General features: G+C 43.0%; 5 protein-coding genes across 7 annotated transcripts; 2 read left to right on the top strand and 3 right to left on the bottom strand.

The window, feature by feature from the left end:
• Window positions 1–33974: 33974 nt before the first annotated feature.
• On the bottom strand, window positions 33975–35126 carry LOC308297106 (NADH dehydrogenase [ubiquinone] 1 alpha subcomplex subunit 9, mitochondrial-like; the record flags this gene model as incomplete). The annotated part of the gene is made up of 1 exon (XM_080740516.1): window positions 33975–35126. One exon carries the CDS (start codon window positions 35124–35126, stop codon window positions 33975–33977), a length of 1152 nt encoding a protein of 383 aa, XP_080596642.1.
• A 9611-nt stretch (window positions 35127–44737) lies between these two features.
• Window positions 44738–58355, bottom strand: LOC308297098 (fasciculation and elongation protein zeta-2-like; the record flags this gene model as incomplete). Its single annotated transcript, XM_080740504.1, has 8 exons — window positions 44738–44832; window positions 45779–45854; window positions 46504–46584; window positions 47754–48016; window positions 49256–49388; window positions 50365–50481; window positions 52646–52757; window positions 57712–58355. 8 exons carry the CDS (start codon window positions 58353–58355, stop codon window positions 44738–44740), a joined length of 1521 nt encoding a protein of 506 aa, XP_080596630.1.
• Window positions 58356–59619: 1264 nt separating this feature from the next.
• On the top strand, window positions 59620–66989 carry ubxn11 (UBX domain protein 11; the record flags this gene model as incomplete). Its single annotated transcript, XM_080740491.1, has 11 exons — window positions 59620–59693; window positions 60390–60394; window positions 60628–60728; window positions 61750–61882; window positions 62714–62937; window positions 63609–63686; window positions 64283–64409; window positions 64536–64621; window positions 65280–65353; window positions 66081–66230; window positions 66830–66989. The coding sequence occupies 11 exons, from the start codon at window positions 59620–59622 to the stop codon at window positions 66987–66989; spliced, it is 1212 nt and encodes a 403-aa protein (XP_080596617.1).
• A 3838-nt stretch (window positions 66990–70827) lies between these two features.
• On the bottom strand, window positions 70828–93771 carry cep85 (centrosomal protein 85). Of its 2 annotated transcripts, XM_080749618.1 has the most exons (15): window positions 93679–93771; window positions 92367–92425; window positions 92088–92213; window positions 86598–86796; window positions 85509–86154; window positions 83740–83870; window positions 83055–83172; window positions 81597–81782; window positions 79851–80003; window positions 78069–78223; window positions 77497–77614; window positions 75215–75265; window positions 75009–75116; window positions 74125–74377; window positions 70828–72858 (listed from the first exon to the last, which is right to left on the bottom strand). In XM_080749618.1, exons 2-15 carry the CDS (start codon window positions 92404–92406, stop codon window positions 72695–72697), a joined length of 2448 nt encoding a protein of 815 aa, XP_080605744.1. In that variant the 5' UTR covers window positions 92407–92425; window positions 93679–93771; the 3' UTR covers window positions 70828–72694. The 2 variants fall into 2 exon arrangements, with proteins under 2 accessions (XP_080605744.1, XP_080605745.1); XM_080749619.1 differs by lacking the exons at window positions 92088–92213; window positions 92367–92425; window positions 93679–93771 and adding an exon at window positions 88905–89040.
• A 2474-nt stretch (window positions 93772–96245) lies between these two features.
• On the top strand, window positions 96246–124127 carry wdtc1 (WD and tetratricopeptide repeats 1). 2 transcript variants are annotated; one of them, XM_080752117.1, is made up of 16 exons: window positions 96246–96367; window positions 99117–99200; window positions 100032–100115; window positions 102274–102320; window positions 103469–103580; window positions 106265–106452; window positions 107182–107364; window positions 110542–110636; window positions 111218–111333; window positions 112105–112177; window positions 112584–112677; window positions 113284–113454; window positions 114112–114347; window positions 118182–118347; window positions 119524–119716; window positions 121380–124127. In XM_080752117.1, the coding sequence occupies exons 2-16, from the start codon at window positions 99153–99155 to the stop codon at window positions 121575–121577; spliced, it is 2004 nt and encodes a 667-aa protein (XP_080608243.1). In that variant the 5' UTR covers window positions 96246–96367; window positions 99117–99152; the 3' UTR covers window positions 121578–124127. The 2 variants fall into 2 exon arrangements, with proteins under 2 accessions (XP_080608243.1, XP_080608242.1); XM_080752116.1 differs by having other exon boundaries at window positions 96253–96367; window positions 99066–99200.
• Window positions 124128–144179: the final 20052 nt, after the last annotated feature.

The following is a 144179-nucleotide window of genomic DNA, read 5'->3' as shown; positions in this document are numbered from 1 at the left end:
TTGTTTTGCAAAACACACCCCTATAGAGAATGGAATCTGAAAAATCTGTCGCATCTTAATCACTTATACAGACATAAGGTGCACCAATTCCGATTACTTTTGGACAACATTTGTAGTAATAGCAAAAGGTGTAAAGAATGCAAAATGGCTGACAATCTGGTTGGGTGGAAATGGGTGTGGCCTATATGGGGAGGTATTGATCCAAGGAATCCATGGGGGGAGGGGTTTGGAGTAACCTTGCATCACCAGGCTTTCTCGGGGGAATGCCTGGTGATCATTTACAACGGGGTTTGATTCTGTCTAGGTGGAAACCACAAGCAGAAGAAGCGGCGTTGCTTTGTTTTGGTTCCCCCCGTTTGTTTCCCCAATCCCTATTAAAATGCTCGAGTTACCTAGTGTGTAGTTTTGCCAGTCGCTACGAGTTGGACTAAAAGATGCATATACCAAACAAATTTTCCAAAACTACGCTGCATCAAGGGGTTTATGAGGTAGGCCCTAAAAGTGTGTCCTTGAGCGCAGGGGAGTTATTTGGGGTTAAAACGTAACCATTTGATCTTTCCGGCCAAATTGTAGTCCTTTGAGAACTAACATGACGTAAAGTGGTTTCCGCTCCCGACCGAATCAAACCCCGAAAAGTGAAGGGATCCCAGACTAGGTTTGGAGTGAGTGTGCAAACCTTCACGTCATTCGGTCGAGCAGTGTCTGCCATTCTGGTCTGGCAGGGATTATAAAATACTCCAAAGGGAATATGACTTTTGACATGTATTTCCTGCAGTCTGTATTTGGTTGTAACTTACCCGTGGTTGTCTCTGGTCCAGTCAGGTCGTATAAAAGTAAAGAAGCGGCAGCTTGGATGCTCAGTACACGCCATCTGGCAATGTTCCGCATTATGAGAACGTATATTGGTGATATCTGCTCCTGGGTCGAAGTCGATGTTCTCAAGGAGGTTTCTTTCACACTTGAGGTGAGTGTCAACTGAAAATAACCAGTGTACAGCGGACAGCACTGGTATTATTTTTGATATACTGTACGACATGTATTGGTTAGGAACTGATCGATACAGAGGAGACAATTATAATCTGATAATCATATTTTAGGGAGGGAAAAATCATAGCACCCCATCTTTAAGGTTTGTTATTTGTCCTCAGTAGAAATTCCCTTAAAGTAATCAATAAAATTATTTTAATGAACTTTACTACCTGGCCCAGGAGCATCATCACATCTGGGGACCTTTTTTTGGCCACTTTATCGCTGCTTGCAGCTATATTTATTATTATTATTATTATTTATTTTTTTGTGTGCACTTCATAGGCATGTTAGATAAAGGTCCTTAGATTGCGTGTAGAATGTTTCATGCAAATTGCTAAAAAGAAATCCTAGAATAAAAACGGGTTACTAGACACTGACAAATATATGTACTACAGGTGGAAATATGATCTGGACAGAGAGAAAAAATAGTTTAGATAGAAAATCAATCAAATCTTCACCTTGACTGTGTCCAAAGGAGAGGACGGTACTCAGCACTGAAACATATTTAATGAGACAATATCAAGTTAAGCATAAATATATCTGCATTTTTTATTCCTAATTAACACTAACACGACACCAACAGACAACCACTGACACTCATCATCAGTGTGTATTTTTACACCAAATTGTGATTATATTTTCATATTTATTCATCTGTACCATTTTAGTTTGTGTCTGGTTTTAGTGACTAAATATATAAACGATTTTAATCAACTAAATGTGAATATATATATATATTTTGGTGTGCTGTGATCATGATGGATATGTGGCCTTAATTGAGATGAATAAACAAGTCAGTGTCCAAAAACGCACACAACTAGTAGTCGGGGGCCTAAGTAGTCCCCCCAGGAAACCGCGATTCCGCGATCACGGAATTTATCGCAGAATTCGCGACCACCCGCGGATTTCTCGGCCATTCGCAGACTTTTCTGACGTCCGCGGAATAACGGTCGCGAGTGGCAGCAGAGCGGCGGGAGTAGTTATTACTACTATTATAAAACGATATGTACATGGTCTGGCCAGTGGCCATCTCATACAGAGCCTGGGGGAATAGCTTAGCTTCCCTCCTGCTAGTTGCACTGACACTGTATTGGTCCGGTCCCACATTAGTGCCTGACAGAAACTGTGTCCTGAACTATAGTTCCTCTCTGCTAATGCAGAAGAGAATAAATACATATTTACACCATACTAGGTAGTAGGTAGGCTATCCTCTAAAACATGGTTACTATGGGCAGGGTTTGCATGACAATATAGTCTTTGCAACAGAAAGTAATTATTAAAAACAATAACAATTCAAAAAATAATAGATTTAATATTAGATTTCTATTCTCAAAAATGATTATTTGATTATTCTAACCACTAATTACAATTAATTGTAGCTATTTCATGAAGGGTTTTACTTGATTATTAGAACTATATCATTGTTAGCTTGATAACTGGTAATTTTAGGTTGTTTTTTAATGTCCGCGGAATCAAGAATTGTTCACCACAGAATTTCGCAGAATCAGGATTGTTCCCCGCGGAATCAAGACTTTTTCTCCGCGGATTCCTGGGGGGACTACCTAAGGGAGATGACATGGTAATCTTGCGCTAATTAGTCTAAAAGCGCAACATTTTGCACAGATGTAGCCCAGGGTATGCTCTAATGATTTAGCTAGAGCGCCCGAGTCGGCGACCTTCGGGGTCGCCACAGCGGCCAAATCAAGTTGGGCTCCCATCGACTTTCTATACAGGAGGAAAATACCCAGAAAACACATTTTTTCTGGGTATTTAAGTTGGATTTGAGGGGTCTAACTAGGGGTTTGTAATGATGCTAAATCCATTGCAAGCATTTGTTTTGCACAAAAAAACATTCCTTGGGCTACAAATGGCCCAAGAAAACGATGGTTTAGTGATGAAAAGTGATGAGTCATCACTTTTCATAGTGTTTTGGGTGTTTTCTGGAGCTGTGGCGACCCCGAAAGTCGCCGACTCGGGCGCCCTAGCTAAATCATAAGAGCATGCCTTGGGCTACATCTGTGCAAAATTTGGTGCTTTTAGACTGATTAGCACGAGAAAAAAAAACCTAAGGCCTCGGACTAACATGAATGCTCACCCATACATGCATCGTTTTCTGATGCCATTTCTAGCCCAAGGAATGTTTTTTGTGCAAAACAAATGCTTGCAATGGATTCAGCATGATGACAAACCCCTAGTTAGACCCCTCAGATCCTACTTAAATACCCAGAAAAAAAATGTTTCTGGGTATTTTCCTCCTGTATAGAAAGTCAATGGGAGCCCAACTTGATTTGGCCGCTGTGGCGACCCCGAAGGTTGCCGACTCGGGCGCCCTAGCTAAATCATTAGAGCATGCCCTGAGCTACATATGTGCAAAATTTCGTGCTTTTAGACTGATTAGCGCGAGATATCCTTAAGTCCCCCGACTATAGGTTTTCTTTTTTTAGTTACTGCACGTTTGGCTTAAAGCAAAACTAATTTGTTCATTCTTCTGTTTTATTTGACGATTTTAGCTATTAGCAACATGTTTTTCAGAAAACCTTAGAAGGCATTTGTAGAATCGGCCTCTGGTCTTAATGGGTTTATATCAATGATGCTTGACCAAAATAGAAATGATGAAAGAAAATTCTGTGTTATGAGGGTGTAAGTGATGTTTTTTTTTTTTTTTTATAAAATACAAAGTTTCTTGTTAAAATAATAAAAAACACTGATATATTCTCATACTCAAAGCTATAGAGCAGTGCTTCTCAACATTACCACCTAAAAAAATAAAAAAAAATAAATAAAGTTACATGTAACTGAGTTACTTGATCAAGTTACTGCCATGGTGAGTTACTTGTAACTGTACAAGTTACGCTTTCAAAGTAACTTCCCCAACACTGCTCTCCAAGTACCACCTGTCCACCTCTATGACTGATGTTAAAATGCCATAGCATGAAGTAGACCTATTATGCCTACCCTATTCTATGCACAGTTCACAGTTCACACAGGAGGCTAATGTATCCCTATCCCCTAATAAGAATAGTGTATGTTTCAGTGGTCAGTCAAAGTCATGCTATACATCATCGGGTGGAAACCTCACATGGCCAAAGGATTCAGGATTCAAATTCAGTAGCAGATCTACAAGCTCAAAACGGTGCAGCTTCTCGTTGTGTGTTGAGCCTGCAGATCTGCTACTTTTGATGATTTTGTGTGATGTTGTAGTATGATCAAATATGGTGTTAATTTACCAAAAAACACAAAAGTATAAAATATGAAGATAAGAGGTTTCCGCCGCACAGCTACGATAACGGCTAGCCACTGGCAGAGCCACACAGTAAAAATATTACTTACAGACTTTTTAATGAAAAAGCAAATTAGTACCTCTTGATATCTGCTTTTATTTCTGAATGTTGAAAACGTTTAATAAAGTATGATGACAATAACAGACTTAATATCTGAGGCTGCACGTTAACACTAGTTTCATCCTTGATGTTGTAAAAAATAAATGCATGCAAAAACTATTTGCTATCTTCCGATATATCTAAGAAATGTTGTGTTGCCTGCAGACAACTATAATCATCACCTGTTAATGTGTAAATTAAATACAGGTTTTGTTGTATACTAGCCTCTGTACTGTATACAGTAGTTGCATCATCAGTGTTTGTACTTCGGTTGCACGCACGGGCACACACACACACACACACACACACACACACACACAAACACACACACGCACACGCACACGTACACGCACGGGCACACACACACACACACACACACACACACACACACACACACACACACACACACACACACACACACACACACACACACACACACACACACACACACACACACACACACACACACACACACACACACACACACACACACACACACACACACACACGCATATTCCTTCATTGCAATGGTTCAAACTCTAGTTCAATAGAGCTACTAGTAATAATAGTGATATATACTCTAGTTCAATAGACTAGCAATAATAGTGATATATACTCTAGTTCAATAGAGCTACTAGTAATAATAGTGATACTCTAGTTCAATAGAGCTACTAGTAATAATAGTGATATATACTCTAGTTCAGGGGTGGGCAATTATTTTTTCCATGGGGCCACATGAACAACAGAAAATATTGTGGAGGGCCGGGCCAAAAGGCAGTGCTCCCCGCAAGATGTGCTCCCCGGAAACTAAACACACATCTTTACCTCCGACTTCAGTAAATAAAATACTTAGCAGTCCAATTTGTGTTGAAAACTCTTTTTTTAGCCACCATTTTTGATGGGTAAGGTAAGGCAGGTCACCTTGACGTGTGACCAGTCTGACCACCTGCTTGTTAGAGACATCCAATGATCACGCACACGTGCTGATGTACGCATTTCGTCCAAATGCATGTGAATAAAAAACTTCTAAATAAAGCAGTGCAGCTTTAGTCCATGCATGAGAAAATGTGTTTATTTTGTAATTTGCCATTAACCCTACAAGGGCCAGTCAGAGTGAACCAAAGGGCCGCATACGGCCCCCGGGCCACACAATGCCCAGGTCTGCTAGTTCAATAGAGCTACTAGTAATAATAGTGATATATCCTCTAGTTCAATAGAGCTACTAGTAATAATAGTGATATAGAGCTACTAGTAATAATAGTGATATATACTCTAGTTCAATAGAGCTACTAGAAATAATAGTGATATAGAGCTACTAGTAATAATAGTGATATATACTCTAGTTCAATAGAGCTACTAGTAATAATAGTGATATAGAGCTACTAGCAATAATAGTGATATATACTCACAGAGGAGCACACAGGGTGAGATGAGACCCATCCTCTCCTGTGATGAACGGCTCTGAAGAATCTTCAATTTCGTGATCACTTATAAGTACAGTTGTATAGTGTGTGTGTGTGTGTGTGTGTGTGTGTGTGTGTGTGTGTGTGTGTGTGTGTGTGTGTGTGTGTGTGTGTGTGTGTGTGTGTGTGTGTGAGGGTTAAAGGGTTGTGAAACATGGTAGTCAGCCTATTTCAGCATACAGATTTGCTCTTCCTTCCTGTTTTTTTGGAATAGAGGCTGAAATAAACATGTGTGACAACATCATAGCAGTTCTATATAGATTTAAGTGTGTGTGTCCTAGCGTGATTTTAGGGCAAAAATTGTAGGAGCAGTGTCCAAAAATGTGTTTTGCAAGAATCTGCCTCATGGTGGCGCTACAAGAGGGCCATGTGAGAATTGATGGCATGGATTGGGTCAACGGTTGCGGATTATGAGCAGGGCAAAAGTGTGACGTATGACGTGTGACTGACGGACGGACAGCCGGTGTGTGACTGACGGACGGACAGCTGGTGGAGGTTTTGATAGTAAATGCGACCAGACTTGACATTCAGTAATCCATCCATCCATCCATCTTCAACCGCTTATCCGGAATCGGGTCGCGGGGGTAACAGTTCCAACTGAGACTTCCAGATTTCCTTATCCTGCGCAACTTCCTTCACTCCCTCTGGGAGTATACCGAGGCGTTCCCAGGCCAGTCTGGAGATATAATCCTTCCATCTGGTCTTAGGTCTGCCACGGGGTCTCCTCCCAGTGGGACGTGCATCGAGGACCTTCCTAGGAAGGCGCTCGGGGGGCATCTGTACTAGATGCCCGAACCACCTAAGCTGACTCCTTTCCAAGTGAAGGAGCAGCGGTTCTACTCCAAGTCTCTCTCGGGTGATAGAACTTCTCACCCTATCTCTAAGGGAGATACCAGCCACCCTTCTGAAAAAACTCATTTCGGCCGCTTGTACCCGAGACCTTATACTTTCGGTCATGACCCACACTTCATGACCATAGGTGAGAGTGGGAACGAAGATTGCTCGAAAGACAGAGAGCTTTGCCTTACGGCTCAACTCTTTTTTCTTCACAACAGTGCGATTCAGCGACTGCAAAACCGCTCCTGCTGCTCCGATTCTCCGGCTGATCTCCTTCTCCGTCTTCCCCTTTCTCTCACTTGTGAACAAGACCCCGAGATACTTAAACTCCTTCACCTGGGGTAATGTCTCATTCCCTACTTGGACTGCACAATCCATTGGGTCTTATAATCAAAATTAGAACATTATAATGGTGTGTAAAAAATAAAATAAAGCATATTGATGACCCCTGACCAAGCAAGGATGACAGACCAGTCTGCACGTTCACCATTTACTCAGCACCAAGTATACATCCCAACATCCTAGGTTTAATCTAGCACACGCACAAGCAGGCAGCAGGAATCCTCCTGCATGCAGAAGAAGCAGGCAGCATCACTGCCCAGTGCTTTTATACTGTCAGGCAGACATAGTGAAATCTATTTTCACAAGGAGATCAATATTAGAATCCTGCATCCATCATCACAATTGATGTTAGAGTCCTAATTATGTCCAGTCTGTCCTTTCATCTCTATGCGATGTGCAAGTTTCTCAACACTTATTCAGGAACTGCAAGCAGGCAACTCAGTTATTTGGCCACATTTGGCCACAAGTGTCTTAATATACTGTAGCATATCAAGCGTTATGAAACAATCTCCTAGTCTGTGTCCATCTCTCTACTAAACATTATGCGTATTTACTCAAATATATACACAGTGTAAAATATGCATCACCGCAGAGTATAGAAATACCATGACATTACGTAGAGTAAGTCGTTTCCCGATCTAAATGGAATAAAGCAGTATTTGCGCTAATAGCGTACAGAAGACGAAATTAAAGCTAGGATAACCTTCCTCAACTCTGTGAAAGATTAACAAAAGAGTACTGTAGTCTAGACTCTATAAATATACAAATGATCAAGATCTTCTTCAATGTTGTTGGAGATCAATGAAGACTCTAGTATGAGCAATAGTGTACACTATGTGCGTCTTGGTGTGACTGTAGAGTACAGTGAGTTGTCCATGGTGGATGGATCTAGACTCTGGTAGGTGGAGTCTGGCTCTGATGTAGAAATTGGACGACAGTTCTCATAACTGGCCATCTGAGGAGGTAAACAACAGTAGTATTATTGTATATACTGTAGATACGGTACATATTTAGACTTAATATAACTATAAATATATAATAATAGATGATTTAATTAATAATTGAGAGAAGGAAACATTGTTATTTTCATCTTTCAACAGTGAACGAAAATAATTCACCTAAGTCATCTCTTCTGCCTCTCCTGTGATGTCACGTTCAGACTACAAGATATCTGCCTGATCATAGCTGTACTCAAGTATAAATAGGAATAAAGAGACACATACGTTTACGTAATCTGGAGAATCGATGGTGTCTGCGTCTCCTCTGGTGTTGGACTCTGTGGAACACACATAAACACAATAGTTCATTCTGATGCTTGCAAGGCATATAACTGCTGTCAGGTCTTTGTTTGCTGTTGTTTGTTTGAGAGAGCTTGTTTTGGCACAACAGCATGATGCCAACGCTTTTTTAGAAAAGGGCTTCACACAATGAGGTTTTAAGTTACACTAAACTATAATGCTGGTCTTACACTTGGTGAAGTTACAGTAAACTGACATGGGCCTTACACATTAACTACATTTACAGTTGTTCTTGTCAGCATCAGTTTAATTTCCTGTTAGGCCCTGAAACACTCAGCAATTGATTTATGCAAGTCTGTGTGTTGTTTGTTTTACTACTGTTCTTTTCTTGCAATAATTGCTGGCAGTTAGTTCAGTTTTTAAATTGATTAATTAAAAAACATCCAAAACAGTTTAAACTTCAAGGTGATCTAAAAATACCCAAAACTCTTAACAGTTTTAACAGAGGTAGCTTAAGATCAATCACATTCATTTACAGAAATTCCTCCACTCAAAAAACTTTAGGCTATTTAAGCTTTGTACGGCTACGGCAGATGACGACAAGCTAAACGTTGCGGTAGTAGAAACAGGCTCCTTAAATTCCCCATTGCCTTCAAAGGAAGGATGGTAGCCAATCAGGCAGCAGACAGTTTGAGACACAGCCAGTGTGTGAGGAGATGAGATTAGACAGACCTCCACCATTCCAGCCTCTATGATGACAGTGGTACAGAACACATGGACTTAAACAACACATACTGTACATGTGTATGAAGTTAACTCACCTCCACACTGTCTCCTCGTCTTCCATCTGTACATGAGCAGTCCACACACCAAGAACACAACCACACAAACACTCACACACACAACCACCACCACCACAATGACAGAGGACTTCTGGACTTCTGTAAATGAGACACAGACAATGCAGCAGTTTCACCTTGGCCACATGTGGATGCCAAGCCTCTACGTGAGCTACATGCAAGCTCTGATTCACTCCAGTTGTCCAGAACCACCGATCCGACCAAATATTCCAAGATATGGGCATGACCATATTTCGGCATATGTTGATGTCATCAGGGAACTCCATATATGGACACAGAAAGACATGGTGGGACTTGCATTGTTCCTAAATATAGGGGGATGCAGACTGCAGAGCCATCTATTGGAGAGTTGCCTCCGTTCACTATATAGGGCCAGGTTTTCTACATAGACTTCTATTGGCACTATAGCCTCTGGCGCAACTCTCCAATAGATGGCTCTGGGAGAATGCCCACCAGTCTAATATAATAAATTAAATCATTTCTTTCCAAATGTTCGTCTATTTTTTTTCGTCAAATCTGACATGGCCAGAATCTGGACGCTATAGGGTTGCCTTAGGCCTAACCTATAGTTATAGGCCTAAATCAGAAATTAGCCTACAAAAACAAATAATGTTGCTACATACTGTACATGTACTGTACGCCCCTCCCATACACTAAAATGTGTTCCCGGCCTGAATGGGTTAAAGGGATAGTTCACTCCCAAATGACTTTTGTTTTATTGATTATTCACCCTATGGAGACTTGAATTCATGGATATATCTGTTTTTGTCGCATTCATAAGCCAATAATTTGAGGAGTCTCTTTGTGTCTCCATAGGGAAACACTGCAGGTCATCAAATTATTGGCTTAGGAAAGCGACAAAAACTAAAAAATATACATGAATTCAAGTCTCCATGGGGTGAGTAATCGATAGAAAATTATTATTTTTTGGGGTGAACTACCAGTATCCCTTTACGTGATTGTGTTGTGTTTGTCTCCCTGTCTCTCCAGCTCTTTAGTAGAAAGATGATTCATTTTCAGGTCGGGATACCAATTTGAGGAGAGAACTTATACATCATACAGGATTAATCAAATAAATGTTTACCCTCTGCTGGTGGCTTGTCAGAGACCAGTGGAGGAGAGGCAGTGGTCTGTGTTCCTGGAAGAGATGTGGTTGGAGGTGTTGTAGATGTTGGAGGTGTTGTAGATGTTGTTGGTGTTGGAGATGTCCTGGAGTTTACTGTAGAAAGTGGACAACATGCACTCAGGTCTTCAACACCAATAGAACATTAACACAAGTGCATTACATCAACACAACCATAACACATCCACACAAACAGACACTTATTTATTAATGTTAATATTAATAAATATGCTAACTTCACAGTGTTTTGATTAACACTTAGCTATATTGAGGTAAATAATGTTGTTGAAAAAATACAATTTAAATGTTTTGATCTCTATTTATGATTCTGATAGGAAATTACAACCAAATAGTATTTAAAAATGTAACAATCTGTAAGACTTTCCTAAAATGTTTGAAATTACAATCAGGTATTCTTTTAAAGTTTTATCAATTAACAATTGGTTCTCCCCTGTATTGGATGAATCATTCCCTTCTTTTAGACTCCAGCATATGGATGCAAATGACTGAAATCACATCAACCTCAACCATGATATAGTCTAAAGTTAAGAATATAAGCATTGTTATATGACAGTAAAACAAACAACCAGAACTATTATAGCACTAAGAAGACAACAACAGTAGGCTATTGTGTGCACCGTAAATGAGAGAGAAAGAGATGGGGGCGTGTCTACAGTTGGTACCCAGGCTGCAGTGAACAATTAATTAATTAATTAACGAGGATGGTTCAAGACAAGAGACTGTTGTTTTCTATCACTAGGCCAGAGGAACACAGTGGTTGCAGTGTACTCATGTATTACCTTCACCACAGACAACACCAGCAGTTTCACCTTGGCCACATTTGGATTCCACCCATTTAATTGTGCACTGTGCCAGCTCTGATTCACTGCCTGTGCAGCCCACCTCATCCAGCCAGATGGGTCCACTGCCTGGTCCAAAACGTGCTCTGGTTGGAGCTGACAGCGCCTGGCCACACCTTAGCTGTCTACACACCACCTGGGCATCATTCAGGTCCCAGAGATCATCACACACTGTCCCCCACTGTCCACGGAAGAAGATCTCCACTCTGCCAGAGCAGGTGGTGTTCCCTCCGTTGACCATTCTGATGTCTACATCTGCTGTTGAGGGCAGTGGGGACTGAACAACAGATCTTTTGGCCCTGGAGGGAGGCACTCTGCACTCAAAGGAGCCAGGTGTGTTTACACAGACCTGAGAGCCATGGGTGCAGGGTGCCTCAGGGAGGGAGCACTCATCAATATCCACACAGCCTTTCTCTGGTGACCATCTGTAACCTTGGTGACAACAGGAGGAATCACTGCACAGCTTTACATGGTAACAGGTGAGGCCATCACCGATGAAGCCATCTTTACACACACAGGACACTGATTGGCTGAAGAAGGTGTCTTCGCTGGCTTTCGTGTCAGGTGACTCCAGGCATTTAGCCTGATCATGACATGATTCACAGCTGAGGACGGTTGTACCTGTGAAAAGAATTGGTCATTCTTATTAGGCTATTCATTTTGGTAGTGGTAAATATGAATACAGTATATAATTACAGTGCTCATATTGGGATTATGAGTTAGTAATCATGTGCATACAGGGATTTATATATAGCCTATTATAGTTTTGTTGAAAAAGCAATATTCACCATTTGAATATTTTTGATATTATGATTGCTGATATGGAATAACCAAACAGTATTACAATTAAAGCTATATGGTGTTGAAATCATTAAGCCTTTCATAATATTTTTTGAAAATATAATGCATTCTTTATTTTTTTATAATTCTTAGCTAACAATTTGTTCCTCACTAAATTGGACCTCTCTTTAGCCTTGCCTTTCCAGCATGGATGCAAGCTGCTGAAATCATATACCATAACAAGAATTAGGTTTTATACATAGTGATATAAAGCGATATTACATCAAAACCTCTAATATTGTGTAATTAGGAAAATCACACTTATAACAACAACAATTTTGTAAAAATATACATTATTTAGTTATTACGTTAAAGTTATTACATTGAAAAAGTTACACAGTATGACTATAAGTTTAAGCATGACTTTTGCAGGGTCACGGTTAAGTTAGGATGGGGAGAGCTGAGAGAAAGGGCTTGGGCAAGTTGGGGTTAATCTTGCAAGAACAGAAACAGAGGGGGGGGCTGTTTTTCCCTTTTCTTTGGTGATGGCTAGCCAGATTGGCTTGGGGTTAACTTGTGCCCATTTGATTGGCTCGGGCATGACCAAACAAATGAAGGCTGCTGACACACACAGAAAAATACAGTTTGAATTCTGTCCTTGCCCATATATGGGATCCCTGTCATCAATATTAAGCCCTTATCTTGGAATGCCCATATATGGACATATTGTGTCTCGTGTGGTCTATGACGTCAGACATCTATGATGTCAGTCATCTCTCTATATATATTTTTTTTCAGTAATTTTTTTGCAGAGAAAATGTATTCATTAATACATTAATATAAATTATACGATATAGGGTATCGCAGTTTAAGTCCCGCCCGTCCTCACTCTGGACCCAGAAGACGAGGGTACAAGTTGTACCCTGCCCTTTTTTTCAGCTTTCTAATTAATCGTTGCATGCAAAAAAAATTGTTTATTGTCATGATTCCTCACAAGCCGGGGTGGCTTTGTCAGAGGCTTAAAAGACGTTTAAATAAATACTTTATGAAATGTCTATGGATGAAATTAATGGGGAAAACGCTTCCGGGTCCAGATTGAGGATATAACGTAGGCCTATCTCTTAGCAAAATGCAGACGAGTCCAGATGAAGCCGGTCGATTTGGCATATGGCCCAAGTGCATGCCACCAAAACTGAGGGTGGGAGGAGTAGCGGGGCAAAATAAAGTTTATCTGGAAAGAAAGAATGTCGGTCAAGTACTATACTCTGTTAGGGCAACCACACTAATAATAAACTATTCAGATAATACATTTTTACAAATCTATAATAACTGGACAAGATAGGGTGCAGTAAGTTGCGTGAGACAAGCTAGAATCGACATACTGTACACTTCCTGTATAGAAAACCACAGGCCATGTGCCCACAAATACATACACTACATGAACTATCATATTACCATATTACTATTCATTACAGTTTACAGTTTAGGCATTTAGCAGACACTTTTAATCCAAAGTGACTTACAATAAGCAGATAATACATCACTATAATAAACAAGACAATATGTCAGAACATCAACAACAATAAATAACAAATGCATATGAATATCAATCTAGAAAAACAATATGATCAGTAAAAAAAAAGTTTCTAGAAACCTAAAAAATGCTAACTAGCTTCATGTATGGTCATAAAGTGTTTCAGTAGTGCTATGGGTTTAGGTGGAGTCTGAAAAGGTGGGTCTTCAGTCCACGGCGGAAGCTAGGGAGTGAGTCTGTTGTTCTAAGTGCGACAGGGAGTTTATTCCACAGTTTGTTTTTCATAATTACCAGATGGCTGAAGTGCAAGCGTTGTCCGCACAAGGCAGAAGAAGAGTCTTAAGACGTAAAAGGAATCCATCTTCATTAGTTGATGGTTGTGTTGTTCATTGCAACATGAAGTGAAAGTCTGTCGAAAGACACTTACAGTACATTCAGGAGGAAATGAGTAATTTCTCCATCACATTCTCAACATCATCAAGAAAGCAAAGATCAGGATTACAAAACATAGGCAACACCATAGTAATGTAGCCTACTGTCGGTGACAATGAGGACTGGCAGTCTGGCACACGGTTGTGGTGTCTCAATGCCTGTTGCCCCAGAAGATCTCAGTTCCCTGAACAAGGTGAGAAAAAGGTGCAAAGGACAAGCTCACACTACTACATACTACTGCTAGGCAGGGTGGGTGCTGGACCAATACAAGTTGTATGTATCCAAACTAGAATTGAATATTCAATAAACAGTTTTGGTGTTTTCTTAATGTGTTAAGCCGCAGGGGGGTCCGGGGGGGTAATCTGCCTAAAATGTATGGTGAAATTAGTACAGTTGTGGACATAAAATGACAATGATCGCGCCTAGTGTTCACCCACCAAATGTCAGCTAACCCCTGGAAATGCACAAATGATATTTCTACCACTTTTTCTAGTCACATGTTCAAATACTGGATTCTGATTGGCTAAATTCCGGAGGTTATGGCAGAACAACCGCCGCAGTTGTGTGAGGACGAGATCAATGCGCCTCAGTGTACATCCGGGGACTTCAGGAGGTAGTCGGAACACCTTTCCCCCAACCAACATATGACGGTCGTAGCGGTCCTATGTTTACTAACGTGCGTACGACGTCGCCGATTTATTTGGATCCAATGCAATCCGCCAACTTTAAAGCCCCTTTTCTCTGAACCTATGCCTTTCTGGAAGCGAACAGCCTCTATTTACGGCCGGAACGGTCCTTCTAACTGACGTTAGCTTAGCTGTATGCTAGACATCTTTCTCTGCATGGAGTTGGCGTCATCTGGTGGTGAGTAGAAGATGTTGTTTGTGGAACTATTTGCTGTCGTCGCGGAAGTTTTATAGGCAATAATGATTGTAACTTAATATCCTTGCAAGTTACAACTATGTGTTTTCTTTCATGTATACGGAAAAAAGTGGTAGAAAAGCTATTTACCACTCGGGGTCGGACATTATGCTCTGATAATGTCCTGTGTGAGGGTGTTATCGGACTCGGCTTCGCCTCGTCCGATCACCCCCTCACACAGGACATTATCAGAGCATAATGTCCTCTCACTCGGGGTAAATTGCTTACGTATTTTGTTCCACGGAGCGGCTCCATGGCCTGCCCATCCCAAAATATTTTGTTCCAGGGACCCCAGAAGTAAAGATTTGAGTTAAAATGTTTCACTCTGCATTTGGGTCTAAAACTATCTGCATTAGCATCGGGATTAATTATTGTCCTTATAGGACTGGTCGGATCAATGCCATGGTTATCTGACTAATTTAATAACCTGGTAAGAGACACACTTTCACATTTTCATGAACATGATCAATTACACTTATCACAATATCAAAAAACAAAGGCCATTAATTCAGCAATGATGTTCATGGAACACGTTAGTTAGTGAATCCAAGGACACAGGAGGAGGATGCCATAGTTTGGAAGTGTATTAGGCAATGGGAATGGATTTACAATTATAGCACAGGCAAACCCATATCCACGTTTCAAATCTATTGACGACTATAATGGGCCTGTGGCCACCAGCAAGACCTCAGAAAGGAGGACACTTTTCCGGGGTGCGCTGTATGGGACCCCCAAAATGATACAGGCCAATTTAGTCACGGACTCCCTTCTCAAAATATTTTGTGCCAGCCAGGGACCCACATATTATTCCAGATTTGTACACTTAAAAAAAAAAAAAAAGATCAAGCGCATAGCTTGTAGATCGGCAATTTCGAATAGCCTAATAATCGTCAATTCTGTTCTTCTTTATTAACTTATTGACCTTGCTCCATTGTTGGCTAAATTTCGTTTCATTTCGGCGTCTTTGGGCAAACCTTGACGTCGGTTTGCATCTAACAAGCGTGGGAGGAGCGACTCCAGCGTCCAGTGTTGAGAACCAGCACTAATCAAAATGCACTCACGTAGCACGCGACACGCTGCAGTGCGGTGTCACGCTGTGACCGTGAGCTTGTATATCTGCTATTTTTCTATACCAATGAATAAGCTGGCTGCAAGCTGTTTTAGACCAAAGAAACGTGAGAATTACCGTGATATGCAAATGTAAGCCAGCAGGCTGGCTGGCTGATAGTGGCACTGCACTGGCTTCGCAGAGTCAGACCTGTATTCTAACGGGAGATTTACAAAAGCCGGACAATAATGCGTCCGGCCCCAGGTTGAGCTGGGAGGAGGACGGCAGGGTCAAAAACCGGACTGTCCGGCCACAATCCGGACGTATGACCCCCTATTTGGCTGTTGGTTTTATATTGTGGCACGTTTAATTGATCATATCTCATAACATTAGTCTCTACCAGGATTGAACAATGCATATGCAAACATGTTTTTTGTAACACAGGGAGTAGAGTAGATGGAGAGTAGATGATTTTTGGCACTGCATAGATTGGCAAAAATAGATTTCGTGTAGTGTAGACTGAATATGTGGTCAAAGTAAAGAGCAAAATTGGGTCCCGTTTTATTCCAGAGGCAGGAGTAGTTTAGATGAGGTGGCGAGGTACAGTAGCTCCGTGCGCTCCGTGCGAGTGAACGATTGCGTTCCAGAAGTCCTTCTGATGGATTTTTCTTGGCTGTCAATGTCTCTATAGTCCAAAAAAAAAAAAAAACGATCTGAACGTCATTAAAACGATAGTGTACAGTGTACGCAAAAATCGGGCTCTTTCGAACGACCATCATTTCGACCGGAGGGTTAACGACTCACTACACGGACGAGGATTAGAGTCGGGTGTCGAAGTAGAAACAGCGACACGCTCCCAATAAACACTACAGCTGTGGCGCTCGATTCGACATCTATGCTATGCCGTGGGCACTAGCACACGTGCACACAGCCTCGCGCCGCCCGCCCATCCTCCTTTTGACACATTTATCGCCTTTCCCATGCCCACGTGACAAAAAAAGGGGGGCTACAAAGCAACTAGCAAAGCCCACGAGAGGAGGAGCACTCCATTCCACTTGCTCTGCACGCTGAGCGGCCGGCGCTCTAGGCTGAGCCCACTGACTTCAATAGAATACGTGGAGGCAGCCTAGAGCGCCGCCCACGTGTCCTCATCAGGAGACATTTATCCACTTTCCCATGCCCACGTGACTGTCAAAGCGATTTGCGAGGGTAGGTAAAGAGTTTTGGCTATCACCAAAACTAATAAATAGCCCTGCACATAATAATAGACTGCATTTTAATCCTGTATAGTTCGCTGAAATCGATACTGCAAATTATTGTACATTTTATTAATTCCGACCCTAATCTCCCCCTCCCTCTCTGATGCTAAATAATAAATAAAATACATTTGTTGTGTTATATATTTTCAGGATCATAATTACTTTCTTTTTCATATTTTATCAAAAGCGGAGGCATAATCCCTCCTATAGGGGATCATTATAGCATCAACCAATTTACGGCAGCCAGGTTGAAACTGGCCATGTCTCATGGAGCAGCCTAATCGTCAGTGGTGGAAAAAGTACTCAAATGTTTTACTTAAGTAAAAGTATCAATACTGCAATGTAGGTTACAAGCAGAAGTAAAAATATAAAAGTATGGGCATCATAAGTATTTAAAGTACTAAATATTTTAAAATACCAGATCTACAAGTTCAGGTGACCTTGTTGGTGTTGCTTGTTGGTGTTGCTTGCTTGGTGTTGTAATTGTGGACAGCCTTGACGGCTTCTTATTAAAGAAAACAGAGGATACGGGTAATTATAGAATGCTGTACCGTATTTAGACAGGAGTGAGACTTTATTAAGCACTTTGTGAAATCTGAATGTTGGTGTAGTTGTAGGAGGCTAATTAAGTCGCTCTGCCCAAACCCATGTAAACACGAGAACATGACGGTCGGCTTGGTCTCTACGACCATGCGTGAGCTATGATGGGCTAAAATCGCTTTGGGAAATCCAGGAAAAACAATGTCCAAAACACTCCGATAATCATGAATAATGAAGGTTTATTTGTCATGTAGAGGCAGTGGAATGTTGGTGTGACATTCAATGTCAAACACTATATGACAATTTCATCAAAAAAATAAGAATAATAACAGTAGGACTGCGATGAAACATAAAATTAAAGAAATATATATAAATAATGTTAGAAAACACTTTTGACAAAATAATCAGATATTTTTACATTTGAGTATTTAAGACTTGATTGCCTCGTTCCCAAAGGAATAGAAAGTGAATAATTTAGTCCATATTTGGTATTTGGGGTTTGTCACTGTATATCTGCACAGAAATGTGTCCTTTAAACCACCATAAATATTCAAGGCAGTGCCATATATATATAATACAGCTCCAGGGTAGCAGAGAACCATGTGAGTGATAAAATCATCAAAATCAAATGTACATTATCAATAATTCACATTACTATCAAAAAATGTATTATTGTATTATACAAGATATTGTATATAACCCATTTAGACCTGAGGCCGATTCTAAAAACGCCTGAACTATGTTTTCTGAAAAACTTCACGGACATACAAAATGAGTGGACAATACTATTACCAGAAGCACATAAAGACCTAGCCCTGAATGACCATAAGAGATCTGTTACTCTGAGAGTGTGCAAAAGGAACCAGGTCCATACACACTCAAGAGTTAAGGAGTTAAGGAGTACAAGTTGGAGACATAATGTGCCATATAGCGTAGTAGTAAATCAGTGTCATACCTGTACACATTCTGAAGAAAACCTAGAGACTTGACATTCAGTAATTGGGTTTATAATCAAAAGTAGAACATTATAATGGTGCGTAAAAAATAAAATAAAGCATATTGATGACCCCTGACCAAGCAAGGATGACAGACCAGTCTGCACGTTCACGATTTACTCAGCACCAAGTATACATCCCAACATCCTAGTTTTAATCTAGCATGCACTCAAGTAGGCAGCAGGAATACTCCTGCATGCAGAAGAAGCAGGCAGCATCACTGCCCAGTGCTTTTATACTGTCAGACAGACATAGTGAAATCTATTTTCACAAGGAGATCAATATTAGCATCCTGCATCCATCATCACAATTGATGTTAGAGTCCAAATTATGTCCAGTCTGTCCTTTCCTCTCTATTCGATGTGCAAGTTTCTCAACACCTATTCAGGAACTAGCAAGCAGGCAACTCAGTTATTTGGCCACATTTGGCCACAAGTCAAGTGTCTTAATATAGCATTTCAAGCGTTATGAAGCAATCTCCTAGTCTGTGCCCATCTGTCTACTAAACATTATGCATATTTACTCAAATATATACACAGTGTAAAATATATACTGTATCTTGCATATCACCGCATAGTATAGAAATACCATTACAATACGTAGAGTAAGTAGTTTCCCGGTCTAAATGGAATAAAGCAGTATTTGCGCTTATAGTGTACAGAAGACAAAATTAAAGCTAGGATAACCTTCCTCAACGCTGTGAAAGATTAACAAAGGAGTAGTCTAGAGTATAAAAATACAAATGATCAAGATCTTCTTCAATGTTGTTGAAGATCAATGAAGACCCTACTAGCAATAGTGTACACTATGTGCGTCTTGGTGTGATTGTAGAGTACAGTGAGTTGTCCTTGGTGGCTAGATCTAGACTCTGGTAGGTGGAGTCTGGCTCTGATGTAGAAACTGGATGACAGTTCTCATAGGTGGCCATCTGAGGAGGTAGATAACAGTATTAATACTGTATATATACGATACATACAGTAGATAGACTTAATATAACTATACAAAGATAATAATAGATGATTGAATTAATAATTAAGAAACATTGTTATTTTCATCTTTCAACAGTGAAAGAAAATAATTCACCATGAAGTCATCTCTTCTGCCTCTCCTGTGATGTGAGGTTCAGACAAGATATCTGCCTGATCATAGCTGTACTCAAGTATAATCAGGAATAAAGAGACACATACGTTTACGTAATCCGGAGAATTGATGGTGTCTGCGTCTCCTCTGGTGTTGGTCTCTGTGGAACATACACACATAAACACAATTACAATACAAGTTCATTCTGATGCTTGCAAGGCGTATAACTGCATGCTGTCAGGTTGTCTTTGTTGTTGCTGTTGTCTGTTTGAGAGAGCTTGTTTTGGCACAACAGCATGATGACACAGCTTTTTTAGAAAAGGCCTACTAAACTAATGCTGGTCTTACACTTGTTGGAGTTACAGTAAACTGTAACTTTTTTTTTTTTAAGATTAGTTTTTTGGCTTTTTATGCCTTTATTTGATAGGACAGTAGACTGACAGGAAATGGGGAGAGAGATGGGGAATGACATGCGGCAAAGGTCGTCCGGATCGGGAATCAAACGGGCGACGCCAGCAGGCATCATAGCCTAGTATGTGGTATATGCGTCTTGACCACTAGGCCAGCGGGCATCCCAGTAAACTGTAACTTGAACATGAACAAAAATGCTAGCCTTACAGTCGTTCTTGTCAGCATCAGTTTAATTTCCTTAAATGATCAGGCACTGAAACGATCATCAATTGATTTATGCAAGTCTGTGTTTTGTTTTACTACTTTTTTTTATTGCAATAACTGCTGACAGGTGGTTAGCTTTTTAAATTGAACAAACATTGAAGAAAATTGAACTTGATCTAAAAATACCCAAACTGTTTTAACAGAGGTAGCTTGAGACGATCAATCACATTCATTTACAGAAATTCATCCGCTCAAAAAAAAAACATTGTCTTCAAAGGAAGGATGGTAGCCAATCAGGCAGCAGACAGTTTGAGACACAGCCAGTGTGTGAGGAGATGAGATTAGACAGACCTCCACCATTCCAGCCTATGATGACAGCCTATGATGACAGTGGTACAGAACACATGGACTTAAACAACACATACTGTACATGTGTATGAAGTTAACTCACCTCCACACTGTCTCCTCGTCTTCCATCTGTACATGAGCAGTACACACACCAAGAACACAACCACACACACACTCACACACACAACCACCACCACCACCACCACAACAACAGAGTACTTCTGGAATTCTGAGAGAGAAAGAGAGAGAGAGGGGGGGGGGGGGGGGGGGGGGGGAAGTACAGTTAGCCTCAGCATTACCCAGGTTGTTTTTAGGCTACAGTGAACACTTTCCTAACAAGGATGGTTCAAGAGACTGTTGTTTTCTATCACTAAGCCAGAGGAACACAGTGGTTCATAGTGCAGTATGTACTCATGTTTACCTTCATCACAGATGACACCAGCAGTTTCACCTTGGCCACATTTGGATGCCAAGCCTCTTCGTGAGCACTGTGACAGCTCTGATTCACTGCCTGTGCAGCCCACCTCATCCAGCCAGATGGGTCCACTGCCTGGTCCAAAACGTGCTCTGGATGGAGCTGACAGCGCCTGGCCACACCTTAGCTGTCTACACACCACCTGGGCATCATTCAGGTCCCAGAGATCATCACACACTGTCCCCCACCGTCCACGGATGTAGATCTCCACCCTGCCAGAGCAGGCAATAGGGTCATTCGCCCTGTTGACCAGTCTAATGTCTCCCTCTGCTGGTGGCTTGTCAGAGACCAGTGGAATGATGGCAGTGGTCTGTGTCTCTGGAAGAGTTGTGGTCTGAGTGGTCTGTGTCTCTGGAAGAGTTGTGGTCTGAGTGGTCATGGAGTTTACTGTAGAAAGTGGACAATCAGCATTCAGACCTTCAACTCCAAAATACATATTTTAATATAATATTACAGGATGGAAGTTAACACAGCGAACGTCTGATGTGAAGCACATGTGTGATGTGGCCTTTAACACTGAAGATTTTACTATGCAGCTACACTGAACTATGAAAGGCAAATGTCCTCTAACAGTCCGCTGGACTGTCCATCTGTGCACGAGACGTGTCTGTTCCCTGTTTTTAAAACTACATGCACTCCGGGGGCGGCAGTGCGGCTCAGGGGTAGACTTGCCTTCTTAGAACACAGAGGGGTTCCCAGTTCGATCCTGGGTTCCCCCAGAGTTATAGTGCTGAAGAGTCCTTGAGCAAGGCTCTGAACCCTAGTTGCTCCCGAGTCCCGGTAAGCAGGTTGGTGCCTGGTTTCCTCCACCATGTGTGAATGTGATGTACAACAATCTATGTAAAGGCGCTATATAAATGCACCATTTAAAGAGGTGGTGCCCTTTTGTACTTTTTCTGTTTTGTATGTGTCCATGGAGTTAACATTACTCTAATAGACACTGGAGTTTATTAGAGTACTCTATCCAGGTGTGGTTATAATGTGCAAATATGTCTTCCCTGTGTATTTGAGTCAAAAGGCCCAACGGAAAAACACTGAGTTAATCATACACCCAACACTGTGGGTGTGAGTTAATCATACACCCAACACTGTGGGTGTGGCTAACTTCAGCTGGGTCACCACCCACTGACAACCAGGCATACTTAATAGCAGGTGGGTGTGGCCACATAAAAACCTAATTTTAAAACTTTCTGTACACTTTTTTGGAAAAAATCTTCCTCCCAGTATAATCTAACCCATCTTTAAATTAATAAAGGTATACAATTTCACGGGCCACCGCAACATATTCTCACTGAGCTGCTCACATGGTAACACTGAACTGGTCACATACAGTAGTAACATTGTTCAGGACCTCCTTTCCTCAGCAGTCAAAGAACTGAACCTCTTTATAGCATCTCCTTTCAGCATTCAAGGTACAGTATATAGACTGAATCACCTGATGCATAATGTGGGGGCCATGTAGACTTAACATTGGAAAAAACATCAAACTTACTGTACCCTATCTTATCTAGTTATTATAGATTTGTACAAATGTATAATTTGAATAGTTTATTAACTTAATGTCTCTGATGAAAATACTCTTTTCATTCTGTAAACTACTGTTATGTTCTCTGATTCAATGGACAGTGGGGGCACCATGCAATAATTAATAACTAATTAATAACTAAAAACTACAGAGACACTCGCACACACGACTACAAAATTACAATTTTGCAAGACCACTGTACCTGCACAATAGGCGAAACATCCGCCTGGCTTTAGAGGGAGGGCGAGTGCCTGGGGCTTTACCAACTTGTAGACGTAGTAGTTCCCACCACAGTTCTTGACATGGATGATGGGAGGTGGGGTTAGCGACCAACAGTGGGAATCCAAGTGACCACAGACACTGCGCCGTACAATTCCATCTGACACTGCAGGATGAGGCTCTTTCATCCATAGAGGAGTAGACGTTCCACACATGTATTTCTCCACACATGTCTCTGGCACCTGGGCACTGCTTTGCCCCAGGAACAGTCGATACCACCCTTGCCAGTTGAAATTGCCATCACAGCGCGCGATAGCGTCACTATAATCTGTCGCTCTCCAGGTGTCATTCAGTACTGTGTAGTGATCACAGGGATCTACACAGCGAGAGTTGATACAGTCCTGACCTAATGGACAAACATCATTGCCACAGGAGAACCGAACAGATCTTTTGGCCCTGGAGGGAGGCACTCTGCACTCAAAGGAGCCAGGTGTGTTCACACAGACCTGAGAGCCATGGGTGCAGGGTGCCTCAGGGAGGGAGCACTCATCAATATCCACACAGCCTTTCTCTGGTGACCATCTGTAACCTTGGTGACAACAGGAGGAATCACTGCAGAGCTTTACATGGTAACAGGTGAGGCCATCACCGACAAAGCCATCTTTACACACACAGGACACTGATTGGCTGAAGAAGTCGTTGTCGCTGGCTTTCGTGTCAGGTGACTCCAGGCATTTAGCCTGATCATGACATGATTCACAGCTGAGGACGGTTGTACCTGTGAAAGGAATTGGTCATTCATTAGATTATTAGGCTATTCATTTTGGTAGTTGTAAACATGAATATACAATTACGGTGCTCATATTGGGATTATGAGTTAGTATGTGCATATACAGGGATTTAGAGATATAATAATTTTGTTGAAAAAGCAATATTCAACATTTGTATATCTTGGATATTATGATTGCTGATATAAATAATAATACAAATAATCAAACAGTATTACAATTAAAGTTATTAAGCCTATTAATATTTAATATGATTATATGATTATAATATGAAAATATAATCATATATTCCTGTAACATTTTTATAATTCCTAGCTAACTATTTGTTGTATCTGCTTATTGTAAGTCGCTTTGGATTAAAAGCGTCTGCTAAATGCCTAAACTGTAAACTGTAAACTGTTCTTCACTAATTGGATGAACCCTCTCTTCGTTTAGCCTATCGTGTAATAGGACCACACTTAACAAATGGATGGATGGATTTTACAAATCCATACTGTACCAAGCCTACAAGTTTGTCATATAGACAGGTTTCTTGTTTACAAACATTGAGACTAAATGCACAGCTGACTGTATGTAATCAATTCCGTCCAATCCCCAAACCTGTTGTTTTGGGGAGCGCTGGTTTCATTGGCTAATTTTGTTACGGACCCTGCGCATGCATCTAGTTTTATCAGTGTAACGTGGACCAGAAACCCGTCTATAAGCCTAATTTTGTCCAGGAAAAGATTTATGGTTAATAATCTTCTTTTTCTTAATACACATTCTAATTATTTTAAATGATGATGAGCCTGCACAAATACAAATTCTAGATTGATTGATTGATTGATTGATTGATTGATTGATTGGGATTGATTGATTGATTGATTGATTGATTGATTGATTGATTGATTGATTGATTGATTGATTGATTGATTGATTTGTTTATGTTTGTGTCCTGCACACAGAGTGCCCAACCCTCATGGGTTTTTAAGACACCATTTCAAGTTCTACAATATAGTCATACATTCAGTTACACAGAATTATACAGAGTGTTTTGTCTTCTCTCCCAAGCTTGAAAAATAAAATCTGGCACAAACACTCCTATGGCAAAACATATCTCAAGTTTTTCATAATCATCCAACTCAAGCTCTTGGTACCTTGGCAAATGCAAGGATGAAACTTATTGTCTCCCCAAGTATACATGTATTAAATTCAATTCATATAAATTAAACAACAATAATATATAATGTAGCCTATCTCTGAGCAAAATGCAAGCAGAGGAGTCCCAATAAAGCCGGTCAATTTGACATATGGCCCAAGTGTGTGCCACAAAGATGTGGGAGGACTCGGAGGAGTAGCGTGGCAAAATAAAGTTTATCTGAAAAGAACTCTATAATAACTGGAGAAGAAAGGGTGCTATAAGTTGCGTGAGACAAGCTAGAATCGACATACTGTACACTTCCTGTATAGAAAACCACAGACTGTGTGCCCAAAATACATGACTATCATTTACCATATTATTATATTAGTAATTATATTATTCATTGTTTTTCATAATCACCAGATGGCTGAAGTCCAAGCGTTGTCTGCACAAGGCAGAAGAAACAGAGACGTAAGACGTAAAAGGAATCCATCTTCATGACTGATGGTTGTGTTGTTTATTGCAACATGAAGTGAAAGTCTGTCGACAGACACTTACAGTACATTCAGGAGGAAATGAGTTATTTCTCCATCACATTCTCAACATCATCAAGAAAGCAAAGAGGATTACAATACATAGACAAAACCACAGTAACGTAATGTTGGTGAAAATGTGGACTGGCAGTCTGGAACACGTTGTGGTGTCTCAATGCCTGTTGCCCCAGAAGATCTCAGTTCCCTGAACAAGGTAAGAAAAAAGTGCACACATTACTACATACTACTGCTGGACCAAAACAATTGTATTTATCCAAATAAATAGCCCGCACATAATAGGAAAAAAACTATTTTTAAAGACTGCATTTTAATCCTGTATAGTTCGCTGAAATTGATACTGCAAATGCATACAAATTATTGTACATTCTATTAATCCCGACCCTATAACCTCCCCCTCCCTCTCTGATGCGAAATAAAAAATAAAATACATTTGTTGCATTATAGGCTATTTTCACGATCTTAATTACTTTCTTTTTCATATTTTATCAAAAGCAGAGGCGTAGTCGCTCCTATAGGGGATCATATAGTTATTTATGTACAGAATAAAGACAGGACAGCATAAGGCATCAACCAATTGGCAGCGGTCTAAAGCCTGGTGACGCGAGGTTAGCGGCGGCCAGGTTGAAACTGGTCATGTCTCATGGAGAAGCCTAATCGGCAGTGGTGGAAAGCAGACAATTGTACAAGTCCCTCTGATCCGAGTCCAAGTCGAGTCGCAAGTCATTTGGTCCAAGTCTCAAGCAAGTCTCAAGTTTTTCTGTTGTGGGCAAGTCGAGTCGAGTCAAAGGTTATGTCAAGTCAAGTCGAGTCGAGTCACAAGGTTGTCATGTCAAGTCTCGTCTAGTCGAGTCGCGTCGAGTCACAAGGTTGTCATGTCAAGTCTCGTCAACCTCGAAGCACTGGGGTGAAATGAAGACTTTATATCGCTCGAAAGACCAGCCGGCTCTGTGTTTTCCCGTGTTTTCCCCGTTGTAGTCTCGCGCGGCCAGACTGTTGCCTCCGCGATTTGGTCAAATGCTCACAGCCACGCGAGACTACAACGGGGAAATACGGGAAAACGGAGGCAACAGTCTGGCCACGCGAGACTACAACGGGGAAAACACGGGAAAACACAGAGCCGGCTGGTCTTTCGAGCGATATAAAGTCTTCATTTCACCCCAGTGCTTCGAGGTTGTTCCACGCTTAAAAAGTAAAACGATTATACTTTCACAGAGGCCCGTTACTTTTTGGATAGAGTGTTCATCAAAGGTAAGAAGTGATCGCTAACGGCGGATCATGGATCCAACAACAAGATTTCGGCAGCCGACCAGTAGGAACCCCATCTCGGAGCTGCGTAGCAGTGGAGTGAGGGGTTCCGAAAGGAGCTAATGCTCCTGTAGAACCCCCGAGTACATGCAATCACTCTAGTTTTAGTAAAAACACGTTTTAATCAAGATCACACAGAGAAGAACTGCATTTCCCATACTGCTAAACATGTACATCCGGTGAAATCGACGTCTGTGATTGGTCTAGCTTCTTCTTCTTTCATGTATCTTGCGGTTACCGCGGAAGTAGCTACTGCCCCCTGTCTTCCCGGCGGATTATTGCACGTCAGCAGAACTCCGTGAGCGATCGTCTTTCTTTTACAAATATGATGCACTATGTTAAGGATGACGATAAGAGCGTCCACAGAGATGACAATCAATACATTTCAGGCCATATGCTGGCCTGGATAACTAAACTGAGCGTGATTTAAGGGCTTTATTTCAGGAAACAACAACAACATTCGCAATGCATTCTGGGAGTGTAGTTTCCGCAATTTTAAAAATAATGATGTACACAGTCTTGTACCCTGCCCTTTTTTTCAGCTTTCTAATTAATCTTTGCATTCAAAAAAATGTGAATATTGACATGATCCCTCTCCAGCCGAGGTGGCTTTGTCCAAGGCTTAAAAACGTTTAAATAAATACTTTATGAAATGTCTATGGAAGAAATGAACGCGGAAAACGCTTCCGACACCAGAGTGAGGACGGGGTGGGGCTTCAACTGCGATGCTCTATTAACAATCTCTGCTGTCAGATAGTGAACAGCTCACCCATGATATACCCCATGGCCCCTCCCACCAGACTGAATCTAATTATCAGGGTGATTTGTAATAACTAGCCCTTACCCGTTCAAAGATATGAGCTCCAAAATGATGTGCAGTGTGTGGGTTATGGGATGTGCACTGTGCACACAGTATATGAGGGATGGAAAGTAACTTTAACTGGTGCTTGCATGATGTAGGAGCATCAATGTAAGAAACCCGTTTTGTTTAATGGCTACAGAGATACTGTCCCCCCCCCCCCCCCCAGCCCGCCCGCCCGCCCACCCGCCTGCACACACACACCCGCCTGCCTGCACACACACACACACACACACACACACACACACACACACACACACACACACACACACACACACACAGAGCTGGTTAAACATTTTGCCTCAAGCTAGATGCAGAATAGATGTGCCTCATGCTAGATGCAGAATAGATAGTAGATACAGCATAAAAATGCTAATATACAGCATACGATTTGTGAAAGTGACAAACGGCCTTCACAGTTATGTCAGGTGTGTTCATATGCTGATGGTGATGCGATTTCAGATCAATTGCTCCAGCCACCGAGGAGAAACGCTGGGACAGACAGACAGACATTCGCAAAATTATAGTATAGACTAGCCCTTACCCGTTCAAAGATATGAGCTCCCAAATGATGTGCAGTGTGTGGGTTATGGGATGTGCACTGTGCACACAGTATATGAGGGATGGAAAGTAACTTTAACTGGTGCTTGCATGATGTAGGAGCATCAATGTAAGAAACCCGTTTCTTTTAATGGCTCCAGAGATACAAATGCTTTGCCAGAATGAAACAATCCTTGGGCACGACCAGAAAGTGTGTCCCGAGATGTTGCATCTGTCACATGTATCAGAAACTGTTGAATACGTTTTATTCATTTTAACCTTCGACTAATGTAATCTGTGCATAACTTTGAATTGGACGAGCTGCAATCTGGCATTGATTGAGCCTGAGTGAATTCTCTTCAACCCCTGGCTCCAGATCTCATCAGACAGTTCCGCCCCAATATCCGCCTCCCATGAGTGTTGAGACGCTTTTGTAAGCGAGGTGCGAATGGTTGTTGTAGTGCCCAAGTCCAATACTTGGAGCACTACTGGATGCCGACGGCCAAGATGTTGATGTGTGCTCAAATAAATCTGAAGTCCAAACGTGTCCATAGTTGATATTAAATGACAGGCTATTTATTGTCACTAAGGTCCTATACTTACCCAAATAAAAGATCAAATTAAAACAAGTCATGCAGTGAATAGGCATGTGCCAGGTACATCGCAGAACATTGACAGTGATAGACACTTGTCACATGTAGTCTTGTCTAAAGGTGTTGTGTATATTTTCACCAGGTGTGTGTCAGATCTCCAGGATGTGGACCATGGTGAGAGTGTCAGCTGTTCTGTTGGTTCTGTTCTGTTCATCCAGTATGTACAGTATGGCACAACTGGCTCCGTTGAGTGCCTCCTGCGTATCATTGATATAGTAAAATTGTTCATAAACATATTAACCTATAATGGTGCAGAACTTTGACTTACTGTAAAAGGCCGGAGTGCTTGTTTGTTAAAGATGTTTTATAATTCTCACATCATGATTTTTACTCCAACCCTCTCCAGTTCCTGTCAATCAACTCCTTTCAACTACTGTCCCTCAACTCCCATCAATTACTGTCACTCAACCGTCTCCGGTTCCTGCCACTCAACCCCCTCCATCTTTAACTTCTCATCTTATCTGTGGTCAGAGTCTAATCCAGATTGGCCTACAACTGACCGGTCTACAATCCTTTGGTTTGAACGTATCCTCTGGTCACCTGGCCGACCCGCGGTGCTCATCTTTCACAGAGCGTGATGGAACAGTGTGGTACCAAGTGGAATGTAAGGCTGACGCCTGTGGGAACAAATTGACGGTGAGGATTTGTTGCTGTTTTGTTTTAGTCCCCCCCCCCCAAAAAAAAACTCTCTTATCTCCTATGATTTATCAGTTAAAAAAACTCTCTTATCTCCTATGATTTATAGTTCATATCGGGTGTCATGATGATGTTGGCCACAGTACATAGATTACTAATAAAACCAGGGATTTAAAGGTAGGGTAATTGATTTGATAAAAAAGGGGGTCTATGTTCTGATAGTACTAGTTACTATAGTATAGAGTGGTTGGTCCATACTTCAGCCTTATCCCCTGTGAGGAGGGGAAAAAGGCTGTTTCAGTTGCTCCATCAAAACTGTTGGGTGACAGGTTTTCCTCCAATCAGGATAGAGTGGCAACGGTCCGCCATTCCGAAACACCGCTATTCCGAAGCAGGGTTAGGGTTAGGTTTAGGGTTAGGGTTAGGGTTAGGGGTAGGGTTAGGGTTAGGGTTAGTTAGGGTTAGGGTTAGGGTTAGGGTAAGGGTAAGGGTTAGGGTTAGGGTTAGGGTTAGGGGTAGGGTTAGGGTTAGAAGTCAACGTTCGGAATAGCGGTGTTTCGGAATGGCGGGGTGTAACCGGATAGAGTGGGCCCTTCCTCCAATCATGGTCAAGTGGGGGCGGGCCTTACATGAACCAAGGCCCGCACTTGATCATGATTGGAGGAAGGCCTATCACCTAAATGAAAACTGAAACTTAAGTGAAAATCACTTAACCTACCTTTAACTTTGTTACTAGGTTTAACTGTGGTGGATACTGGCACTTAGTGCAATGTCCGCCCAGCTAGATGATTCCCTGACCATGTCTTCTTTCAGACCAACAACACCCAAGCCATCTACTCCCAACAGATGGTTTATCTATCTTGTCTTTCAGACCACAGACAGCCTTGCCATCTACTCCAACAGAATAGTCTTCTCTGCAAATGTCTCGCTTCCTGAGAGTTTTCCCTTTGTCTGTGTCTATCCCCTGGACACAGAGACCATCCTAGGTGTAGCTATCAGATCAAACCCTCAGTAAGTAAGTAACATATTTTCACATCTTCTAGTTACAGTGTGAACACAGTCCATTTACATCTACAAGGTATCTACATTAATATGTATAGTGTGCAGATGGACTCACTGTACTAAATAGCGATGCGAGAGTGTGGTCTAGCAAAAAACAACTCTGGACTCCTGCATCGCTGCCCTCCGCACTCTCCTATCCAACATCAGGGTCTTGAGCTCTTCAGTGTTACTGTAGATATACTGTAGTGTTGCGCTGCTGTGCATCTACGTATGTGGTGCGCTTCTTGCCCCTCCTGGCTTTGCCCTGGGTTGGCTCCAATTGTCAATTTGCTTGCCCCTTGTTCTGGGTGTGTGACGCAGTGCCCTGCCAGCGCCATCCTTCTGAGAGTTGTACTAAACTCTCAGAAAACTCTCTAAATTACATTGCACCAAAATAGCATCCACAGTATCGAACTATGTAATGATGACATGCTGACATGCATCAAACAGTTACAACAGTACGTCTAAGTACAAAGTGTTTTGAATGGTAATTTTGCATTATTCCATCAGCCATTGTTGCAATGGCTTCTAGTTGCTACCATACAATAAGAGTATATCACATTTCTGTCTTAAACTTTCTTTTTGAAAACCTACAAAAAAAGCTGCAAGCCATAACTTTAGGCCCTGTGTTTGGGTAGAACCAGTATAGAGAGACCAGTGAATCCTGCCTGAGTATGACTTGAATATTATGTAGTGCAGGTTTCAAGTCTCCACAATATGATTTAGATGAATACTGAATGAACTGAATCCAATGGCTTCCTTGAATATCAAACAAACCACCAAACATGGATAATATAGATGATGCGTGGCAATATAATGCCAAGCATACCAAAACATGCCAAGAGATTACCAAAACACAGCCAATAAATGCCATGTTTGTTCAACAGGCTTGAAGGTGGCATTTCAGTGGGTTCACCAGCCAGCGTCTCCATGTCAATGTTCAGAAACTCCAACTACACAGAGCCTTACCCAGCAGGCCCAGTCACCGTGCCAGTGGGCTCTGCCCTGTATGTAGGAGTATCTGTAAGGGTAACGGATCCAAGGTTAATGGTTGTCCTGGACGACTGCTACGTCACTTAAGCCCTTTGCACACAGGCGCGTTTAACCGCACGGATAAAACGGACAATATAATTTTTTGAAAAGAAAACAATGATTCTCTATGACCTCATGCACACCGGCTCCGAATTAGCCGTGCGACGAGTGGCTGCCGCCGTGCGTTTTTTTCTCGATCGAACCCAGTTCGGTTTTGTGCGTTTTGTCGCATGCGGTAAAAACTCATCACTCCTTTTATGACTCCTTTTTGGATCCGCAGCGCCGATTCCGCACAGCCTTGCACACCAAATCCAATGCGTTTTATTCATGCTGCAAACGAAAAAAACGCAACGGTCCTGTGTGCAAAGGGCTTAACTCTACCCCTGCTGATGAACTTGTGCGTTACTTCCTCATACAAAACAAGTAGGTTTTCATTCTTCATCCTCAACAGATTGTTGTTACACAGTGAACAATAATGAAAGAGGGATTGGAGGGAGTGAGATACCGTATGGTGAGTGTGGCAATGACTACATTGTAAAGACTGTTTAATCAGTTCAGTGTCTCTTTGTGAAATTGAGCCTATTATCTGACCCTTCTCTCTAGGTGTCCCATCAACCGTAATCAGGTGACTGTGTATGAGAGCGGCTCTTCCTCCCAGGCTCGTTTCTCTGCCTTCCTGCCCTGCTCTTCCTGTTCCATGGTTTCAACAGAGATGTCTACCTTCACTGCAGCATCCACCTGTGTGACCAGAGAACCTCCTCGTGTTCTCCTGTAGGTTTCATACTTTTTCCCTGCACTATGCTGTTTCACACCACACGGTTAAGTAGCAAACTGTGTGCTACTGCTATTCCTTCACCATTCACAGGTTTGCACAGGGAGGCGTCGTCGTGATAATGATGATCAGACTAAGACATCATCTCAGGATGTCACACACTCACACGCTTTAGTAGGCCTAATCGAATTCGAATTCGAGATGGTTGTTCTTACCTGTACTTAAAAAATGAAATGGTGAATATGGTGAATGGTCAATATAAATCCACTTAAGGTTCACGTCCCAAATAAAACAGTCAATATAAAGTGTATTAATTGAAAATGTGTATGTAGTCTCAATGTTTAGTGTTCTAAAATGTATATAATCTGGAGTTTTGTAAGAAAGGACAATGATCATTTAAAGATGGGGAGATTGTAGAGTGAATTCTTACACTGGTGTCTCTGTACAAAGGATGATTTAATCCAGTGGTTCTCAAACCTTTTCATGTCAAGGACCCCCAAATGAACACTTATTATGCCATGGAAAAGATATGCCAGGGACCCCCCATAAGAGAAGAAGAAGAGTTTGACATGCATTATAGGCTACATTTAATGGTATTTCTATCTCTGAGAACCCAATTCATATTGTAAAATCAATGTTAATTTAACTCAGAGCTTACAAATGGAACCAAATGGACCCGTTATGGAACCAAATGGACCTGTTATGTACACTCTCTGAGTTACAGACACATAAAGGTCCATTTGGTTCCTAACTATCATTTAGCTGGGGACCCCCCTGGAACTTCCTCAAGGACCCCTGGGGGTCCCTGGACCTCACTTTGAGAACCAATGATTTAATATTTTACTTAGTCTTTGCTTAGATTATTATTGCCAGCTTGCTTTTATAAGTGTTTTTGTTGCTGCTGTCTTTTTTTGTTCTAAGCCAACAGAGGTGCAGATAGTAGCGATTACTTTCTCCCATTCACTCATTTGTTTTCTCACTCAACAGTAAACAAAGCAACCTACAGTGTAAGTGTATACACGGTATCTGCACATTTCTAAAGTGACAATTGAAGGACTTCTAAGACCTTTATTAATAGCTCTAAAATGAATAAATATAACTAATAATAATTGCTACGTCAAAAGTAACCAACAAACTACACTATAATGGCCAAATTGTCATTTATTACCTAAGAATTAGGCTTTCTTTTTTAAATAGAAGATCTACAAGTTCATGAGCTTTGGTTTGGCTATTTCACAATATTTATCTGTAGATATCAAGTCTAACTAAATGTAATACCTCAACTCGTACAATTCCAAGTGCTTGTCAGGGTGGGGGGTCCCCAGTTCAGGTGGTCCCAGCTAAATGGAGAGTTGGTGACCAAATGGACCCTTAAACAATTCCATTTGGTTTCATTTTATGCTCTCAAGACTAAAATTATTGTTAAACATCTGCATTACTTAATTTACTTAAGTCTTAAGTTTACACAATTAGAGAATGTGGAAGAATTGTTATTTTGCCTGTCATCTCTCGTATAGTACCACATCAATGGAATGGAATTGTGGACAAAATCTTATCCAAAGAAAACAAAATATTCGAAAGTTTTGGGTCTGAGAGGCTAAATCTCATCAAATGGTGGTCTGTGGCTCAAATGCTGAATAATGGACCTTGGTATGAAAAAGCCATTGCCCTATAGAGGATCATTATATATTTATTTATGTACATATTAAAGACAGAACATAGTGTAAGGCATCAACCAAAAGTTGAAACTGTCCATGTCTCATGGAGCAGCCTAATCGGCAACAGTCTTGGCCGGCTTGGTCTCGACCAGCTCAGACTCCAGGTAGCGGAAGCGACGGTGGCGTCGCAGGACCTCGATGGCCTTCTGCTCTACAGAGGAAGGAACGATGCCGAGGTCTTCCAGACCGGGCAGTCCCGGGTGCTTCATGTCCGTCGTGTGGATCCTGTCCACTTTGTCTGGGCTGGTCCAGGGCTCGAATGGACTCATCGCAAAAACACTCGCGAGAAGGTGATAAAGTGGCCGTGGCAGCGGGTAGGCCACGAAAGGCCTGTGTGCGACGGCGTAAATATACTCCACCAGGTCATGAAGCAGATAGCGGTTGGGACCAACGAGGGCATAAGTCTTCCCGTTGGCATCTGGGTCTTTGGCGGCGCTGACGATGGCCATGGCCACGTCGACCACATGCACAGGCTGCTTCACTGTCTTCTTCCCCATGGCGATGAGGGGCACGGCTCGGCCGAACCAGCGCATGTTAGCGAAATGATTGAAGAATCTGTCCTCCCTCCCGAACATCTCAGAGGGCTTCAGGATGACGGCGTCAGGAAACTCATCTCTCACGGCAGCCTCTCCCACAGCCTTGTTCCTCAGGTATTTGGAAGGGCTGCGAATGTCTGCGTTCAGGTGGGACATGTGGATCAACTTTGTGATGCCAGCCTCCCTGGCTGCCTTGGCGATCCGCTGAGGGACGGACACGAATACGTCCTCAAAGAGGAAGTTCCTTGTCTCCCACTCTCGGCCCACCAGGTTGATGACGACATTGGAGTGTTCCAGCGCCCGCCTGATGGAGTCCTTGTTCCTGGCGTCCCACTCCATGAAGATGATCTGCCCCAGGTCTCCCATGGGCCTGAGGTACATGAGGTCATACTGATCACACCGGTAAGGGATTACAATCTGAGAGCCCTCGCGGCCCAGTCTGTTGACCACGTATCGACCCAAGAAGCCGGTGGCCCCGAACACCGTGGCGGCAACTCCACTGGAGGAGGAGCGTCCTCCTTTCCCTTTGGGGACAACAGCGTGGTGGATCCCCCTCTGCTGGACTGTCGCTGGGACGGCCGACAGAACCACAGGGCGACAACAGGAGGAGCTTGTAATCTTAGGAAGAAGGACACTCGCAGGACGGCCGATTTGCACAGCGGCCGCCATCGTTACAACTACAGCAAGTGGGCTGGAAATAGGCAAATTGTGATTTCCAGGGGGACAATTTGTGTTATATATCAAATTGCTCTATATCACAAGAATATAAAACAGTAGCAGTGTAAAAAACTACCCAAAGGAAAGGGAAGTGGTTGACTAGGACCAGGACGTGCCGCAGGGTGTCCAATTAGAACGTAAGGACCTGCGATGTCTAACAAGGCTGTGTCTTCCCATACAGTATTGAGAGGTTATTCTGGAAGACCTGTAGATGGAGGAAGAGACTTGGGGAGTCTGGAAGTGCTGTAGGTGCTATACGTATGATGTCATGACGATGACATCACCAAAGGGGTTAGCTGTCCCAAATATGGAGTTCTAGTTCTAAATCAGACATGTCCACATTAGGTCCGGCCCAGGTGCCAGTCGTGGCACTAGGACAGATGTTATATGACCCGCAGCGTCCATCCTAATACAGTATGTGTTATTTATGGCCTGCCAGTATAGTCACGTGATATTCATACACTTAAAGGAGTAGTTCACCACTTTTCAACCTGTCTTCATATAATAGGTCCTCACTAATGTTCATGATAAAATATCACAATTTTTTTCTACTCAGTCCAAGTCTCCTAGGAGAGCTGTGGGAAGTTCAGAATCCATAGTCTTGTGACATCATCATTTTCCAAAAAAAAAATTAATCAATATTTTTGAAAAAAAATATTTAGATTTTTATTATCACGAGAACAATGGCTTCCACTTTAAAATTGCAACTTTTCAGGAATAGAAAGCCTGCAGTTTCTATAAGCTGGATTGGCAAACGATGATGTCACAAGACTATGGGTTTCTGACCTGCCCACAGTCCTCCTCTGAGAAAAAAAAAAAAAAAAAAAAAAGGAAAGCTATTTAGAGTGAGGACCAATTATATGAACAAAGGTTGAAAAGTGGTGGAGTGCCCCTTTAAGTTGAGTAAGAGAAATGAACCTGGACAGATAGGCTGTTTCTCAGCAGAATGTGTTAAGGAATCCTAAATGCTTCCTTGTTTTGTTTCAAGACCTGGTTACATTTTGCCATTTTAACAAACTGTAAATATAATAGCAAAGCAGTGCATGCAACATGTTTTTGACCACAGTATATGGAGATCAATCCCTGATGTCATCAGTAATCAGTATACGCCCACATATTGGAAGGTTTGTACAGTATTATGGGCATATTGGTTGGATCGGCGGTTCTGGACAACTGGATATCTGAAATACTCGACGGCGGGCACAGCACTCCCTTGAGTCCTTTCCGCTGCACGCTCAGAATTTGAGGTTGGTCACCCCATATACGCACATGAACATATATGGGCATAACGTCAGATCTGTGGCAGCAGGATCTCTGTATCTGTCGGTCCTTCACTTTTATGCCCACATATGGAGATCACTGATGTCATGAGTTTTATGCTATATACAGGTGCCCATATATGGAGATGACTGATTTGTCTGCACCTGAGGCCATGACGACACATTGAGATTTGACAACACACTCCATATTTGGGCGTAGCTGCCTGGACCTTACGCCAGTTACTAGAGGTTTGGGCTGCACACGGCCCTCACGTCTAGAGTTTGGGCCGCTTCAAGGCCCTCAAGCCTATGTTGCACCACCGATCCGACCAATATGCCCATATATGGAGATCTCTGTATATGTTAGTCCGGAGATCACCAGTGTCATCAGTATATGCAAATGCCCATATATGGGCATGCCCCTTTTGTACTCATATGGAGCTGACTGATTTGTTTGGGCCTGATGCCACGATGACACATTGAGGTTAAACAACACAATCTCCTTATATATGATTATGGCTGAGCCATGGTGACAGGAGCGTGACATCGTGGTCCGCAGGCCTGCCTGCCCTTAAGCCAATTTTGATAGGCTATATATAATATTAAAAAATTAATATACTAACTAGATGTTCGGGCCCTAACATCTAAGATTTCACACCTACGACTGATATACAGTAGTCTCGAGGGCTTTGTCAGATTTCCTATTGAACCCATCTTTCTGTCCCTTTTGTCCCCATATATGGAGATCTAGAAGAGAACTCACTCAAGAGTTGTATGGGGACACTGACCTGTCCCATTTTATACTTTATATGCTATTAAAAAATAGACGATCTACAAGGTCAACAATGCCTTTTGCTTTGCGAACTTTACCAAAACAGTTTGACTAATTAGGAAAAATGTTGACGCCAATTAGGCCTACTTTGTATAGCCTACTTTTGTACTCTCATAACTAAATAATGAATACAGGCGTCCTATCTATAACAGTTTATTTTACATTTTTATAAAAGTGTTTATGAAGTCTATAAACCATCGCGGAGAACATCATTCTTGGAGCAGAAAGCCTCCAGGTACCGCACCCGCTCGGTCAGCTTCTGGTTCTCGGCCTGCAGCGTCTGGATGGAGGCCTCGAGGGAGGCCTCGTATTCTTTCTTCTTCTGGCGAGACATCTTGGCTGCCGCCCTGTTCTTCTGCCGGAGGATCTGCCTCTTGAGCAAGGCTTCCCCGGTCAACACGGCGGCCGGCTGCGGGGGACGGCGCGCCTGAGGAAGAACTGAGTCACTCACACCAAGAACTGGGTTACTCACCCCATAGGCAGACATGTCGCCGCCACCGCCTGCCACGGCAGCTGGAAACGCCACCTGGTTGGGTGGCATCAGAAATTGCATGCCACCACCAATACCGTTTACATCGAGAATGGTGTAAGCAGGAAAGTTGGTGGTGTGGTACACAGCTGATGACGATGACTGCAGGACATCGTTCCATGACTGATGATGATGATGAGGTTGTGTAGCTGGATTCTCTGCTGCATTCATCTCCAGTGTAGGAAGAAGAGGCGATGGGTGCGCTGGCATCATCTCACCATTCAAACGATGCTGCTGCGGCTGCTCCATTAAACGTAGAGTAGAGTATTATGTAATGATGAAGCTTGACTGAAGGCTGGTAGGGCAAAATAAAAGCTTTGCAGAATGAGGATGTTTGTTCACTTACCTTCCTCTTTATGCTCTGACATCACACACACTACACAAACCGTTACCATGGATGCAGAACTCCATAACTGGAGATCTCTGTATCTGCCTGTTCCGTTTATGGCCATATATGGAGTACCCTGATGTCATCGCTAGATGCCACATATGGGCATACTGTATATCAGTCGGACCAGCGTTTCTGGGCAACCAGATCTCATGCATGCCTTTATATGGGCATATCAGTCAGATCGAACCACACCACGCCAGGCACCGCACTCCCTCAAGTCCTTGGCGACATGCACATCGAGTTTGACCGCGATCGGTCAGGCAGTTCTTTTTGACATGTGCAAAGGATCGATACACACTCTCTCACACAGAGATTTCATGACTTTATAGAAAGATTTGCGTCACCTTGGGCTCCATTGGCACAAGATATGTTCAGATGGGGGCCTATTAATTTAGGGGCCCATATTATGGAAAAAGTATGAGAACCACTGGGCTAAACCTGAGCTTGATAACATTGCATACAGTGGACACAGGAACATCAAGAGGCCCTATTTTGAGTGTCTTAAAGTAGGACACTTTAAAAAGTAATCTTAAAATATTAGTTAATATGTTTATGATGTCATTGTGAGAATGCACAATTATAAGCCAATCAAATTAATTGACTGTACTTAGACTACTTACTGTACTGGTCAGCTGTTGTTGGGGGGCGAGGGGCAGATTACACTGTGACATGAGTTTCAGACTATTTCAGACCGTTTTCAGAAAGACCTACTGTATCATACTATTATAATTTCGGGACGTGTCAGCGGGCCTTTAAGTACCAGGTCTTATGACCACTCAAAACAGCCAAACAGCTCCATGCTTTTTCCAAGGCTCAGTGTGTTGCATGCAGTGACAAAACAGCAGAAGGAGGACTTTGCTCCTTTTAAACTGGTCAAATGAGTGATTTCTGGATTGCAGGCACATGTGACTCACCACAGTCGAGTCCAAGGCGAACTAGAAAGATGCAATTGGAAATTGCAAGTGTGGTTGCCGTGATGCGAGTCACACTTGCACCCTCTTAGCAAAATGCACCCCTGCGTGTCCCGATGAAGCCTGACGATTTGACATATGGCCAAAGTGCATGCCACCAAAACTGTGGGAGGAGAAGGGTGGCAAAATAAAGTTTATCTGACGTCGATGGAAAGAAGTCGGACAAGTACTATAGTCTGGTTGCCCTGTAGGGGCAAACCACATTAATAATCACCTGCCTGGAATCCAATAGGCTCTAGTAGCAGCCATATCTTCTTACAGTCTACCAATCTTACAATTTTACAATAATAATCTCTGTATCTCTGTACGTACGTCCGTATGTACGTCTCGAGAACCATTCAACCGCTGACTTCAAATTCGCCACACGTGTTACAGACGACCCGAGGGAGTGCAGTGGCCAGTGTCGAGTTGATCTTGCAGGCCATAGATATAAAAAGATAGAGATACTTCTTCCTCCTCCGTTGCAGTTCATTGGAGCAACATGGTGAAAAAGGATAGGCGAAAGTGGGGAACTGTGTAAAGCACGCTGCCACTCAAAGTGACTGGCCAATCACAGCGTGTCTTTTCCGGGACTTAAATTAATCCAAAGGAGCTTTATTGGCATGAGGAGACAAACGTTTACACTGCAGAAGCAAGTGCCTCTGGGAGTAGGCCTACTGCCTCTGATTGGTCTACCAAACTTCGGTTTCTGTGACACACGCGGAAGAATTCCTTTAAAAATGCCTATCCTTTTTTACCAAGGCCCCAGAGCCAGAGGAGGCGTCTACCTTTTTTGTCTATGTTGTAGGCGGTCGGTTGTCTAGAACCGCCAGAAAGGTCTCTGGCTGTGGCCCACACGAGCCAATTGATTGCCATGGCAACCTAGGCTTGATTTGGCCCCACACCTGTCAAAGTCCTAACATCTGCCATTTGATTAGTTAGTTATTCCACTTTCCACAGTCAGTTTGGTGTCTTTGCACGCTTTATTTCTCCACAGACGTTTATCACTGCACAAGGACTTTCCAGAACCGCTGATGCCCCCAATATGCCCATCTATGGGCATATCGATAGATCTCCAATATGGGCATTAAAGGTGACAATGGACAAAGAGATGTTGAGATGTCCATTTATTGGCGACATATTCTGACAATGGGTACAATGGTTGCATATTGCTTAACAGGGTGGGGCATGCGTTCACAACTTGCATCGTTTCCGAGTACGCCAGTAACCAATAGTATATTTCAAAGGTTTCTGACAGAAATTGAGTGTTAGCTAAAATAATAACATCCGATCCGACTAAATATGCCACTTCCCATGTGGGGATCTCTGTATCTGATTGGTTTGGGCCTGATGCCATGACAACACATTGAGGTTATTAGACAACACACATACTGTATTTGGGCGTAGCTGTATTGGGAACTCCTGGTGGTTATGTCTGAGTCATAGTGACATGACGACTTGGTCCGGCAGCCCCCCGGCCGGTTCTACCTTGAGCCAATTTTACGCAGCTAGATGCCACATATCCGACTGATATGCTCATATATGAAGATCTCTGTAGTCTGTATCTGTCAGGACGATGATACACGAAAGCAGAAGTCCTGTTCCCCTTTATGCCCATAATGCCTGTATATGGGCACGCCCCCTTTTGTGTCCATATATGGATATTCCTGATGTCATCCGTATATGCCCATATACTGTATGGCCACACCCCCTTGTGTGCCCATATATGGAGCTGACTGTAGCTGGACAACTATTTGTAAACATTGCACCACTGATCCAACTGATAAGCTCATATATGGAGATCTCTGTATCTGTCAGTCCTTTTCCCCTTTATGCCCATATATGGAGATCCTTGATGTCATCAGTATATGCCCTTATAAGGGCATGCCCCTTTTGTGCCCATATATGGATATCCCTGATATCATCAGTATATGCCCATATATGGGCACACCCCATTGTGCGCTGGGAGCTAACTGTAGCTGGACAACTTTTCTGTTGCTTGTAAAAATCACAGGGCAAACATGACACACGTGCATATCTCCTTGTATGGGCCGTTCTGTCCATGACGTCAGTTACTTTATGTACAGGTATATGAGCACGTATCTACAGAGTGAAATGTAGGAGCGGTTTGCACCACTCAAAAAACAGAAACAAAACAACATTCTTGCACATTTAACAGTACATATTCTCAATGATTCTTAAAGTAAAAAATAACACCCAGTGTGAAGTGAGCGGTGCAGGCTACTCCACAGCACCGCTGGGTGGCTGCAACTGGTGTTTCCGTGCTCATACGGACATATCGACAGACATAACGGCCGGCACTGCTCAACAAAGAAGAGTCCAAATGTGTTTGATAGTTGTTGTGAATCTATATATTTGAAATACAATTATGTACAAAATAAATCAATCATGAAGCAGAGAAATAGCCTGTTCGTATCACATTCATTGAAAAAATTGAAAGAAAATGTCAAAAATGTACAAAATTCAGGCAAAGACAAAGGCAGCTTGACGTCTCTATAGAAATAACGTTGGACAATGTCAGCTCATTGTCCACACAGTATAACCTATAACAAATCAGGCAGGTCTACGCTAGGGCCGGGCAATATGGATCAAATCTAATATCACAATATATATTTTAGCAAATTCATTGACATCTGCATTGCAGCGGTAATATACATTTTCTATTTGTTTATATTGAGTAATTTCAGAAATATCGACTGATATCAATCAATATATTGCCCAGCCCCAGTTTAAGCTATAGTCACTGATTCAGGGTTTTTTTTTTAACAGGTTTCAGGTCATATTTAATTTCTAATGTATTCAACTCTTAAATGCATAGTTAGATAATCAGTTAATCAGTGCTACAGTATGTGGTTTCAGTCCAGGTCCCCTGACCTTAACTGTTAACAGTCTCCGCCATCTGATGATAAAAAAGACCACCGTTTCACTAACGTTGGATTCCGGGGGCCAAAATGAATGGACCCTTATGGCCGGGTCTCTAACTCTGAGAGAGAGTACAAACAGAACCAAATGAGGGTCCATTCGGTTCCCCTAACGGCTCCATTTGGACCCCTGGTAGTCCCCGAACCTGACGTTGAGAACCAGTGTGCTTAAAATGAGGTTTTGTTGTGCTATACTGTAATGTTACGCTGGAAATAAGCATTGAAAGACACAAATACTGCTTTTTACCCATTTCTTTCCTCCTGTGGAATAATGACTTTATATACTGTTGTTGGTTGGGTAAAGCCTTACTGCCATGCAACGAGTTGTGAGATTTCTTTCTTCGAATAGCCGAAATACTAAAAGACAAGGGTTTGCTATATGAACAATAACCCTTCTGGGTTATTATTTAAGTTATTATTATCACCATAATTAAGTTATATCTTGTTGAATCCAGTGAGAAAGGCTCACAATTTACAAACATTGTTATGGTCTCCTACGGTTAGTCTATAAATATGTCTATTTCTTAAAGCATTTCCCTTTTTTTCAGCCTGAAGGATAATGAACACTGCAACAATGGGAACATTTAAAAACACAACAAGCTTCAGCGACCATGCTAAGTTAAGGTCTGCGCAGTCGCTGCGTTCGACACAAAACCATATCAAACAAAATGAGGTATGGAATCAACAACAAAGGAGCATGTTGAGTTCAAACCACACGTCCAAAGAAATACATTAAGTGTGCTTTATGTCTGAAGAGAAGACAATTCCGTGCGTCATTTGGGGTCCCATGGCCTTTGAATCCAGACTTTCTCAAGCTTCCTATGTAAAAGGGGTGGGGTGGACCAGAGCCTACCAATGTAAAATTCTAACCACTTCCCTTACTGTGATTTATTTGTTGAGCATGATCCAATCAGCAATGACGTGCCCATGGCCCAACGGGTCAAGTAAAGCCCGTATCAGAGTCTACGGTGGAGACCTATCCACCGCAAATTTGAGGTGGAAAGCTTTCCACCTCAAGTCAGAAAATAAGTGCAGGCCATCATAGTCACGGCCCACGGTGAAGTCCTTTACCCCGTCTAGACCGGTTCAGGTCGACCAATCAGTGAACGGGGTGTAGTGCCTGCCTGTCTGATAGTAAAAACAGAGAGATGTGTTGGGACTCACGGTGGAAAGCTCTCCACCGTGAGGAATGATGTAACGTTGTAGTTTCATGACTCAAAAAGACTCGAAAAGACTACACCGCGGTGTAAAGCCTTCCACCGCGGACGCGACTATGATACGGGCTTATGGAGACAGAGAAAGTTTTGCAGACTGCAGTCCTTGCCAGACTGACATGCAAAGTGAAGAAGAAAATAAAGAAAGTCAGCTAAACGGAGCGAATCAGTCTGGATTCCAGGCTATTGGGTCCTAGAGAAAGCATCACCCCCTGTAGCGTCCACATTTAACCTCAAATTCAGTTCTTTTGTGCAGATTTTCTCCATTTTTGAAATAGGGCTTAAGAAGTGATCACTTTTCTTTCTCTGAAATGACGCCTTTGAGTCCTTTTCATCTTGGTTGGCAGACGGTCTCCTCATTCCTCTCAAGTCTCTCTCATCATGTGGGAATCAGCGTCGACACTCGCTTTCACCTTGGGCAGACCACTGGCAGCAAACACAACAGGAGAATTAGCAGAGCGGAGGGGTGCGAATGATTAACAGCTATGTGGTATATGGAATTATAAAAGCTAGACAGAACAATCTATCAAAAATCTATTTTAATTTCAATGACTTTGCCTTTGGATCAACTGCAATCAAACAGGCCGCGAGAGCTGCACACAGAAAACTTCAGAAGCAGATTGCGGGACAAATACTGGACAGGAGAGTACAGGCAGAGGAGTTGATAATTTAGGAAAACGTCGATGTAGTCAGTGCAACGCCACTGTACCGCTGCTATTACAGGTTAACAAGCAATGACTTCACAAAAGGTTCACAAAAGAAATGAGTGAAGTTAGATAGATTTTAGTGCTGTAACTGTGATGTGGAATGAATCACGGGGTGAAAAGTGAGTCATCGGTAGTCTTGTGACACACAGACTACCATGGCCTGGTACACAGGTACTGTGAAGGAAACGAAGCAAGGATGTAAGTGAACAAAGGGACAGACAGGCTAGGATAAGACTGCATGAGGACTCGGTGGCCACTGGCCAGGAGGGGGCGCCAGAATCACACCAGCAATGTGTCACAAACCTCTGCATCCATCATCCGCTGCTCTTACAGCAGAGCTAGTGAGCGCAAAGCAGTGAGACATTGGATTGGACATTAAAAGAGAAAAAGAGAGAAAAATGAAACCTAAAGTACAATGAAATGTGGGTGGGATGGGTAGACTTTGTGTTTGATGTGAAGCCATTAACCAGTAGCACCCTAGTGTCCCTAGGGCATGTCATAATAATAGTACAAACAAATCGTGAAAACAGTCCGATATTTGGCAAAAATAGCAGCTCTACAGTAGCTATTTTCAGCGAAGAGATTTTGTGTAGAGGGTAAAAAGGAAGGGGGTCAAAGATAGGGCCCTGGGCTACCCCTGTCAACAAAATATAGGTCATGGGGCTATACTGGAAAGTTTAAGGTTGCCCTTTATAGTTCAAATAAGTCATAAGTGACATCAGATTTGTTGATACATGCACTATGGCTGGTCTGTATTGCTGGATTCACCTTTGAGAATGTAGTCTGTTAAGAGGCTGGGAACCTTGTCACTGTCCTCCAGCATCGCCTGGAGAACTGAAACACAACAAAGGTTTGCTCAGTACAGGTCTACTCTGATAAAGGTAAGTGATAAGTGATATTATTTTGGTTGAAACAAAAAGCTTTTTATTCAAAGGTTAAAGCTATATTCTGATAGTAACAATTGCTATAGAGTGTTGTTTGTTCAATTACAACAGTCTCCCCCTCTCTGCATTTTGAGTTACTAATTTCAGTGAGACTAATGTCAGGAGATCAGCTTAAATTTTATAGTGTTCTAAATGTGTCTGCTCATTTGTATTTTCTCGCTCTCCTTTCATCACTTCCAATTTCACTTGTTCATCCTGTATCCTGTATGAGGTCTCTCTCATGATAGGATGGAATTGGTATTTTCTGTTTACTAAAGAGCTGGAGAAAGAACACTGACTGACTTATGATGTTTAGGTATTATCGTTCCAGTACTAATGTACGTTCTTGCTGTTCTACATACCAGTTGAAGAAATCACAGACTGAGGCTTCAACCTTTGCTTTTATGAAATATCAGAGACTATTATGGTTTCATGGAAGATGCCTCTGAAGATGTCATTCTTTGGAACAACATATTTTGAGATGGGGGGTCGGCGACCAAATACATATAATATTGGGGAGTCAAATTGGGGGGGGGGTCAAATTGTCAAATATTAGAGGCAGGCATTGCGAAAATAGCCGATCTACATGCTCACAATGCCTTGCATTGTGAGGCGTTGTGAGCATGTAGATCTGCTATTTTCACAATAGAACCGTGTTACACAAAATGTAACGCCTCAACTCTTAGTGCTCGTCAGGGTGTGTGTGTGTGTGGGGAGGGGGGTCCCCAGTTAAAATATGATTATTTCGGGGGTCGCAGCCTGAAAAGGTTGAGAACCATTGGGTTAAATGAGTCGGGGACTGAGAACTTGAATCATCCATGCATGCAGAAATCAGCTGAGAGATGGAGGAGACTCACTCTGGGTGAGGACCTGGAGGTCTGGTAGGGATGGAGGTCCTGCTTTCTTCTCGTAGGGGATGACCGTCGTCAGATACTGAGACACAACACAGAAGGACCAGGAGTTAAACTCTGAAACACTACATACCTTTTACACTCTAAACTATTCCGCTCCTTTTAGAGAAGTGGTTACAATGATTGGATTTCTTGGAGTAGGACAGATGGTTAGAGCAGTGGTCCTCAAAGTGGGGTCTGAGGACCCCCAGCAGTCCGTGAGGGGGTTCCAGGGGGTCCACAACTAAATTGGTTATTATTGCCTTAAAATCAGTTTAACCCTATATACATCGGCAATTTGGAAATAGACAATCTACAGAGCTTACAGGTACATGCTTCTATTTTCAATCTTGAACAAATTTGAGAAATATACCCCACTGAGCAATAGTCATCTATTAGACATTGGTCTAAAATTGGTCTAATAGAGGTATAGATTTGAACGTTTTTTAGACATCTAAGCTTAGAGAGCCTAAAAAACGTTCAAATCTAGACGTATATTAGACGTATTTTAGACCTGCATTAGACGTATATTAGACGTCTAATAGACCGGAAAATGTTTAGGGGGACTAATCTTGTATGGGGGTCCCTGGAACAGCATAATGTTCAGATGAGGGGTGAGGGTCCTTGACATGAAAAGGCTTGAGAGCCACTGGGTTAGTTAGACAGAAAGAAAAGGAGAAAGGAGAAGTAACCTGTCGTTCATTTGCCCCACTCCCAAAAGTTTGCCGGAAGCCATTTTGAATTGCGGCGGAGAACCCCTCCATGCTGAAACGCTGAAGAGACACAGGAAATAAGGAGGAAAGCAAGAATAAGGAATGAGAGAGCAGCAAAGTGGAAACGAGCAGGCAGTGGTGGAAAGTAAAGGAGTACGCTACTACACTTCTTGGTTTACCTGTGATCCTATTCTACTGAGGCACTACACCGTCTCTATGCATGTATGTAGTTAGGGAAAGTTAGCAGAGTCTTTGACCAATCTGGGAACTACATAAATGCTTATAGCTTTCTTCGTCTACTATCACCACTGAACTTTGTAAAAACCCAACTCCCTTGGGAAACTTTGTGGGAGCCAATCAAAGTCGGGGTCCCATAGACTTTACTATACAGGAACATAATACAAAAAATAAATCTGCTTTAAAGGGGAAGACCACCCATTTTGAATATTGAACTATGTCATTAATATACCTTAGAGGAGTTGTGTGGAAATACAAAAAAAGTTCCCCCTCTTCTGTGTTGCCTAGAACTGGAGGATTGATTTTGGGGTTTGTATTGCAAATTACAACTTGATGACATCACACATTGTACTTTACAATACAAACCCCAAAATCAATCCTTCAGTTCTCGGCAACACAGAAGAGGGGGAACTTTTTTTATTTTTTCCACACAACTCGTCTAAGGTATATTAATGACATAGTTCAATATTCAAAATGGGTGGTCTTGCCCTTTAAGTAGCATGCGAGGGGTCAAACTAGGGGTTTTTCATTATTCTGAATCCAATGCACAAAACTATGGTTTATTGATGAGTCATCACTTTTCACAGTTTTTATTTAGACCGGGAACCCCTATACGTAAGAATAACTTTCAATCCAGGAAACCCTTTTGGGGTTGCAGTTGCTATGTACTACAGTATATACTGTAGCAACGTACATTGTAATTTTTAATAAATATTTGAAGTTTTTCAGAAAACTCTTTTAGAGGGCGTTTTTAGAATCGGCCACTTTTCAGTTTACACTTAAAACTCTTCGTCATACAGTAACTAGACAAAATACAAGATTCAGTTGGCTATTCTTGGCTAATGTTCCCCTCGGAATATGCTGGGGTTCAAGTGGTTAAAACCAAAGTGGAACAGAAAACGGCTAAGCCACCTTTCCGGAAACCTCGGACGACGGAAGAAGGTAAGATAAGGTTAAAAATGTCTGAAGTGTTCCTTTAGCGGTATACTGACCGATCCCAGCGTGTGCGCATCTCTTTCCGTGCGCTCCACCCCGCTCTTCATCTTCTTCTGCCTCTTCTGCAGCTCCCTGTGCTCCTTCTGCCTGTTCTGCACGGCGATGAGGGCAGAGATGAAGGCCTCCTGCACCTCCTTCTCAAAGTCCAGCTCGTCCCGCAGGGCCAGCTGTCCTATCAGCTCCTCCGAGAACCTCCTGATGGCCCCGTCCACCGAGTCCAGATGCTCGGTGAGCTCCGATAAGCTCATGGCCCTCAACCCTGGTTAGAGAGAGAGAGAAGCACACACACACACACACACACACACACACACACACACACACACACACACACACACACAAGGTTGTCACGATCGTGTCATTTTACTCTACCGTTAATTGTAACACAAATAATTTCAATTAACATTTTGTGTTTTTGCCATTGAATAATGCAGTGGTTCTCAACCTTTTCAGGCCGCGACCCCCAAAATAATCATATTTTAACTGGGGACACCCTGACGAGCACTAAGAGTTGAGGCATTACATTTTGTATAGCATTGTTCTGTTGTGAAAATAGCAGATCTACATGCTCACAACGCCTCACGTTGCGAGGCGTTGTTGTGAGCATGTAGATCGGCTATTTTCACAATTTCTGCCTCTAATAGTTTGGCCAATGTTTGTCATTTTAGAGGTATTAAAACGTCCTTAAATTGTCACTTTAGAAATGTGCAGATACCCTCTATACACTTAAACTTTATGTTGGTTTGTTTACTGTTGAGTGAGAAAACAAAGTTGCACATTAAGTTAATCATCTGGGGACCCCCCAAAATAATTTGGGGACAACCCCTGGGGGTTGAGAACCACTGGAATAATGGAACATATCCAGGGCTGGGTTAATGCAAGGGTTTTAGGTGCTGCAGCACAGGGCACCAAGCTGGGGGGAGGGGGAGCATCAAACAGTGGGGAAGTGAAAGAATACTCAACTATCGCCGCAAAAGTGCAGACATTTAGAAGCTCACGAACATACTATGTTTACTGATGCCCATGAGTGTGTGTTGCTGGTAATAAACGTATATTTTGGGCCCTATTTTCGTCCATGCCTTACCCCTTATCCCTAAACTATTTTGTAATTTCTTACTATTTTGATTTTTTTCTTTTTAAATATTTCAAATAGCTGATCTACAAGCTCACAACGGGTCGATGTAGATCGGCTATTTGGAGTATTTTAAAATGTTTTTCAAAACAGTAAAAAAAAGGCTAAAAAGATTAGGGATAAGGCCAAAGCATGCACGAAAATATAGCTATTTGTCTCTCTGAAAAAAAGCCATTTTAGCATGAAAATCTTGGGAAGATTGTGTGTGGTCCAATATTTAGTTCAGTGACCATGGGACTAAAGAATCACTCTCCCATTGGAAATAACAGACTCCAACTTGCTTTCCGGTCTCCTAAAAAGGCATGCAGATATGGGAACTAAACTGGACATAGCATGTCTTTCTTTTTGTGTGTCTTGGCCATTACTCACTGTCCTCATAGCAGAGTGTGTTGTCGGAGGTGAGCAGGTCCACGCTGAATACAGAGAGGGCTAACTGGGACGGGTTCTGGTCTGCATGCTGCTCCACCGAGTCCTGCATCAACTCCTCTATCTCTTCAATGACCTAAAGCACACACACACGCACACGCAAGCACACGCACACACACACACACACACAATATGCTCACTGGTGCACAGTGAGCATATCGAAAGTGGGCCTCCAAATGATTGGCAAAGAACTGAAATGTTAACCCATTAAGACCTGCAACCACTTTAACCATTATTTTATGCTTTAACCATGGAACAAAGAATTTTGAGATGGGGGGTCCACGACATGAAAAAGTTCGAGAACCACCGATTTAGAAGAAGGTTTAGAATCGGGTCAAAATATTCAAAGACTTTTCACGATTTTTAAAAAATCGTGCTGCAGCTTGCAGCACGAGTGCCGCGCTGCGAGCTTGTAGATCTGCTATTTTTTTTAATAGCCAAAGCATAAGATAATGGTTAAAGTGGTGTGCGTTAACCCATTTATGCCTAGAATTATTGAATGCTTTAACCAGTGAAAAATAGCAGATATACAAGCTCACAGTGCGGCACCGAGTGCTATTTTTTTTAAAGTCGTAAAAATGTGTGCAAATCTTTGAATATATGTATTTTCAAAGTGAATGTTTGTAACTCAAATGTGGCTTCTGGGTGGTCCCTGGAACTAAATATGTTGAATGGGGGTCTGTGGCCAAATAAATATCAGTTTGGGGGTCCTTCACATGAAAAGGTTTGAGAACCACTGACATAGTAGTAACAGACTAACTGAGCTCCAGTTAAGTGAAAAGGACCTTTTCTTTGACGATGGCTGGCCAGATTGCTGACAATAGAAACATAGGTTTTTCAAAAAAAAACTTAGAAGGATTCAAAAGACACTTATAGAATCAAATGTTCACGATTTTTTAAAAATAGCAGATCTACAAGCTTGCAGCGCGGCACTCGGTGCTGCGCTGTGAGCTTGTATATCTGCTATTTTTCAATAGTTAAAGCATAAAATAATGATACAGTGCGTTCCAGGTCTAAACGGGACAATAACAAGGTGTGTGTGTGTGTGTTACCTGCTCTGCAGTGAAGAGGGGCTCGTGGTTCAGACAGGACACGATGATGGAGTGCATGTCCAGCTGCTCCCTGAGCTCCTCGTCGTCCGACAGATCCACCACATCCTCACATGCTCTCTGCCGGGACAGGAGGGGATCATGGGAGGGGACGGGGGGACGGGGGGGTTAATCATGTTGTCACTAAATCCTCCTGCTGTCCTGCTGGCACAACCAATGATTGGGATTTAATATGAAATGAACAGCACAGATTGAGGTGCAGCAGTCAGAGAAATTAGGACACACAGAGAGAGAGGGGGGGAGGCAAATAGAGAGAGATAGAAGAGGGGGGGAGAGAGACAAAGAGGGGAGAGAGATGGGTGGACAAAGAGACGAGAGAGGGAAAGAGGCATTGAGATTAGGGCTGTCACGATTATGATATCTTACTTGATGATTAATTGTCACTCAAATAATTGTGTTTTCGTCGTTGACAATTTCATTTCTGTTTGGCTTGTAGGCTTTGAAGTTGCACATGGCAGATATGACACATGCATGACCTAAATATACAAAGAAATGACTGACATATTTGACAACTTTATACTTTATACAAAAATATTGATAGTGGAAATAGCCGATCTACAAGCTCACAATGCAACGTGTTGTGACTTGTGAGCTTGTAGATCTGCTATTTCCACTACTTTTGAAAAATATATGAAAGTTTTTCAACATGGAAACGATTATGATGATCATGCTAAATAATTGCAATTATGTCAAATAATTGCGATTAGACGCTTATGTAATAATTGTGACAGGCCTAATTGAGATAGAGAGAACGAATAAGAGAGAAAAAGACAGGAAAGAGGGAAGGAGAGGCTTAGATCTAGGCAGAAAGAGAGAGAGAGAGATAGAGAGAGAGGAGAGATGTTTCATGATTGCTACTATATTGCCTCATTTATGCTCTGCCGTAGTCAGGTAGTCGCACATGAAAAATCTCCATATTCTAACTTTTGGAGTTATCTTTTTTGTAAATTAACACCCTACTCGATCATATGACACGGCAGGGGTCGGCATAAATATTTCCAACTGATTATGATTGTCCATATACAGTATATAGGACATTTTGGAGACTTTGAATGAATTTAGAATTAAGTGTAGGGTATAATAATAACAGATGTGAGAGGACTTAATTTAACCGATGACTGATTTGACAGATTTTAATATTACATTTTAAAAGAAAGATCCTCTCTCTGACACTCATGCCAGGGTGCCAGTGATCGCCCTCCCCTCAGCCAATGTTGGCACCCGTGCCTAAGGTCACCTACCCCTGTACTACAGCGTCATACAAGAGTATCAAAGTAGCAGATCCACAATCTCCTTCTGAGCATGTAGATGTGCTAATTTTGCTATTTTTATTTGAAAATCCTGAAAAGTTTTTTTTTCTTTCCTAATCATTGTACATTATATTGTTTTTATTCTTGTTGCATTGTTTTTTGAGTTTTATTTGTGAAATCTGACTATGTTTACACTGTTTATTGTTATTATCATTGTATATGACAGTAATATGTTTGGTACACTGTTACCTCTTGTTAGTAAATATGCTGTTTTTTGGAGCTGTGTGGAACACAAGCTCCCTATACGTGGCCGTGTGTGTAGGTATGTTTGTATGTATGTTTGTATGTGGGTCTGTCTGTATGTAGCCTCAAGAATGTGGTGTAGTACCTTTTATGACCACACATGTTAAGGGAGGGGCGCTGTTTTCAACTGCAATACACACACACACACACACACACACACACACAGCTCCACTTCGAACAGAGGTTCGATTTTTTAAATACCCTATACCCTGGCCTCCTATAATGTGGCTGTCTCTTTCACTGCTAGAGACAGCAGCCTGTGGCTGATTTGACTGTGACTGATTTGACAATCAGTCAAGATCATTGGGGCATTGGCTGATTTCAGCTGATTTCATTCATGATTTCAATCATGATTTGTGTGAATTCTACCCAGCATGCACTACTTAAACCTTCTCTGTGACACATTTGTTCAGTTTACACCTGAAGAAGGCCATGTAGGCCGAAACGTTGTGATTTTTTATTCCGCTCTATTAATAAATTATTTGGGGAGCTTATAGACAGTGTGCGGACCTTTTCTTCTTTTCTAGTATTATTTTTTCCAGCACCCGTCGCAGTGCTTTTGGATGTGCGTGTATCCACAGACCGCTATAAAATCCTGAAAAGTAACAGTTTTGGACATACGAGGTTTCCCCCCGACAGAGAGGGCATGCAGTGCAAGGCTTATAACTGACCGTTTGCAGAGGCTGGTGGAGCATGGCGGTGAGGTGGAGGGCACGCGCCCGCGAGCGCTTCCAGTCCAGAGGCATCACGCGGCCAAAGTTGTCGGTCAGATCTCTCCACAGTCTGCAGGGGGGTAAACGACAACCACTGAGCCAGGCACACGCACACATAGGATTTACTATCTGTGATTTGAATTAGGGATGGGACGATAAGCGATATTATCGTTTATCGTGATGAAAAACACTCACGATAATCGTATCGTGGAGATTTCATTTATCGTGATATCGTCCTTCGTCATGCACTGGGATCAATTCAGCTTTTATTTGCCAGGCTGCATATCTGGTACCACTTAAACCCTCTATAATTGGTAAAAGGTACTTATAATATACAGTCTTTTTTCCCCACTCTCTATCAAATGTCTTTGCCAAAAAATAGACGATCTACAAGCTCACAACGCGTCACAGCGTGACACGTTGTGAGCTTGTAGATCGGCTATTTTTTGGCAAATGTTCCGCCCCAGGATAATGATTTTTATTATCGCGATAATATCGTAAATCTTTTTTCACAATATTCGTGATATGACATTTTCGCACTAACGCACTAACGCACAAATAGGATTTACAATCTGTGATTTGAATATTGTGTCAGACCTCATGAAGATTAGTTTTTGTCATGGCAAAAACAATCTAATGGGGATGCTGCTACTAAACAATGAATACATGTCTGGCCTTGAATTGTTGTTTCTAATAGGGCTCCAGCTACGGATTATCTTCTTAGTTAATTCATGTACAACACTCTCAAGTAAATGTATTTTGTTACTGTCCGCCACTTTGGGCATGAAACAAACGCAGTGGGCAATTTACAGAAACATATTCCCCAGACATATTAGAATCAAATCAAATCAAAGGATTTAAAAAGGTTAAAGTATATAAAATACAATCACAAAAGCCTCAGCGTTGTGCTATGTTAAACACTGCTGTGTCTGGCGCCCCCTGCTGAAGCCAGAAAGTTATTGACTTTGTTTACATATTTTCAGTGGTACAAAGTAACTGTCCATAAGTACATACAAGTTTACGTACAATTTGGAGTCCTTGCTTCTGGTGACAGAAGTTTTTTTTATATATATTTTTTGAAAATGAAAAACTAGTTAAGATGTTAACAAATGACCCCAAGAAGTGTTTTAAAGTGAAACACCCCTTTAAGTATTGGCATGCCAACATGAGTGTCAGACAGGTTTAGCCGTGTATGTCAGACTCTCGGATGCCAGCTCCTTGTCATTGAGAACTAAGTAGCAACATGTCCCTCTGGTGCAAGCAGTGTTGCCAGATTTTGCTAGTGAAACAAGCAACCAGGTCTGTGAAAACAAGCCCAAAATAAGCGACTATATAGCCCACATGAGCACTTTAAACCCATGTAGATTGGCTATTTGATAATAGACGATTTTTTTCTTTTTCCATTCATTCTAACAACACATATCTCGTAAGGGGCTCTCCCTGGTGCAAAATATTTTATAATTTAAAAAGTCAAACTAACCCCCCGGCTCCACAGGCGGCGTCGCGCTGCTCTGCGTCTTGACGGCGTCATTGACGCCGTCACTTTGACGTCCGACCGGCTCCACCGCAGCGCAGCTATGGCCAATATAGCCCATTTCCAAAACAACTTTACTTACTTACTTTTACTTTATTTGTTTATTTAGACGGGACAATGCATATTAATGAACACTACATGAAAGCAATGTAAATAAGCCGGAATTAGCAAGAATGCTAAATTTCATCCGTAGTCCCCACATGAAGACAAAACAATAACAAAACAATACATACCAACAAACAGTAACCCTACATTAGGAGAGGGCGCCTAAGAACATACATACAAATACTATTTTTCCTCAACCAAGAGAAAACAACAAAACAACACATATTACTAACAGTACCCTACATTAGAAAAGAAAAGTTAAAAATATACGTACATGACATGAGCTGTACTCTTAAAACTATACATGGTCACAGGTTTGATTGTCAACTAACCATTTTTTTAGATTGAACTTGAAGGATGGAAATGACAAACAGTCTCTTATTGTTAGAGGTAGGTCATTCCAGATTGAACATCCCTGCACTGAAAGGGTGTTTTTTCCAAAAGCGGTTACCCGGTACGGTACTTCGCAATCCCCTCTAGTGATTGCTCTAGTATTGAGTCCTCTATCGGGCTTCCTTTTTATGAATTCCTTTAGGGGAGGTGGGCATAGACCATTTAGGGTCTTATATATGATACTGACCTGTTTAAATACCTTAAAATTAGCGAAACTCAAAAAACGGTACCTCTGAAGAATATTACAATGGTGATATGAGCAGGGTTTCCTATCGAATACCTTAAGCGCACTCTTATATAGCTCTTATACAACATGAAAATCACTTTCAAACAGGAATATAACTATTTGTGACCTGAATGTGAACGTATAAAGCACACTATGTTCACAGCAGAGAGCAGCAATGCACCACTGACCACTTTGTTTTGTCATGATTATAGCCTGTTGTGTTTATACATAATTGTATCAAAGTAGACCGCTGTAATTACATAATTACATTTGTGACATCTAGTCACCCTTGTGAATGGATAGCCAACAGCAGAAACGCACGTATATAGCCTACATTTAATACACAAAGCATTTATTCATATTTTATACATGACTGGACGTTGTGGACGCCGTCAAAAAATTGAACCGGGGCGATTTTTGAGTTTGGACGCCGTCAAGGGAGCATCCGACGCGGACGTCGACGTCGGCAGTGGAGCCACCCTTCATTGATTAAAACGGGAGCATTCCCAACGTTGACGTTGACGCGACGCTCGACGCGCCCGGTGGAGCCGGGGGGTAAGCAACTACACTTTCGAAACAAGCTCCAAAAACGCAACCTGCAACTATATATCAACGTTTTTTACAGAAAAGGAAGGCCAAAGTCGCTTATAATAAGCGGATATGGCAACGCTGGTTGCAGTTGAAGCATCTTGTCATTTGACACCACCCAGCAGCGAACTGATACTGATACGTCCACATTGATGCCTCTGGCTCCTCATGTTACACTAGTGACTATTTACTATTTACACATTTAGCAGACACAACACTGTCCTCCTCCTCCTGAACCACTTCACCAGGGGCTGACAACAACTAGACATTTCTTCAATGAACCCATTCAGTTCCTAACAGTTTTCTGAAAATACATATGTCTATATCAAACTTTTTTAAATGTTTTATTTTTTGAGTAAAAAAAATAATCACTTTCAAAATATATACATATTCAAAGATTTGCACAAATCTACGTTCATAGCGCGGCATGAAGTGACGCGCGATGAAACATAGATCTGAGCTTGTATATCTGATTTTTAACAGCCAATCAAATCTAAAATGACAGATGCTTTTCTGGTTTTAAAGCACTAAGTCACTTTTGTTTCATGAATAAAATATAATTTTGTCCAATCTGTATAATGAGTAGAGTATGTTAATACAATATAACTAGGGTCGTTGTATTGTGTCTCCCTGCTCTTCTATTGAGACAGGCTTGCCAACACTCCTGGATTTGGCAGGAGTCTCCTGGATTTTGACCCCATCTCCTGCCATGCCCCTGGATTGGCATTTATCCTGAATTTCTCCTGGATTTGGTATCAAACTCCCCAAATTCATCAGAACACAGGAAATTACATCTACTACTATGTTAAAAATGTTCTGGGGGAGGACCCCCAGACCAGACCCCCGCTTGGGGGGTGTGGGCATGGGCAATGCATGCAAGATCATAGAGACATTCACTTAAGTAATGACTTAAAGATGAGAAGTCAAAGTCATTATTAAAGATGTCTTACTTTGTTTCAGTCATCAGATCTGTAGAGTTACATTTGGCATTTTAAGGCTGAAATTGTACCCATGCTATTAAAGCAAGCCTTATAAAAGTATCAAACATGCAAAAATTACAACAGAACACAGGAAAATATATATCTGTTAAGAGGTTTTGGGGGGAGGACCCCCAGACCCCCGTTGTGGAGTTCCGTGCACCCCCCAAAAAAGAAATCTCCTGAATTCTGACAGTCCAATGTTGGCAACCCTGCTTAGATCGTGTCAAAGGTCATGTCTCACCTATAGACACGGGATCTGACACAGGAGTTTGACCTGATGAGCAAGCAGGCAGGCTCTATTGGCTCAATGGTAAAAATGACATTTTGCATTGCATTACTAATAACAATCCAATAAACATGATCGTGAAATGGGACGTTCTGAATAATGATGAGTAGACTTTGGTACTTGGGAACTTTCTACAACATTGGCCTTGGTAAAACTCAATGTGGGGTCCTGGGACCAAATGGACCCTCATGGGAATGTAACTCAGAGAAGAGTAGGCCTACAAAGGGAACTGTACACACTTACAAGTCAGTAGGCCAACACAGTGTACACATGGACACACTGGTCCATTTGGTTACATTGTACACTCTCTGAGTTTCACCTAATAAAGGCAGCTCAGTCTGGGCCATAGCGTTAGAAGGAGTTAAGAAGAACTCCTAAAGCTAATATGGACCAGAGCCAGTGGTGTAAAGTAACTAAGTATATTTAATTAAGTACAATTTTGAGGTATTTGTACTTTGAGTATTTCCAATTTTCAATACTTTTACTTCTACTCCACTAGCCTACATCTTGGATCCAAATGTTGTATTTTTACTCCATAAAATGTATTTGAAAAGTTTAGTTACTCGTTACTTTGTAGATTGTGATGATTACAAAACATACAGATCCTATAGCCTACATTTTGTCCATTTGAAAATAGCTGATCTACAAGCTCACAATGAGTCGCAACAATGCACACATGGTGAGCTTGTAGATCTGCTATTTTCAAAACATTGTTTTGTTATACCTTAGTTTGAACACTTGAAATGGGACATTCTGCACAACGAGTACTTATTTTGAAGCCAATACTTTTGTACTTTTACTCAAGTAAACTTTGAATTACTAGGCCTATTGATACTTTCGAGTCGCCTACTTTTTCAGTAGGCCTACATCATCATCATCATCAGTTATACACACAGTCACACACAGACTCACTGGTCTCCCTCCAACAGTGTCTCCTCAGTGATGAGGCTGACAGGAGCGGTGCTGATGATGAGCTCATCGCCATCATCTTCATCATCCTTAGTGAAGAACACGGACACGTCGGTGGTCATCACCATCATCATCATCAGCTCCTCCGTCCACTTGAAACTAGAAGAGTCCTGTGTTGTTCTCCTCTCATCCTCCTCATCATCAAAACACGGACGGTTCAGGTCCAGCACGTCCATGAGGTCCACCACAACTTCTCCTCCGTGTTGTTGGTATTGTTCCATGATATCATCATCATCATCAGCAGCAGCAGCAGCAGCAGCAGAACCGTGCCGTTTGAATCGGCTTATATCGTTCCAGTCGTCCTCGAGGACAGGCGGCGCTATGGGAGCCGCCATAGTGGCTGCAGCAGTGCTGCCTGGAGCCCTGCGACGGTGGAGCGGTGCGCCCACCGTGCCGTGGCCGTGCAGCGAGCTGCCCGGAGCGGACTGGACTGCTGGGAGCAGCGGTCTCTCCTCCTCCAGTCCCTCCTCCAGACAGAGAGCCGCTATGAGCCGCTCCTCCTCTTCCTCATCATCAGATGATGATGATGATGATGTGCCTCTGTGTCGATGGAATGGAATGTCACTCACTAGACACACATATCCCATAGCCCGGGAGGGACGGTCCGCGCTGTGATTGGCTAGTTGGTTGGTTGGTTGTCCAGGCAATTGCATTTTGTAAACACTTTTTTCTTCTTTCTTTCCATTTAATAGCTACTTTAATCAATTACATTTTATAAATACATATAAAATATAAATTGAAAATTGATTTACTTTAAAAAACATTTATAACTAGACTATAACTTGCGATCTGTGCACAGTGCACTCGTGGCCATATATGGCCACAACTTGCGCCAGCAGAGTGCGCAACGGTGCAAGTATACTGTGATCGGTGCTGTCTGTCTGTATGTATGTACTGTAGGTTATGTATGTGGGCCTATATATGTGGAGGTGCCAACTTGCGCCTTGCTCCCATCCCATTGACGATGGGTCCCCAGATAGCCAAGTGTCAAATTAAAAATCACACCCGTGTGAACTGAGCGGTGGTTTACCCACCAACCGGTTTACCCCTCCCCCTTCCCCCCTGTGTGTGTGTGTGTGTGTGTGTGTGTGTGTGTGTGTGTGTGTGTGTGTGTGTGAGTGTGTGTGTGCGCGTGTGTGTGTGTGTGTGTGTGCCTGGCCTGGCCTGGCCTGAAAACAGCGCCCCTCCCTTAACATGTGTGGTCATAAAAGGTACTACACCACAGGCTTGAGGCTACATACAGACCCACCCACATACAAACAAACATACCTACACACACGGCCACGCTATGGAGACGGTGTGACCACCGCTCAAAAACAATCAGAAGTGTGACCTATGCTATGTATAAAGTCAATTGTGAACAAAGAAATGTGTAATCAGAGCTATGTCACAGTAAAAGTTAGCTTACCAAACCACAAAAATGTGCTTTTGCTGATATTATTATAGGTAGGCCTACAAGTGTAGGCAAGGGTAGGTTGGTAGGTAGGCTATAAAGGTAGCTGGTACAAAGCGACACCTTGTGGAAGAGACAAGGATTTCACAGTGAGCGTTTCATTTCCCAAGGTCTCACAGGTTACCATGGGCAACAAACTCCAAACAATCATGATGTGGTTAGTGGGTATGGGCAGAACATACAGCACAGGAATATAGCCTACTCAACCAGGAATTCATATAGTTTATTTATCTGCAGACCAAGAGATAAATAAACTTTTTCACAAGGGCTGGATCTTGGCTGTGGACCTGTGGTAATATTAATACAGAAAACATAGAAACTTGGAGCTACATATTTGACAGAGAGCCTTCCTACTTCGGTGCTCCCTCAGTCAGGCCAGGTCAGGTCAGGGTGTTGAGATGAGTTCACCGCTGTCCATGTTGAAGAAAACCAGGCGTGTTCCACTCCAAGGCTCACTGGACCAGCAACAAGGGTAGGCTACTTGTCTGTGTGGTGTGGGAAAAAATACAAAAACACAACATGTTCAAGAACTAAGAAGATGATTTATTAAGTGTGTGTTTATTTAATTTCCCCCACAGAGAGAGTGGAAGGGTACCTTTCAAGGACAGTCTTACCAGAAGTAGGTCTTATAACTACCTTACTTATAATTACAAGTGCTGCAACATTATTTTCTTGGCGATTATTCTGTTCAATCAATAAATCAATTAACCACAGTGTCCTGTAAAAATAGTGAAAGTAGTAGATCTACAAACTCATAACAAATCATGTAGATCAGTTGTTTTCACTATCATTACGTATATATTTCTTTTTCTTTATGTTTAGAAACATTTGTCCTATGATGACACGCCCAAAATAGGGATTATTATTAATTGATTATTATAATTAAATGGTTGATTATTGTTTTTATGTAACGATTACTTCGATTAACTATTGAACCCCTCAATACGGTACCAACCAAAAAGGCCTACACCGCTTACTTCTATCATTTGACTTTGATGTCAAAAAATGTCTTATTGATGAGCAGTGTGTTTTGGTGAAGTGACTGTTTGTGCTTTAATGATATTTCAGAATATGAGGAGATCATTTCTGGCCGACATCTTCCCTCAGTGTCCCAGCCTGGTGACCATGTCTCTATATCAACATCTAACACCTCTTCCAAAACACTCAGTAACGGTAAGGTGTCATTTATAACTAACGTTACGTGTGAGAAGTGTGACATGTAATCTTCTCTACTAATCAATTCATATACCTATATGCCTAGACCTTTTTCATTTTCTATGCTGGTCTCATTTATTTATACTTGTCCATGTGGGTACTTTTTGCTTGTGTGTGTGTGTGTGTGTGTGTGTGTGTGTGTGTGTGCGTGCGTGCGTGCGTGCGTGCGTGCGTGTGTGGCGGTCACCCAGGTATTCCACCCAGTGACTATGAGCTGATGTCGTCCATGATGCAGCGTCTGGCCTGTCTAGAGAGAACCCTGAAGACCCAGGCTCACCAGATAGAATGCAAGGTGAGTCTGGTCATCACCTCTAACAGACCTCCACCAAGTCAAACTAGTCCAAACAACATGAGCCCTCCTCCTGGCTCCCAAAATGGAATAAACTCACCGTTGGCATTTAGAACTGCAGACTCCCTTCAGACACAGCATCTTGGTCACTCATTCGTCTTTTGTTTCTCAGATCTGTTTTTCTACACTACAGATGTTAAAAATGTGATTTAGATAGCATCTTAAAGTGGTTTAGATGGCATGCTACTTAGACAGACACAAAGCTTGTTGTTAACCTGGCATCTTATAGTTTAAAATGTAAACTATAGTACATTTAAACTTTAAATGTACTGTAAATAAATGTATTTAGATATCTTGTTTAGGCAAATGCTAGGTTGTTTACCTGGTATCCTAGTTTCTTGAGGCACTGTCCTCGATCTGGATCGCATCTGCTTAATGCCTACATTTTAATTGCAATGTTTATGTACTTCACTGACAATATATATATTACAATCCTATGTTTACGGCTCAAGGACAAAAGGATTTCTGTTCTGGAAGAGAAATTGAGGCTTCTTAAAAACACAGGTAACTCCCAGCAATTCTCTAGACTCTGCACCACAAGTACTACATATAAACAGAATACATTTCTTTAGGCTAAATGATTCACCTGTGTTCATTTAGAGACAAGCAGTGACCCGACCGACAAAGATGAACTTGTTGATAAATGCAGCCGTCTGCAGGCCCAAGTACATGAAATGGAGGTAAGTTCAACCACTTGAACCACGTAGCGTACTGAAGATCTACAAGCTCACAACAGGTCGCAACACGACACGCTGCGAGCTTGTAGATCTGTGATTGCTATATAGAGCCCTTTATTTCCGCCCACAACAAGCACAGAAACTACAAACAAAATATTAAAATGCAAATCTTGTATTATCGCGGCCAAATACATATTAGTGGGGTCCTTGAAAAGTTGTAATACCCACAGCTCTAATGTTGAATGATTCAATTTATGTCAATGTGTTTCCTGCGTTGTCCTGGGCAGCGTTTTCTGAGTGAATATGGCATGATCTGGGTGGGCGATGGGGACGGCTGTAAGACCACCAGTGAAGAGGAGGCAGAAGACCATGAACCCACCCAGAGACAGAGCTCCTCAGACAGAGACACGTGGCAACCAGGTTGGGGCACCAACAAAACCTCTCCTTCCGCTTAGGGCCCGAAATGGTCCTAAAACCTTTTCTTTTCAAGAGTCCTTAACTCTGAGAGGGTACAAATGGAACCAAATGGACCCTTTGCGGGTCCATTTGGTTCCATTTGTACCCTCTCAAAGTTACAGACCTAGTTAGGGTCAATTTGGTTTCTAAGCTCAAAACATGCATTGTGACGCGTTGTGACTGAGCTTGCACTGTATGTATGCCCTTTTTGTTATAGCAAGTATAAAATAGAAATATAAGGCTTAATATTTTAGTGTATGTTTTGTAATAATAATCCAAATCTGCAAACTAGAAAGCTGTCAAATCATTGTAGTGGAGTAAAAAGTACATTACAGTATTTGTCTCTGACACGTGGAGCAGAACAGAAGTGTAAAATATTGAAAAATGGACAATACGCAAGTAACAATAAAAGTAGGTTTTTCTTAAAGGGGAAGACCACCCATTTTCAATATTGAACTATGTCATTAATATACCTTAGAGGAGTTGTGTGGAAAAAGAAAAAAAGTTCCCCCCCTTCTGTGTTGCCTAGAACTGGAGGATTGATTTTGGGGTTTGTATTGTAAAGTACAATGTGTGATGTCATCAAGTTGTAATTTACAATACAAACCCCAAACTCTATCCTCCAGTTCTAGGCAACACAGGGGGAACGTTTTTTTTTCTATTTCCACACAACTCCTCTAAGGTATATTAATGACACAGTTCAATATTGAAAATGGGTGGTCTTCCCCTTTAAGTACAGTACAGCACTTGAGTAAATGTACTTTATAGTTACTCTCCACCATCATACCCTTGCAGCCTCCTCCACCATCAGGAGCTTCCAGATGAACTTTGACCTGGTGGTGCAGAGCATCCAGGAGCTGAACATCCTGGCAGGGGAGGGGGAGTCCTTCGTCCAGGCCACTGCCAAGGGGAGGGGGGCGCACCTGGCCCGGAAGACCCCCGTCCCACTCAGGCTCTACAGCAACGGCATCGTGATGTTTGACGGACCCTTCCGCTCCTACCAGGAACACTGCACCCAGGTGGGTTTGGTAACCACTGCTGTGAGGCAGTGGTTCTCAACCTTTTCAGGCTGCGACCCCCAAAATAATCATATTTTAATTGGGGACCCCCACCCTGACGAGCACTAAGAGTTGAGCCATTACATTTAATATGGCTCTATTGTGAAAATAGCCGATCTACATGCGCATGTAGATCGGCTATTTTCACAATATCAGCCTCTAATATTTGACAAATTGGCCAATGTTAAAACTTAAGCCCTTAAATTGTCACTTTAGAAATGTGCAGATACCCTCTATACATTAAACTTTATGTTGGTTTGTTTACTGTTGAGTGAGAAAACAATGTTGCACATTAAGCTAATCATCTGGGGACCCCCCAAAATTTCAACCGAGAGAAAGGATACAGAATAAACGAGTGAAATTGTAAGTAATGAAACAAATAGGTCTATATGAGCAGACAAAATTGGAACTGGAACACAAGTTGATCAATGATCTTTGCGGGGCTCTCTCTCCCGATTGAATGAAATTGGATTCCCCCTGAAGATATATTTTCAGTTTATTAAAGAGCCGGAGAGAGAGAGAGAGAGAGAGAGAGAGAGAGAGAGAGAGAGAGAGAGAGAGAATGTGTCACATTTTGAGCTTGTAGATCTGATGAACTCTGGCTCACATCCAGTTATTCTCGCTCTTTGCAGCAGTGCATGCAAGACCTGATGGACGGATATTTCCCATCCGAGCTCCAGCAGAGATTTCCAGACGGAGTGCCTTTCGAGGTGCGTACTGCAGCTGTGTGTTGGTGTGGGCGATGACGAGAGTGACAGCACGACACGACACGGCACAAGCACAGACAGGACAGGACACCTTGTCGAAGTGGCTTTGTCTGAACATGTGACATTCCATAGAGCAGTGTTTCCTCCCAACCTGCCGATCACAGGTGGAGGCTTGATGCCAAGTCTGTTCAGAGGTGGCCCGAAATGTTAAACTTGCTGCACAAAATCATAACTTGCTCCCTATTTTTGGCATGCCATTATAGTGTAAAAAATAGTCACACATAAGAGTTTTTCTAAAATGTTCAAAAAGTTGGGGTTGGGAACCACTTCCATGGGGGTTTGTTTGGTTGTCAGAAGAACACTGTTATAAAATAGAGCAGAGATTCTCAAAGTGGATTCTAGGGACTCTGTGGGTTCCTTTTAGAGGGGTCTAAATTGACCCATACAAGTCTGTAACTCTAACAGTATACAAATGGAACCAAATGGACCCTGACGGGTCCATTTAGTTCCAGTTGTATACTGTCAGAGTTAAGGGGAGACCCTGAAATGTCAAAGTTTGAGAAACACTGAAATAGAGGACTAATTGCTTCTTTCTGCAGGTTCATGACAGACGGGAGGAGGAATTTGTTGTCAGGAGACCGTGGGCAGAGTTTCCTGGAAAAGGACAGTCTGTTGATGGAGCAACAGGCCAACGATCACTCAATACTGTCCCCTCTGTAATACCCGGTCTGTACTGCAGGTTTATCACTCCTCTCACCCAGGGCATATACTGTATAAGCTGGGTATAATGTGATATCAAATGTGATACGAAACAATCTCAAGGCTTTTCTTTTTCTCCTTTTCCTGACACAGGCAAGAAGACCACTATGGATCAATTCCTGAACAAGTTGCCCAAAGTGGTGGTGAAGGCTGGCAGAGTGATTGACATCCGGGACTCAGTTCAGGCTGTTCTGCAGGTGAGGCCAGTGAACAGGGATGTCTGCTGGAATCTCAAGGCTGCCTAATACAACCGTCTTTGCCAGATGATATAGTTTACACATTTCTGCTTGTCATACAGCTATACAAGTAATGGGTTGCACTCAGAGTGGCAAGAGTGAGTTCACTTTCTTATTATTTCTCATGTGTCTAAAGAACGAACAAACGTTACGGCTATCCAGTCTTCGTCACACTGACACACATTCTAGAATAAGTAGGTCAGGAGAGGCTTATTGTTGGTATCAGCCGATAACGCAGGAGTCTGACAATGCACTAGACTCCTGGAAGATGGATTGCTGAGGTGGAGCGCCACACCTATCATTAGCCCTCCCAGTACTAACCGCACAATTTGCAGCAGCTAAGCTGAGTTGGCAGTGCGCGGGTTCGAACCCATGACCTTGTGTTCCAAAGACGAGAGCTCTACCGACAGAGCTACCCAGACAAACAACACTTTTAGAGACATGTATAAAGAAAAATAAGTGAACTCACTCTTGGCACTCTGAGAGTGACCCATTACTTTTATAAATGTTTTTGATCGAAAGACGTCAAGGAAGTCAAAAAGTTTAGTATTTATTCCCTAATTTTTCACTGTCTGATTTCCACTTCATATTTTCAATGCAGGGACAGTCTGACATCCGCATCCGCAATTCAGTGATTCTGGTAGAAACACCAGTGCTGCGGGCCATGAAAGAGAGGTACTGTACACATGATTTTTAAATATCTAAAGTATTTATTTAAAGTCCAGCAATTGTACATCATATGTCATCATTATAAAGGTCAATGTATTTGCAAACTAAGTGACTGGCACCTGAAGAACAATGCACTTCAATACTTGATTATTGACAGACCACGGACATTGGCTTAATTGAATGGACTGTCCCTGGTACACCTTTTAAACACCACCACCGCCGCCTATCTGTCTGACATGACTCTGTTGATGTACTGACTGGCTTTTTGAATGGTTCAGCTTTAATAAAAGAGACTTGCCTTCCTTCTCATTATGTCGCTCAATATTCTTGCAGAGATAGGCATTGTATTGTTGTAAATTGTGATTATATCAAGAACAATAAGCCTTATAAAGAAGGGGTGGCCAATTTGTGGTTCCACCCCCAAAAAAGCCCATTAGTTTTTCACATAGAAATTGTGAATGAAGCCATCCAGGATCCTGGTTAATTATGACCATAAAACATTTGGTTCTGTGAAAAAAAAAAAAAAAAAAAAAATCTTTCTTCACAGAATCAAATGTTTTATGGTCATGATTCACCAGGATCCTGGATGGCTTGATTCTAGGCTTAAAATAATTGATGTAAATATTTTTGGGAAAATGGCCACCACTGCTATGCCCTATGAGTAATGACATTGAAATGATGAGATGGACATACCGGTAATGTAGAAGTGACCCCATCACCTTCTCTCTCGCAGGCTGGAGATGTGCGACAGCGAGCGGCCTCCGTCTGCTCGTGACGTCACCACTCTGAGGGTGAAGTCAGAGGACGGGGAGAGCAGTTACATACTGAAGATGCGCTTCTCCGAAACCATAGGTCACCTTCGCCAGCATCTGGACAAACACAGGTGAGACGACCGGCTGGATTATCCAAGACTATCACAGCTTTTTCAAGCTGGTACTAAAAATAATTTCACCCCTTTCAAATCAGGAGACTTGGCTCAGAGATCTGAACCCATTTGATTTGGCGTTAGGAACCCGTTGCGACCGCATGCCCTTGCTGACCTTGACCCCGGGCAGGGTTTGAACCCTGTAGCACAAACCCTCAACCTTCCGCAAGAATGGCATCTGGTGGAAACCTTGTATGTCCAAAACCGTTCGTTTTTATAATTTAAAAGAAATGAACAAAACTAGTGAAAACAGCCGATCTACAAGCACACGCGAGGCGTTGTGTGCTTGTAGATCTGCTGTTTTCACTACTTTTGAAACTTGGAGATACGAGGTTTCTGCCCGACAGTGATATGCTCTAACCACTACACAGACAGCCTCAAAACTGTGATGTGATTATAAAGTACCTATTTTGAATTTTGCTCATGTCATTAAAGGCAAGATGTTTGAAAAATGTTGAAAAGGTTGTGAACCACTGAAATACAGGACTTAAGTCACGTGGTTTCGTCCATGGAACTCACCTGTACGTACGCTCTCTCTCGTCTCTCCTGTTCCACAGGGCCACAGGAGTCACGGACTATGACATCATCAGTGTGTTCCCACAGCGCCGCTACGACGACAACTCCCACACACTCCTGTCCTGTGGGCTCACACCCAACGCTGCCCTGCTGCTACGGACCAAGATCAGCTGTTCTCAGACAGACAGACTAACTAACTAACTAACTAACAGACAGGCAGACTTAACATGGGATAAAATATAATCTCTGGCCTTCGGTTGTCCAGCCTGGCGCAGATAACCAATTGGGGGCGGGGGGTGGACTTGAGGTGGTGTACCAATTTCAGGGTACCAATGTCATCCAATCTGTAGAGTGATTAAAAATTGGTATTGAAAAACTTTAAAATCTAAGCTGATTAAATGGCTCTCTCTCTCTGAAACTGGGTAGGCTAATAAACTGAGAAATCGGACAACCTCCTTAATCCTTTCTGCCAAAAAAAAACTACTTGGATGAGAAAGTTGAGGAAAACATCCACAAACCACGAGATCTATGGAAGCTATTTAAAACCCAGCTAGGCTGTGGTGCTAAACTCAGATCCATAGCCAGCAACATATCCATCCAAACTCCCATAACCCTCCTCACTGACAGTCTTGATGTAGCCAAAAATCTCAACATCTACTTCACCTCCATGGCCAAAAATCTGGTCAATAAACTGCCCGCTCCATCTGGGCTGTTTGGTGTTAGGCACATCTTGAAATTCTACAGGAACCTTGGGGTATGCAAAGACAACTTTAAACTTGCCACGGTGACAACTGATGAAGTGTTTAAAAAACTGCACACCCTACCTCAATTCAAGGCCGCTGGCCATGATAAAATCGCCCCCAAATTTCTCATAGACTCAGCTGCCACCATTGCCCCAATCATTACCCATATTATTAATCTATCTATCAAGCAGGGTTATGTCCCCCAGGACTTCAAATTAGCTAAGGTAACCCCCCTGCACAAAAAAGGCAGTAAACTTGACCCTGGCAGCTACAGGCCAATCTCAATCCTTAGTTCTATCTCTAAGGTAATGGAAAAAATTGTCTATGAACAGGTGGCTAAATATCTTGAAGAGAATAAACTGATCTACGAGTTCCAGTCTGGCTTCAGAGAGTCCCATTCCACAGATACATGCCTCATCTATTTGAATGATTACATCAAACGTGAAATTCACGATGGCAAATATTGCGGCATGGTCATGCTGGACCTCCAGAAGGCATTTGACACCGTCGATCATTCTATTCTGATTGAAAAACTCAAAGCTATTGGTCTTGATAGCACAGCAGTGAGATGGATGCACTCTTACTTGGTGGGGAGGGAACAGATGGTGGAAGTCAACGGAACCCTGTCCCCCCCCCCCCTCCCAGTAAACTGTGGAGTACCTCAAGGGAGTATACTAGGACCACTGTTGTTCTTAATATACGTAAACGACATGTCATCTGCTTGTGACTGCAATCTGTTTCTGTTCGTGGACGACTCGGCTCTCCTAGTCTCAGGCAGAGACATATCGCAGGTTGAAAAGGCCCTTAACTGTGAACTTAACAAGATCTGCACCTGGCTCAATGACAACAGACTCTCAATTCACCTAGGCAAAACTGAATGTATCCTCTTTGGATCTAGTCAGAAACTTAGCCTAGTTGAGAACTTCACAATTAAAGTAGGTGACACTGTGATAGAAAGAAAAAACTACATCTGCTACCTGGGTTGCATCCTGGAGGCTAACCTATCCAGTGAAAAAATGACCACCAAGGTAATCAATAAAGTCAACCAACGAATTCGCTTCTTGCAAAGGGTTGCCCCGCTGATCAATATTAAATCCCGAAAGACACTAGGAGGTGCTCTTATTGGGCCCCTCATTGATTACGGAGTCCTTGTCTGGTATCGCGACGCCCCAGCTTCCTTAAAGTTAAAGCTCCAAACAGCCCAAAACAAACTAATTAGGGTTGTGCTTGGTCTCCCTCCTCAGACCCACCTTACCGATCATCACCACGAAAGTGTGGGATGGCTCAAAGTAGCTGACAGAGTACAGCATCTTGCAATGGGCCTGGTGTACAAGATACACTACACCTCCAAAATTCCCATGTACCTGACAAACTACTTCTTAAAGGTCAAGGATGTTCACGATCACAACACCAGAGGCAGCTCCACTAATCATCATCAACGTAGATTTAACACTAAACAAGGCTCTAACTCGTTCTCCTGCTACACCATCAACATGTGGAACGCCCTTCCACAAGCCCTAAAGGAGAGCAAATCCCTAGCCTCCTTCAAAATTGGTATGAAAAGTCACCTTCAGACAGCTGCTACCCGTGACTTGTAAATAGACTAAGCCCCCATGCTCCCCCCCCCCCCCTTTTTTTTTCTCTTTTTCTGCCTTTGTATTTGATGTTATGCTTTTGAAACTGATATTATCCTAGATAAAGTACTATGTTCTATCTGTCTGTCTTTCAATGTTATATGAGATACTTAAAGTGTGGTTCCTGTGGAAATAAGCCTTGGCTTTCTAGGATCTCCTTTTAGTTGACCTTGTACCAGTGATTTGTACTGTCATGAAACTGTACTTTTTTCTATTGCAAACTTCTAATAAATTCTTCAATCAATCAATCAAGACCCACCGGAAAATATTCTCAAATTATTAAAGAGCTGCAGAGATCGGGAGACTCCACTTCAAATCCAATCTTAAAATAATAACCGAAACTAGAAAGATGCATTCATGGGAAATTGCAAGTGTGGTTGCCGTGAAGTGAGTCATTGCAAATTAATTCCATTGATCCTATGGGGGAAATAAATCACTAATAAATTAATGTCCATATAGGCTATGGAGATCTGTGTCAGTCCTTGTCGCTTTTATGCCCATATATGAAGATCCCTGATCAATATTAAGCCTGTATCTTGGATTACCCATATATGGACATACTGGTTGAATCTGCATTTTCCCATTTGGCTTTCACGTCAGTCTCATGTGGTCTATGATGTCAGTCATCTCCATGTTTGGGCAGAGTAAAATGTTTGCATTTTCCCATTCAAGTCAATGGAGAAAATGAATTCACGAATAAATGTATATATGTAAATTAAACTATACATAATGTATCTCTTAGCAAAATGCAAGCAGATGAGTCCCGATGAAGCCGGTTGATTTGACATATGGCCCAAGTGCATGCCACCAGAACTGTGGGAGGAGTAGCGCGGCAAAATAATATCTGGAAAGATGGAAGATGGAATAAAGAAAGTGGGACAAGTGCCCTGTTAGGGCAACCACACTAAATAGCCTGTCTACAAGCTCAGAGCTTGTAGATCGGCTTCTTCTGTGCAAAATGCTTGCTGGCTTCTATGGAATCCAAAACCAATCGTGGCGATCTTTAATCCATGGGTAGATTAATTCAATTCAAATAATTGCAGATCAGTTTGGGTCTGCCGGAGGTCAGGCCTGGTTTCAATTGAAACGGATGAAACATGGCTAAGGGCTCCTTTGCAGAGAAGAGAGAATAGTTATCAATAATGAATGTAATAAAATACATTTAAACCAATGGGCAAGACGCGAGTATTGAAAACCATCTTTATTTCTACAGTCAAAGACAAAGAAATATGAAAATATAAACATCTTTTCCATTTTTGCAAAAAAAGAGAAGAAAAACAATCTGAGATGTTGGAACATGCAGTAGTAGTTGGCTTTCTAAAAAATAAAGACTTGGCATTCCTGCTCACCTGCAGCTTATTATGTAAGGCTTGTTAAATGAGCGAGATGTCACAGTAATAAATTAGGACAAAAAAATGCTTTTTACATTACACTTGTGAACAAACAAAAATGAAAAACAATACTGCAGGATATTGTAGCGTTCAGTCATTAGTGTCCATCAAACTGGATGTCAGACATAAAATCAACCTTGAAATATAAAGTCTGCCATGCTTTTGGAGCAGCGGTTCTCAGAAACGTTTTAATCTCAAAGACCCCCCCACCCACCCATATAACTCTCAAGAGTTACAGACCTTTAAGGGTCTGTTTAGAACCCCTTTTGAACCTCATTTTGAGAACCACCGTTCTACCGAATCTACAAAAAACCTGCCTGCTACAACTCATTTTAAGTGGAAATCATTCAGCAACTTGGGTTTACAACAGTGTAAAGGCCTTAACTCTAGCTAAGTCACGAAGCCAAGACAAAAGTATCCATAACAGTCAAAAGGCAAGGAATGTATTGATTGTTTTGCTGCTTGATAGACCAAGTAAGGTCAACGTCAAAAGGGAGACGGCGGCGGATATAGCGCTCTGTGGTGACTTGGTCTAAATGCATTGGTATCGTGGCTGTGACAACAGCACAGTAAAGGCACAGGTTGACATTCATCATTGAAAGAGAGCCTCCGAAAGGAAAAACATTCATAGAGCTGTTTTCGAACAGTCCCTTTGACCGCACTACTGCAGTAGGCCTATTGGTGTCAGTTGCTTTAGTCTTATAGCCCATATTATGTACAATCCCCAGGGTTTAAAATTTACCTCAGTGCACATTTGTACACCATCTTGAGTTACAAATGGATACATTGACACTTGGAGGATTTGTACTGTGAACCGTTGTTACTCCACCCGACATCACAATCCAACGTTACAGTGCCCACCATTTTAAATAATGGCTTTGTCAGTAACATTACCCGGTCTATTAGGGCTGTTCACAACAAGCACTACAACTACACGACAATAACGTATTGTTCACCACTGTCTTGGTTATAGTTGTTGTGGGAACTCTGCCATCCACTTGAGTTTTGTTTATTAGTGGTTGGCGTGAACAGCCCCTAAGTCAATCAAAAACACACATCAAAATAGTTTCAGTTGATTGTCAACCACATCCTGGATTATCTCCCCCCCTAAGAGGGAAAGTAAGGTTTTAAATAAATTACAAAGGTTTATACTTGCACAAACGCCCGTTCACCAGAAAAAAAAGTGGACGAGTGTTTGCCAACAACAGACACAAAAACGTCATAATGAAAAAAATAAAATAATCAAATAAAAAACACACCTCACACACGCAAACCTACATTATGCTACAAATATCAAGTATTAAGAGTTCAGCTTTTCCACTGATTGCTAAAACTTGCTGAGATTAGCGTTGTGACGAGGACGAGGAGACGTCCCATTTGACAACCTCTGTCCCGTCCCAGATCAGAGCTCAGTCCTCCGTCTGTCATTCAGGTACTGGTCGCTGGCGCCCAAATTCAAATGGATTTAGCCGCGGACGCCCATCTGAAAATATGGGGGTTTGGGTTGTTAACCCATTTAGGCCTAGAATTAGAAGGATTCAAAAGACACTTATAGAATCGGGTCAAAATTCTAATGTTCACGACTTTTCAAAAATAGCAGATCTACGAGCTCGCAGCGCGGCACTCGGTGCCGCGCTGTGAGCTTGTATATCTGCTATTTTTCAATAGTTAAAGCATAAAATAATGATACACAAAATGTGTACCCGTTCTAAATGGGTTAAAATGTTTAAAACATATTTTTTGAAATAGCCAATGTATATAGGGGTTTAAGTAGTTAAAATGTATTTTGCCGCTACGTTTAAGACCACCAGTTTGAGAACCAATGTTCTAGAAGCTGATGAGTTGAGAGGGGGTTTTCTCTTCTTTTTAGAGGATGGACTTCTGGGTAATGCAGTTCTCTGCCATGTCCAGTGCACAGCGGTCAAGAGACTATGGAGGATGGACTACTGGGTAATGCAGTTCTCTCCCATGTCCTGTGCATAGCGGTCAAGACACTATGGAGGATGGACTACTGGGTAATGCAGTTCTCTCCCATGTCCTGTGCACAGCGGTCAAGACACTATGGAGGATGGACTTCTGGGTAATGCAGTTCTCTGCAATGTCCAGTGCACAGCAGTCAAGACACTATGGAGGATGGACTACTGGGTAATGCAGTTCTCTCCCATGTCCTGTGCATAGCGGTCAGAAACTATGGTGCGCAGTTCCTCCACGTCTTGTCGGAGCTGGCGGGCGTCAGCCAGCTTCTTCTGTAACACCTCTGGACTGAGCCAGTCCTCCACACATTCTTCAATGGGAGGCGGTGCTGTGAAGAGAACACAAGCATTCACTTAACTTCTTTATTTTATTCATCTTATCTCTTTTAGCATTGTTTTAAAACAGTGCTTCTCAAACTTTTAAATTTCAAGGTCTCCCCTTAACTCTGACAGTATACGAATGTACAATGTCAGAGTTACAGACTTGTATGGGTCAATTTAGACCCCCATAAAGTCCCTGGAATCCACTTTGAGAACCACTGTTTTAGAACATATATTAGGGCTGTACCACCAGGCTCTAAAAATGTCCAAGTCAAGACTGATCAGGTAGCTGAATCATTGATGAACCAATCCCACAATGACACAGACCATGGTGATCAAAGCCTGCACGTAACGATTTTTTAGGGTATATCAAAAGAATATTTATGATATTCTCATCGCCGTACTTGTAAACAGTTTTATAAAAGCAATAATCCAGGCGAGGCCATGGATTAGTTACCGCGATTTTACAAAGACTTGTTGTGCTTCCTACACCTCTTATTACCCGTTTGTAGAATCCACAGAGGAAAAATGTGCTTTTGCACACCAACAGAGGCCTTGAACTTGACAAGTGGAAAAATGGAGGAGTCCCGCACATTGTCTTCACTTACAACACATTTATTGGTAGGCAACGTTTCAGTCACTCAGACCTTCATCAGGGATGCCTGATGAAGGTCTGAGTGACCGAAACCTTGCCTACAAATACATTTGTTGTACAAGTGAAGACCGTGTGTGGGACTCCTCCATTTTTCCAAAATCCAAAGTAAACCACGACCTCTAGTGGCTGAATGCTTTAATAAATCAGCGGTTCTCAACCTTTAAAGGCTGCGACCTCCCAAATAATCATATTTTAACTGGGGACCCCCCCCCCCCCACCCCCACCCTGACGAGCACTAAGAGTTGAGGCATTACATTTTGTATTAACACGGTTCTATTGTGAAAATAGCAGATCTACATGCTCACAACGCCTCGCAACGCGAGGCGTTGTGAGCATGTAGATCTGCCATTTTAACAATTTCTGCCCCCAATATTTGACAATTTGGTTTTAGAGGTCCATAAATTGTCACTTTTTAGAAATGTGGAGAAAACCTCTATACAGTTAAACTTTATGTTGGTTTGTTCACTATTGAGTGAGAAAACAACATTGCACATTAAGTTAATCATCTGGGGACCCCCCCAAAAATTATTTGGGGACCCACAGGTTGAGAACCACTGTAATAAATCACGGCAAAGAGCCAAATGAAAACATCCGCTCCAGGGAGTGGATGGCCGCTTACAGGTGATGCCAAGCAGCAGGGAGAGGTTGGGGTCTCGGCCCTGGGCCCTCTGGGTCAGCACGTTGCACAGGGAGCGCAGGTCGCCCAGGCAGGAGGACATCTCCCCGTGCAGCCTCTGGGTGAGGCGGGCCCCGCAGGGCTGCATGGTGCTGCCAGAGGCCTGGCTCAGGTTCAGGTTCCTCCAGTCCGGGTCTCCCATCTGCTCCTGCAGGGTCAGGTTCTGATCCAGCAGATCCTGGTTCTGGCCCGACAGCTGGAATGCACGCGGCCAGGGTCAATACAAATACATATAATTTTGGGGGTCCTTCACGTGAAAAGGTTTGAGCACCACTGACACAGTAGTCTCTCAAGAACAGTCTAACTGAGCTCCAGTGAAAGTGAAACGGATATTTTCTTTGACGATGGCTGGCCAGATTGCTGACATAGAAACATAGGTTTTTCAAAAAACCTTAGAAGGATTCAAAAGACACTTATAGAATCGGGTCAAAATTCAAATTTTCATGATTTTTCCAAAAATAGCAGATCTACACGCTCGCAGCGCGGCACTCGGTGCCGCGCTGTGAGCTTGTATATCTGCTATTTTTCAATAGTTAAAGCAGTCAATAATTCTAGGCCTAAATGGGTTAATAGTATAGCAGAATTTGAGAAAGACATTGTGAGGCCAATTTTCCATAAGATAAATGGTTGTTTTATTGTTAAAAACAGATTTGTAGGAATTTTAAATGTTAGGTTTCGGGGGTTAGCGTTAGATTTATGCCTGAGCAAATTTATGCGCCAAAAATTGTTTTTTTTTTTAGACTGACAATTTATGTTTACGCTCTGAAATGTTGACATCCTTACAAGTATAGTCATACGAACGAAACGTGTGTGTGAGTGTCTCTCACCTCCTTCATGGCTGTACGGAGCTGCTGCAGACTCTGTTCTTTTGCATTCACCTCCTCTCTAAGAGCCTGGGAGCTGACCTCCTCCTGGGAAAGCTGCTCCTCCACGTTCTGCTCAAACAAACACACAATCACACACGTCATTTTTCTATGATCGTACTTCATGCCAAAATGTATGTGAACTTCACAAGGAGGAACACAACACGTACCCTGATCTGAGCCCCAAGCTGTTCCATCATCCTCAGCTGTTTCTCAATGACCTGCAAAGGAGAGGAATCAGGCTTTTTGAGACTTCATTTCTTTGGACAAGCATTGCGGTTTCTTTAACCTAACTATATCAACACATTTAGGGGGCCCGTGTCCACAGAACATGGTTTTGTGCTGCCAGCGCCTTTCTGCTATGCATTTCTACGGGAGAAAATGCGCTGGAGCAGACCTCTTCCCAACACTGAGCATGGTGTTTCAGCTCTTTCTGCATCCAGTGGCTTTTGGGGGGTGGAGAAGCTCTGGGCGCCTCGAGTAGAAAATAGTTCAAATTTAAACGGGAGAGGAGTGCTGTGTGACGCTGTAGCAGACCTGCCAACCCTGGCAAATTTTTTTGAGTACTCATGCGCGGGCACGAAGTGCCCGCGCGGCGCCCGCAGCGCCCGCGCAGCGCCCGCGTTGCAATTTTTGTTGTTTTCCCGCACAAAACAGCGTATATTTTGGGGGGTTCCATGCACCTTTTTGGGTGGGACCTTTACAGTTATGTTAACAAAATTTCACACCAGAAATGTAGCACATTGCATGTCTTGACTTACACTAATAGGAGGAGGCAAGATGTTAGAACAACCTTTTAAATAAAAATGCCATTTGGTCAGGAGAAAAAGTAGGCTAGTATTACCAGGCAATACAGTAATGTTGCTTTGGCAATATTGTTGACAAATCTTTAATAAAATATACTAACTGCACTTGCTCAGAGTTAGTTAACAATAGACTAGCAAAACAGTCTCACCAGTGACTTAATGAATGAACATACATCAACATAATCATGTTATTCAAATAGCAAAATAGCTTTACATTGTCAGGTAGGCTATTTACCTTTAAATATTTACCTGTGTCTTTGTTAAACATTGTTCATTGAGCAGCCTAAATAAAACCACCTTTCTATGCATGATTTGCATTAAGTTGAAAGTATTCAACTCATGTAGGTTTCTATTCCATCCATTAATTGATATATAGGCCTACATTGTGTATAGATCACATACAGCCTAGTCTGTATATTCATTCATATAGGCTGTAGGCTACTCATTGTTGATACTGATAGACCATTAATGTCATTCATATATTCACAGGTGATAAATGTGTTCACTGTTAATGTTTTTGACAATACACATAGGCCTAATTCATTCATTCATTCATACTCGATGGGTCACACGTTTTGACATTTTCCGACTGGTTGCTCGCTGCAAAACCGTCGTATGACGAAGTATAACTCCAGGCGGACCGGAGCAGCTCGTTGTTTCGTTTCACCAGCGTCGCCAGATAGGGTTAGGTTAGGCATAGTACAAGATTTCACCAATTCTCACCATCGTGGCTGCTATGACATGTGAATTCACCTCAGAGGAGGGTTTTAAAAGTTTATTACCTGTTAGACTCGTTGGCAGCACTACAGGGCGAACAGTCGCTGTGCATCGACTCGCGCAACACCACGGCCCTTCTCCGTATCATCTTCTTTATACATTAATCTGATTAATATCGCCGTTATGTATCCGATCGATAACTCGTCTGCGTCGCTGTGAGATGCGTGCATGCTGAACTAAACCAAAACCTTCTTCTATAACTCTATTACCAAAACAAACAGTCCGCCAATCATTCTTCTTCTGTCGATAAAACGAGCATCGCTTCCGTTCTAGTGCTCCCCAGCGCCATGCGCCCCATTCACACACCATTCATGTGGTGCCTGGGAGGAACTACACGGCATGGAGCAAAAATGTTTGCCTCACTTTACCATCACCCGATAATGCGTAGCCGTTAGAGGAGTTTGCGTACCTGCGTACAGAGACTAAAAATGCGTGCTTACTACGCAAAATGCGTATGGGTTGGCAGGTCTGCTGTAGTATGATCAAGTAGGGTGCCACGGTAATTTACGAAAAAAAAAACACAAAAAGTTAGAATATGGCGATAAGAGGTTTCTGCCCGACAGCAACGATATCCAAAGCACTCGGTTGTTAAAAAAATGTTTAAAAAATACAGTTTATTGTGTGTTGGTTCTCATGTCAGGGCTCTTTCGTGTGGTCCAGTGTTTCTCAAAGTAGATACCAGGGACTCTGTGGGTTCCTTTAGGGTGGTCTAAATTGACCCATACAAGTCTATAATTCTGACAGTGTACAAATGGAACCAAATGAACCCCAACAGGTCCATTTGGTTCCATTTGTACACTGTCAGAGTGTCAGAGTTAAGGGGAGACCTTGAAATGTAAAAGTTTGAGAAACACTGATGTGGTGGGTACCTTCTTCAGTCTGTGCTGCTCCTCTCTCAGAACGCTGTTCTCTGCTCGGAGCGTCTCCACGTCCAGGGAGGGCAGCCGCGCTCCGTCCTCCAGACCCTCCTGCACGCGCTCCTGCAAACTGAACAAAACCAAACAACCATTTCATTTAACCCAGTTTTTCTTTTTGTGATGCATCAGGCCACAAGAACCCCCATTTGATCTCCAAGACCCCAGTCGACAAGTACAGTATATAGGGTTTTTAAGTTAACATGTTGGCTGTAGTTGATAGCCCCTTCAACTTGTTACTGAATATTGTGTCTGTAGGGTGAAAACCTCCAAAACTGTTTTCAGGATTCAAATTTAAAAGTAGCAGACGACAAGTTCAAAACAAGTGGATCTGCTACTATTGATGCTTTTGAGTGACGCTATAGTACGATCAAGATCAATTTATTTAAGAAAAACCTCAAAAAAGGTTAGAATATGGAGATAAGAGGTTTCTGCCCGACAGCAAGCAACAATATAAATGAGATGGAACAAACCTAAAGAGAAAGGTGTAGCTTATGGTGCAGTGTGTGTGTGTTGTTGTACTGTACTTGGTAACGGTGGACAGCAGCGTTCTCTCTCTGCATCTCTGCTCCTCCAGCAGAGCTTCCTTCTCTCTGCTCAGCGAGCGGGCCTCCTCCAGACACACCTCCAGCTCCTGAACCTTGCCCTGCAGGTGGGCGGCCCGCTGCTCCACGTCCAGCAGCTGCACACAGCGTTACAACCAGGGATTAAAACCCATTCAGGCCCAGAATTATTGAATGCTTTAACCAGTGAAAAATAGCAGATATACAAGCTCGCAGCGCGGCACCGAGTGCCGCGCTGCGAGCTTGTAGATCTGCTATTTTTGAAGAAGTCGTGAAAATGTGTGCAAATCTTTTGAATATATGTATTTTTAAAGCGAACGTTTGTAACTCAAATTTTGCTTCTGGGGGGGGTCCCTGGAACTAGATGTTTTGAGATGGGGGTCCGTGGCCAAATAAATATCATTTTGGGGGTCCTTCACATGAAAAGGTTTGAGAACCACTGACATAGTAGTTTCTCAAGTACAGACTACCTGAGCTCCAGTGAAGTGAAAAGGACCTTTTCTTTGACGATGGCTAGCCAGATTGCTGACAATAGAAACACAGGTTTTTCATAAACCTTAGAAGGATTCAAAAGACGGGTCAAAATTCTAATTTTCACGATTTAAAAAAAATAGCAGATCTACCTGCTATTTTTCAATAGTTAAGACATAAAATAATGATACACAATACAGTGTAGGTTAAAAGCTAAATAAATATCTCACGACTGAGAGATACCGCATGGCCAATGTGCCTAATGTGAGATTTGTGAAACAGTGTTAGTGAAAGGCGCACCCCAACACTAGCGCTGTTTCCTAAACCACCACCACAAACAAACTGGTGTAAATTGTAATAACGAAATTGCCAGCTTATTGTGTCTAAAAAAAAATATTTAGCCACGCATGCCCCCAACTACTGAAATCAAAATAGTAAAATCGCTAAAACAATAGAAAGAAGAAAATGAAAGCATTTTAACACTCTTCTTTTCTCTAATTACAATCTAAAATATGAACCCTTGTTGTAAAAAAACTAAATTGTCCTTCAACTCTGACAGTGTACAAATGGAACCAAATGGACCCGTTAGGGTTCATTTGGTTCCATTTGTTAGATAGAATATTATTTAAATTTTTCGCTGCACAACATGCTTCCATAGAAGACATGCTGGCTTCTTATGGAATCCAAATCACTGAAAACAGGGGTGGCGACTGAGAACTGTAAAGCCCTTTGCACACAGGCGTGTTTATACGCACGGATAAAACGGACAATTTCATTTTTTTTTTAAGAAAACAATGATTCTCTACAACCTCATGCACACCGGATCCGAATTAGCCGTGCGACGAGTGGCTGCGGCTGTGCGTTTTTTTCTCGATCGAACCCAGTTCGATTTGTGCATCTTGTCGCATGCGGTAAAAAACTCATCACTCTTTTCGGGATTCGCAGCACCGACTCCGCACAGCATTGCACACCAAATCCAATGCGTTTTATTCATACAGCAAACGAAAAAAAAAAAAAAAAAAAAAAAAAAGCAACTGTCCTGTGTGCAAAGGGCTTAATCCATGCGTTATAACATGCATCAATCAGTCTCCATACACTACAGCATATACTGTACTACAGCAGAGGCCGAGAACAATAGGATGTGGTCAGTTAGGATGCAGGACACTGGTCCTTGAGGGAGTTCCAGCTAAATGAGGAGTTCCAGCTAAATGAGGAACCAACACCCCTGGTTATGTAACTCAGAGAGGGTAGAAATGGAACCAAATGGACCCTGACCTGCTTGTTCTGGTGCTGGTAGTCCTCCATGGTGGGCAGGTCGGCCAGGTAGCGCTCCAGAGTCTCGATGCGCTGCTGCCTCTCTCGGTTCTGCTCCGTCTCCTTCTGACACTTCTTCTTCAGGTTGTTGATGTGCTTGTCCCGACTGCGGATCTGCAGACACACCACGCCAAAACCACCACGTTATAGTTCCACCACGGTCAAGTTCTCTCACTGGCGTTCAGGGGCGTCACAAGGGGGGGGGGGGGGGGGGGGGGGGAGGTGGGACTGAGTTACTAGGGTCCAAGGTGGAGGGGCTTTAATTATTTTATATACTTTAGCTATTGAAAAATAGCAGATATACAAGCTCACAGCGCGGCACCGAGTGCCGTGCTGCGAGCTTGTAGATCTGCTATTTTTGAAAAGTCGTGAAAATGTGTGCAAATCTTTGAATATATGTTTTGCTTCTGGGGGGGTCCCTGGAATAAAATATTTTGAGATGGGGATCCGTGGCCAAATACATATAATTTTGGGGGTCCTTCACATGAAAAAGGTTTGAGCACCACTGACATAGAAACTTTTTTCTTTTTTCAAAAAACCTTAGAAGGATTTGAAATATTCAAAGACATGCACAAGTTTTCACGATTTTTCTAAAATATCAGATCTACAAGCTCGCAGCGCGCTGTGAGCTTGTATACCTGCTATTTTTCAATAGTTAAAGCACAAAATAATTGAAGTGAATCCTTGTACCCCGGGCCCAGAATTTGGTGTGACACCCCTGCTGGCGTTAACAAACTTTCAATCTGGCGTTCCTATTCTGGCCATGTCATTATAGGTGATAAAAAAAATAGCCGACAAGCTTACAACGTGACGCATCTTGTAGACTCGTTGATGGCTATTTTAGCTATTTGTCGCATGATAAAGTATTTTGGGGTTGAAGACTGATGAAACCCTAGGCGGATATAGTTTCTGTTCCAGTTCAGTTTAGGAACTGCAGCAGTACGACAGTATGTCACAGCGACAGTATACCGTCCAGTCCACAGGATTTGTGTCGCAAATGAGCCTCCGTAGTGGACTACGGTGACTCAAAGGGGACCTTGGATGACGTCACATCACAGGAGAAAACTGGTTCGGCAAGACTTCAGGAAGTACAAACACTGTGGACACTATACTGTCGTCGGGAATGACACATACTGTATATACACACCCAGAAAAAAAAGCATTACAAAAAGAGATACAAATAAGCGATTTAGCGCTGTTCCCCACCGCACGTGATCGGAGCTGCGGTGGACTTGAGATAAAAATAAATAAAAATAAAACTCGTCCTGGGATTTGACAACATCAGATTACGGTAATTAATCCATTAAGACCTGAGGCCGATTCTAAAAATGTCTTCTAAATCCTTCTAAGATTTTTGAAAAACATATGTTTCAATGATCCAAGGTGCTCAAACCTATTAGTGTCAAGGACCCCTAGAATTATATGTATTTGGCCGCTGATCCCCATCTCAAAATATTTTGTTCCAGGGACCCCGAGAAAGAAAGAAATCGAGTTACAAATGTTCGCTTTAAAAACTATTATATTCAAAGATTAGCACACATTTTCGTGATTTTTCAAAAACAGCAGATCTACAAGCTCATAGCGTGGCACTCGGTGTGGCGCTATGAACTTGTATATCTGCTGTTTTTGAATATCTAAAGTATAAATAGTTAAAGTGGTGCAAATGTCTGGAATTCTCCTTAGTGGATATGTCACATGTGTGCCCACCCTCTCCTCCTGTTTCTTCATCTCCTCGGCGTGTCGCTCGGCGGTCTCCTTCAGGCCGTCGGTCAGACGGCGCGTCTCAGCCTCCACGGAGCCCAGCCGCCTCTCGGCCTCGGCCTTCTCCAGGGCCGCACAGTCCGTCCGCTCTGCAAACTGAGCCCTCAGGAAGGCATTCTCCCTCTGAGCCTCCTGTAACATGACCACCAGGCATTAGGGGAGAGAGAGAGGTTACTACCGCATGAACTTTCAACACCGGCGCCGTTCCGTTTTGACGCCTTGTGTTTAAGAAGAGGTACACGGTGTTCTGAAGCGTGTTACTGTACTCATGTGGTGGACATGAACATGAACCCTTGAGACAAAGTATAGAATGGTCAATTGGGAGACTCAAATTAGTGGAGTCGATATTTGTCGTGAAAGTCATCCCCCCATAAAAAACATAAAATACTAAAGTACAGATGTTAATTAACTCTTATTGTGCCTATCCCGAACTAGTTCGGGATAATTATTAACGTCCTGGGTGCCTATCCCGAACTAGTTCGGCTTTAAAAAAAAAAATTATAATTTGAGCCGGGCCGCCGCCGGCCGTCATCTGTTTACAAGGCCCGCGAGAGCGTCGCGCCGCCGATATTTACCATCCACTCCAATGCAATCCAGGATCTTTAGAGCTCATTTTCTCTGTTCCATGCATATCCATGAGGTGTGCAAGGTTTAATCATGGCTAAATCGCCGAAAATAGGGCTTCTAAAATGCTTGGTAGCCAATAGCTAACTTCAAGCTAACTTCATCCTGTCCCTGTTCATGCACAAAGGAAAGTGTTCAGGCGCGTCATGGCTGCGCACGGCTTGTGCATATACAGCACTTGTCTATGGTGGATTCTATGGCCATTGGGCACCCTCTAGTGGTGAAAAGGTGGCACTGAAAGGGTTAACATCACGACTTAAGTCAGGATTTCAAATCCGACCGTCGAGTGCTTTTCCCGACTTAAGTCGGGATATAACATTTCCTATTGTAAACCGTAGCCTGCGGTACTCTATGGTACCCGGCACTGAAGCAAAAACTCAAATCCCCATAATCTATCGGGAGAAAAGGGAATCAGGAAGTGTAATCCACCGTTGGAAGCAATGGAATGATCTGCAGGAAAATGGCTTCATCTCGGAATCCATCACCAGATCGTGTTCTTGTTTAAAACTAGCCCTTCTCTATGGACCATAAGAAAAGCACGGATGGCAGCGGTTATCATTTTTCTTTACCGGGTGAAAGAAAACTACGAATCGCCGTTCATCCAAATGTAATCGGATTACTTCCGGGACCAGAGGTGCGTTCATGGAGCCCCGAGAAGCAGGTAAAAACACGGAAAAACCATAGCAGAAGTGACTGAATTAATTCATTATATACCTGGCAACCACTGTTAAGTACTAGTACTAAAGTAAATGTCCATTATTAGTGTCCAGGCCAGCTCACCTGCAGTCTCAGCATGCACATGTCTGTGTAGGAGGCACCGCGGCCCATCAGGGCTCCATGGACCTGCAGCTCACTCTCCCTCAGCCTCTGTTCCAGCTGGGTCATGTGCTGCTTCTGTCTGTAACACAACCCAAACGCATTGGAAGTATAGTTAGACTAGCGTTGTTGTCGGGCAGAAATGTCTTGTCTCCATATTTCAACCTTTTTACGTTTGGTAAATTAATCCCCCACCTTTTCCGCACAAGAGAGTAGCATGCAAGTAGCAACAATTCTATTTTTTGCCAAAGATGGAAAGTGAAAGTGGTTTCGTCTGTCTGTGGGTTTTATCGATATTGAATCAATGAAAAAGTACTAACAAAGAGTTTGGGACTAAACAATTACAGCGCATTGAATCTATTGGAATACAGGTTATTCACCCAATTCCGAAAAAGTTTTGGATTAAGTTGTCGACAATAGCCAGATTCGCACTGGATTAGTTTTACCTATGGACCCACTGTGCGAATCGGCCATGTCTGTAAAAAATAAAAGACATTGTGGTATAATAATTACAGGCCACATCACAGAAGTCCTCTGATAAAACTAATCCGGTGCGAATCGACATAAAGACAACAAAACATTTGGAGGTGTGTGTGAATGTTGGATCATTGTCACTGAAGTAGTGTGAAGTCATGTGGACCCTTTTTACCTTTCTATCACAAGCTCCTTCTCCTTCAACAAACCCTCGTTGGCTTTGACCAGAGAGTCCCACTTGCCAGGCTCCAAGTGTGGGGAGGGTGCGTACACGGACGAGAACTGGCCCACCCCAGCGTTCATCAACTATGAACCAAAAGAGAAACAAACCATGAGTACATTACATGTACAGTGCATGTATTCACATGCACAGGGATTAAAGCAAACAAAACATTTTTGTGAGGCCGTCCTGAACTTGTGATTTGTGAAACAGGGTAAAAGAAGTCCTCCACACTAGCTTCCTGAACGAATGGTTATCAAAGTGGGGTCCGGGGACCCCCAGGGGTCCTTGAGGGAGTTCCAGCGGGTACCCAGCTAAGTGATAGTTAGGAACAAAATGGCCCCTTATGGGTCTGTAACTCAGAGCGTACAAATGGAACCAAATGGGTCCATTTGGTATTTTGGTTCCATTTGTACACAAATTAAAATGGTTGAAAATCACTGCTAGAGCCGTAAAAATCTTCCTCTTATGGGGGCCCTGGCATATCTTTTCAAATGGGGGTCTAATAAGTGTCAAATTTGAGGGTCCTTGACATGAAAAGGTTTGAGAACCACCGTCCTAAAAAATTAACACAATTATGAATTATGATTTTTAGGTATTATCATTCAAATTGATGGTATCCACCTTTGCTTTTATGAAGGGTTTCATGTAATATGCTTCTGAACATCAATTTACAATTTCAGCAATAGAACATGTATTGTTCTACCCATTCTAATACACTTTACAAGCTCATTAAAATGGTAGCAGTCGTGGCGGCTGACAACTGAAATCCATGCATGTGGAATGCAAAGTAAAAAACCCACAGTGAATGGCATCAAAAGAGATTCATTCAGCACAAGTACATCTGCATAATACACTGGTTTAATGTTTCCACTCCCCCATGCTGCAGTGGAGAGTAGGAGCGAGTTCATAGTAAAGGTTAATGTATGACAGGAATTCCACTCAGTGTCTGACTGGTGCAAGACGATACTTATATTATGTCATACAAACATACTACTGAATATTATTATTATTATTATTACACACACACACACACACACACACACACACACACACACACACACACACACACACACACACACACACACACACACACACACACACACACACACACACACACACACACACACACACACACACACACACACACACACACACACACACACACACACACACACACACACACACACACACACACTAGTGTTAGTACATGTGTTGAACAGATGTGTAATAGAATGTCATCTGAACTTTTCACACTGGCAGCCCAAATCAGATTGGAATCAGAACAGTAAAATCTGAACAGTAAAAAAATAAAAATAAAGAAAACACAGATTTTAACGCAAAACATTTGAACCACATTCTTACGTTCATTGAAAAATGACTAAAATCTGATGTCTAAAGAAGTGACCCACACTGGAGACTTGGAAACTCAAGCCTGATTTCTATAGCAGGAAAATAGCAGGTCTACAAGCTCACAACGCGTTGCATCGAAACTGTAGTGAACATGTAGATCTGCTATTTTCAGCAATGTCTGTCTGTATACACAAATCCAATCTGAACACTTGCAAATAACAGTGTGGATCAGTCAGTCCTAAAGATTGTATTGGAGAAACCAATCGTTATTTGCCTGCAGTCTGAATAAAATAAACCTTGGTGTTTTTCTGCAGTATCGCTGCAGTAGCTTAGTAGTTTAGACTTTAACGTCCTGCTGTGCTGCAACACACCTGCATTTGCTCCACCTGCAGGCGCAGGCTCTCCAGCTGTTGCTTCTGCTGCTGCTGCTGCTGCCAGCTGGGCAGCTCGCCGCCACATCTGTCCTGCTGCAACAAGGGCTCGTAGCCCTTGGCCCCCGCGTGGTCCCTCAGCATGGCCTGCGTCTGCAGCGGCCCCAGGGAGCCTGGATAGACCCCTGACGACGCAGCCATGCCGGGATGGCCGCCTCTCTGCATGCAGCCCGGGTCGGACGTCAACGGAAGGCCCGGCCTGGCCTCCGGGAGGACCTTATAGGAATGCTCCATAGCTCCTCCTCCTCCTCCACATCCTCCTCCTCTGTAGGCGTCTGGGATGCACTCGGTCGAGTCGAGCCCGGTCATCTGCAGCCTGAGTCGGACGTCGGGGCACAGACTCCCCAGCAGGGCCGACTGGTTCATGGTGGGCTCCATGGCGGGAGTGTCGAACCTCTGGGCCTCGCCCAGGTGCGTCTGGTCGCCCGTGGGGAACAGGGAGTGGTCCAGGCCGTTGACCAGGCTGCGGTAGCGGCTCAGGCAGTCCGGCTTGGGCCCCAGGGGATCCGCTCCGCCCGCGCCCCCCGACTGGGCGTCCAGGTTGGGCGAGGACGCCGACTTGGAGAGGGAGGACTTGGAGCTGGGGCTGTCAAGTCACCATCATGACACATGTCACACAAATGATTGCCATCAACGACTTGAATTGTGTTTTTCACATTGAACCTTGTGTAAATAGAAATTAAGTTTCTGTATGCCTTTTGTTTTAAACAAATTGCACAGGGCAGATATGACTAAATAAAGAAATTAGTGACAAATAAAGAAATTAGTGACAATTGACCATTACCAACAACCGTCCAAAACGATGTAATATACCAGTCATATTTTTATACAAGAACTTCTTGTATAAAAATATGACATGCATAGTACATCGTTTGAATGTTCAAACATAGCTGATCTATAAGCTTGTAGATCGGCCATTTTCATTATTTTTCCAACAGATGAAATCATAACGGAAGAACGGAAACGATTCTGACGATTGTGAAAATGAATAGCGGTTATCAGGAGACTATGTAATTAACCAAGGCTTACTTGGAGCTGGCGCCGCTGGAGGTTCTGGAGCCAGAGGAAGGCCTGTGAGGGTCAGCCGAGGCCTGGGCCTCTTCTTTGGTGCGGGACTGAGGCTTGGAGGCCGGGGCTCCGGCCGTGGACGGCATGACATGTGCGGTAGGGATGGGGATCTGACTGCGGATGGGCAGGAAGGACGGGCTGCTGCGCGTGCTGCAGAAATCTAACAGCCACAGGAGGGAGGGAGAAGGTACACCGTCAACATCTGGAGTGTTCCTTTAACTCAGTGGTTCTCAGTCTTTTCAGGCCGCGACCTCCAAAATAATCATATTTTAACACCCTGACGAGCACTAAGAGATGAGGCATTACATTTTGTATAATACGGTTCTATTGTGAAAATAGCCGATCTATATGCTCACAACGCCGGCATTGTGAGCATATAGATCGGCTATTATCGCAACTTCTGCCTCTAATATTAGACAATTTGGCCACGGTTTAATTTGTCATTTTAGATGTATTAAAAAGTCCTTAAATTGTCACTTTAGAAATGTGCAGATACCCTCTATACACTTAAACTTTATGTTTGTTTGTTTACTGTTGAGCGAGAAAGAAAATGGTTCACATTAAGTTAATCATCTGGGGACCCCCCAAAATAATTTATAATTTGGGGACCCCGACCCACAGGTTGAGAACCACTGCTTTAACTGACAGTGTACACATTGACCCTTTATTATTTTATCATTTTTCACCCAGTGCCAGTTGCCTAAGCTGTAACCCTGGGCTCTGCTCTCCCTCTGCCAACCTGGGGAGGGCCCCGAACTGAGCTCATGCTTCCTTCAGTGCATGAGGAGCGAGCAGACCGCTTCTTATCACCTGACAGGGGGGAGCTTCCCTGTTTGGACGTAGCGCGTGGAAGGAACGTGCTATTCCATGATGACGCGGAGGAGAGAACACGCCCCCAGCGTCCCCCGGCGGGAATTGAACCCAGGAACTTCTAGCTGTGAGGCGACAGCGCACCCCTAATTGACCCTTTATAAAAAAGGAGCACTTCACCCCTTTTCAACCTCATCTATTTTCATAATTGGTCCTCACTAATGCTCTTTAGAAGATTTCCAGCTTCTCACTTTGCATCTCTTGGTGGGCTACGATCGGTTCACAAACCTGCCTAACAATGACATCATAGATGGGGATCCAAAGCCAATACAAGACGAAGATAAGAATGTTCAAAACATAGCCGATAGAAACTCTCTCTTCCTGTAAAGTAAGCATGCTGAAATGGAAACCTTCTTCTTCTTGCATTATTTTTTTTTTAAAGAAGAAAAAAAAAACACGTTTGAAATCTTGTCACCAAACCTGCTTAAAGATTATGTCACTGTGCCTCCTCTGAGACACAGAGTGAGCATGGAAACGATACCATCTTATAATGAGCATTAGTGAGGACCAATTTTATGAAGACATTGAAGATAAATCAAGTGAGACGGTGCTTTTTTCGTTAATTGGTCCAGATAAACACACATATGTAGACAAATACACTTTGACGTTGCCCAACAAAAGTAGAGCAGTTTGGCTAATAGTAGTGGGGATTTAGGGAAGTCCATTTAGCATTTACTCTATTTTCAGGTGGTTATTATGTGGACTAGTAGCAACAGCAGTTTATTATTCTGAGGTGAACATTCAGCAAAAATAGTCAATCTACAAGCTTGCAATCCGTGGCGTTATGAGCCTTTAGATCTCCTATTTTAAGTGCAGATATTTGGTGTAGAGGGGAAAAAAACACATTAGGGGGCCTAGAATAGACCCACACAGGATACTGCGGTCAACTAAGTATATATATGATTTAAGTGGTTAGCAAATAGCAACAAACCAGACCATGACCTAGGCTAGAAGTAGACATCATATAGCCTGTTATAATCAACCCATGTAAATAAACTCAGCAGATAAGCATTTTAAAATAATGCATCAAATGTACAGACCTGTATAAGATATCGCCATACGTGATTCACACTACATAAAAGTGATGGTTGTGCATTTTGCTGCCTGAAGGGTCATTTAACCTAGAAACGCATGACGAGGCAACTCCTTGACACCCTACAAGATTAGACAGGCACCCACAGAGCACACACAGTAGACACCCTGTTTCCAAGAAGTCTGACACAAACCTATTCTGTCCTAATTTCTGAAAAAACAACAAGACAGACTTTCTGTGCACACTACATTACAGTGCCCCGAAGCAAACAGCAAAAGCCAAAACAGGTCCACCTGCCATTCACCACGGCACAAACAGGCACATTGTTAGGTAACGACCACTTAAAAAAAACAGCAGTTACAAACCTGACGGACCTGCGCAAGGCTTCTGACCGGCAGACGCTCACTCCGACACAGCGGCAAACTTAGCCGTGGCATTTTCTTACGTCCGAGGTGAGGAGGTGAGCAGCGGCAGAACGCTTTGAGCCGACACAGAATTCCTCCCTCTGCATTTCTGGGCGGCTACCGATAAGGAACGTGTGGAAGCCTGAAAGCTAAAACTCTTGACAGCCAGACACAGTGGGCAGGCAGCGTGCCCAGAGGAGTATTGTCCTAGCAGAGGAGAATGACCAGTCCAGTCCTGTGCCCGCAGCACTGAGCAACCGCGCACACAAACAGGCACACAGAGGAAAGGTTAGGGGTATTAATAGCCCACCGCCGCTCAAGTTACAGACGGGATCTGTGGGAGCCGCTTATTTAAGCACCTTGCCCCCTCCTCCCAGTCACAGTCACACGTCACACACACACATGTGTGTATGTGTGTGCCTCCGAAAAATATCAAGTCAAGTGAACAGGAGTTTTCTTTTTTTATTATGGGTTCTTTCAGACTACAGCGGATAGTGCTTAGCAACTACCGGGAGGAATAACAATTAGCAAGCATGAGCAAGACGATTCTGGCAACGACATCCAAGTTTCCATGCACAAAAACAAAACAAGGCGAAGACTCGAGATGCTAAAGGAGCCCCAAGGCTCAACTGATTTATGGGACTGGCTGCCTGGAACAAGTCTAAACCACTCTGTCAGTGAGGAAACAGCTAGCAATCTGGCTCATCCTCCTGACAACTTATATAAAGTATAGCCTATAAGACTTTCACTAAAACTTTGAAATGGAATATTGTGAATGCATTGTATTAACCACAAAAGCCCTCTATACTTTGCTGTACGATGAACATGAAAAGCACACAAGATTTCACAACTTCTAGAACATTCTTTTTTTTTTTTTAAATAGGGACACTAGAGTTAATGTGGTTAGTTACCCCTTAAAACACAAAATGGTAAATGGTGCATTTATATAGCCTTTATCGAAGGCGCTTTACAGAGCTTGTGCATTACATTCACCCATTCACACACATTCATACATCGATGGCAGATAGGCCCCAACCTGCTCACCGGGAGCAACTAGGGGTTCAGAGTCTTGCTCAAGGACTCTTCAACACCAACTCTGGGGGCGCCCGGGATCGATCGAAGATAGGCTTGACTAACGTGACCCTTTCAAACTCTGAACTGCACTGTATCACCACAGCCCAACATCATTACAGCTAAAGTAAGACTCAAGACTCGTGTTGCTAAGCACAGTTATCAATTACAACCCCAGAACCAAGCTATACCAGCAGCACGGGCGTACTCGACCGTTGGGTCTAAAAAACAAAGCGTAACCACTTTGCCTTGTAAAAAGAAAAACTGTTATTCATTAATAGAAAGGTCGTACACAGATACCCATAATAGAACACACACAAAATGGATCCACTGAATCTGATGCAACCTTAACTTGACTCCACATTCAACTCATCCTGTTCCCGTTTAAAAAAGCCTGGCAGTACAGAAACACTCTGCATGTAAACCGGTCACATCATGAGTATTAGGGGGCAAGGGTTCCCAGTTTCCATTTAGCCATCCAATCCTAGCATCCGCTCTACCCCACACACCCCGAACACCTAATTAGAGTAAACACCAGAGGTATGAACCAGAGCGATGGGGGCAATTTTGGCTCGGCACATAATCTACCTCTGCAAATCTCCAGAGCATGCTTGGATCATGAGCACATTTCTCACTTTATAAATAGTCAAGAGGCACAACAACACATGGACCAGGAGAAGATGATGTTCCCTTTTTCCAATCACAACACAGAAGGGGAGGGGTGTGTGTGTGTGTGTGTGTGTGTGTGTGTGTGTGTGTGTGTGTGTGTGTGTGTGTGTGTGTGTGTGTGTGTGTGTGTGTGATTTCTCACTGTCTACAAGCACAGCCAGACAAGACATTCCAAGGATGTTCCCCTCATCCCCGACCCCAACTCTGAGATTTATATAGTGTCCATTTAAAAGTTGATCACACTCAGCCTGAAGAACTAACAACTACATAGTAATTGCAATGACTCTGTGTGGGGGAAGCCGACCTTCCCAGTACCTGGAACTTCTGGAAGTGTTTCCCAACCAGGGGTCGGGCGGGGGTCTCCCCCCTTGGGAAGGCACCAAAAGACCACGCATGGGCACTTGTTTGTTTTGAGGTAGCCCAGAATTGTACAAAGATCACAACACAACTTGATTTCATCCACTTTCAACCTGGCATCCCTGTTTTGTGATGTCATTATATGTAAAAAATAATAATAATAAAAGATAGTTAAAAATATTCTAAATGATATATTATATATATATATATATATATATATATATATATATATATATATATTTATTATCAGGCATTGACACTAAGGCTTGCCCACCTGCCCCCGGCAGGTAAATAAAACTTTAGGGCAGGTGGAGTTTACTTTCAGGTTGCCCGACCGGGGCAAGTGCTTGTTTGAGCGGGGAGTGGGGACGCAACCGTCTATAAACACAGCACCAGATATAACGTGCTGTTTTCACTGTTGCTACACTTGAAAATATAAAATAGATTTAAACCCATACAGTCATATTCAATCATAGCTATGTAGGAATTTGGATTAAAAATGAGGTATGACATTTTTTTTAAACGCTCAGTCCCAGGAAGTAAAACAAAATAAGTGTTAAATTGAACGGTGATTAAAATTGTACCTATTATCTTATAATGGACGATTCAATTTACTTTTTGGGCAAGTGGGCATGACCTTTGGGCAAGTAGAACATGACCTGTACTTGCCCGATGGGCAAGTACGCCACCCGATGGGCAAGTGCCTCTGAGACCTTAGTGTCAACCCCTGTACTATTATATTCAAAACGTTTTAGAAATAACAAACAAAAAGCATGCGAGTGGTCCCAGCTTTAGGTTAGTGTAAGAAAAAGGGTCTCCAAAGGAGAAAAGCTTGGGGAACAACAGCTATAACATGACTAGTCTACAGTGAGCCACGGCACATACGAGTAAACAGAGAATATATATGCGTCATCACGGTCTAAATGTGTCTTGCTTTATTAAGCCGCGCTGAGTGAGGAACAAACAATCCTCAAGTTAACCAGCGATAGATACACAATACACCACTCTGCTACAGACAGGCTCCACAGAGCTAGAATAACACGTCACCTTCAGTGCTGTCAGAGGCCGAGGCGCCGAGGCCGGTGTCCCCGCTGTCCGCCGTGCCGGGCCGTCTGCCAAGGCGGCTCTGGTACTTCTCTGACATCGCTGGCGTCTGCCACTCACAGAACCGCACTGAGAAACAAACAATGAAAGCAGTTGGGTCATTCCAATAACATTATTCTAAAAAAGGTGGAGGAGGAAAAAAAGACGCAGTTCCAGCTGAAGTTTGCTGTATCCGTTGTTATAAATTAACATTACATTTCTAAATGTTTTGATTAGTTTTACCTGTGGGCTTGGTTTCCATGTATCTCTGTGGGGCGGTCATTTCACACAATGTCAGCTGACTGCGAAGAAAGGGAAGAAAAATGATGGAGGAATCTATCAGATTCTTCTTTAAGTCTTAAGAGACATTCAACATACATTTAGACTGTTTGATTTCGATGCTATGTGATATTGTACAGCGCCAGCGGTCACACAACTGGTGAGATGACATGAACAACCTTTTACATTTTAAAGGCCCCCAGTTTGATAACATTTCTTTGTTTTTTTAATCTTTGTAGCCCCCAATCTAGCCTAGTGCAGCTAGACTACCCACATACCAATCTACAATGTATAATTATCTGTGTTTATTTAACTGGGTGTTAAAAAGACCCATAAAGAGGGTTCACAACATTCAGACATTGATTGATTGAAGACTTTATTAGAAGTTTGCATAGGAAAAGGTACAGTTTCATGACGGTACAGTTCACTGGTACAAGGTCTACTAAAAGGAGATCCATGAAAAGACTAAGCTTATTTCCACAGGAAACCATTTAAGTATCTCATATAACATTGAAGGACAGACGAATAGAACACAGTACTATGCAGTAGATATGTAAATAAAATAAAATGAAAGAACAAAAAAAAAAAAAAAGTAAGTCTAAACAAACAGTAACAGAAGTCCTCGATTTAGATCTGGTCTGGAATGGACCTCCACTTAACAACATTAATACCAGAAGCACATGCCATGTCAGTGACATGCCTTGTATTACATAATCCACACACACACACACACACACACACACACACACACACAGTCTTGCAGTCCCACCAGGGAATAAAGTACACATTCAATTAGCATGCTAGTGTCTCCTAACATCTCGTTAATTAACAGACTCCTGCACAAACACTATCAGAGTCAGGGGTAAACAAGGACAACTTTGACTTCAGAGCAGCATTGGGATGTCTTTGTTGAAGCCACTCACTCAGTGCTGCAGTGCTAACAGCACAGAGCTACACGGCTAACGAATGCTAGCTGGACATAAAGTTATTGAACGCTGCTCCACGTTGTGTTCTTAACGTTCATTGTTTACATGTCGGGCTTATTGGACTCGTTTAGATTTTAACTTCGCTGACGAACAAACTAAAACAGTGAAATAATGTTATTCAGTTGTTTTTTTCCCCTAACCCACGTCTTAGCTAAGCTTTTTACAGTTAACGCGATTACTTGACTAAACAAAACCCAAGGCAAGTAGTCTTACATTTTTTTTTAAAGAACAAGACGTAAACGACACAATAATAATAAGTAATCGTTATGAAAAACGTGAGGTTACATTACCTTTCATAAAAACAGAATGGTGGTGGTTGTTAAACGGACAGTTTGGAAGGTAAATCTCAGAGCAGAGTGGTTGCCAGCTGGCTCTTGTCTCTCCTCAGATGTTCTCTCACCAACTGTAAAAAGCACACTCTTCTAACTCCAGGGGTGTGCTTGTTTTAGTGTCCAGCGTGTCCCGCAAACTGTTATGTACTTGCTTGGACATACATTTGATCTCCAACTTACAAAAATACACTATTCATATTTTTTCTGGAAATAAAGTTTTTATTTTTTTTACTTTCTTTTTTTGCATTTGTTTTGTAAATCATTTTCTTCTTCTTTTATTTTATTGTAGGAAACGTTTTGTTAATATAGTTATTGTGAATTTGTGATAAAAATGGCCCAACATTTTTTTTTGGAAACTTTTGGAAAACATATTTTTAAACATAAATCTTCTCTTCTGGGGGTCCCTACTGGCACAAAACATTTTCAGACGGGGGTCCAGCCAAATACATTATTATCCACAAGACCACTGCAGTCCATCTAGTCACGTGATCATCTGGCGGTCTAGTGAAGATAAACAAACGCACCTTGACAACAGAGGAACATTTCAAAGTCCCGCCCAGGACTGGAGAAACCTCTGCATAGGGAAACTTTTTCCATGATTCCTCCAAACAACATACCGGTAATTTAGTTTAATATGTTTGACTTTAGTATAATTTTTAATAACTTTATCTAAGTGTTGATAAGTGTTAAATATAGGTTATTGTTACTATTAATTTTAAAATAGTAGTGTAGTTTTATGCTATATCGAAACAAAAGAAATGTGACTTCACACTTTGATTCTCTAAATGTTATATAATATAGTAGGGCTGCAACAATCAATTATTTGTTTTCTTTGATCATCTATTACTTTTGCCATTAATCATATAATTGGACAAAAGGCACATCTAAATGCCTTACATATCTTTTTGTTTAAACCTTTTCACCTAATGACATGCCCAAAATATTAATCGTTTATTAATTTGTTTTTTTAAATAACCAACTAAATAGATTAGTTTGATTAAACTGTTGCAGCCCTACTGGATATGGCCCTAGAATGGCTGAGATATTACATACATTTCATGTCAATTAGACTTTCATAACTAGGGCAAAAGTGGATACCCCATGTGTGTCAGGCTGGCAGCCAGTGTTGCCAGGCCCTCTTATTATAAGCGATGTTACGCTTGTTTTTCTGCAAAGTAGTTTGTAAATATTGGTAGTAGCAGGCTAGCCGGGTTCTTTTTATTTGGGCTTGCTTCCTGATGTTTAAACCAGTGATTATCAAACATTTTCATGTCAAGGACACCCAAATTAATATGTAATTGCCTGCAGCAGGCCTCCATCTGAAAAGATTGTGTGCCAGTGATCCTATACAAGATTGGTGTTGTTAAAATATTTCTAAACAGTCAACATTTTTGTCTTCCAAGATTCTTTTTGAAAATAGCAGATCTTTGGGCTTGTAGATCGGCTATTGTCAGTAACTGATGTAATATAGGTCTCAAGTGGTAACAGGATAGGTAGGCACCAAGGAAGAGTGGGCTGTGTAAATGACTATCCATTCCAAAATTTTGAAAAATAAAACGATTGGAAAATGTTTTTAAGCAAAGTATAAGTATACATGATTAGAACATGCTTAAACATTCGACAATTAAGGTCTAATATTTATGCAGCAAATTGCTGCAAAACCTGTATATATCCAGTCATTGTGAGGGGGCCTGGGGGCATAAACCAGAAAAGTTGGAGACCTTAAAGGGATAGTTCACTCCCCAAAATGACTTCTTTTTTTCTCGATTGATTACTCACCCAATGGAGACTTTAATTAATTCGTTTTTCTTTGCCTTCCTGAGACAATAATTTGATTATAATGAATTTACCCCCCATTGATTCCGGATGGAGACACAAATGCATTTGAGCAGTCGATAGGAAAACTTTGGGGATGAACTATTGCTTTAAGTCTGATATTGACTGATAATGATGATGAACCGTCCATGTTCTCATCACGTGTACTTTTACAATACTTCAGATATTTTAATTTAATTTAATTTTGTACAAAAATAGGCAATTATTTTACACTGAGGTGCCAGGAATGCGTCCCTAGACCAGTGTTTCTCAACCTTTTTTCTGCATGGGCACACTTTTCATGTCCTAAGAATCCATGGGCACACCAACATAATACGGGGGTGTAAATATCGTCACTGTCGGGAAGAAACCATGTATCTCCAAGTTTCAAATTTGTACGTTTCTTCGCACAAGGCAGTCGCACAACAGTAGTGAAAACAGCAGATCTACAAGGTGCGAGGCGTTGTGTGCTTGTAGATCTGCTGTTTTCACTGGTTTAAATCATTTTAAAAATGATAAATACAATACTGGCTTTCAAGCAGTTTCAAGGGGCACACTTGACCCTTCTCAGGGGCACACCAAAGGTCCCCAGGCATAGTGGTTGAGAAACACTGCTCTAGACTAGTGCCCTTTTCATGGTCGCTTGTTTCCCTCACAACAGCCAACCTGGCAATAGTGCTGTCAGCCAGCTTTCTGCTCCTCTACAGAGAGAGAAGGAATCAGCAGGAGAAGAACCGTGTCAACAAACTGTACCCTCCTGTTTGTGCCACTTCTGTCACCTGCATTCAATGGAAATGTACTGACAGCGACCTGCCAAGCTCAAGGACCGCTGGTGAGTCAGTGTCTCTCTCGGAATCGATCCGACAACCGAGAGTGAACGTATAAAGTGTACCTGGCTGGTTTGATCTGTGTCCAGCTAGCATGCTAACGCTAATGCGCTAGCATAACACAACACCACATAACAGTGGACTGCGCTGTGTTGTGGAGGCCTGACATTACACTACATTACATTACAGTGTACAGCCAGCTAGCTTAGCATGCTAACAAGAGTCCTGGAGGCTGGAGGGTTTGTTTACATGTTGGGTTCGCCTCTCAAAAACCTGTAAAGCTGACGGAGCGGCTCCAGTCAGTCAGACAGCTCTCCTTGCCTGTTTGTATTCATCGTTTATACGAGCTAACATGACTGTCATCTGGGTTGTTTAGTGCCAAAGGCTTTAAGTCTGTAAGACTCTTTATTAGGCTAACGTAAATGTTAGGAATAGGATCATCAGACAACTGCTCGATCGCCTCATATAATCATTCAGGATTGATCGAGAAATCTGCGAATGTCTACAGTGAACTTTAAATGTATGAATTTACAGGATTTTACAGTGCACTCTTCGGACTCAAAATCCTTGAGGGATACTCAATACTCAGCCCCCAGTATTTAGTAGGGCTACTGGGTCAAATATTAATCAACTACATAACAAGTGAAAGTCAAATTTGTTTAAAAAATACAATTAAAAGTACAGGAGCACTTGATTTTAGTATTCAAGAAGTAAGTAAGTGTTCAAAAGTATAAATTACAGAGTACACAATTATTTTATAATTTATAAGTGCATTGCTGTATCAAACAATTTTATTTTATTTTTTGTGAAGATTTTCCAGTAATTCTCAAAAAACACATTAGTGAAAATACCATCTACATTCTTACAATCTCAAGCAGAACTTGGAGATCTGCTATTTTCACTATATTTGAAATAGGTCTTGTAACCCTTGGTGGTTAATTCATTTACTGTATGTACATTCTCCTAAAAATGTAATGGAGTCAAAAGTGCAGTATTTGTCATTTAAAGAAAAGTATTGGAGTGAAAGTATCAAAAAAATAAGTTGTGCTTGCGGATATACTCAAGTAAATGTGCTTTGTTTCTGTCCACTACTGCTCAAGTATAACTTGTGTATTGTAGCCTGGGATTGCTTCCAATTTTCGGGGTTTGATCCGGTCGGGAGCGGAAACCACCTATGTCGTGTTGTAGTCCTCAAAGGACTACAATTTGGCTGGAAAGATCAAACCGGATTCAGTTTTAACCCAAAATAATCCCCCCGCGCTCAAGGACACACTTTTAGAGCCTACCTAATAAACCCCTTGATGCGGCTTAGTTTTGCTTTTGGAAAATTCGTTTGGTATATGCATCTTTTAGTCCGGCTCTAGGTGACTGGCAAGACAACACTAACCTCGCCTACCAGGCTTTCTTGGGGAAAGCCTGGTGTTCGTTCACAACAGGTCGTTTGGTTTCCGCCTAGAGCGCGGAAACCACTAGAAGAAGCGGCGTCGCTTTGATTTGGTTCCCCCCGTTTGTTTCCCCAATCCCTATTAAAATGCTCGAGTAGCCTAGTGTAGTCTTGCCAGTCGCTAAAAGTTGGACTCAAAGATACATATACCAAACAAATTTTTCAAAAGCAAAACTACTCCGAATCAAGGAGTTTATTAGGTAGGCCCTAAAAGTATGTCCTTGAGCGCAGGGGAATGTTTTGGGTTAAAACTGAATCCGGTCCTGGGTTCGATTCCCGCCGGGGGACGCTGTGGGTGCTGGGGGCGTGTTCCCTCCTCCGCGTCATCAGTGCCCACACCCTAGGTGGGGTTGGCAAAAGGGCCTTTCTGTGTGGAGTTTGCATGTTCTCCCCGTGTCTCCTAGGGTAGATACCCTCACAAAAACATGCAGTAATCCTGGTCTCTATAATGCCTCCCCCTGGCCAGCCGGGGCGCCTGATGGAGGGGACTGGAACTGGTTGGAATAACGTGTTCCTTCCACGCGCTACGTCCAACCGGGGAAGCTCCCCCTGTCAGGTGATAAGAAGCGGCCTGCTCACTCCTCATGCACTGAAGGAAGCATGAGCTCAGTTCAGGGCCCTCCCCAGGTTGGCAGAGGGAGAGCAGAGCCCAGGATTACAGCTTAGGCAATTGGCACCGGGTGAAAAAATGGGTTACAAAAATCGTGGGATAAAAATTAAGATTAAAAAAAAAACTGAATTGATCTTTCCGGCAAATTGTAGTCCTTTGAGTACTACAACATGACGTTTTGTGGTTTCCGCTCCAGACCGGTTACAAACCCGAAAAGTGAAGTGATCCCAGACACTAGGCTACTCGAGCCTTTTAATAGGATTTGGGGAAACAAACTGGGGGAACCAAAAAAAAACGACGCCGCTTCTTCTGTATGTGGTTTCCGCCCAGACCGGATCAAGCGGCCCGTTGTAAACGAAGTCCGTTGACTGTGGACTGCCCTGTGCCCTGTGCCTATGCTCGAGTGTGGGCGTGTCTCAAAGTCCGTTGACTGTCCTGTGTCCGTTGACTGTGGGCTGCCCTGTGTCCTGTGCCCTGTGACAAAGTGGGCTGCGGCCTTAAGCCAAATGTAAATATAAGATACCAGGCTTTCCTCTTAAAGGAAAGACTGGTGACGCGAGGTTAAGTGTATTGTTGCATAATAATAATCATTAACTTTGACATGGTCCCTCTCTCTGCTGTGTGTTTTTGTGTTTAACCTTTATTGCAGCTCTTTACGACAGAAGAACAGAATAAATGTCATCTGATCTCTGACCCTCAGCCCCCCCACCCACCCAGACCCTCCCCTCCAGAGGCCATGTCTTCTGTGAACATCACCAGAGACATCCTGCACAGGCAGATCAGGGTGAGTGAGTTTTAAAAACTTGACCAACGACCAAAAAAACTCAAATACCTACCGGCAGAAGTACAACAATGTCCGAACAGAGCAGCAGTGAACTATATTGTGATAAAAGAAGGCTAGAGAATGGAATACAACCACTAGGGCTGTCACAATTATTACATAATCGTCTAATCGTGATTATTTGACATTATCGTGATTATTTTGTCATAATCGTCATAATCGTGAATGTTGAAAAATGTCAGAAATAGTGGAAATAGCAGATCTACAAGCTCACAACGCGTCGCATCGCGAACGGTCAATGCGTTTCAATGAGAGTACACACAGAAAAACCTTTTTCCATGCCCGTAGGTAGCGGCAAAAAAGTAAATAATACTAAATAATAAAAAGAGTGGAGTGTTGATGCGCAGCCAGTGAGTGTGGCTGCATTCATTAACATGGAACGGAAGATAATCACCGTCCGTTCGCTTATGCTTGCACTCCTTGTGGGGTTCAATTGTCAGGCTCTTTTTGACTACGAAGGCTAAAGGACAACAATACACTCTCCTTCCGACACCTGAACCTTTCTTCGTAAAGGGAGGGGATAGAACTTTTTCTCCGAACTGGAAGTTTTTTCTGAAGTTGGAAGAAGCTTGTATTGGCCATAATAACCCAGAGCTGGCCGATATGACTTTAAAAATCACAATTATTTAAAATATTTGCCTCGAGTTACAATTAATTAATTAATAATTAATATATATATTTTTTTTCTTTTATTATAGTGAAAATAGCAAATATGCAAGCATTGATAGATGGTAGGTGTTGAGCTGACAATAAGCTTTGTATTCATGTCACCAGGACAAGAGAGCGCTGGGCTTCCAAAGGTTCTATCATGTGACTGAGCCCTTCATCAAAAGACTGGGGCTGGAAGCTGAGCTTCAGGTGAATGTCTCTTTTTTTTACACAATTGTGTGTGTGCGTGCACAACTGTGTATGGATATGTGTGTTGCATCTGAGTGCAGGGGCGTTGCACTTTCAATATTAAGCTGGGTGCTCGTTTTTGACCCCCCCGCTCCCCCCGCCCCCCCCCCCCCCTCTCGGCCAGCCGCTTAGACAAAATGATAATAATGACCATTGCTATGTTTGGCCACTAGAGGGCACTGAAAACCCACAACGCTAATATGTTCCCCATTTTCAGCAGTTTTGTGACACTTTGGTATCATGCCAATAAAGCTCCTTTGAATTTAATTGAAAACCAATGAAACAGAGCAGCCTGAATTCAAAATGCAGACAGGCCTATACTTGAGTAACTGTAAATGTACAAAAGTTTTATTTAGTATCACTTTAGTTAGTATCACTACAATATAGAAATACTCTGTTACAAATATAAGTCCTGAATTAAAAATGCTGGCATGCTTACTTGAGTAAAAGTCCAAAAGTATTGGTATAACATAAAAAGCCTACAAAAAGGAAAAGCTAGGCTTTAGGCTACATCAATTATATTTAATTCAAATGAGCTTTACTGGCATGATAAAATACTATAATGCCTCATTCACATAGGGAGCAGCAAAGCTAAAGTTTAGCTTGCTTGGTCAATGTTATGTTATCTCAATGGAAACCAGCTTTAAAGCTTCCAAAGCTTTGTTCTGTGTATCTCCTGTATCTTTAAAGCTGGTTTCCATTGAGATAACATTGACCAAGCAAGCAAAACTTTAGCTTTGCTGCTCCCTATGTGAATGAGGCATAACAACAGTTGAGAAGAGGTAGCCTACAAAAAGGAAAGGCATTATCATTATTGTCTTGGTGCAGACGCCTATGTATAGACCACCTACTGTATATTTGTGTATATATATTTTTTTTGGCACTGTGTTGATAAGTAGTTCCTAATGTTTGGATGAATGGACCATTGTAAGTTCTTTGAGTTTGCAATATGCTTAGAAAAGTCACTTAAAATTGCAATCCATTATAGAAACGTTAAGCACTACTATTCTTTGTTGTGTTGTGTTTTTTTTTTTCAAACTGTTCTCGACACTCGGCTGTACACAACAGTCCTTTTTATTTTTCTTACTGTCCTGTAACCTTAACTGGGTGACTTAATTTCCCCTTCCCCTTCTTTGTATATACTTACTGTTTGTTTAGACTTACTGTTTTCTCTTTTATTATATATTTTTTTCTCTCTCATTTTCTTTTCTTTACATATCTACTGCATAGTACTGTGTTCTATTCGTCTGTCATTCAATGTTATATGAGATACTTTAATGGTTTCCTGTTGAAATAAGCTTAGTCTTTTCAGGATCTCCTTTTAGTAGACCTTGTACCAGTGAACTGTACCGTCATGAAACTGTACATTTTCCTATGCAAACTTCTAATAAAGCCTTCAATCAATCAAATAGGCTTTAGGCTACATCAATTATATTTAATTCAAAGGAGCTTTACTGGCATGATAAAATACTATAAGAACAGTTCAGTTGAGATGTTTTTTATTATTATTTTGGAGGTGGGGGTAGAATACTGTAGGCTACAGTAGAGCTACATAGCCTACATCACACAGAGTAGACATACAGCCAGGATGTGGAGGCGGGCTATGACGCTGGGTGACGCCCTGCTAACATTGAAAGGGACAAAGCCGACGTGTGATATCGGCCGAGTGCCAGGAATGCAGTTTGGCCAGTTTGGGACGAACGACTGAGTGCTAGGAATTGTCGGCGAAAAATCAATGGGCTCTCATAACAGTACGCTCAAGCACTCACGCGCCCCCTATGTTCCCGCCCCTGTCTGAGTGTGACTGAAAAGTAAAGGGGAAAGCGAGAGTCACAGAATACTTCCATCTGTGTACCATCTGTGTAATGCCTCATTCACACTACAGATATATAGTTGAACGTTTTGCTTGGTAATTCAATGTAATCTCAATGGAAACCAGCTTTAAAGGCTGGGCATGTCGGCTGTCCTTGGAATCCAGCCTTTAAAGCTGGTTTCCATTGAGATTACATTGAATTACCAAGCAAAACGTTCAACTATATATCTGTAGTGTGAATGAGGCATAAACAAAAACAAAATAAAAAGCTTTTCTCCTAACGGTTTGTATTGACTGTATTGACAGGGTCATACTGGGTGTGTGAATTGCCTGGAATGGAACGAGAAAGGAGAGTGAGTATACAACTGAAACTCAGTTTTAATTTGTTTGTCTTCGCTTAAAGGAGTAGTTCACCCCCAAAAACACTTTTTTCCTATTGATTACTCACAACATGGAAACTCAATAATATTTATTTTAGTTTTTTTGTCGCATTTCTAAGATAATAATTTGATTACAATAGATGTACCCCCATTGATTCCAGATGGGTACCCAAATGCATTTGGGTCTCCATCCGGAATCAATGGGAGTAAATTTACTATACTCACATTTTTGTCTTAGGAATGCAACAAACACAACAAAATATCCATGAATTCAGGTCTCCATCATTAGAGAAAAAGTCATTTTGGGGTGAACAACAGGGCTTAGACTTTAAAATCCAAGTGTTCATTTAACTCGGCAGTGTACAAATTGAACCAAATGGACCCGTATAGAGACTGTAAGAATTGTGTTACTGATCCAGGATCAGGTAACCATGTAATTTAAAGGTAAACACTGTTTTCATCCATTCTTATGTCCCTGCAGCCCTTATTACTGTCCTCGCCTTTACAGTACATAGCAGATAGCACGCAGATAGTTTTAAGTGGTATATGCGTTAACCACTTAAACCCTACAGTATATACTTTGTTGACCAGCATCCCCCCAGGCCAAAGAGTTCAAAAGTTGTAATCCCTATCTGAGTGGGTCACTTAAACCCTCTTATCTATTGTCAGTAAAACTGACCTGAGTTAGAACTGTACTTGGACCGCCCTTTTCCGTCTACACCAAATCTCTTTGCCAAAAACAAGTGAGCTTGCGAATTGACTATTTTTGACTAATGTTCCCACAAGAATAGACATGCTGAGGTTCAAGTGGTTAAAGATATTATTTGATCAAATTGTATTTCTCATTGACATAATGTTTGCTGATTGGATATAAAAGTGATCGAAATGTTTTTGTTTTGAACTGTTCAGAATCCAAATGTGATCCGCTCGGATAGGGATATAACATTTTGAAATCTATTAGCCAAAAATAGCTAATTTACAGGCTCGCATTGCATGGCAACTATTTTGACAGAAGTTGTGCCGCCCGAATAGGGACCCTAGTGTTCATGTGGTTGGTGTAAGGGCTACAACAAAATGTGTCCTGAAATGTATTTAAGCCATTCTTTCTTTCTTGCATTCAGTCTGCTGGCCTCTGGCTCGGATGACCAGCACGCCATCATCTGGGACCCCTTAAAACACAAGAAGCTTACTACTATGCACACCGGCCACGCAGCAAACATCTTCTCTGTCAAGGTAACATGCACACGCCAAATGAGAGCTACAACGGTTGTGTCAGAAAATCTTTCACATTAGAATTACCTTCTTATTAGCTACATGTGTTCCACCTGCATACTGTACAGGACATTCCTTACTCTCCCATTCAATATTTTGCTATTCATTTTTGGCTAGATTAATTTGACTGCCAAGGTCCAAGTTTCCCGAGTTTTTCCCGATGTCTCTGAGTGCCAGGCCCGAGTTTACCGAGTTTATATTAATTAGATTTGATTAAAAACAATCCAAAATCGGATCGCCGATCCAAGGTGCCTAATTGCCCCAAAGATAGTGTTTCCGGTTTGGACCGGAAACGGAACCGGATCTGCATTTCTTTTGGCCGGAACAACACATTTCTCTGTGACCACTTCCTGCCTGCGTTTACTTCCTATGTAAACAACACAGCTCCTTGCTCAGCAACGGTAGCATGAATTAAGATAGGGTCTTTTGTAATCGTGAACGGACCACGGCGTGCACGAAGATCGTGCACAATTTACAAGCACGCGCCCACGTTAACTCATTCCCTGCCAGGCCCGATAGTCCCGAGATTATTCCAATGTCTTTCCCCGCCAGGCCCGATAGTCCCGAGAATTAAAAAAACAAAAAAAAAAAAAATTTTTTTTTTTCAAAAAAATTTTTTTTCAAAAAAATTTTTGGACCCCCAAAAATGGAGTAGGCATGATAGCAATCGCGAAATTGCATGTTTAACCCCCATAGCAACCCCATCTTTCAAGCATGGCAGCCATTTTGGCAGCCATCTTTGTTAAACATAGTGGCTGTTATCTCATGAATGCCTGAACGGATTTCCATTCGGATTTTTTTGTTTGAAAGCTGTGAGCAATGTGAACACACGTGGTGCATTATCTAGGCATGGGTGTGCATGATCCGTGCACACCCAATTACATGGAAGTCTATGGAGACGAATGGCAGGTGGGAGTACGGAGGTATGTTAAAATGGCGGTCAATGTGTTAAAAGGTAAGAAAATCATGGCAGGCACCCCAGAAAGACGATTAAAAATCGAAATGAAAGCACCAATGAGTTGGGTCCGCATCAATATGCCGACGGGCCGGTATGCCGACACTAAAACTAACCCTGACCCTAAACCTAAACCTAACCTCAGTAACAAATGAGTTAAGTACTGTACACGTTACTGAGACAAGCACTTTTTGGGGGGTGGCTTTTTATGCCTTTATTGATAGACTACAGTGAAGAGAGACGGGAAACGGGGAGAGAAAGTTGGGGAATGACATGCAGCAAAGGTCTGTCGGGCTCAGGAATCGAACCCAGGACTCGCTGTCAGGCATCAGAACCTATGTGGTTACACGCCTTTACCGCTTGATTATCAGTGCCCCGCAAAGACACACACTTAACTCATTTGTAGCCGATCCCGCGAATACTCGTGAAATATTAAAAGGTATCTAGAGTGCCGATCCCGCGATGTCACAGGCTATTTACTGTATTTACAGTAAAGCTGGCAATGGCTACGTACCGTCCGTTGAAAAGTGCTGGCACGGGTGGAATCGCTGATTCATCATCATCGCACATCCACGTGCACACAATAGTAATCCCATAACATGGAAGCCAACGGTCTTTCTCATCTTTATCGTCCATTTTCTCCAAAAAACACTTTTGATGCCAAGGATGGCATTGGATTCTCGCTAAAATAGCGAAAGTATAAAGGGATCCATCTTCCACCCCTGTTTACATTTGGACCACAAGTACTTCCGGTTGAATCTCCGTCAGGTAGGAATTCGTTCTGTTAGCTCGATCTACTTCCGGCCTTCAAAATAAGAGACTGGCCACAGACGGAGCAGGCGGCCGGCACACTGGACATTTAATCCTTTCATGTCTGGAGCAGCAAATGAGTTAAGATAACATACCAAAAAAAATAAAATGTTGTTCTGTTATGGAATTCTGTGGTTAGTCTATGGTTGCTCTAAAGGGGTCCATGATTGGTCAATTCATACGTCTGTCACTTTTTTTGTTTTGTTGAGGGTGGTCCTTATTTTGTGTCCGGGTAGCTCAGTCCGTAGAGCTCTCGTCTTTGGACCACAACTAAGGTCATGGGTTCGATCCCGGGCGTCGCCAACTCAGCGTATGAGTAGCACGGCTTGGGGGCGCGGCAAGTCGTGCGGTAAGTACTGGGAGCTGATGGTATGTGTGGCGCTCCACCTCAGCAATCCATCTCCCAGGGGTCTAGCACATTGTCAGACTCAGCGTTATCGGCTGATATACTGACAATAAGCCTCTCCCGAACCTACTTATTATTAGCGAGTTTAAGCTCGCAACGGCAGATGAGAACGGTAATCGGAAATGATCCACGCTTGATTGATAAACCTGCCGTCGCCGCGGCCGCCTCTACTACGGCAGAAGGTCCCTTCCCACGTAGCGCCTACTCCGTCTGCTGCATGTACGCGTCGCCATGGGAACCAAAGCGTTCAGTGAAAGGGGTGGGAACCCGTTGCCGCCAAGGCTTTGCTTAACCATTTTGATCGCTACGGCGATTACGTCATAGCAGCCGTAGTCCACCTGGCGTTGCCGTATTGAAACCCATCTAGCTTAAACTCGCTATTATTTAATCATATGGCTACTGTGAGACTACTTATTCTTTTACATTTAAAAAACCTTCCACTATAATGTTCTTGTCTTCTTTGTGCCCGTGCAGTTCCTGCCTCACTCCGGGGACCGTATCCTGGTGACGGGCGCGGCGGACACCAAGGTCCACGTGCACGACCTGACGGTCAAGGAGACCATCCACATGTTCTCTGACCACACCAACAGGGTCAAGCGCATCGCCACCGCGCCCATGTGGCCCAACACCTTCTGGAGCGCTGCCGAGGACGGCATCATCAGGTCAGAACACAGGAAAAGTCATATAATAGATAGAGATGTGCCGATTGTGATCGTGATAGGCCGATAATGCCTCTTATCGACTTTGATCGGTACCGGGCTACCGGCTTTGCCGATCTACAAGCTAGATCAGCTATTTTCACAATATTTATCTGTGGGACTGAATGTAACCTCAGCTTCAACTCCTACAAGTTGAATTTGATAAAGGACCTCAGCAATCTCCTAATGTTTATACTTAATATACTATGTCAATGTTTTGTCAGAAGAATCATTAAATATATAAATGCTGCTACAGTAACACAATAAATAGAAGAACTTATGGATTTGACGCTGTGATAAATCGGTATCGGCAGATACTGATTCCAGTTGATCGTTGATCGGTATCAGCCCCAAAAATCGCAATCGGAGCATCTCCCTTCATTATTATAACGGGATCAAAATGGTCATTGACCTTCATGGTGAATTCTGGGTGTTGTAGTAAGTAGCCTGGAGCAGGGATTTATGAAGAAAACAACTTTGACCAAAGTAGGTGGAAGCCACGTTGTTAAGCCTGTCTATGGGTTTTATAAATATTTAACCACTGAAGTATTAGCAAGAGCTTGTGATTAAAATTATAACTACATTGGATCCATTGGAACACAAGGGTACATTTGTCCATTCCTTGACAAGCATTCTACCCGTCAAGGACGATAATACACAGATGAACTAAATGTTGTGTGCTGTACCCCACAGGCAGTATGACCTGAGGGAAAGCAGCAAACGGTCGGAGGTGCTGATCGACCTGACGGAGTATTGTGGTCAGCTGGTGGAGGCCAAGTGTCTGGCCGTCAACCCCCAGGACAACAACTACCTGGCAGTGGGGGCCAACGGGCCCTTCGTACGCCTCTACGACATACGCATGATCCACAACCACAGGTTAGTGCTCGCTGCTCGCTCCAGCACAGGCCAGGGTATTTTTTTACAAGAACTAGAGGTCCTGGGTTCGATTCCTGCCAGGGAATCAAAGAATCGTTCTGCGATTCCCGTGGGGGACGCTGGTGTTCTCTCCTCCGCGTCATCAGTGCCCATACCCTAGGTGGGGTTGGCAGAAGGGCCTTTCTGTGTGGAGTTTGCATGTTCTCCTCGTGTCCCCTAGGGTAGGTAGTAGGTACCCTCACAAACATCATGCAGTAATCCTGGTCTCTATACTGCCTCCCCCTGGCCAGCCAGGGCGCCTGATGGAGGGGAAAGGAACTGGTTGTAATAACATGTTCCTTCCACGCGCTACCCCTCCCCCCATGTCAGGTGAAAAGAAGCGGCGTGTTCGCCTCATGCATAGAAGGCAGCATGAGGTCAGTCCGTTGCTCTCCCAGGTTGGCAGAGGGAGTCTAGCGCCCACGATTACATTTGGCAATTGACACTGGGTGAAAAGAATGGGTTACAAAAATCGTGGGAGGGGTGGGAAGATAACATTGGTGTTGGGCAGAAACCTCTCATCTCCATATTACAACCTTTTAATGTTTGTCTTTTGTCGTTTAATGCCCTACTTTGTCACACAAAAGGAGTGAAAATAGCAGATCTACAAGGTCTGTGAATTAGCTATTTTCACTATTTTAAAGTCTTTAAAAATATAAATAAAAAAAGGAACAGGGATCTACCTGACTGCTATAACAAGAGGGAATTGTGTGGAGAGAGACGGTGAAACCAAAACATGTGATTGATTGACGCTTCATTGCGTCATTTAAGCCAGCTCATCTTTTCTCTGTAGCTTCTGTAGCTCAGGCGTCGGGCATCACTTCACTAGCCTCGCAACAGCCAGACTCTCCCAAGGGAGAGTCTGGGAGTTCTCCATAGACAACGCATTACGCAATGACGTAGTTACTCACTTTGACTGACAGGTCCAGTCAGTAGTCATCAGCGCATCAAAACATCGTCGGGAGAACATCAAATACGTCTTTTCCAGACAGAAATTCCAAAGGTGCAAACTGTTGTTCATTTTTAAGTTATGAGATGCCGTTGATTTCAGATAAAACTTTGCTTAATGCAGCTTTTATTTGCGATTTGTGAACTCGCGTCGGACATGGGGTCCGCCATGTTTGTTTACAAAATGCGAGAGCTGTAGCAGCCGCTCGACCAATCAGGAGCGGTGTGAGGCGGGTTCGCTCGAAATGCAGCCTTTTGATTGGAAATTAGAAACCAAAGTTCTAATAAAGAGGCTCGATGGGAGGGACACCAGACCGAGAAAGGAAGCACATTGGTGATGGCGTAGCTCGGGATGGCTTGCGAGGCTATCACTTCACTGGCTTCCACTGAAAATGGTAGCCTGTTGCTTTGTTGCCGCTAGTGTGAACGTTGCTTCATCAAGATAAAACACTCAAGATCATTTTTTAACGTGGTTATTAATTCCTATTAATGAATGGTGTAATTATTGTGGATGCCCTTAGCAGCAACCAGGGGTGTTGTTGGCTGGATTATTCATGAAGCTTTCCCGGAAGAGAAAGATCCCATGATTGGCCGCTAGTTGCGCTGTTTTCCCCCTGCAAGGTACCAAAAAGATTTGTTCTCCACGTGACCCCATTCAATTTCCTCTTTGATTTTCTAACCTTAATAAACATCGTCATAAATACTTCATGGTTCCTGTCGCTAGTGGAAAAACTGCCTTTCAATTACCATGATATGCGTTTTGTGCAAATATGGTCCCATTTATGTTAAAATTGATAATAAAAGTTGCGGGGGGTGTGGCCAACAAAACTGATACCAGCCGGCTGTGTTCTTCTTCGTGTGCTGTATTTTGAGAGGCTCCGACCACATTATCCCATGTATCCCTGCGGTTGCATGTGACCGTTGGCAGCCAATAGCATTCCTTATGATTCCTGGGGTACCATTCAAACAATGATGGCGACACCCATTCAAGGGACAAAACAGCGCCATTTTTGCCGCATAGAAACCAATGGCTTCGCACCGTCCATATCTTTTTTACAGTCTATGGCAGCAACTGGAAAAAGCTATTAAGCTCACTAATGTACCAGTGTTCTTTTTGAGACGGTGTTTACTGTGCAACGCCATTGGACACATTCTAACACACCTACTGAGACAGTGTTTACTGTGTAATGCCATTGGACACATTCTAACACACCTACTGAGACTGTTTACTGTGTATTTCCAGTGGACACATTCTAACACACCTACTGTAACTGTATGAGGCAAAGCCAGAAAAAGTGAACTGAACACTTTTTGCACTTTATTCTGTCTTGAAAAGGACCAAGGACTGGCACACCTCACTCTCTAGGGCCACAAGTCTTGCAGGACTGTTTGATGAAAGTGTCCCTTTGTTGTTCAGGTTTTTCAGCTTTTGTTTGCTCTACACTAAATGTCTTCACTGAAAATTGCAGAACCACAAGCTCATGACGCATCGAAGCCTAATGCCAACTGTTTGCCTCAGAATATGGACCCTTTAGTTTTCTAAAGATATTTTTTGATAGTACAGTGGAGACTGACAGGAAACAGGGAAAGTGTCAGGTAGTGACTAGTGACAAACAGCAAAGGTCCGCAAGGGTTTGGACTCGAACTCGGTACTCGCTGTCAGGCGACATTAGTATCTATACATGCCTTGACCATTTGGCCATCCCGCGCCCCACAAAAAGGGACACAAAGGGACTCATTATGATGCTTTTAACCTGACAAAGTCTTGTTCAGAACATTGCCATGGAGTTTCCTAAAGCAGGCGTTGCCAAACACCTATGAATATCTTTTTCATCCGAGGCACCCCTGCATTATATTCATAGTTTTCACTCCCAGCACCTTATATTTATGGCAAATTTTAGTTCTTATGTTGTGAGGAAAAGGTTGAGATAATAGCCATTTTGGTTAGAAGTGACTAAAAAATAACTTTGTACTTCAAGTTTAAAATGATACTAAATATCTTTTTTAAGTGTCCAAATAAATTCCAAATATTATCAAATTATCTCGCGGCACCTCTGGGCTGCCGTCACGGCACCCCAGGGTGCCCCGGCACCACACGTTGAAAACCCCTGTCCTAAAGTATTCTGTCATTGTGTGACCGCTATACAGGCACGGTTGAACGGGACATGTTTTTCCTTCCTTCTCATGCAGGAAGTCCATGAGTCCGGGCACTTCAGCGGCGGTGCACACGTTCTGTGATAGGCAGAAGCCCATCCCAGACGGAGCTGGACAGTACTATGTTGCAGGTATGTATTAACATTCCTGTGTCGCCTTGTAATAATGTGTCTCACTGCAGTGGATCTCAAAGTGAATTTCCGGGACTCTCTGGGGGTCTAAATGGACCCTAACAAGTGTGTAACTTTTGACAGCGTACAAATGGAACCCTAAAGGGTTCCTTTGATTCCATTTGTATGCTGTCAAAGTTAAGGGGAGACCTTCAAATCTCAAAGTTTGAGAACCAGTGTGGTGAAATGTGTGGATATGCATTGGGAAGTGACTCATCGTATGCCAAAAATAAGCTGAGCTACATGCTCGCAACATGACGTATTGTGAGCTTTTAGATCTGCTATGGGGTATACTGTAAATGAGGCATTATTACAACCATCTTCTTTTCGATTATTCTAGCGTTTATTTTCAATGAATTAAATAGTTGAGAAGCGCTTTTTTTGTCATTTTAAAGATGTATATCTATGAATCAACGTGCAATGATTTCATTACAATCTATTGTTTTATCATTTATTACGTTGATTAGTTTGATTAACTGTTCCCCCGGTCATTGTGATGTCATAGTCCTATCCGCTATGGTTCTGTCCCCCCTGTCCCCTAGGCCACCTCCCTGTGAAACTCCCAGACTACAACAACCGCCTCAGGGTCCTGGTGGCGACCTACGTGACCTTCAGCCCCGATGGCACGGAGCTGCTTGTTAACATGGGTGGAGAACAGGTACAATCACAATCCCTTTTATTGTCATTGTCAACTAAATTATGTGTCATTTCATAAAAATGTAAAAAGTGATATCCATATTATACAGTACTATCATATCACGTTTAAGTTCATACAGTAGTGTCAAGTCCATGTCGTTGCTGTCGGGCCGAAACCTCTTATCTCCATATTTAAACTTTTGTTTTTGGTGTGTTTTTTCAAGAATGAAACGCAAAAGCACTAAAGTAGCAGATCTACACACTCTAAAGCCCTTTGCACACAAGACAGTTGCGTTTTTTTCGTTTGCGGCATGAATAAAACGCATTGGATTTGGTGTGCAAGGCTGTGCGGAATCGGAGCTGCGGATCCAAAAAGGAGTCATAAAAGGAGTGATGAGTTTTTTACCGCATGCGACAAGACGCACGAATCGAACTGGGTTCGATCGAGAAAAAGACGCACGGCCGCAGCCACTCGTCGCACGGCCAATTCGGATCCGGTGTGCATGAGGTCGTAGAGAATCATTGTTTTCTTTTTAAAAAGTGAAATTGTCCGTTTTATCCGTGCGGTTAAACGCGCCTGTGTGCAAAGGGCTTTAACGCGGCGCGAAGCTACGTGTTTTGAGCTTGTAGATCTGCTACTTTTTGAAAAGTAACAGTTTTGGACAACCCGACTATTTGTAGTCCATCAAGGTAGACACAAAATTCATCACAGCGACTTTTAGAACCTAGTACTTTTTACATTGTGGTACTGCTACTTAATCTGTATACTTCTTCCACCACTGTCTGTCTCTAGGTGTACCTTTTCGACTTGACTTTCAAACAGAAGCCGTACACCTTCTTGCTTCCAAAGAAATGCCAATCGTCAGGTACTGTGTCCCATGATCCATCCCTTTGAAGTAAACATTCGTAACACCTGATTCTGTACAGATGATTTCTCACACGCAAAAAGAAAAAAAATGAAAGAATATTGTGGTTGACTAAATCAAAATCAACAGTGGTTCTCAAACATTTTCATGTCAAGGATTGCATTAGGTTGCAAATCCCCATTTTGTTCCAAGGACCGCTTCAAGAGAAGCTTAGATTAGATTTAGTACAGAACTCTACAACAGGGTATACTTACTATAGGAGGGGAGATAACAGTGGGGAGAGAGCGAAACCTATTATAAAAATGTGTTTGTTTCTTTCATTGTGCTCTTGGAGGAAATGGTGATTGACAACCTCTTTGTCATTTCTTTTTAACATATGACTTGTGGAACTTTGCTTTCCCATCAGATGTGCAGAATGGAAAGACAACCAACGGAGTGTCAAATGGAATCCACCTACCAGCCAGCCATCTGAGACTAGCTGAAAGCAAGCTCTGCTCTGGGTACCAGCTCTTCTCCTTAATTACTGCTTTACAACCACATAGAGATGGGACGATATGAACATTTCATATCACGATTATTGTGAGAAAAGAAATCACGATTTACAATATTATCGCGATAATCAAAATCCATTATCCTGGGGTGGAACATTTGCCAAAAAATAGCAGATCTACAAGCTCACAACACGTCGCGTTGCGAGCTTGTAGATCAGCAATTTTCTGTGCAAAGACATTTGATAGAGAGTGAAAAAAGGACTGTATCAAGTACGTATATTATAATATGTTTTACCAATAGGGGTTTAAGTGGTACCGGATATGCAGCCCGGCAAATAAAAAGTGAATTGATCCCAGTGCATGACAAAGCACGATATCACGATAAATTAAATATCCACGATACGATTATCATGAGTGTTTTTTATCACGATAAACGATAATATCGCTTATCGTCCCATACCTACAACCACATAATGACTGATGACTGAACATAACCTCTTCTCTTCTCTTCTCTTCTCTTCTCTTCTCTTCTCTTCTCTTCTCTTCTCTTCTCTTCTCTTCTCTTCTCTTCTCTTCTCTTCTCTTCTCTTCTCTTCTCTTCTCTTCCTCCTGTAGTTCTAGTGAGCTCCCTCCTCACTTGGAGAAGATCAAGCAGCAGGCTAACGATGCGTTTGCGAGGCAGCAGTGGACGCAGGCCATCCAGCTCTATAGTCTGGGTATTCACCAGGCCAGCCGTAACGCCATGCTGTACGGGAACCGAGCTGCTGCCTACATGAAGCGCAAGTGGTAGGCCTAGTCTCATTAATATCTACACTGTACGCAACAAAGGTTTTTAAATTCATAACACTTTATTGAGCTATGCAGTGTTTGTTCAGTAGCATAGGCTAGAAATTGCAAATACATTAGAGCTGATAAATGGGTTTCCTTTCCTGATTGGATGAAACTTGCAAACCGCATTTATTAATCGTCAGGTTGCAAGTTACTATGAAAAGCTCCACCGGCTGTCCGTCACGTCACACTTTTGGCCCTACTCTTATTTCCGGCACCGTTGGCCCTATCGATGCCAAAAATTGCATACACACTCCTTGACTGGCAAACCACAACCTCCGCCCCTGATTTCTCACATGGCCCTCTTCTAGCGCCACCATCAGGCCGATTTTTGCAAAACAAATTTTCACGCAAAGCAGTACACAGTATCTCTAAAGTCATGTCATCAACATGGATCTGTCCCATTTCCCATATTCCCTCCTGATTGGCTACGATTGCCTTCTAAAGTTTGTGTATGCGTCGTGACGGTCGCTTATCTCCCGATTAGGGAGTCTTACTGGTTACTGTCAAAATAGAGGTTTAACATCACCTTTTGATACCGGGCATTCCAAGGCGTTCAAGTGTAAGTGTGCTTGTGTACATGATGCATGTACGATGTGTGTGCGCGCTTCACAGGGACGGCGACCATTACGACGCCCTCAGGGACTGCCTGAAGGCCTTGACTCTCAACCCCGCTCACCTGAAGGCCCACTTCAGGCTGGCCCGCTGCCTGTTTGAGCTGAAGTACGTGGCCGAGGCCCTGGAGTGTCTGGACGACTTCAAGGGCAAGTTCCCGGAGCAGGCCCACAGCAGCGCCTGCGACGCCCTGGATAAAGACATCAAGGCCGCCCTCTTCTCCAAGACAGATTCAGGTGGGACGGTGCACTACACTTATCAAACTAACAATATAACATAACGGCCTATATACGTGACCTGTGCCACACTATAGCCTTTTATGTCATTTTCACATCATCTAAACAAGGGGTCTTCAACAGGGGGTCCGGGACCCCTTAGGGGTCCTCAGAGTTACTACAGGGGGTCCTCCAAATCTTTGTGTGATAGAAACGTTTTTCTCGTTTTTTTATACTCATTGAGTGCCAATCGCGAACTAGTTCGGCTTTATTATCGTATCGCAGAGTGCCGATCCCGAACAAGTTCGGCTTTAAAAAAAAAAAAAAAAAAATGAAAAAATTTTTTTTGAATTTTTTTTTTTTTTTTTTGGACCCCATCAAATCTGGTGAACATGATTTCAATCGCGATTTTGCATGTTCCACCCCCATACAACCCCATCTAACATACAGGGCAGCCATGTTTGTTTACATAACATGTAAAACATAATGGCGATTATCTCAAGAATGCCTGAACGGATTTCCAATCGGATTTTTTTGTTTGAAAGCTGTGAACAAACTGCACAAATCCACTCCAATGCAATCCAGGATTGCATTGGATTTTTTAGAGCTCATTCTTCTCTGTTTTTTTCCCATGCATGAGGTGTGCAAGGTTTAATCATGGCTAAGTTGACGAAAATAAGGCTTCTAAAATGCTTGGTAGCCAATAGCTAACTTCAAGCTAACTTCATCCTCTTCCTGTACATGCACAAAGGAAAGTGTTCAGGCAAGTCATGGCTGCAGGGCTTCTGCATATACCAGCATATCTCTATGGGATTTTCTATGGCCACTGGGCGCCCTCTAGTGGTGAAAGGGGTGGCACTAAATGAGTTAACCACTTGAACCTTAGCATGCATATTCGGAGTACTTTAGCCAAAAATAGCAGATCTACAAGCTCACAACGCCTCGCGCTGCGAGGCGTTGTGAGCTTTTAGATCAGCTATTTTTAGTAAAGAGGTTTGGTGTAGAGGGGGAAAAAGGGCAGACTATAAGTACAGAGTGAAATGTCAAGTTTATTAAATATTGACGGTTCAAGTGGTTAAATATATGAAAACACAAATTGACATGAATTCAACATACACTGATGATTGTGCTGTCAAACGATGAAACTACAGTATTTTCTGGACTATAAGGCGCACCTGACTATAAGGCGCACTGTCAATGAATGGTCTATTTTCAAACTGTTTTCATATATAAGGCGCACCTGACTATAAGGCGCACATAATAGATGCTACCGTTGCGTTATGCATCCAACAGATGGAGCTGTGCTAAAGGGAATGTCAATGTCAATGAATGATCCATATATAAGGCGCACTGGACTATAAGGCGCACTGTAGTTTTTTGAGAAAATTAAAGGCTTTTAAGTGCGCCTTATAGTCCGGAAACTACGGTATATGGAATCTATGAAAAGGTTGTGGGGGTCCCTGCTTCATCTCTTTCTCAACTAAGGGGTCCTTGGCCTGAAAACGTTGAAGACCCCTGATGTAAACTAAGCAATTTGGGTGCAGCGGTGGCCCAAAAGTCAGAGGAGAGTGCTACCCTTAAGCAAGGCACTGAACTTGAACCCCATCTGTGCCGTTGGAGCTGCTCAGAGTCCAACAGTATAAGACTGTGGTTGTACTGGGCTGTTCCCCGCTTTGAATGTGACTGTGTGTGTCTGTGTGATTGTCAAGCAGGGCACTGCTGAATACGAGCATTTGTGCTCAGCTAACCTCCCCTGGATAAATAAAGGGTAAAAATTAAAATGAGTTAATTTCATTAAGCGTGCCGCGAAGCTTGGCCAATTTGACCCTGGAAGTACAACAAACAGTGGTTTGAGCTTAGCTCCTTCCAGGAGCACCGCTCAACAATGGATCACTTCAGTCACTCTGGCAATTACATGACACACGTATCCTAAAGAAATATGGTCACTCTAATCACTGCCACAGTTGAAACTGATATCTACAGTATGTACACACTCACATAATACAGTATACTGTACATACTGTGTGTGTAGATCAGCATAGTCTGCTCCAATGACATGTTTATACATGTCTCCTATCAATGTCAATACTGCAGCTGTGGCTCAGTAAACTGGAGCTCATGAACATGTCGCTCACATTGATCTTGATGATATAATGCACGTTTAAAGAAAAGTTACACAAGTCAAGTAAATCTCGGATCTATTCTTTTTATTTACATTGACTATAGTCACAGGAATGTGAATGAGAAACTTCATGTGAATTTGATCAAATAGCAGTAGACCTTAAAACCCATTATGCTTAGTTTGACCGGGATCCCCCAAGGCTCTATACTAGGAGCGCTAGAATATCCATCTACAGATTCTACACCAAATCTCTTTACCCGGAAAAGGCGATCTTCAAGTAGCCGAATGTTCACCCCCCGAATAGGGACGATAGGTGCATTTCCTGGCCCCCAAACTGTGGAATAAACTCCCTGTCGCACTTAGAACTACAGACTCACTCCCTAGCTTCCACCGTGGACTGAAGACTCACCTCTTCAGACTCCGCCTAAACCCATAGCACTACTGTAACACCCCCCCTTCCCTCAATGACCATACATGAAGCTAGATAGCATTTTTAGGTTTTAGAAAAGTTTTTTTACTGATTAGGTGCGTGGTCTACCTACTGTATGTTATTGTTCTTTCTAGATTGATATTCCTATGCATTTGTTATATTGTTGTTGATGTACTGACATATTATCTTGCTTATTATATTGATGTATTACCTGCTTATTGTAAGTCGCTTTGGATTAAAAGCGTCTGCTAAATGCCTAAATTGTAAATTGTATGGTAGTGGCTCAGGTTGTGCAGCAGCTGCTTGGGAATCGTAGGGTTCCTGTTTTGAACCCCAGCTTCCCCTGGGTTAGTGTCGTTGGTGTCCTTGAGCAAGACACTGAACCCCTTAATGCTCCTGATGACCAGGTTGGTTGGTTGCCTTGGATGGTTTCTAGGGCTGGGCGATATGGTGATGATTATCATTGAGACGATACAACGTCTCCACGATATGCCTTTTCAGAGGTATCGTATATATCGTGATTCAATTGAGAGAGCCTTGTAAAAAATCCTATTTAATCGTTAATACAGAGTTCATTGCAGAATTCAATTTAAACCTGCATTTTGGTCTAAATCAGTAGTTCTCAAACTTTAAAAATGTCAAGGTCTCCACTTAACTCTGACAGTATACAATTTGTATACTGTCAGAGTTACATAATTGTAAAGTTCAAAACCTCCCAAAAGGAACCCAGAGAGTCTAGTTTTTGGAGCGGTGAAAGCGCTCCCAATGAACAGGTATATCCGTGGGTATGTGGCTGGCTGGCTGGCTGGCTGGCTGGCCCTGTCCGTAGCCTGGGCAATACCTTGAGTGGCCACACACAACACACTAGTTAAAGGAGGGGCGCTGTTTTGTGCAGGCCAGGCACACTCACCACTCACTCACAGGCACAGTTTACACTCACTCACTCACTCACATAGGGTACAGCTGCTCAAATTCACCGCTCCACTTCGAACCGAGGTTTGATTTTGTCAAGTAACTTGAAAAATAACCATAAAAAACAATGTGAAAAGGAATCGAGATAAAATCGTGTATCGTGATACAGCTTGGGAAAATATTGTGATATTGTATTTTTCCATATCGCCCACCCCTAATGGTTTCCTCCACCAAGTGTGTGTGAATGTACAGAATGTACTGTATGTGTGATTGGGTGAATGTAATGCACATTGTAAAGTGCTTTGGATAAAAGCTGTACCATTTGACATATACTGTACGCAAACTAACCTTTTGCACTGAATGCTGCTTTGTGCCTCCGTGTCCCCAGCAGATGAGAAGAAGTCGGGCGGTTCGGTGCATTTCCACTCCTTCAGCAGGAAGGAGTCGACCCCCGAGGACGAGATCGTGTTGAGGGAGCGTAGCTTCGACTACAAGCACCGTTACTGCGGTCACTGTAACACCACCACAGACATCAAAGAGGCCAACTTCTTTGGAAGGTCAGTGGTCAGGAACACTGTGGCCCCTAACTCAGGGGTCTTCAACGTTTTCAGGCCAAGGACCCCTTAGCTGAGAGGGGGATGAAGCAGGGACCCCCTCTACACATTGTATAAATGTGTGATGGAGATTCTCATCGATTTCATAGATAGATTCATAGACTTGTTTGACACTTGTCAATACTTAGTAAACTTGACCTTTCACTCTGTACTCGGTCTGCTCTTTTTTTTTTACCTCTACACCAAACGTATTTGCCAGAAATAGCTGATCTACAAGCTCTCAACGCCTCGCAGCGCGAGGCGTTGAGAGCTTGTAGATCTGCTATTTTTGGCTAAAGTTCTCCTCTGAGTATATGCGATGCGAGGGTTCAAGTTGTTCATTTAAAATAATTATCCTATCAAACAAGGATTTGGCGGCCCCCCTGTAGTCACTCTGAGGACCCCTTGGGGTCCCGGACCCCCTGTTGAAGACCCCTGTCCTAACTCCTAACTAACAAAATGCTTGCTAACCCTTTTCAGTAACCCTGCATTTTAGCTCCAGTGTTTATCATGCACATAGTTGTAAAGTCCACTGAAAAGAATTGAACACACACAACCAATAGTGAAAAGAATCGGCACCATAACATTATTAATATCCCGTTGGAGGCTCTAGGCGAGTCTGGCCCGGGTGCCAATCGTGGCATCGAGGCAGATTGTAGATTGTAGGGCATGGTGGCTTCCTTCCTAAAGTGAGTTTGGACACACCTGCTGTAGGCCAAACTGACTCGTATTCAGAACCTAATCTAAAGCGCTTTCTTGTAACGTCACCTTTACTATGTGTATCAAAAAGGCGACTGGGTTAAGGCAGCGGAAGCTTGTGATTGGCTGCGCGGAGGTGCCGAAAGTCGGGGAGACAGGGATACACCTAAACCTAACCTTAACCCTAACCTCAGTAAAACTAATGCTGGTGAATGCTAACCTGTCGACACTGGTGAATGCTAACCTGCTGACGCTGGTGAATGCTAACCTGGTGAATGCTAACCTGGTCGGACCACCTTAACCGAGGTGCTTTTTTGATACACTCGGACCGAAAGACCTGCAAAAAACACTCTCCCACATGAGACAAGTAGCACAGTACATTAGATCCATGCAGAGCTGTGTCCTGTGGGTCCTGTGGTGTAATTAGACTTCTCTCCACAGTAAAGGCCAGTACATAGTCAGCGGCTCGGACGACGGCTCTTTCTTCATCTGGGAGAAGGAGACCACCAACCTGGTGAGGATCCTCCAGGGCGATGAGTCCATAGTCAACTGTCTGCAGCCCCATCCCAGCTACTGCTTCCTGGCCACCAGCGGCATCGACCCTGTAGTGCGGTTATGGAGCCCCAGACCAGAGGTAAGCGGGCTCGTAAGTAAAGCGCCTTTCAGGCGGTTAGCGGTTGACGCAGGCGTTCTCGCTCGGAGCAGTGGGGATCGCGCCGCGGTGGAGACTCCGCGAGTAAACGCTGGGCGATATTTACAAAGATGACCTCAATCCACCTCTTGCCGCACGCGAGCATTTCACGGGACCGTGTCCGCTCGCCTCTCCACCACTCAACTTCTCCGCGCTTCCCAAATAATCGCCCACCTCTCATTGAAAATGAATTACTAGGGCGCGTCAACCGCCTCCCGTCTGAAAAGTGCTTTAGTCTTGCCGAGCCATGAGGCCCATAGGGCAGGAGCCTATCTCCTTTTCCTGTTGCGTGAGGCAGCTTGATGTACAAGTACATTCTAGGGACTAACCCCGCTATCCAACCCTTGATGCTGAGTGCCGAGCAGGGAGGCACTGAGTCTTTGGTATGACCCAGCCAGGGGATCGAACCCCAAACTCCCAGTCTCAGGCCTGACACTCTAAATTTTTTGAAATGGTGCTTATTTGTTCATAATATATTTTCTCTAATTTTGGTTCTTGGGTAGATACCAAATGTATCTTTTGGGTCTCGAGCTGAAAAGGTTTGGGGACCCCTGGCTTTTAGGTTATACGACCACGTGTCCATTTCCCTGCTGTCTGGTAGGGATGGGACGATATAAAAATGTCATATCATGATTATTTTGACCAAAGAAAACGATATTGTGCTAATCAAGATATCCCCAACATCCATTATCCTGGGGCGAAACATTTGCCAAAAAATAGCAGATCTACAAGCTCACAACGTGTCGCAATGGGACACGTTGTGAGCTTGTAGATCGGCTATTTTTTGTCAAAGAGATTTGGTAGAGAGTGGGGAAAAAAGACGTATATCAAGTCAAGTACGTATAATCGTATATTATAAGTATGTTTTACGAATAGAGGATTTAAATGATACTGGATATGCAGCTCGGCAAATAAAAGGTGAATTGATCCCAGTGTATGACGGAGGACGATATCACGATAAATAGGCCTAGAATTATTGAATGCTTTAACAAGTGGAAAATAGCAGATATACAAGCTCACAGCGCGGCGCTGCGAGCTTGTAGATCTGCTATTTTTGAAAAAGTCGTGAAAATGTGTGCAAATCTTTGAATATATTTATTTTCAAAGCGAACGTTTGTAACTCAAATGTTGCTTCTGGGTGGTCCCTGGAACTAAATATTTTGAGACGGGGGTCCGTGGCCAAATAAATCATTTTGGGGGTCCTTCACATGAAAAGGTTTGAGATCCACTGACATAGTAGTCTCTCAAGAACAGACTAACTGAGCTCCAGTTAAGTGAAAAGGACCTTTTCTTTGACGATGGCTGGCCAGATTGCTGACATAGAAACACAGGTATTTCAAAAAACCTTAGAAGGATTCAAAAGACACTTATAGAATCGGATCAAAATTCTAATTTTCACGATTTTTCAAAAATAGCAGATCTACAAGCTCGCAGCGCTGTGAGCTTGCATATCTGCTATTTTTCAATTGTTAAAGCATAAAATAATCATACACAATAATGTGTACCCGTTCTAAATGGGTTAAAAAAAAGAGTGTTTTTTTTCTCATGATAAACGATAATATGGCTAAATCGTCCCGTCCCGGCCGTCTGGTCCCCCTGTGTGCAGGCGGAGAGCGAGAACGGCCGCGTGGTGGAGGACATGGAGGGCGCCGCCCAGGCCAACCAGCGCCGCATGAACGCCGACCCCCTGGAGGTGATGCTGCTCAACATGGGCTACCGCATCACGGGCCTGCGGGGCGTGGGGCCCGAGGGCTCCGACGACGAGGACAGCTCCGAGGGCCAGGTGCAGTGTCGGCCCAGCTAATAAACCCCCCCCCCCCCCTCTGACGTTCTGTTAGAATGGAGGTAGGAAGCTAAAAGCACTCTCCCCGGCTCCCCACCGCCCCACTCACCACCCCACCCACGTTAAGTGTGTGTCGTGTGCATGCGTGCGCATAGAGGGGGTGGGAAAAAAGCACCATAGATATTATTTTTTTCCCCCCCAATGTTAAATCCTCCCTCTCCATCGAAACGAAAGCAACAGCGATTGAGTGAATGTCACGTCACACAACATCTCTGCACTATGCACCATCCTCCCACCCCCACAACATCCTAAAAAAATGACTTTGGGGTAGAGGACACCATGTGTGGGGAGTGGGGGTAAGGTGGGGCTTACAGGAGACGACCCTTTCAGCCCCCCCCCCACCGCCCCCACCTATCCCCTTGGAACACAACCGACAGCAGCGCCTCCTCCACCTCCCATGGGTGGGGTAACACCTCCGTCGGAGAGGAGAGCAGCCTCCACCGCATCACTCCTACGTCCCCTTCCTCAGGTTTGTGTCGGTGAGGAAAAAAAACACCAAGATTTGAAAGCCCCTCCCCCCCTCGCAGCTGGGAGACCTATTTTTTTGTCCAGGTCGGAGCGTGGTGGCCTCACCCGCAGTCACCGGGAATGTCCTCTGCATGCGGGGTGGGGGTGTTCTCGGCCTCATGGGGGCCAGAAGATGGTGCTGTGCCCGCTCTGCAGCCCGGAGGGCGTGGAATTTGCAGCGCCCCGGCCATCTTCACCCCCCACCCCAAGGTTGCACGCAGAAGTCTTTTGATTTCTGAGTTACACATGATTCTGTTTTCAGTTCGTGGAACGTTGATCAGAGGATGAAGGAAAGAAAAGATCACTCTTAAAGTCTTGGAAAAAAAAAGAAAATGCAAATGTTTTGTGTGTTAAGATCACTGCACTTGTCTGACAAAACGTGTGGTTTCTCTTTGTCCAAAAGTGTGAATTTTCTGAGATTTCAAGTGGCCAAGGATTAGTGTTGCGTTTATTTTCACTGTTTTGTCCAAACATAATTTTTGGCGTTCTATATACTTCTCTTAGTGAAGAGGCTTGGGTCATGTTTACTAAGGTGTTCTAAACTAAATGTAAAGGTGGTCAGAGGGAGGTTTGTACTGTCGCATGTCGTGGACTCCTTGTCAGCTGCATTTCCCTGTCAACTTGCAGAGTCTTCTGGGAAGGAGTCGTTTTTTTGGATAAAGTTAGGGGTGGGCGATATGGAAAAATATCATATCACGATTCATTTTCAAGCAGTGTCACGATACACAATCTTATCACGTTTTTTTTTTTCATGTCGGTTTTCATGGTTATTTTTCGACCACCTACAATGTAACGAAAACTAAAAGGAAAAATAGTAACAAAATACCAGTTCAAGCAGGTTTTAATGAATTCGGCAATTAATCTCTGTATTAACAATTCAAAAGGGATTTTGATATGGCTCCCTCAGTGTATCACGATCTACAGTATATGATATCTCTGAAAAGGCATATCGTGGAGACATTGTATTTTCTCAACGATATTTATCACCATATCGCGCACCCCTAGATAAAGTACAGTACTATCGTTTGTAAAATGTCCTTAATGGAAGTCTATGTGGAGTGTGTGTTGGGGCACATACAGTACAGTAAAATGGCTCGTTTCAACCACAAGAATTAAAGTTTACCCTGCTGTGAAACGCATTTCAAGGGTTCTGGAGAATACAAGAGCGGTCGGCACCAATACCTACTCGCCCGAGTCAAATTCTGGTGACCACGGAACGGTCGGAAACCCGGTAATAAAGCTTATGTTGTGTAGAAGCAGCCTCAAGTCTTCTAGGATGGATTCAAATGGAGTAGCTACTATAATATGACAAATAACAATGTGATCATACTGTACATAGCATAGGCTCAATAAACGTCACTGAAGCAAATAACCCACACAAAGTAAACAACATTCTATCTATAGGAAGGAATATACTTTTATTTCTCTCTCTCTCTCTGAACGCTCTGTGGCCAGAAATACCTGGTGCCGAGTAGGTATTGGTGCCGACCGGACCCGTGCCCGTTTACCTTTCTGGATGTTTGTTCCATGACGCTGCGGGCTCATGTTTCACACGAGTTTCTCACAACCATAATTTGGGCCCTGGGCTCAGGACGTACAGTAGTGCTAATTAACCCTTGTGGGAACCCACAAAACTCGGAACGTATATATATTTTTTTTAAATAGCACGAATGGCCGATGTACAACTAGCACAACGCGTCCCGTTGCAAATGCATTGTTAGCTTGTAGGTCGGCTATTTTTGCTTTTGTTTTCCATGAGTTTATTTGTATTTCTATGATGATGTACCTCCCTCTTTAGCAGTGGTCCTGGTTAAAACCATCGCATAACTTTCACAAGCTTCTGTAAGGTTTCAGGTTCTGGGTTAACCATTCGTCGTTGTCGGGTGAAAACCCTGTATGTCCAAAACCGTTCATTTTCCATTTATCATTTTAAAAAATGATTTAAACTAGTGAAAACAGCCGATCTACGAGCACACAACGCCTCGCACTGTGAGGCGTTGTGTGCTTGTAGATCTGCTGTTTTCACTACTTTTGTGAGACCGCCTTGTATGATGAAGCAGGGCTTTACTTTGCGAAAGAACGCACACATTTGAAACTTGGAGATACGAGGTTTCCGCTCGACAACGACGCATTGTTAGTGGAAAAGAGCTAAGAAAAAAGGGCAGAAGAGAAGCATGGGTCCTAATATGACACAGACATGTAGGAGCATTATAGATACTAATTGATAGCAAAGTGGGAACTAGGAACATAAATGCACTTTCAGCTCTCCCATGGAGAAAACTTTTAACTAATTTTTTTTTTGGAGAGAGACGGGCCGGTAGCTGTCTGTGGCACTAGTCTTCTGCTGCAGTATATATAGGACGAGGTCCACTTTCTGGACTAGGGCTGGGCAATAAGACCTTTTCCTGAATCGTGATTAATGGACGATTACAATTTATTTTAGTTTTTTCTTTTTACAAGCTCACATTGGCTATTTTTGCTATTGTTGATTGCCACCATTGTACTATGAAGTATAATAGGTGGTTGAAGCTGTAGTTCACCTAAACAATTATGTATTTACTCTCAATTACACACCCCAGAGATGTTTGTAATTCCAGAGCCAATAATCTGTTGTCTGCTGGTCCTAAGATTATTGGCTTAGGAAATCGAGAGAGAAAAAAAAAAAACATTAAGTGTGTTATTGATAGAAGGTAGGGATGAACTACTCCTTTAATCAGACTAGACTCGGATTCAGTCGATTATTTAAAAGAAAACTACCGGTATTTAAGGAGCTTTCACCTACGATTCGTTGCTCTAAGAAATACAAAACGATGATGATGAAAAAATGACTTTGTTTCTCGATTACTTGATTAACCTATGATGAGCAGCAAGATTTAAGTCCATTATTGGTTCTAAATGTCGATTGGATTATGTTTTGTGTTAATTGCCCGGCCCTGTTCTAGAGGTCTCTCTGGCCATAGTTGTGGGCGAATGGGACAGAAGATCCATTCCATCTTTTGCCCATGCAACAGCAGCTCGCAGGGTCGTCTTGGCCCAAAAATAGAGTAAATATAAGGCTTGAGTCCTCAGTGTAACACTAGGCTTCCATGTGTGTGTGTGTGTGTGTGTGTGTGTGTGTGTGCGCGACTGTGCGTGTGTGTGTGCGTGCGTGCGTGCGTGCGCGTGTGTGTGTTTGACTTTTTCTTTTTTGTTAAAAAAAGAACCCTTGGAGATATTATGTTTATTCTTTGAGGATATCTGTTATGACGTTTGCTGCAAATTAATAAAACAAGAAAGATTCTTAAACATATTGTATTCCCACACTTTGTATTTTATTGTAGACTATGGCTTCTACGCTATATGATTATAGAGCAAAAGATAGAATGCCCCTTACGCTGTTTTTCTCGTTCATTTATCAACGTCCTCTTTATTTTGCTGACCGTTTGGTTTTAAATGTGTGTACGCAGTACATCAGTGTGCTCTGCACAGGGCAATGTGACAAGGATTTCATCTCATGACCCACATACTGATGACTAATGAGGTGACCCAGGTATGGTATAGTCACACACACACACACACACACACACACACACACACACACACACACAAATATACAACTCCATAATAGGACGGTTGTTGCTGGCACAAAAGAACAGATCTACAAGCTGGTCTGTTTCTTTTTAGTCCTGGTGTTAGGGCAATGACAACAGACTCAATTCACCTAGGCAAAACTGAACGTATCCTCTTTGGATCTAGTCAGAAACTTAGCCTAGTTGAGAACTTCACAATTAAAGTAGGTGACACTGTGATAGAAAGAAAAAACTACATCTGCTACCTGGGTTGCATCCTGGAGGCTAACCTATCCAGTGAAAAAATGACCACCAAGGTAATCAATAAAGTCAACCAACGAATTCGCTTCTTGCAAAGGGTTGCCCCGCTGATCAATACTAAATCCCGAAAGACACTAGGAGGAGCTCTTATTGGGCCCCTCATTGATTACGGAGTCCTTGTCTGGTATCGCGATGCCCCAGCCGCCTTAAAGTTAAAGCTTCAAACAGCCCAAAACAAACTAATTAGGGTTGTGCTTGGTCTCCCTCCTCTGACCCACCTTACCGATCATCACCACGAAAGCGTGGGATGGCTCAAAGTAGCTGACAGAGTACAGCATCTTGCAATGGGCCTGGTGTACAAGATACACTACACCTCCAAGATTCCCATGTACCTGACAAACTACTTCTTAAAGGTCAAGGATGTTCACGACCACAACACCAGAGGCAGCTCCACTAATCATCAACGTAGATTTAACACTAAACAAGGCTCTAACTCGTTCTCCTGCTACACCATCAACATGTGGAATGCCCTTCCTCAAGCCCTAAAGGAGAGCAAATCCCTAGCCTCCTTCAAAATTGGTATGAAAAGTCACCTTCAGACAGCTGCTACCCGTGACTTGTAAATAGACTAAGCCCCCATGGCCCCCCCCCCCCCCCCTTTTATTATTCTTTTTTCTGCCTTTATATTTGATGTCATGCTTTTGAAACTGATATTATCCTAGATAAAGTACTATGTTCTATCCGTCTGTCTTTCAATGTTATATGAGATACTTAAAGTGTGGTTCCTGTGGAAATAAGCCTCGGCTTTCTAGGATCTCCTTTTAGTTGACCTTGTACCAGTGATTTGTACTGTCATGAAACTGTACTTTTTTCTATTGCAAACTTCTAATAAATTCTTCAATCAATCAATCAATCAGTATGTTGATGGAATCGTGCACTTTGTGATAGAAGCATGACATTTGGCACACAGTTAGAACATGCCATACGGAACATTTTTGGCTATGGGGCTGTTAAGTATGACATCATTTTGTAGGCAGAGGAGAATTTCTGACCCCAGTTTCCGTGAATCTTTTTACTATTTACACATTTTTCTTCTCTTTGTTGTTGAAAGGAAAGTGTTAGAATTATACTTTAGTCATTATTTTTTAGTCGTTTTTTGAAATAGCAAGGGACAGAAAATGCTCTGGGGGCAGATTCTCCTCTGCCTACAAAATGATGTCACGGCTTAAAAGCCCTTGGGAAACTTGTGGGAGCCAATCAAAGTTGTCGTCTCATAGACTTTACAGTAAAACAATACAAACTAGAAGCAGTGCTCTTCCGAGCACAGGTCTCCACCAGGCCAGGCGTCCTGGTGGTGCTATTGTATAATAGGCCAGTGTAAAAAGGGTGGCATATGTTCTTCACCTTAGACCTTTCACGGCAATCGGACGCTGCATGCATGATTTGAAGCATTGTGTTCAAAAAATGTGTTTTGCTAAAGTCTACCTGCTGGTGGCGCTATAACAGGCCAATGTGAAAAGGGTAGCATTTGTTCCTTCACATATTGGGAATATGTGTGGCAAATTTCACGATAATTGCAAGCTGCGTTGATGATTTGAGGCATTTTGTTCAAAAACTGAGCAATCCTGCAAACTTTGGAAGCCAATATTAGCCAATCAGGATTGAATATGAAATATCAGACGGATCAGACTTGATCATATGACTATAGAGATACTGTGTACTGATTTGTGTTATTTTTGGAGAAAATCTGAAGGCGTAATATCCTAAAATGTGTTTTACACATGTCGGCTCAAAGGTGGCGCTATAAAAGGCTGATGTGAAAAATGCAGAGAAAGGGTTTTTCCTTGGCCTCTAGGGAGTGCGCTTACAAAGTTTGAAACTGATTGGTGGAGTTATAGGTAAAACCACAAATCGGCCTGTTATAGCGCCACCATGAGGCTGATTTCAAAAATTTGAAGTGGCATTTCTTCCTCGACCTAGTGGGAACGTGTGTGCGCGATTTCATGATAATTGCACTTTGCGTTTGTGATTTGAGGCATTTTGTTCAAAACGGCTCAATCCTACAAACTTTGGAAGCCAGATCCGTGTCAATCACATGACTGTCGAGACACTGCCTAGTGATTTGTAGGATTTTTGGATAAAATCTGTAAGAGTAGTGCACAAAAATGTGTTTTGCGAACATCGGCCACTAGGTGGCGCTAGAAAAGGCGCATTTGAAAAAATGAGGGCAGAGGTTCTAGATTGGCATCCAGGGAATGTGTGTGCTCACTTTGGCAGCGACCGGGCCAACGGCGACTGAGATTAGGTGCACACAAACTTTGAGGACGCACGGAAGCACGGACGCACGCACGGACGGACGGACGGACGGACGGACGGACGGACGGACGGAGGGAGGGGAAAACATACTCTCCCCCACGCCTTCGGCTGGTGGAGACAATCATCTCCTGGATGCACTGCAAATGTATATTACCTGTAAAGTAAAGGGGAAATCTTTCCATACTTACTCAGTTAATACTTACGTGAAAATCAGGCACGCATACAACCTCCTCTTCATTATGTCCCTCTTCATCTTCTTATTTCCTCTTCTCTTCTTCATCTTCATCTTACAATAAGGGGCCCGTTGCGACCGCAATTCCACGCTGACGTCGACCCCGGCTGCGTTTGAACCCACAACGGGAAAGGCGTGTGCTCAAACAGCTACACTAGGGCGGCCCCTATAGAATAAGGGTCCCTTTGTGACCGCGTTTCCTTGCTGACGTCGACCCCGGCTGCGTTTGAACCCACGACGGGAAAGGCGTGTGCTCTAACCGTGACACCAGGGCGGCCCCATATCAAATATCAAATGTTTGTCTGAGATTATCTTTGGACTTGTGAACATGTCAGAGATCAGCTTTTAGCTTACCTTGTCTGGTGGAGTGAAATGATCTCATCCTCTTTGGGTCTTCTTGAACCATTCTTAGTCAGGCCCCTCGCCAGAGACCAATTTGCCATGAGAGACCCTTCCAGGAGCACTAGGCACCAGACAACGCAGCTCTCAGGTTAATTGGGGCACGCAAACCTCTCCACCACGATAAGGTGATGGTTCCTTCGGAGAGGAACCTGTAAAAAAAAGAAAAGAAAAGTAGATTAGATACACTATATATTAAAAACAACAAGAATCCAACAAGTCAGAAATGAAATTTAGAACAATACAGTCAAGTAAACATTGTTTCATACCATACCTAGATTATACCTAGATGAAAATAAAGCAGGTGCGTAGTACTGTAGTGAAGGGAAACATATTCATGATTACCAGTTAACAAGCTACAGTAGGAGGTATTATAACAAAAGAAAAACATTTATTGTTGTCTAAAAACAATAATAAAAACAATACAGTTAAAGACAGATTATTTCCCACTTACCTTGTTAACAAGCTAGAAGGAAGAATTATAAAATGTTCGTCTGACGATAGGATGCCTATCAAACGAACACATTACAATACAGATCAAAGAACGTAAAAAGTAAATAATAAACATTTACAATATCATGTAGAAATCATCTCCTGGATGCACTGCAACTGTTTATGACCTGTAAAGTAAATGGGACATCTTTCCATACTTACTCAGTTAATACTTACGTGAAAATCAGGCACGCATACAACCTCCTCTTCATCATTGTATTCTCTTCATTATGTCCCTCTTCATCTTCTTATTTCCTCTTCTCTTCTTCATCTTCATCTTACAATAAGGGGCCCATTGCGACCGCAATTCCACGCTGATGTCGACCCCGGCTGAGTTTGAACCCACAACGGGAAAGGCGTGTGCTCAAACAGCTACACTAGGGCGGCCCCTATAGAATAAGGGTCCCTTTGCGACCGCTTTTCCTTGCTGACGTCGACCCCGGCTGCGTTTGAACCCACGACGGGAAAGGCGTGTGCTCTAACCACGACACCAGGGCAGCCCCATATCAAAGAATCTAAAACATAAAAAAATGAACATTTACAATATCAAGTAGAAATCATCTCCTGGATGCACTGCAACTGTATATCACCTGTAAAGTAAAGGGGAAATCTTTCCATACTTACTCAGTTAATACTTACGTGAAAAGCAGGCACGCATACTACCTCCTCTTCATCATTGTATTCTTTTCATTATGTCCCTCTTCATCTTCTTATTTCCTCTTCTCTTCTTCATCTTACAATAAGGGGCCCGTTGCGACCGCAATTCCACGCTGACGTCGACCCCGGCTGCGTTTCAACCCACGATGGGAAAGGCGTGTGCTCTAACAGCTACACTAGGGCGGCCCCTATAGAATAAGGGTCCCTTTGCGACCGCGTTTCCTTGCTGACGTCGACCCCGGCTGCGTTTGAACCCACGACGGGAAAGGCGTGTGCTCTAACCACGACGGCCCCATATCAAAGAATCTAAAACATAAAAAATGAACATTTACAATATCATGTAGAAATCATCTCCTGGATGCACTGCAACTGTATATGACCTGTAAAGTAAAGGGGAAATCTTTCCATACTTACTCAGTTAATACTTACGTGAAAAGCAGACACGCATACTACCTCCTCTTCATCATTGTATTCTTTTCATTATGTCCCTCTTCATCTTCTTATTTCCTCTTCTCTTCTTCATCTTCATCTTACAATAAGGGGCCCGTTGCGACCGCAATTCCACACTGACGTCGACCCCGGCTGCGTTTGAACCCACGACGGGAAAGGCGTGTGCTCAAACAGCTACACTAGGGCGGCCCCTATAGAATAAGGGTCCCTTTGCGACCGCTTTTCCTTGCTGACGTCGACCCCGGCTGCGTTTGAACCCACAACGGGAAAGGCGTGTGCTCTAACCGCGACACCAGGGCGGCCCCATATCAAATAATCTAAAACATAAACAATGAATATTTACAATATCATGTAGAAATCATCTCCTGGATGCACTGCAACTGTTTATGACCTGTAAAGTAAATGGGACATCTTTCCATACTTACTCAGTTAATACTTACGTGAAAATCAGGCACGCATACAACCTCCTCTTCATCATTGTATTCTCTTCATTATGTCCCTCTTCATCTTATTTCCTCTTCTCTTCTTCATCTTCATCTTACAATAAGGGGCCCGTTGCGACCGCAATTCCACACTGACGTCGACCCCGGCTGCGTTTGAACCCACGACGGGAAAGGCGTGTGCTCAAACAGCTACACTAGGGCGGCCCCTATAGAATAAGGGTCCCTTTGCGACCGCTTTTCCTTGCTGACGTCGACCCCGGCTGCGTTTGAACCCACAACGGGAAAGGCGTGTGCTCTAACCGCGACACCAGGGCGGCCCCATATCAAAGAATCTAAAACATAAACAATGAATATTTACAATATCATGTAGAAATCATCTCCTGGATGCACTGCAACTGTTTATGACCTGTAAAGTAAATGGGACATCTTTCCATACTTACTCAGTTAATACTTACGTGAAAATCAGGCACGCATACAACCTCCTCTTCATCATTGTATTCTCTTCATTATGTCCCTCTTCATCTTATTTCCTCTTCTCTTCTTCATCTTCATCTTACAATAAGGGGCCCGTTGCGACCGCAATTCCACACTGACGTCGACCCCGGCTGCGTTTGAACCCACGACGGGAAAGGCGTGTGCTCAAACAGCTACACTAGGGCGGCCCCTATAGAATAAGGGTCCCTTTGCGACCGCGTTTCCTTGCTGACGTCGACCCCGGCTGCGTTTGAACCCACGACGGGAAAGGCGTGTGCTCTAACCGCGACACCAGAACGGCCCCATATCAAAGAATCTAAAACATAAACAATGAACATTTACAATATCATGTAGAAATCATCTCCTGGATGCACTGCAACTGTTTGAGACCTGTAAAGTAAATGGGACATCTTTCCATACTTACTCAGTTAATACTTACGTGAAAATCAGGCACGCATACAACCTCCTCTTCATCATTGTATTCTCTTCATTATGTCCCTCTTCATCTTCTTATTTCCTCTTCTCTTCTTCATCTTCATCTTACAATAAGGGGCCCGTTGCGACCGCAATTCCACGCTGACGTCGACCCCGGCTGCGTTTGAACCCACAACGGGAAAGGCATGTGCTCAAACAGCTACACTAGGGCGGCCCCTATAGAATAAGGGTCCCTTTGCGACCGCTTTTCCTTGCTGACGTCGACCCCGGCTGCGTTTGAACCCACGACGGGAAAGGCGTGTGCTCTAACCACGACACCAGGGCGGCCCCATATCAAAGAATCTAAAACATAAAAAAATGAACATTTACAATATCATGTAGAAATTATCTCCTGGATGCACTGCAACTGTATATGACCTGTAAAGTAAAGGGGAAATCTTTCCATACTTACTCAGTTAATACTTACGTGAAAAGCAGGCACGCATACTACCTCCTCTTCATCATTGTATTCTTTTCATTATGTCCCTCTTCATCTTCTTATTTCCTCTTCTCTTCTTCATCTTCATCTTACAATAAGGGGCCCGTTGCGACCGCAATTCCACGCTGACGTCGACCCCGGCTGCGTTTGAACCCACGACGGGAAAGGCGTGTGCTCAAACAGCTACACTAGGGCGGCCCCTATAGAATAAGGGTCCCTTTGCGACCGCTTTTCCTTGCTGACGTCGACCCCGGCTGCGTTTGAACCCACAACGGGAAAGGCGTGTGCTCTAACCGCGACACCAGGGCGGCCCCATATCAAAGAATCTAAAACATAAACAATGAATATTTACAATATCATGTAGAAATCATCTCCTGGATGCACTGCAACTGTATATGACCTGTAAAGTAAAGGGGAAATCTTTCCATACTTACTCAGTTAATACTTACGTGAAAAGCAGGCACGCATACTACCTCCTCTTCATCATTGTATTCTTTTCATTATGTCCTTCTTCATCTTCTTATTTCCTCTTCTCTTCTTCATCTTCATCTTACAATAAGGGGCCCGTTGCGACCGCAATTCCACGCTGACGTCGACCCCGGCTGCGTTTGAACCCACGACGGGAAAGGCGTGTGCTCAAACAGCTACACTAGGGCGGCCCCTATAGAATAAGGGTCCCTTTGCGACCGCTTTTCCTTGCTGACGTCGACCCCGGCTGCGCTTGAACCCACAACGGGAAAGGCGTGTGCTCTAACCGCGACCCATATCAAAGAATCTAAAACATAAATAATGAACATTTACAATATCATGTAGAAATCATCTCCTGGATGCACTGCAACTGTATATTACCTGTAAAGTAAAGGGGAAAGCTTTCCATACTTACTCAGTTAATACTTACGTGAAAATCAGGCACGCATACAACCTCCACTTCATCATTGTATTAATGAACATTTACAATATCATGTAGAAATCATCTCCTGGATGCACTGCAACTGTATATTACCTGTAAAGTAAAGGGGAAAGCTTTCCATACTTACTCAGTTAATACTTACGTGAAAATCAGGCACGCATACAACCTCCACTTCATCATTGTATTCTCTTCATTATGTCCCTCTTCATCTTCTTATTTCCTCTTCTCTTCTTCATCTTCATCTTACAATAAGGAGCCCGTTGCGACCGTAATTCCACGCTGACGTCGACCCCGGCTGCGTTTGAACCCACGACGGGAAAGGCGTGTGCTCAAACAGCTACACTAGGGCGGCCCCTATAGAATAAGGGTCCCGTTGCGACCGCAATTCCACGCTGACGTCGACCCCGGCTGCGTTTGAACCCACGACGGGAAAGGCGTGTGCTCTAACCGCGACACCAGGGCGGCCCCATATCAAAGAATCTAAAACATAAATAATGAACATTTACAATATTATGTAGAAATAATCTCCTGGATGCACTGCATCTGTATATGACCTGTAAAGTAAAGGGGACATCTTTCCATACTTACTCAGTTAATACTTACGTGAAAATCAGGCACGCATACAACCTCCTCTTCATAGTTGTATTCTCTTCATTATGTCCCTCTTCATCTTCTTATTTCCTCTTCTCTTCTTCATCTTCATCTTACAATAAGGGCCCGTTGCGACCGCAATTCCACGCTGACGTCGACCCCGGCTGCGTTTGAACCCACGACGGGAAAGGCGTGTGCTCAAACAGCTACACTAGGGCGGCCCCTATAGAATAAGGGTCCCTTTGCGACCGCGTTTCCTTGCTGACGTCAACCCCGGCTGCGTTTGAACCCACAACGAGAAAGGCGTGTGCTCTAACCGCGACACCAGGGCGGCCCCATATCAAATATCAAATGTTTGTCTGAGATTATCTTTGGACTTGTGAACATGTCAGAGATCAGCTTTTAGCTTACCTTGTCTGGTGGAGTGAAATGATCTCATCCTCTTTGGGTCTTCTTGAACCATTCTTAGTCAGGCCCCTTGCCAGAGACCAATTTGCCATGGGAGACCCTTCCAGGAGCACAAGGCACCAGACAACATAGCTCCCAGGTTCATTGGGGCACGCAAACCTCTCCACCACGTTAAGGTGATGGTTCCTTAGGAGAGGAACCTGTAAAAAAAAGAAAAGTAGATTAGATATACAGTATATTACAAACAACAAGAATCAGACAGTCAGAAATGAAATTTAGAAACAGTACAGTTAAGTAAACATTGTTTCATACCTTACCTAGATTATACTTAGATAAAAATAAAGCCTGTGTTGTACTGTAGTGAAGGGAAAATTTATCACGATTACCAGTTAACAAGCTACAGTAGGAGGCATTAAAAAATACATTTATTGTTGTCTAAAAATAATTAAAACAATACAGCTAAGGACATTATTTCCCACTTACCTTGATATGGAGCTAGAAGGAAGCATTATAAAATGTTCGTCTGACGATAGGATGCCTATCAAACGAACACATTAAAATACTTACGTGAAAATCAAGCAGGTCTTGATCCAGAGCGATTTACAATATGGGGCCCGTTGCGACCGCAATTCCACGCTGACGTCGACCCCAGCTGCATTTGAGCCCACGACGGGAAAGGCGTGTGCTCTAACAGCTACACTAGGGCGGCCCCTGTTCAGAACAAGGGGCCCATTGCGACCGCGTTTCCTTGCTGACGGCGACCCCGGCTGCGTTTGAACCTACGACGGGAAAGGCGTGTGCTCTAACAGCAACACTAGGGCGGCCCCATATCACATGCCTAGAAGATAGGATTTCTATCAAACGAACACATTAAAATACTTACGTGAAAATCAAGCAGGTCTTGATCCAGAGCGATTTACAATATGGGGCCCGTTGCGACCGCAATTCCACGCTGACGTCGACCCCAGCTGCGTTTGAGCCCACGACGGGAAAGGCGTGTGCTCTAACAGCTACACTAGGGCGGCCCCTATTCAGAACAAGGGGCCCATTGCGACCGCGTTTCCTTGCTGACGTCGACCCCGGCTGCGTTTGAACCTACGACGGGAAAGGCGTGTGCTCTAACAGCAACACTAGGGCGGCCCCATATCACATGCCTAGAAGATAGGATGCCTATAAAAAGAACACATTAAAATACTTACGTGAAAATCAAGCAGGTCTTGATCCAGAGCGATTTACAATATGGGGCCCGTTGCGACCGCAATTCCACGCTGACGTCGACCCCAGCTGCGTTTGAGCCCACGACAGGAAAGGCGTGTGCTCTAACAGCTACACTAGGGCGGCCCCTATTCAGAACAAGGGGCCCATTGCGACCGCGTTTCCTTGCTGACGTCGACCCCGGCTGCGTTTGAACCTACGACGGGAAAGGCGTGTGCTCTAACAGCAACACTAGGGCGGCCCCATATCACATGCCTAGAAGATAGGATGCCTATAAAAAGAACACATTAAAATACTTACGTGAAAATCAAGCAGGTCTTGATCCAGAGCGATTTACAATATGGGGCCCGTTGCGACCGCAATTCCACGCTGACGTCGACCCCAGCTGCGTTTGAACCCACGACGGGAAAGGCGTGTGCTCTAACAGCTACACTAGGGCGGCCCCTATTCAGAACAAGGGGCCCATTGCGACTGCGTTTCCTTGCTGACGTCGACCCCGGCTGCGTTTGAACCTACGACGGGAAAGGCGTGTGCTCTAACAGCAACACTAGGGCGGCCCCATATCACATGCCTAGAAGATAGGATGCCTATCAAACTAACACATTAAAATACTTACGTGAAAATCAAGCAGGTCTTGATCCAGAGCGATTTACAATATGGGGCCCGTTGCGACCGCAATTCCACGCTGACGTCGACCCCAGCTGCGTTTGAGCCCACGACAGGAAAGGCGTGTGCTCTAACAGCTACACTAGGGCGGCCCCTATTCAGAACAAGGGGCCCATTGCGACGCGTTTCCTTGCTGACGTCGACCCCGGCTGCGTTTGAACCTACGACGGGAAAGGCGTGTGCTCTAACAGCAACACTAGGGCGGCCCCATATCACATGCCTAGAAGATAGGATGCCTATCAAACGAACACATTAAAATACTTACGTGAAAATCAAGCAGGTCTTGATCCAGAGCGATTTACAATATGGGGCCCGTTGCGACCGCAATTCCGCGCTGACGTCGACCCCAGCTGCGCTTGAACCCACGACGGGAAAGGCATGTGCTCTAACAGCTACACTAGGGCGGCCCCTATTCAGAACAAGGGGCCCATTGCGACCGCGTTTCCTTGCTGACGTCGACCCCGGCTGCGTTTGAACCCACGACGGGAAAGGCGTGTGCTCTAACAGCAACACTAGGGCGGCCCCATATCACATGCCTAGAAGTAGTAACTTAAAAACGTAGGTAAACCAAGAACCATTTTTTTTAAATAAATAACAAACATTTACAATATTATGTAGGAATCATCTCCTGGATGCACTGCAACTGTAAATTACCTTAAGTAAAGGGGACATCTTTCCATACTTACTCAGTTAATACTTAAGTGAAAATCAAGCTTACCTTGTCTGATGGAGTGAAATGATCTCAAATGCCTTCTGATGGAACTTATACTGAACTTCTCTCCATCTTCAAGTTCTCGTCACAATTTCAATTCTCCTCTTCCATCAATCAGCTTCCCTTCTTCTCCATTTCAGCATCTGCCTGTAAAATGACACAAAATGAAATGATTATGAGAAAACACATTAAAAACGCACAAAACACAATCAAATATGCATTTGAAAACAATACAGTTAAGTGGACATACCTTACCTAGATCACACCTACATCAGGAGAGATTAGTTCCCACTTACCTTGTTATCAAGCTAGAAGGAGGCATTATAAAAATGTTCGCCTTAAATCATCTGGCCTTGTCAGAGATCAGCTTTTAGCTTACCTTGTCTGATGGAGTGAAATGACCTCAATGCCTCAGATCGAACTAATACTCTTCATCATCCTCTTTGGGTCTTCTTGAACCATTCTTAGTCAGGCCCCTCCCCAGAGACCAATTTGCCACGGGAGACCCTTCCAGGAGCACAAGGCACCAGACAACATAGCTCCCAGGTTCATTGGGGCACGCAAACCTCTCCACCACGTTAAGGTGATGGTTCCTTCGGAGAGGAACCTGTAAAAAAAAGAAAAGTAGATTATATATACAGTATATTACAAACAACAAGAATCAGACAGTCAGAAATGAAATTTAGAAACAGTACAGTTAAGTAAACATTGTTTCATACCTTACCTAGATTATACTTAGATAAAAATAAAGCCTGTGTTGTACTGTAGTGAAGGGAAACATTTTCACGATTACCAGTTAACAAGCTACAGTAGGAGGCATTAAAAAATACATTTATTGTTGTCTAAAAATAATTAAAACAATACAGCTAAGGACATATTATTTCCCACTTACCTTGATATGGAGCTAGAAGGAAGCATTATAAAATGTTCGTCTGACGATAGGATGCCTATCAAACGAACACATTAAAATACTTACGTGAAAATCAAGCAGGTCTTGATCCAGAGCGATTTACAATATGGGGCCCGTTGCAACCACAATTCCACGCTGACGTCGACCCCAGCTGCGTTTGAGCCCACGACGGGAAAGGCGTGTGCTCTAACAGCTACACTAGGGCGGCCCCTATTCAGAACAAGGGGCCCATTGCGACCGTGTTTCCTTGCTGACGTCGACCCCGGCTGCGTTTGAACCTACGACGGGAAAGGCGTGTGCTCTAACAGCAACACTAGGGCGGCCCCATACCACATGCCTAGAAGATAGGATGCCTATCAAACGAACACATTAAAATACTTACGTGAAAATCAAGCAGGTCTTGATCCAGAGCGATTTACAATATGGGGCCCGTTGTGACCGCAATTCCACGCTGACGTCGACCCCAGCTGCATTTGAGCCCACGACGGGAAAGGCGTGTGCTCTAACAGCTACAATAGGGCGGCCCCTATTCAGAACAAGGGGCCCATTGCGACCGCGTTTCCTTGCTGACGTCGACCCCGGCTGCGTTTGAACCTACGACGGGAAAGGCGTGTGCTCTAACAGCAACACTAGGGCGGCCCCATATCACATGCCTAGAAGATAGGATGCCTATCAAACGAACACATTAAAATACTTACGTGAAAATCAAGCAGGTCTTGATCCAGAGCGATTTACAATATGGGGCCCGTTGCGACCGCAATTCCGCGCTGACGTCGACCCCAGCTGCGCTTGAACCCACGACGGGAAAGGCGTGTGCTCTAACAGCTACACTAGGGCGGCCCCTATTCAGAACAAGGGGCCCATTGCGACCGCGTTTCCTTGCTGACGTCGACCCCGGCTGCGTTTGAACCTACGACGGGAAAGGCGTGTGCTCTAACAGCAACACTAGGGCGGCCCCATATCACATGCCTAGAAGTAGTAACCTAAAAACGTAGGTAAACCAAGAACCATTTTTTTAAAATAAATAACAAACATTTACAATATTATTTAGGAATCATCTCCTGGATGCACTGCAACTGTAAATTACCTTAAGTAAAGGGGACATCTTTCCATACTTACTCAGTTAATACTTAAGTGAAAATCAAGCTTACCTTGTCTGATGGAGTGAAATGATCTCAAATGTCTTCTGATGGAACTTATACTGAACTTCTCTCCATCTTCAAGTTCTCGTCACAATTTCAATTCTCCTCTTCCATCAATCAGCTTCCCTTCTTCTCCATTTCAGCATCTGCCTGTAAAATGACACAAAATGAAATGATTATGAGAAAACACATTAAAAACGCACAAAACACAATCAAATATGCATTTGAAAACAATACAGTTAAGTGGACATACCTTACCTAGATCACACCTACATCAGGAGAGATTAGTTCCCACTTACCTTGTTATCAAGCTAGAAGGAGGCATTATAAAAAATTTCGCCTTAAATCATCTGGCCTTGTCAGAGATCAGCTTTTAGCTTACCTTGAATGAAATTGAGACATGAAAAGACATGAAATTTAGAAACAGTACAGTTAAGTAAACATTGTTTCATACCTTACCTAGATTATACTTAGATAAAAATAAAGCCTGTGTTGTACTGTAGTGAAGGGAAACATTTTCACGATTACCAGTTAACAAGCTACAGTAGGAGGCATTAAAAAATACATTTATTGTTGTCTAAAAATAATTAAAACAATACAGCTATGGACATATTATTTCCCACTTACCTTGATATGGAGCTAGAAGGAAGCATTATAAAATGTTCGTCTGACGATAGGATGCCTATCAAACGAACACATTAAAATACTTACGTGAAAATCAAGCAGGTCTTGATCCAGAGCGATTTACAATATGGGGCCCGGTGCGACCGCAATTCCAACAGCTACACTAGGGCGGCCCCTATTCAGAACAAGGGGCCCATTGCGACCGCGTTTCCTTGCTGACGTCGACCCCGGCTGCGTTTGAACCTACGACGGGAAAGGCGTGTGCTCTAACAGCAACACTAGGGCGGCCCCATACCACATGCCTAGAAGATAGGATGCCTATCAAACGAACACATTAAAATACTTACGTGAAAATCAAGCAGGTCTTGATCCAGAGCGATTTACAATATGGGGCCCGTTGCGACCGCAATTCCACGCTGACGTCGACCCCAGCTGCATTTGAGCCCACGACGGGAAAGGCGTGTGCTCTAACAGCTACACTAGGGCGGCCCCTATTCAGAACAAGGGGCCCATTGCGACCGCGTTTCCTTGCTGACGTCGACCCCGGCTGCGTTTGAACCTACGACGGGAAAGGCGTGTGCTCTAACAGCAACACTAGGGCGGCCCCATATCACATGCCTAGAAGATAGGATGCCTATAAAAAGAACACATTAAAATACTTACGTGAAAATCAAGCAGGTCTTGATCCAGAGCGATTTACAATATGGGGCCCGTTGCGACCGCAATTCCACGCTGACGTCGACCCCAGCTGCGTTTGAACCCACGACGGGAAAGGCGTGTGCTCTAACAGCTACACTAGGGCGGCCCCTATTCAGAACAAGGGGCCCATTGCGACCGCGTTTCCTTGCTGACGTCGACCCCGGCTGCGTTTGAACCTACGACGGGAAAGGCGTGTGCTCTAACAGCAACACTAGGGCGGCCCCATATCACATGCCTAGAAGATAGGATGCCTATCAAACGAACACATTAAAATACTTACGTGAAAATCAAGCAGGTCTTGATCCAGAGCGATTTACAATATGGGGCCCGTTGCGACCGCAATTCCACGCTGACGTCGACCCCAGCTGCGTTTGAACCCACGACGGGAAAGGCGTGTGCTCTAACAGCTACACTAGGGCGGCCCCTATTCAGAACAAGGGGCCCATTGCGACCGCGTTTCCTTGCTGACGTCGACCCCGGCTGCGTTTGAACCCACGACGGGAAAGGCGTGTGCTCTAACAGCAACACTAGGGCGGCCCCATATCACATGCCTAGAAGTAGTAACTTAAAAACGTAGGTAAACCAAGAACCATTTTTTTTAAATAAATAACAAACATTTACAATATTATGTAGGAATCATCTCCTGGATGCACTGCAACTGTAAATTACCTTAAGTAAAGGGGACATCTTTCCATACTTACTCAGTTAATACTTAAGTGAAAATCAAGCTTACCTTGTCTGATGGAGTGAAATGATCTCAAATGCCTTCTGATGGAACTTATACTGAACTTCTCTCCATCTTCAAGTTCTCGTCACAATTTCAATTCTCCTCTTCCATCAATCAGCTTCCCTTCTTCACCATTTCAGCATCTGCCTGTAAAATGACACAAAATGAAATGATTATGAGAAAACACATTAAAAACGCACAAAACACAATCAAATATGCATTTGAAAACAATACAGTTAAGTGGACATACCTTACCTAGATCACACCTACATCAGGAGAGATTAGTTCCCACTTACCTTGTTATCAAGCTAGAAGGAGGCATTATAAAAATGTTCGCCTTAAATCATCTGGTCTTGTCAGAGATCAGCTTTGAGCTTACCTTGTCTGATGGAGTGAAATGACCTCAATGCCTCAGATCGAACTAATACTCTTCATCATCCTCTTTGGGTCTTCTTGAACCATTCTTAGTCAGGCCCCTCCCCAGAGACCAATTTGCCACGGGAGACCCTTCCAGGAGCACAAGGCACCAGACAACATAGCTCCCAGGTTCATTGGGGCACGCAAACCTCTCCACCACGTTAAGGTGATGGTTCCTTTGGAGAGGAACCTGTAAAAAAAAGAAAAGTAGATTAGATATACAGTATATTACAAACAACAAGAATCAGACAGTCAGAAATGAAATTTAGAAACAGTACAGTTAAGTAAACATTGTTTCATACCTTACCTAGATTATACTTAGATAAAAATAAAGCCTGTGTTGTACTGTAGTGAAGGGAAACATTTTCACGATTACCAGTTAACAAGCTACAGTAGGAGGCATTAAAAAATACATTTATTGTTGTCTAAAAATAATTAAAACAATACAGCTAAGGACATATTATTTCCCACTTACCTTGATATGGAGCTAGAAGGAAGCATTATAAAATGTTCGTCTGACGATAGGATGCCTATCAAACGAACACATTAAAATACTTACGTGAAAATCAAGCAGGTCTTGATCCAGAGCGATTTACAATATGGGGCCCGTTGCAACCACAATTCCACGCTGACGTCGACCCCAGCTGCGTTTGAGCCCACGACGGGAAAGGCGTGTGCTCTAACAGCAACACTAGGGTGGCCCCATATCACATGCCTAGAAGTAGTAACCTAAAAACGTAGGTAAACCAAGAACCATTTTTTTAAATAAATAACAAACATTTACAATATTATGTAGGAATCATCTCCTGGATGCACTGCAACTGTAAATTACCTTAAGTAAAGGGGACATCTTTCCATACTTACTCAGTTAATACTTAAGTGAAAATCAAGCTTACCTTGTCTGATGGAGTGAAATGATCTCAAATGCCTTCTGATGGAACTTATACTGAACTTCTCTCCATCTTCAAGTTCTCGTCACAATTTCAATTCTCCTCTTCCATCAATCAGCTTCCCTTCTTCTCCATTTCAGCATCTGCCTGTAAAATGACACAAAATGAAATGATTATGAGAAAACACATAAAAAACGCACAAAACACAATCAAATATGCATTTGAAAACAATACAGTTAAGTGGACATACCTTACCTAGATCACACCTACATCAGGAGAGATTAGTTCCCACTTACCTTGTTATCAAGCTAGAAGGAGGCATTATAAAAATGTTCGCCTTAAATCATCTGGCCTTGTCAGAGATCAGCTTTTAGCTTACCTTGTCTGATGGAGTGAAATGACCTCAATGCCTCAGATCAAACTAATACTCTTCATCATCCTCTTTGGGTCTTCTTGAACCATTCTTAGTCAGGCCCCTCCCCAGAGACCAATTTGCCATGGGAGACCCTTCCAGGAGCACAAGGCACCAGACAACATAGCTCCCAGGTTCATTGGGGCACGCAAACCTCTCCACCACGTTAAGGTGATGGTTCCTTTGGAGAGGAACCTGTAAAAAAAAGAAAAGTAGATTAGATATACAGTATATTACAAACAACAAGAATCAGACAGTCAGAAATGAAATTTAAAAACAGTACAGTTAAGTAAACATTGTTTCATACCTTACCTAGATTATACTTAGATAAAAATAAAGCCTGTGTTGTACTGTAGTGAAGGGAAACATTTTCACGATTACCAGTTAACAAGCTACAGTAGGAGGCATTAAAAAATACATTTATTGTTGTCTAAAAATAATTAAAACAATACAGCTAAGGACATATTATTTCCCACTTACCTTGATATGGAGCTAGAAGGAAGCATTATAAAATGTTCGTCTGACGATAGGATGCCTATCAAACGAACACATTAAAATACTTACGTGAAAATCAAGCAGGTCTTGATCCAGAGCAATTTACAATATGGGGCCCGTTGCAACCGCAATTCCACGCTGACGTCGACCCCAGCTGCGTTTGAGCCCACGACGGGAAAGGCGTGTGCTCTAACAGCTACACTAGGGCGGCCCCTATTCAGAACAAGGGGCCCATTGCGACCGCGTTTCCTTGCTGACGTCGACCCCGGCTGCGTTTGAACCTACGACGGGAAAGGCGTGTGCTCTAACAGCAACACTAGGGCGGCCCCATATCACATGCCTAGAAGATAGGATGCCTATAAAAAGAACACATTAAAATACTTACGTGAAAATCAAGCAGGTCTTGATCCAGAGCGATTTACAATATGGGGCCCGTTGCGACCGCAATTCCACGCTGACGTCGACCCCAGCTGCGTTTGAACCCACGACGGGAAAGGCGTGTGCTCTAACAGCTACACTAGGGCGGCCCCTATTCAGAACAAGGGGCCCATTGCGACCGCGTTTCCTTGCTGACGTCGACCCCGGCTGCGTTTGAACCTACGACGGGAAAGGCGTGTGCTCTAACAGCAACACTAGGGCGGCCCCATATCACATGCCTAGAAGATAGGATGCCTATCAAACGAACACATTAAAATACTTACGTGAAAATCAAGCAGGTCTTGATCCAGAGCGATTTACAATATGGGGCCCGTTGCGACCGCAATTCCACGCTGACGTCGACCCCAGCTGCGTTTGAACCCACGACGGGAAAGGCGTGTGCTCTAACAGCTACACTAGGGCGGCCCCTATTCAGAACAAGGGGCCCATTGCGACCGCGTTTCCTTGCTGACGTCGACCCCGGCTGCGTTTGAACCCACGACGGGAAAGGCGTGTGCTCTAACAGCAACACTAGGGCGGCCCCATATCACATGCCTAGAAGTAGTAACTTAAAAACGTAGGTAAACCAAGAACCATTTTTTTTAAATAAATAACAAACATTTACAATATTATGTA

This window comes from Nannobrachium achirus (genome assembly GCF_963921795.1).
Source record: "Nannobrachium achirus genome assembly, chromosome: 2".
Taxonomy (NCBI): Eukaryota; Metazoa; Chordata; class Actinopteri; order Myctophiformes; family Myctophidae; genus Nannobrachium; species Nannobrachium achirus.
The sequence above is the reverse complement of the archived record's forward strand: the minus strand, read 5'-3'. Positions and strand labels throughout refer to the sequence as shown.

Excerpts from the sequence above, each read along its gene's own strand:
- cep85 (XM_080749618.1), bottom strand. The coding sequence starts at position 92,406 with ATGACCGCCCCACAGAGATACATGGAAACCAAGCCCACAG. Across the intron at positions 83,173-83,739 it reads AAGGAGCTTGTGATAGAAAG|ACAGAAGCAGCACATGACCC; the intron begins GTAAAAAGGGTC and ends GTTGTGTTACAG. Across the intron at positions 80,004-81,596 it reads TGAAGAAACAGGAGGAGAGG|ATCCGCAGTCGGGACAAGCA; the intron begins GTGGGCACACAT and ends GTGTGTCTGCAG.
- wdtc1 (XM_080752117.1), top strand. The coding sequence starts at position 99,153 with ATGTCTTCTGTGAACATCACCAGAGACATCCTGCACAGGCAGATCAGG. Across the intron at positions 106,453-107,181 it reads GCCGAGGACGGCATCATCAG|GCAGTATGACCTGAGGGAAA; the intron begins GTCAGAACACAG and ends TGTACCCCACAG. Across the intron at positions 112,678-113,283 it reads GAAAGCAAGCTCTGCTCTGG|TTCTAGTGAGCTCCCTCCTC; the intron begins GTACCAGCTCTT and ends TTCCTCCTGTAG.